Raw genomic sequence first — 110,021 nt, 5'->3', positions numbered from 1 at the left:
CACGCTTTATCTGTGAGAAGGAAAAGGAGAATCAGATTGGAGAGGTCTCCCGTTTTCAGCATTAACGCAATGTCAGTGGAAAGTAATGGACTGCTACGTGTTGCCAAAGGAGGCATGCAAGGAACCACATCATGGAACAGAAGTCAGCTTTAAATTTCTCAAGGAGGGTGAGAGAAGCAACATAGGTGATGAGCTAATGAAGGAGTTGTAGTTTAGAAGTTTGATTCAATAAAATGCTTTTGACTGGAGTCTGCAAAGTGGTCAAAATGGCATCAAGGTTCCATACTAGACTCCAGTTGAGAGTAAGTGGTAACTCAAGCCTCCTGAACTGTGGTGAACACCTGTGGAAGGGTTCTTTTTTTTTTTTTTTTTTTTTTTTACAAGTGGTAATAACCTGATGCTGTTGGCCATAATGACCCTGACAGTCGATAGGCTTTGGGCTTGAATAACTAACTGACCTTTGCATGACGGTACGACCTTGATCATGTTGGTTTGGTCTTTTGGTTTGACCATGTAAGGGTCAAGTCTTCATACCCGAGGGTCGTACATCGTGAGTCGTACCGTCGTGCTCAAAAGTCGTAAAGTAGATATTTCATCTAAGTCTATTGGTTTTGTGCTAGACACTTATTTTTACTGTAGTGACTGACATGGCTCAAGTAAAACGTATAATGATTAAAGAAAATGCATGAATTTATCAGAACTCCGTTGGTGTTTGTAGACCTGACTTAAAAATAGAAAAAGTTGTAGGGATTGGAAAAGACGAGAGTAGGAATGTAATATTTCACCGCTTAACAGTTCGAAAGATGAACGAAGCACCATGATGGTCAAGTCCGCCAGTAGCTAGCTGTTCCCATGCGTGTTTTGTGACTCATTTTCAGTTACTTCACTGGTAATTTACCCATAATTCTTATCCGATGAACCCCAAAAGTTTTGTTAGTCACCATTGATCTGCATCCGGCTCTGATAACATTTTTCCTGGCCTGACTAAGATAACAAATGTTATCGTCGCCTTTATCTTCTTGGATGACTCAGTGGGTTAACAAGTCGTTAATTGTGCGAAGTTTTTTGGGGTCAAGAAGCAAATATGTTTTAATTGTATGTCAAACTATATATATATATATATATATATATATATATATATATATATACGTGACAATTTAGGTTGGATTTTGAATTGTATCTATTAAAGTCAAGTAGAAAATTAGATATTTTATGTCAGTTGTAGCATTAATACTCTGGAATTTTTTGGCCCCTCAAGATTACCTCTGAACAAGGTAAAGTATTTGGATACCAGGCAACTCTAAAGTTACTTCCTTTAATGTCTTGCATTGATAAGTAAAGCATGCTTTTGAAAAAGAATTATTACTTGCACTTATTCTATATTCAGTAACTTTTCACGAAGTGGTTAGGTTAGGAAACTGCAATGTGGATTTTCCCTCGTAAACATTTATTTTCACGTTTCATCTGGCAATGTTAAGTTAGATTATCTTGATAACGCTATTCGTCCTTTTTCAAGAACTAGTATAATACACACGGAACAATATCCACTTATAGTCTTTACGGTAAACAGAGTTTGATAATACATGTCAAAATCGCATGGTATCTTCACTCAAAGTGTATTTTGATAAGTTTCAGCTTCAAACAATTGAAATGTTTGAAAAGTTAGTTTATTTTTAAAGTATTCATTGTTCATTCATACATCGCCAATGGTAAGGTATGGGATTGACAGCGTGACAAAGGAAAGACGTCTTCCTGCTGACGTAAAGAAGATATGAATAATTCCATCAAAGTGAAACTTGGAAAGGTAAGTTGTTGCTCAAACGCATTATTATTGTACGTCTAAAACAGATATATCTAAGAAGGAAAAGAACCTCCTAAATGTGGAATTGGTGTAAATACAAAGTCTATACAGCGAAAGCTCATTAAATTAGGGGCTCGTTTCATGAAAGCAGTTTGGCAAATAAAATGACCGAGACGACACATTACCTCCCGGTCGTGATTGGTGAACGTACACTAATGACGTCATTGGCATTGCACGTCGCGATTGGCTGAGATACGACGATATGTAACAGGTGTTATTCGATCCGGATGTGTATGACTAAAGTTGTACTGGGCTGTTGTCCAGTGATGGTGGACAGTTGCTATAGTTAGTCCTGCCGGAAAAGTTTTAAACTGTGCACTCAGGTGTCGCATCAGAGTTTGGAGGTGTTGACACCCATCAGTGATAACGAGGGACGCCTCCAACAGTGTGAGTGTGGGTTGTAGTCGGGGTTGTGAGTTACGGGAAGCTAAAAGGCGAACGCTTTATCAGGCAGTGGAGGTGGAGCACCATGGCTTGTCAGCTGACAAGAGGCAGGTAAGACGTGTAGGCTATGTTTCTTTGGAAGTGGTGGATGAGGAGAATGTGGGTGGAACAAGGCGAGATGGTTACCTGATGTGGTTTTCTTGATGCTGTTAACCTTAAATGCTGGGGGTTGCGAAGATGTACAAGAAACAGCACCAGCTAACAGCACTTTCTGCTGGCGTATATGATTAAGTTTTTACCTTGAGCCATGACCTCGGCATTAAAGTCGTACAAGCCTCTTGAAATCAGGCTCAGAATTAGGTGAAGGTCAAGCGGAACCCAAACTCCTGTACTGATAGCAGACTCATGCTGGATAATAGTGTGTATTACGACTTCTTTAACCAGTTGACATGCCTGTAAATAGTAAACAAACAATGTGTTGCTTTTGAGAGCACCAGCTCCTGTAGGAGGAATCGAGAAGACGCATGCGCACAGCCAAATTAATGATGCCAAATAGCTGGTTAGGAACTTGTTTGTTTCTGTTAAGTCTATAGAATCGACTGTAGTCATAGTCTGACAGTTTAAGAGGCTATAGACAATATATAGAGTTGGGCTACTACAAGAGGAAGGCAGGTTTAGCAAGATTCTTGACACAAACGCTAAAGTAGCAGTTTACTGATGATTCAGGGGCTCAAATTAATTGCGATTAGGCTGTTCAGGATCTTGGGGTGCACAGTAGATTTGCTGAGGATATCGGCACAAATCAAATCAACCGCAGTGGTCTGTTCGAGCTCGGATAGTCTGTGTGTGGTTTTGATGATCATATATTGTGACCCGGATAGTTACTTTAGCAGCAATCATCTACTGGGACAGTTTAAGAGACGTGAACAAGGTCGTTAGTATCGAAATCAGTAACTTATCTTTTGGTGAATGAAAAATATGATTTTCACCAACTCGTTTGAAAGGATGTATTAGTTAAAGTATACATAGACAAAGCGGTCTTGCGATAGTGTGAGTGAAGGATATTGCAGGGGATTGGTAGAGGCAAGCATGGAGCGCACAGTGTGTACACCAAATATATAGAGGTACTAAAATTATGGCGCGCCTGCCCGTTTGTGGCATATTCCTTTAGGCAACTAAATGTGTGCATCGTGATGCTTAGTAAGGCATAGTTTATATTTTTATTTCTTGTCTTCTCTGCTTGCGTTCTACTTTCACTTTTCTGTGAGGCTACTGGACAATCTGTAGCATTTTTCGTGTCTCCGTATCTAAGTTTTCGACGGAAATGTTTTGGATATGGCTCAGAGCCTTTGATTCTCTGAAATAAAGATTTTACGAAATACTGAATGAACTTGATCTGGGGTGGCTTGGCCTCCACCTCTCTATTATCTGAGTTGAATCAGAAGCTTTCTGTCTCGTTAATTCTTGCATCACCTGTCTTCGACCATCCCTTTCTGTACGCCCAGGTGTTGTTGCTCTTTCTCTGTTCTGGAGGTATTATTTTGACCATTGTTTACGTGAATTGTCTGCATGTATCCCCCCACCGCCAGGGTTTGGACCCGTGGCAAGCGTTTGGCTACTGCTTCCCACAGCTTGTGTGTGAAGACCGGCCACTCAGGGATTGGCTGTTATCATGCCTCTTTCTTCCCTCGAACGGCTAGTTAAGTTGTGGAATTCTCTTCCTTCTTTTATCTTACCCTCGATATAACCTTCCTTTTAGGGTCAAGTCTACAAACACTTTCAGAGCCCTGATAAATTGTATTTTCCCTCTGTAACTTTTTTATTCTGTCACAGAGATATCCTGGGGTGTGGGGATGATGGCAGTGGGTCGTAACTCACTGGCAGATTGTAAGCTTGCTGATTTTGGTGTCGGTGTCACGGGAACAGACGGAAAAGTCTTCCGAATCAGAGGGGGGCATTCTAATGGCTCCAGAGAAGTGAGATTCTGACTACAGAAGGAGGTGCATTTTAATCGCTGTAGAAAAAGGGCATTTTGATCGCTACTGAGAAGGGACATATTGATCGCTACAGACGAACACAGACGGCAGTGTAGAAGAGTTTGGCTCGTCCAATGGAGATGGCCTTGTTGTAACTGCTTTCAAGTCAGTTGATTTGTGTGTTTGTATAAGTTTGGTGCATCATACATGTATGTATGTTGTGTATACATATATCTATATTTCTATTTCTGTGCCTAGCCGCTTGTCTTTGCTTGTCATTGTGCTTAATGTGTGTGATATACATATATCCTTTACTGTTATTTGTTTTTATTTCACGCATATTTTTTCGAGATAATACTGCGTTGTTCTCAAGGTAAACTTGGCTATATAGCCAGGTATGTTCTCAAGGTAGACTTGGCATGAAAGCTGATGACATTTCAAATGAATTCAAACAGCAACAGACCACTGGGCTCTAACGAGACTGTTTGTGATAGTGGAAGAGAACAGAAGCTCATGGATTAGTGTGGTAGGAGTAGATTGTATTTTTTTTTTCCTAAAAGAAAAGACCTTCCCACTATCACCCACACTTTTACCTGTCATATACAGATAGTGCTGCATGTGTTACTACGATTTGTGTTGTACGGAGAGAGTTTACACAAGTTGGCCTCTCTCTTAACCTTGTATATACATGTCTTTGTGCCTGTGAGTATAGATAGATAGATGATAGATACAATATCTTTACTACGATATAGAAAACATAACGCGCTCACACCCCAGCTTGGCAAAGCCAGGTGCCTATTTAACGACCAACCCCGAGAAAGAAATGAACTGTTGGGATTGAGTGTGGGCCGACTGCTGCGCCCAGGATTCAATTCCATGCGGGCCCAGCCTCCGGTGGACCCGACCTAACTAATGGTGTTTGTGTATACCAAGATTCTCCAGGTCAAGCTGGCATGGGCTCCTATCAGTGACATCCCTGTGTGTTCTTGGGATTACTGACACAGGTCGTGTGTGTATGTATTGTCCCCGTGTGCGAATAGCAATGTTTGGGGTTCTTAAAGTGGATGTGTGTGTGTGTTGTATAAGATACACCTAGTGAGTGTCCTTGGCGACAGTCCTCCTTATAGTTTTTATAGAGTAGTTGTAATCGTTCAGTGCATGAAACAATTGATGTACTTATGAAGAGACAAATTGATTCTTCCCCATGCCCGATAATGTGGCAGTTGTGGAGATGAGAGGTATCTCCACAATGGTGAAATTAAAACGTGCGTTGACGAATAGGATTGAAAACGAGTGGATGAAGAACGGGATTGATAAAAGGCTATATGAAAGTGGGAGGATTATAAGATAGTAGATGGTGGACCAGAGGCTGAATATGTCGTAAACCTTGAGAGATAATTTTGAGATCGGATAATCACCAGCAAGTAGGAATTGATAAAATTGATGAAGAACACAAGAATGAAGACAGTGTAGATATCCTTCACCTGTAGGGGATAGGAGACAGTTAATGCAGTTTTAAAGGTGTCTTATACACATTCGTCCTGAGACCAGTCGTTTGCCAAATGAACGTATCGCTAGCCAAGGTCTGAGCTGGAGAGATGAATGTGGTAAAGAATGACAAGAGGAGTTGCTTAACTCGTTGGAATGATGCATGACATGAGTGGAATTTATGATGCATTAGACGCTGCAGCTACCCCACTCCAACTCCCCCCCAACACTTCTCTACTAATGCTATTGTATGACCCCAAAACACTTTCTCCTAGGGAGCTTTTGCAGCTTGAAGGCTGACTTTATCAGCAGCTGCAGGGGAAGGATGTTCTCTTTTGGGAAGCGAGAAGTTTTCTGATGAGGTTGTACTCCGATGGTACAGCCACAAGCAGGCATAGTCCGGTAGCACCCAATGATATAGATATAAAACACATTGGTCACTCTGCTTCTGATTTTTTTTTTTTTTACTCGTTCCTCTCGAGGCGTTCTGCGCGAGAGTTCGATACAACAAAAGAACATGAACTGTGCGAAAAGAAAGAGAGAGAGAGAGAGAGAGAGAGAGAGAGAGAGAGAGAGAGAGGAGACGCTACCAAGGTAAAATGTTTGAAATACGTAAGATTTGCTCTTAAGTATTCAAGATCATGACGATGAAGAAGGCCAATATGGAGGTGAAGAAGGCCAGTATGGAGGTGAAGAAGGCCAGTATGGAGGCGAAGAAGGCCAATATGGAGGTGAAGAAGGCCAATATGGAGGTGAAGAAGGCCAATATGGAGGTGAAGAAGGCCAGTATGGAGGTGAAGAAGGCCAGTATGGAGGTGAAGAAGGCCAGTATGGAGGCGAAGAAGGCCAATATGGAGGCGAAGAAGGCCAATATGGAGGTGAAGAAGGCCGATATGGAGGTGAAGAAGGCCAATATGGAGGTGAAGAAGGCCGATATGAAGGTGACGAAGGTCAGTATGAATGTGAAGAAGGCTTATACGACACCGTGCCATCATCGTCCGCGACTTGACCGCTAGTGGCGCCGGAACCCGAGGTTGCCGGGCTGGAGCTCCGGGTCCAAAAATATAAGGTGAAGACCATCTGGCGTATTCTCAGCTGAGACAGACGCAGCTGACGAGTGACACTGGAGCTGTGGGGGAGACGGAGATACCTTAGAAGACACGCGAGAGCCACTGGTTCGAAAAAAAGGTTGTGACTGAGGACTGCCGAAGCTGTGATAGACTCTGCAAAATCCTGGTTGTTAGAGACTTCAAACTTCTTGATGTCATTATAGACGACGGTTTAAAGTGGAAGAGTCATGTCAGTATTATCTTCAGGTCTTCCTCATACCGTCTGTACCTTCTCTCTTGACTGAAATTACTAGGCGTGCCACCCTTTGAGCTCAGGAATGTCTCTACCATCTTCATTCTACCTAAGCCCACCTACGCCTCCCCAGCTTGTTCCCCCCTCACCAACAGCGACACGGAGGGATCAGCCAGAAAGAGTGCAGACAAGGTTTTGCAGAATCATCCTGGGTCCATCTTGCACCACGTACCAAGAGGCCCTCGCCTCGCTAAACCTCTCCACCCTCTCCAACCAACGCACGGCGCTTTGGCAACAGACTGCTGACATCCCGTCACACCTCGTCATAGAGACCTGCCCCACAGGGCCACTCCACCACGAACCTCCGTCCGTCACCGTAGCAATGCAAGTGAACATCTGTTTTCGGTTAGGCTATGTGGTGTGCCACCTACTGTATTACTGTAGCAATTCATTATTTAATGTTCAGTCAGATTTATAATGTAAATACCATACTGTAAACATCCCTGTATATCTAGATGTACCGCACCCATACACTTAACCAAAGTGTAGAAGTATCCAGCTTATCCCAACCTTAAGCACTTGAGAGATTAGTTAACTAATATATATATATAGGAGGATGGATGTGCTGGAAATGAGATGTTTGAGGACAATGTGTGGTGTGAGGTGGTTTGATCGAGTAAGTAACGTAAGGGTAAGAGAGATGTGTGGAAATAAAAAGAGCGTGGTTGAGAGAGCAGAAGAGGGTGTTTTGAAATGGTTTGGGCACATGGAGAGAATGAGTGAGGAAAGATTGACCAAGAGGATATATGTGTCGGAGGTGGAGGGAACGAGGAGAAGAGGGAGACCAAATTGGAGGTGGAAAGATGGAGTGAAAAAGATTTTGTGTGATCGGGGCCTGAACATGCAGGAGGGTGAAAGGAGGGCAAGGAATAGAGTGAATTGGATCGATGTGGTATACCGGGGTTGACGTGCTGTCAGTGGATTGAATCAGGGCATGTGAAGCGTCTGGGGTAAACCATGGAAAGCTGTGTAGGTATGTATATTTGCGTGTGTGGACTTATGTATATACATGTGTATGGGGGTGGGTTGGGCCATTTCTTTCGTCTGTTTCCTTGCGCTACCTCGCAAACGCGGGAGACAGCGACAAAGCAAAAAAAAAAAAAAAAAAAAAAAAAACGTATATATATATATATATATATATATATATATATATATATATATATATATATATATATATATATATATTACCTGTCATGACCTCCCAGTTCTGTGATATATGTAATACCTCGACAAATATTTATTACTTTCTAGTAACCATATTTCTGCTACACAATCACAGACGTTAGTCGTGTGATTAGTCATATACTTTCATGTATGAAAATTGAATAGAATTACAGGCGTGAGTGTGCTGTGAGTGCGGGAGGCCTGTCTGTGTGTCAACCCTTCGCAATCGTAGCCGTCCATTGCAGGGCAGGAACGAAATCGATGGGTCCCTAAGTAGTGGTAATTATCTGGGTGTATTGATAGGGGAGTTTATTTCCCTTCCCCCTCTTTCAAACTACGATGCGTTTCTCCCTGAACACACCGAGCGTTTGGTCACCAGAAACCAAGGGGTAGAACTTTATAAACTTGTCTCTCAACCACCTGTGAAGGACTGATCACTCTGGTGGGTAGCAGAGTACCTCAGACGATTGGTCCAGGAACTGACATAAGCGGAGTGCTATTCAGTATCTGTCAACGCCGTACCTCACACACACACACACACACACACACACACACATACACACACACACACACACACACACTCAGATCGGCGGACCCATGTCGTCTGCTGCGTTTTCCCGACAGGTCTTGAGGGGAGTGAATTTATCCAGTTTTCTAGCACGCTCATACACCCTCGGAAGTTCATCAAACACGGTCAGCAGAGGAGAAAATGTACCAGTTCCTCCACACGCCGTACGCAAGGCCCTGACACCAAACCTACCCCGACAGTGGACTAAGTAGCTCCCTTGGAATATATTGGTCGACGATGATGTGTTGTGGTAGAGGAATATCTACAGTGGAGGAGCACTGTATATAGTGAGAGAGTAATACAGTAGGAGACCAATATCTACCGTGAGGGAGCAGGATATACAGTGAAGAGGCAGTGTGTATGATATACAACATCAACAGTCAAGGAGCGACATGTATAATTAGGCAGCCAGATATACAGTAGAGGAGCAACATCTACAAAGAAGGCAGCATTATCTACAGTGGTAGACAGCTGAAGCTACAGCGAAGGCAAGAGAACCACATACACACACACACGGCCCTCTTCTCGGTCCCTCTGGTTATAAGGCGTCCTGATGAGCAGAGAATGGGCCACCACCGTCCTCTGTTATCTGGCCATATCTCCCACCCCGAGTAACCCTTCAATCATCACGTTACGTACGAATCTGAAGTGGGAGAGGGAGGTGTGTCTGAGGGCATCCTAACCACAGGTGAGCCCACTCGTCCCAGTGTGATCATGTCCTCTCCCTGACAGGTCTAGTCTGTCTGGCTCCAGCCTCAAACAGAATTCAGATTGGGGTAAATCTCTCCTCATTTGTTGGGATGTGAAGTCTCGTGGGTTCTTGTTCCTTATGTATTTTGTGTGGCTTGTCTGGCCGTTCCCCCACTAAAAAAAGACAAAAAAGCTTTCGTATTATTCAACGCTAAATGAGAACAGATGAATGACAGACCTATTCTGTAAGATGTGAATTTCATGGTGGGAGTATGACCTGTTAACTATCACTGGGTGTTTGTACATACAGGGTAAAACGCTGTGTTAACTGACCTTGGCTGTCTCTGCTAACGTAGTGTGTTGTCGAACTTTGGCTATGCTGTCTAGCGATACTACCTGTTGCTATAGAAGGCAGGACGTGACCTTTGACATGATCCTTATCGGTCAGGTGAGAGGTCACCATATCCAAGGATCACGCTCGGGGGTCACACCGTCGTGCTCAAGGGCCGCACCGTCGTGCTCAAGGGCCGCACCGTCGTACTCAAGGGCCCCACCGTCGACGCCCAAGGATCGGAACGTCGCGCCCCAAAGGGATCGCACCGACGCGTCGTGCGGGGAAGGCTGATGTATAAAACTTCGCATAATGACCCAGGGTAGGCGACCGAGTCCTTGTGTTCGAAATGACTCTGACCCTAACTAACCTTGACTCATACCACTGTCTGCCTAGTCAGGCAGCCGGTCGGTGTCACAACGATTTGTGTCAGTGTTTGGTGCGGCGCCACAGGGGTCCTTGGCTGGCTATACAGGGTTGGTGGGTAGGCTGATTGGTTGGGCAGCTGGCTGTTTCGCCGGTTCGTTCGTTGGTCGAAATGCTTCGTCGGTTCGTTCGTTGGTCGAAATGCTTCGTCGGTTCGTTCGTTGGTCGAGATGCTTCGCTGGTTTTCTTGAGAGGTTTTAAGTTTTGTTGGGTTGGGTGGCTGCCTGGTTGTTGGGTCGACTTGGCTGGTCGATTAGAGTGGCTAAGTTGGCTGATTGGACGAGTGAAAAAAGATGGCTTCGTCAAACTTCTTTGACATGACGTGACTCGAACCTTCTCATCTGGTTTATTACGCCATCAGCGACTCCTCGAACAGCCCTAAATAAGGTCTGTTGTGTAACACCGTAGGAGCGGTGGTGATAACGACCACCTCCCCCCACAATCTCTGAAGCTTCGAACCCGGGTGTTGTGATTATTCAATTGTCTGAGGATCAGGTTATACGAGGGACGGGGAGAGGGAGGATTTATATTTTACGACGCGTGAACTCTTTGAAGACGTGGATCCTCGCTAAGCCTGGCTCGCCTCGCTTGTTATTGGCCAGCCCATGTGTGATAATCTTATCCCGAAGGTGCGGGATATATCAGGCCTCTGTTTATTGGATCGCAGTAGCCATAGGGTAGTGGCACACTCTTGTAAGACATCGAGCGGCTAAACACCTTCCTCGCTTGGACTTCGAACCGTAGTGAACATGTAAATCATTATCGCCCGTGATGAAAAACCATCCGTAAAATTTTTTTTCCTCACTGTTTCAGTCTCGACGTTAAGTGGTTGGATAACCAGCTGTCGCACAGGGTCTCAGACGTACAGCTAAATGATGATGTTTTCAAGGCCGACTGCCCAGACTGAGGATCGGAATAGCCTTCTATGAGTCCTTGTTACATACATTATATGATCCTTTCTTACCCTTCACGAAGGTCAGTGCGTGCCTGGTTTTTCTGATTGGTGCTGGACGGCGGGACTCAAGTGTGATGTTGGGATTTAGATAACTTTGTTAAGTACTGGCACCTGATGAGGTGGACTGGCTTCACGAAACATGTGCCACATTTATAGAAAAATTAAGTTTATGATACGATCGTTGTCTGTCTTGGACAATCGGATGTTATATTTCTCGCTTGTGTCTCCCCTGATGATGTGATTATTACACGAAAGTGCACTTAGGAACTTATAGTGTTTCATTTTCCAACAGTCAGTTGATATACAACGAAGAGACATAGCTAGGACGCTAGTGCACGAAATTGCCCTTGGGAACTTATCGTGTTTCATATTCCTTATGGACTCTTAGGAATATACTTGACCACGCAAAGAATTGTGATCCTTTCCAGTGTATATATATATATATATATATATATATATATATATATATATATATATATATGTGTGTGTGTGTGTGTGTGTGTGTGTGTGTGTAATCTGAGTTTTCAGTGTTATAGAGTGTGACTTCTTTCAACATAGTTCAATCTTTTCTTCCGCAGATGAGTGAGGGAAGACTGCGCTGCATTACAACGGTGAGGGTTGCGTCAGGTGGGTGGCGTGGCGGCCGCTTGGCCCAGTGTTGTCATCTTTTGCTGGGATTTCGTGTGGTAATTCCAGTGCTTCAGTCCTTCCAGCCTTCTGTGATCCGTTGGAATCCAGCTTCACGAACGATAGCAGACATGTCTCTTAAACTGAGGTAATCTGAAGACGTCTCCTTTGATACGGGCGAGAGTGAGAGGCATTTTAAATTTATGCTACAAGAAAGAAAGGCTGCAGTTGTAGGCCGGCGGCAGCAGCAGCAGCGATAGCTCCGCCCCGCTCACGTCAGGTAAGGTCAGGGTTATGCAATCCTCTTTATGACCAGGCAGATGAGGGGGAGAATTCTCCTCCTCCCATTCATGCTGAGACAGCATTTTCCTGGTCGACCTCAGAGGCAAGGCGGAGGTTTACACCAGCGGCTGGACGCCGCCTCCACTTCCCGGCCTACCCTCACCACAGACGCACCAGTCGCTCGTCTGCCGCCGTCAGCTGTGGTTTGACAGTTCGCACTCGCTGAGCCTTGAGCTGGCTGACCAAGCCATCCAAGGCCAACCAACCAGTCGTGTGATTGTCCTGTAGCATCGTGTGGCCCAACCTAACCTGGTATTCTTCGCTCATTGTGTTTGTATGCCACATACACGTCTCGTGCAGTGAACCCGGCCGCTATACGCACGTCTCTTGAACCCAGTCGTTACTCACACGTCCCCTTGCACCCGAACCCAGTCGCTGCTCACACGTTCCCATCTTACCCTGACATACGTTCCCTTAACAAAGCTAAGAAAAAATAATGAAATGAAAAGCAGGTACTGTAATTTGCGTGAACGTTAAACATGCGGATTGCAAATCTCTAGGAAGTGATTTCGTGGCCGAAATTCAGAATAACCCCAGTGAACAGTGCAGAACACTTGTCATTGTTCGTGCAGTGTGTGTCGTGAGGAGATCGAGAGAGCGTACATAGCCGCCATGGCGACGCAGGACCTGCACACCACAGCGGCGACCAACGCGAGTGTGGTGGCCTGGTGTCCAGTCGAGGTGCTGAACTACGAACCATCCTGCCTGGAGTTGCTCGACGGTAAGTAGACCTCCTCCTAACCCTCACCCCGTGACAGAACTGTAAGTAGACCTTCCTCTCTGCATGGTGTAGAACAGACTGTGACTTTTGCCCCTCGTGACAAAAACTGGAAGTAGAAAACCTTAGCCTTCATGACGTAAGTTGATGTAAGTAGACCTTCCCATGACGTAGAAGAAACTGTAAATACACCTCCCTTTCATCCGTGACATAAAACACTGTAAGTAGGCATTTACCTTCATGACGTTGACTAAATTGTGAGTAACCCGAACCTACCTGTATGACAGAGACTTTGAATAGAGCTTTTAACTTCGTGGCGTAGAACAGACTGTAAGTATATCTTCCTTACCTCATGAAGTAGAACGCTGTAAGTGAACCTTTTACTTTCATGACGTAGAACACTGTAAGTAGACTTTCTACACCAATCATGACGAAGCTGTAAGTAGCCCTTTACCCCTCGTGACAGAACTGTAAGTAGACCTTTACTCTCAAGACAACCTTCACAACGCAGAACAGACAAACTGACAGAAAGTAAGACCTATTACTCTCGGCGTAGACAAGGCTGGAAGTAGACATTCTCTAACCCTCGTGACTTACAACAGGCTGGAAGTAGACTATCTCTTTACCTTCGTGACTTCGAGTATATCTTTTATCCTCTTCGGAAAAAAAAAGAAGAATGTTTTTCTACTGCTGCCACATATATATATCGATGATTTCTGTTCTCTTCCACTATCGCAAACAGCCTCGTTTGATAGTTAGGACCTAATTCCCTGTTGCTGTTTGAATTCAGTTGTAGACAGTTTTGAACAGAGTGTAAGTAGATCTTCCTTGCCTCCATGACGTAGGAGGGACAGTAAGTAGAAACCTTTAAGACGTGCAGGGGTTAGATATATGTATCTTTGGTAACTTTTAAGTTTGAAAGTTGAATGCTTAACGAGTGTTTTTCATTCTTTTTATTATTGATTTCAGAAGTATGATGTGAAAATTAATGAGATGTATATTCATTCATATTCTATTTATTATACTTTGTCGCTGTCTCCCGCGTTAGCGAGGTAGCGTAAGGAAACAGACAAAAGAGTGGCCCAACCTTCCCACATACACATGTATATACATAAACGCCCACGCACGCATATATACATACCTGTTCATTTCAACGTATACATACATGTACACACAGACATATATACACATGTACATATTCATACTTGCTGCCTTCATCCATTCTCGCCGCCACCCCGCCACATCCTCAGACAAATTGGAGACTTTTTTTTTTTTTTTTTCTAAGATCGTCGGACCTCCGCTTGATCCGACACGGGCCTTTGCCTGTTGGCGACCCGTTCCCTGGATTCTGCGCATGGTCTTCTGAGGTGCAGGCAACTTCTTATGGAGATGATACTGGGCGCGCTATTTTCATGTGGGAGGTGGAGGGTATTCACCGATGGTCCGGAGCAGGTGTTCCGTATGGCTCTTATGTGTCTTTTGAAGTAGCGAGGCCGCTGGTAGTACATGATCTTTCTCACTGAGGTCAAGGACTCTTGCATGGAGACTTTGTGTCACTTCGCAGTCCAGCATGTAGTGTTCCAATGGGCGCGCTAACGTCTCTTGATAGTAGACACAGTCTCTGATGACGCCGTCAATTGTTTAGCCAGCTACATTGGTACCCCAGTCGTAGACGGTGTGGATTGACGGGTTTTCCTGCCCATGGCTCAGTCGTTATGTGGTGGCTCCAATAACTTGGCCACCATGTACCGCTTGACTAAGAGGGATCCGATATTGTAGGCGTCCTGTAGATTCCTCTTGGTCCGGAGCCTTGGCCGCTTTCTGTAGCTGATGCTTCATATGTTGCAGGCTTCTTGGAACATGCACCTGGATGTTGCTAAAACGTGTGGCTGCTTTAGCTGTCTCGTTTCCCTCGATCTCCACGTGGCTGGGGATCCATTGTATGGTGATGGGACGTCCCTGTCGCATTAGCTCTTGAAGTTGAGCGAGGATCGACGTGACAAGCTTAATGTTGTCCTTTGGGCGGCTGTGTTTCAGCGCCTGCACTGATGACGGAGTCCGTGTGTATGATGACGGGCTTCGAGTGCGTGGTGGCTGCGAGTTCCAGGGCTTTGGAGATGGCTACCAACTCCTTCTGTAGTGTGGAGCAGCCATCTGACAACCTCCAGAGGCGAGTATGACCTTGTGTGTGGAAGGCCGCCCGTTCTCGACCTTCCCTCATCTGTCTGGTCCACTGAGCCGTCTGTGAAGTATGCTACAGATTTAGCAGGTGTCTCAGTGACCATGGCTTTTAAAACCAGTCTTCCAAGGTCTTCCTGCTGGAGGCTGGACTTCTTGCTGGGAGCGGCCAGCCCCACCCTGACCTGCTCATCTCGACGAGGATAGGAAGGAATGACGAACAGTTACTCTTGAGTGTCACACCCTTATCCCGACTTGGGAGCGGCTTACCTACAACATATAATTTTCTACAACCTAGACACAACCTAGACACAACGTCTGTCCTTGTCGTCATGCTTTGAGGGGATCGAGTGGATGGAGGGAGAGAGAGAGAGTAAAGGAAAACATGGTTGAATGATGGAGAGATACATTTCTCCGGGGCCAGCAGCTTCGGGATGTGTCAGCTACGCCATGCGAATTTCGTCGCGATGATGGCATTGCACCATCCACTTGATTGGTATCGTAATAAGCCTTTTATTTATGAAGCTAAAGGCTTTTCCTTCAGGGCAAAAAGCTAATGTCTCTAGGATGGCGAGGGTGCATTGTGTAGTGTCGGTTCGTGTCTATGAATTGACCATACCTGGCGGTGTAGAATATAGTTATTTGATGTCTTGGTTGAGTAATGGTATGTCCTCCCATTCACTCGAAGGTTGGGCTTCATATCAGAGGTGACTGTGTTCCATGATAGACAAGGTTTGACTAGATCTGCCAGAGGTCCACTGCATTACCCCCAGCGAATCCATCTTGGAGATGAGTGCGTCTTTTCAGTGTTGACGCCGTGACACTGTGTGTGTGTGTGTGTGTGTGTGTGTGTGTGGAGCCGCGGTGCCAAAGCCTTAAGAGTGACGCATGCCTCATGTTGCAGGGTCCTTCTTAAGTGGCGATGAGGCATTCCTGGTACAGGGGTTAGATACCCGTAGGGCCTGGAGGTTGGAGGGGTTACGCAAGAGCCGGTGGATTGTACAATATGTCGATCGCATTGTATGCCAGTTGGGTTCACCAGTGGAGTGTCGGGGAGCGGTGTTGTTTGCGTGAAGTCATGATGGTGTGGGAAAGAGTAGGGCCCGATGTGTATGTGTGTGTGTGTGTGTTGGTGAAGTGTGGGGCCTGGTGTGTGTATTAGTGACTGTAGTGAGGTGTAGGGGAGGGTGTAGTGTATGTAGTGAAGACGTCGTGGTTGAGTGTAAGGGGAGGCTCAATCTGCTGATGGAGTAGTGGTGGAGGTGGTGGTGGCGGCGTGGTGAAGTCCACCATCTGCCACACATCACGGTGACACCCTTTGCTTGCACGGGTTAGGTCGCGAACTCAACATGGCGAACGCCTCTTATCAGTAGAAGTGGGTTTACAGGCCATACAAACGACCCGATAAGCCATCACTCGCGTAGATGATAATGTGATAAAAACACAGACGTAGGTTACCATGGAGGGGGCTTTGCGCGAGCACTGGGTTTGCGGATGTGTGGCCTTGGTTCTATAGAAAGGCGGGGCCTTAGTAACAGCACTCAAGTCTCTCTCTCTCTCTCTCTCTCTCTCTCTCTCTCTCTCTCTCTCTCTCTCTCGCGCGCGCGCGCGCGCGCGCGTGTGTGGAATCGGCTGATTTTTATTAAGTCATTTCCCCCGAATCGGTCTACGCACGCGAGATGATTGAACGGATAAATAGATTAGAATTATCGTGAATTATAAGTGTAGGGGATGAGTGGAGGTAAGTGAACGATGACGTTCGTACATGTGGACAGCCAAAGGCAGTTTGTAATGTTATGTGATCACAAGAGAAAGTTTTTAAGTGTGTGTACAGAACACCCACTCGTTCCCGCGCTGTACGAGCAAGTATTCGCGAGAGATGGTGGACCCACGAGTGTCGAACTCTCTCTCTCTCTCTCTCTCTCTCTCTCTCTCTCTCTCTGTACCGTACAGTTTGGTCTGATGACAAGACACGGGACTCCCACCAGTGTACATATCCCTCCCCGTCCAGTACAAATACGTAATCAAGAATGCGATGACACACCTTATTCCCTCCCACCACGTCATGCTGTGGCCTCATGTTCGTATGTCAAACATGTTTACTTTGACGATGACGTTGCCCTGTTTCCTGTTAATCCAGAGGATGGGAAGTGTGGCGCCAGAGGACCGACTCGCTCCCACAACAGGTGGGAGAGACCTACTTGTCTTTATCTCCCAGTAAGTAGGGGAGACGTGGTTATCTTGGTCCCACGATAACTGGGAGAGACCTTATCTTGGTCCTATAGCAGCTGGGAGAGACCCTATGTTGGTCCTATAGCAGCTGGGAGAGACCTTATCTTGGTCCTATAGCAGCTGGGAGAGACCTTATCTTGGTCCTACAGCAGCTGGGAGAGACCTTATCTTGGTCCTATAGCAGCTGGGAGAGACCCTATGTTGGTCCTATAGCAGCTGGGAGAGACCTTATCTTGGTCCTATAGCAGCTGGGAGAGACCTTATCTTGGTCCTACAGCAGCTGGGAGAGACCTTATGTTGGTCCTATAGCAGCTGGGAGAGACCTTATCTTAGTCCTATAGCAGCTGGGAGAGACCTTATCTTGGTCCTATAGCAGCTGGGAGAGACCTTATGTTGGTCCTATATCAGCTTAGAGAGACCTTATCTTGGTCCTATAGCAGCTGGGAGAGACCTTGGTCTCATAGTAGCTGGGAGAGACCATACCTTGGTCCCATAGCAGCTGGGAGAGACCTTACCTTGGTCCCATACTGGAATGAATCCCTTTGATCATTCTGCTTAGATTTCATTGAATTGTGAACACCGTCACTCATAATAGTCTCAAAGATACATTTCGCTGTTATGCGTCTCTTATAAGTCCTTTTAGTGAGTCACGAACACATAAGGGAAAAAATGACATCCAGCTCTTCCTTTCCCCCCTAGACCGAATCCTGTGATATACACGCCCTTCCTACTGACTGAGGAAAAGTGCATGTGGCATTGTATGTCTTCGATTCTATTTAGTCGGATGTATGAGAAATTTATCCAACAGGGATTCCCTGAAATTGGGTTGGTCTCAGAACTATTTTCTAGGTTAGGTTGTTGGTGGATTTGGTTAGCTTTGAGTACACCATCCTAACGTAATTCAGCCGAACTGAACGTGTTTCTAAGGAATGTTGGGTGGGAAGCGGCTGTGAAAGTTAGTGTTTGCTTGAGAATCCGGATTCGAACGAAGGTGTTCTGAGAATCGCCTCCTCGTTCTTGGAGGGGAATCCTGATGTTATTAGTAGTGGTCTTGCTCTTTGTTTTTGGAGGGGGGGGGGGGGGGAGGGAATCGTGAGACCAATGAGAACGGCATTACGCCCCAAGGGTATCATTGACCTGACCTTTGACCTGCTTCGTGTAAGTGCCAGGTCAACAAAACCAGCTCGAAGATGATGATGGTGATCAGGGATCGCTAATGAGGCTAGCTCAATCGCTGTGGTGGTCTCAGGACCACAGAGCACTAGTTAGGTGTCGTTGGCCAGGGGGAAGAAAGCGCCCGGTAGCCAGAGCAATTTTTTTTTCTCTCTCTCTTGAGACGGGCAGGTTTGGTTGCCATACCAGGTGGCGAGTTGCTGTTGGACGCAGCTACTTCTGCCAGCGGGTAGGATCGAATACCAACTAGTGATATTGGTTAGGATCTCGATACCGCCTCGCCAGGTATTTAGTGCTTAGAGTGGGTCGATTACTGCTGGCCAGTTACATGGTAATCCGTAGATCAGGGTGTGTTTTATTTATCCTTTTGTGACGAACCTGTGCGTTCGTGATCACGAACCTGCGTGTGCGTTGTTTATGATAGAGAATTTGTGTGTTTAAATACGCCACATGGTGACCTGGGAGCTCCCAAGCCATTCCTTGACCTGTCCCACGTGAACTTCTGTGATTTTACTCACCTCAAGTCAGGTGGTCAAGATTAGCGGGCGTCACTTACGTCTCAGGTCCCATGGTCAGTGACCCGGGGTCAGTCATGAGGTCATGCTTGGGAAACTTCGCCCATCCATCGTGGTTGTCATCAGAGATGCAGGGCTGGGCCGTTAGACGGTATGAGGGCCGGACCTTAAGCCTCCTCCAGCCAATCACGTCAGGATGAGGGCGTGACAATCAGTCTTTTGACCAATCAGAGGCTATTGTGGTCATTCCGACCTATCGTAGCCATAGGTGGCGAGTCAGGACGTGGCTCCTAGACGATAGTCGAGGAGCCGATTCCTTCAGGAGACCCGTACCCAGAAGGGTACTGTAGGCTTTCCCTGTCTCGAACCCCGTAGCCACCGCTGCCCTAGATTGTGAGATGTTATACTGTGTCATGTCAGGTCTGAGTGTAATGATGTAACTTGTCATAGAATTGCCCAACGAATAAGTTTCTTGTATTATTCTTTTATTGTCAACTTGTCATAAAGGAAAGAGATCTCCCGCTTTGAAATCTTACCTGGAATGTAGAATGTGGAATATTGAATGTCAAGTGTTAACGAAAGTGTTTGTACCCGATTAATGTGCTTGTCATCTAGTATTCTTATTTCTTGTATTATATGTAGATTTAATCCTTGTGTTTGCTTTCATCCCATAACGTTAAGATAGCGTCGTTATCCAGTGTGCGTAATGAATATAATTGACGGTCCTTCCTAGTAAGAATTGGCGACCTTGCCAGGATAGTAGGATTCGTAACGTAAGAATTGGCGACCTTGCTAGGATAGGAATCGTAACACCTTCCATCTGTGATAAGATATTTTGAGGTAATGAAGAGTCTCTGGCGTAATCAAAGCCACTGCGACTGCATTGAGATCGGAGTCCACACCAGACACGCGAACACTTGCCATCTTAAAGGGAAATTGTCTTCCATTTTCTGGAGAGAAAACAGAACTTCCGCGAGAACAGACTCGTTTGGAGAAGACGTGCAAGTCTGAGGAAAAGACTGGAGGGGAATATTCCATGGGCTCCTGACTCTGTTCTTGAGAACCTCCACTCGCCATCAGAACCAGCAGCATCCTTTGAAATGTAGGGATGGCGAGGGGGTCTTGAACTTGGACGAGAAAGTGCAACACACACATGTCTAGGGGGCTATAGTTTCAGATGGGAGTGTGTCTGGTGGGATAGTGGTTTAAGACCCGAGTTGGGAGGGCCGTTGTTTCGAGCTTGTTGGGTCATTTCTTTGCGCCGTTTCAAGTAAACCTAACCTTACCCCAAGATCCATCACGTCCATGTACTTCCTTTTGGTTCAGCCAGTCACCATCTTCTGACGACACGGTTGCGTGATGTGGTCCTGCGACAGGGTTATGTTAGGAGCTGAGGGGATCGGATCGTTTGAAAATCGAACTAACGTTGATCCTTCTTTATCCTCTTACGTTTCATGAATACACACAATCGCCATCTCCCTAATTACCTACGGCTTTGATGGTGGAGAGAGAGAGAGAGAGAGAGAGAGAGAGAGAGAGAGAGAGAGAGAGAGAGAGAGAGAGAGAGAGAGAGAGAGAAGGGAAGGAGGGCGAGAGTAAATGACGATGACGCTTCTGTTTACCGTTGCAACTCACCCTGCGCACCAACGTTAGCTTCCTCCGGGTGGTGGTGGTGATGTTTGCGGCCGCTCCTCTGGACGGCTGGGTGGCCGTGCCGAGCACCCATGACGTAACACGGCTACGCAACAACACCGGGGAAAGTACCAGAACTGGAGGGAAATACCAGAAGCCTTTATTCCAAGAACCACGGAAGTCGTGCCATACCCAAGGAATTGAATCTAGGACTCTCTCTCTCTCTCTCTCTCTCTCTCTCTCTCTCTCTCTCTCTCTCTCTCTCTCTCTCTCTCTCTCTCTCTCTCTCTCTCTCCAGAGGAACCAAGATTCGATAATCATGTAAAGCTGCAGGTGGCAGCTTGGAACAGTCTTATGCATCAATACATTTGGTGAGCGTTAGCCCTGCCATTCTGGATAATGACTATTATAATGACCCTGTTCACTCAAGATCGGATCGTTGGGGTTAACGCAAAGCTTAGCTGCTACTGGTGGACACACAAAAACAGGTGAAGGGTGCGCGGCGTGGAGTAGGGAGTCACTTCGGTTACCCAAACAGTAGTGGCTGGTCGCCGCTGGAATATCTACGGCCAGAGGGTGTGGCGACCCGACCCCGACACTAGTCGGGCTGCTGCAATAGCCTAGCTTACTTTTTATCGCCATCTATTGGTTAACTTATAGTTAGATCAAGGAGCGACATGAAATAGGATATATCTAGAATGTATTCATATTTTATGATTATCGGATGTAATTACTGCTGATTAAGACTTGAAATCTGTCATTTGTTATAAACGTCCCACGCGCTTGCTCTGTAAACCTTACCTGTTTACGTCGCCTGTCAAGTGTATTACGTCATATTTCAGTGAAATAAACAACCAAAAACCTTTAAAAAATGTGGAGTAAGTTGCCCATTGGCAGGCTTTGGCAGACGCCGCTCTAGTTTCCCGCTATTTCTTCATTTTCAAATATTTCCTCAGCCAGAAATAAAGGGAAATAAGAGGTGGTATAACATTTCAGGAACAGAATTTGACTGACCTTGTATCTCCCGAAATATAGTGACCAGTGCAAAACGCATCATGGGTAATAAACATGATAATAAACACGATCTGGAAGCCTATGTAATGCGCTGATGCCATATGTAAGTCCTTCGGACTTTTAATTTCGAATTTGCCTATTTTTTCTTTTAAGTTATGTAGAATAAAGCCAGACACAAATTATTACAAATTACGTAAGCTGGCAAATAATGATTATCTACAGAATAACGAAAACTGGCATTAACTATTTTAGTTTGTGCCACCATTGCCTTGATAAAAAAAAACATAACCTTGTTGATTGAAAACACGCATTCTTTTTTTTTTTATGAAACTTTATAGTCTTCTTTGATATTCCTTAATAACGGTAAACTTTTTATGCTATTTTTTACCTCTTTAACTTCGGATATTATTCCATATTGAAAGTGGTGCTTACATTGCAAGCAATTTACAATTATGAGCAGTATATGTTAAAGTAAGATGAGCTGTACATTTACCTCGCTCCTGAGTGTTGCATTAACCAATCGGCATCCTTTATTCAAACGTTTTTGGACTCCAGCAATCAGATCTGAGTGAACAGGGTATACCTCAATGAACGTGTGCCGTCATACCTTTATCGCGTCTGCTTCGTAACGCAGCGTGGACTATACAGTTAGCTCACCAAACACCTGTTTAATATTGAATCACATTTCCCCTAAATGAAGAAGATTCATTTCTTGATACTTTTGCAATTTATTTGAAGATTGCCTTGTACGAATTAATTTTTTATGTGTAAATTCACTGAAGATGTGGGATAGACTATTTACTATGAGTCTTATTCGTGGCCTCAGCTCCTATGTGTTGGCGTACACATTCGCAAGTTTGGATCTGTAGCAGCCAATGGATTTCCTGTACTTCAGGAGTAATTAGAAGACACACGAACCCGCTGGGGTATGTTAGGTTCACCTCCTTGAATATTTCCAACTCAGGCCAGACTCGGTAAGAGACTCCAGACTGATAATGCAAAGTATTAGATGAAGACGAATTGAACCTAAGAAGTACCACTAGAGCGACTGTGACTTTGAGAAAGACAAAAAATATATATATCGTGAATGCAAAGTTTAATTTGAGAAAATGTAAACAACGATTCATTTGTGTCGGAAGCACTGTAGTGATATAATATCAAAGGTGACCCAGAAGACAGGCAAACCTTCCATTTTGAAAGACACCTTAAACAGCCCCAGGTCTTCAAGACGTTTTGGTGTCCTGGAAGACATGAAGGAGACGACAAATAACTGGGGGAAAAAAATGAGGATTGTTGAATGACGTTTGGACGATTTCATCTTGAAATACCCTAACATATGGAAAAGCACAGACAGGAAGGACCTCCAATATCTAGTGGAGGATAGTGGTTGGTGTCACAGACCATCTGTGACAGATGGTCCAGTCATTCAGGTATTAATGGTCCTGGCGGTCGATCAAAAGATATCACAGAATTATTGTAATGAGTGTAATGGACTGAACCACCTCATAGTTCAAGATTTAGACTAGCATTATATCATCGCCAAGTCAACTGGTTGACGATGATAGAATTACTAAATCACCTCGGGGTAGATGATCATATAGTCCACAAAGTAATTTACCGGTTGTCATCAATATGCTGGTTTGCACTTACCGGATAAATTGATATTCCAGTGTCCACACTCGAGATAGCCTAACAGGTGTTGATGATTCATCGAATGAGGCGCGCTGGGCGGCCCCGGCGGCTGGAGTGGCCTCGCTTTTTGTGAATGATTTGACCATGATTACTTTTTCCCCACGCAGGAATATATAAATATATATAAGTTTTGTTATATTTACGCTAAAACTATCACCTGTGTCTGGGGATGAAAGATACAGAGAGGAATTGTTAGGCCTGAGTCTCTTTTCTCAAGGCAAAAGAGAGAACCCAGATCATCTGTTTCACGTAGTCATGTTCAAAACACACACACACACACACACACACACACACTACCATATACAGCAGCCATAAGCTTTGTAGTACATTGCTTCAGTGTACTTTAGTTACCTCCTGCCTGCGGGCGCCTGCGCGTCAGTTACATATTAATCTACCCAAATGAGAGAACTGTGATTACGTCGACGCTTAAAATTCATCATAAGTTCCACCCGAGTATGTATATATACACACCTAACCAACCTGGAGTTCAGACTCCATCGTTAATTCCGGATTAACTGGAGGGCAGTGTTAGCTTTCCTTAGTAATAAGAGAGACGAGTTATACCTAAGTCTTTTACGACACAATCCATACCTCAGTCATGACACATTTGTAGTCTTGATGTAAAGGTCTTCGTCAGTTTTATTGGTTTGAATCTCATGTATTTTAGTGTATCATTGTATCTAAGGTCATTAGTTATGTTCTGAGATCTAAGCCCCCAACAACAACAACAAAAGAGAAAAGAAAAAGAAGTGGAATAATGATTAGTCTCGTGTAGCACGTAGCCTCGCACGAACCGCTTCCATTGTTTACTGCCCGAGGGTCTGTGTTCGTGGAAATAAGACATTATACAAAGGCCAGATTCAAGGGACTGTGAGATGACAAGTTGGAAGGGTCTGAAAGCGGGAGACTTTAGAGGAATGAAACGCGTTGACCACCTTCGGCCAAATTCAAGGGGAGGTATTTTCCAGCACTAGGCAAAATTTCAAAGTAGACCAAAATAATACCATGTTCGCACAGTGGATCTGCAAATGCAGAGATCACCAGAAAACTAATGATTTGATTGCCGGGCACAGAACAATGCCATGAACATCACGACGCTGCACCAGGTCGTATGAACAGCCCACATACATTGTTGTCAACACACACACACACACACACACACATACACAGTGTACACATATATGATTATAATGATAATCATGTCGCTAGATTCCTCCTCAGAATTTGTTAAAATGTTGGTAAGAGCACGAAAAATTTTAGAATGTTGGTAAGAGCACGAAAATGTGTATATAATGAACCAGAAGCAAAATTGCGCTCACATTTAGATAAGTTAATGTAAATATTTTGAGTGCAAGCAACAATGTTGGTCAGTGTCGTGAAAAACAGAATATCTGACGACGCCGAACGAAAGGGAAACCTCAGCGGATTGCATGAGTTTCCATACCAGTATACAGGAGACTTGGTGTGTGTGATGTCAGATGAGAGTTAGAGGTAAAGACGTGGGTGAGACATAAGTGAGGCAGACAAGGTTAGGTGTGCGAGTGAAGGATAACAAGAGAGATTGGTCGCAGGACCTGTGACGTTCTGGGAACTTTGTCCTTGCTAACACCGGACAATCGATTTTATTCAGCTGTTGGGTGGAGCAGTGTATTGAAATGAGAGTATGTTAGGGTGATTGCGGTGTACTTCTTAATCATGGAGAAACATAATGTTAGTTGACATGTTAAAATACTTAAAGAGCTTCTTGATTTATACTTTTCTGTCCTCTAGAAACCCTGTTATGGTTGTTATCACTGTACGTAGACCCAATTTCTAGCAAATTCCAGTCATGCTTTGATGTGGTGGAAGTGATGAGCCTTCTTGGTACGTTGCCTAGCCAACACTGTCAGATACAGACGCTCAACAATTGTGGAAGTCAAGAACACTCGTTTACCATTCTTAACAAACTACCTTTATTCATACGTCTTTTATTTTTACATGTCTTTGTCATGCGTCCTTTTTTTTTTTTTTTTCTGGTAGGCCGGTCAGTGCCGAGCTAGCCTAGTCTATGACGTCTCGGCACAGACGAGATCAGCACCCACTGGCGCCTCTACGGAGAGGCCTTATTATCACATGGGGAAAAGGCAGAACATATTCTTGTTCGCTTTTCTCGTTTCATTTCCCCTCCTGGTCAGGGTTGGTGCCTCCGATGAGATCGAAGATAACTTGCTTCTCGGCCTTGGCTTTGTGGAGCCAACGTAGCTCCGTGGAGTTAGGAGGTTCGTAGGAGAGGATCTGTATGGAGGTGTCTAGCATCCGGATGGCGCGGGTGAGGCCGTCCTCGAACGCCTCCGAAGGCTTCTTGGAGACCCCAGTCATGGCGAGGTGGAGGAGGGCGGCGTCCTTCTCCACCACAGCAGCGTAGTAGAGCGACACTCCTGCAATACATAGTCTTTTTCAGTCATTTTCATCCCTAGGTTCTCGAGACGCGTTATCTTTGTTAAGATATGTGTACTGTGTTGTTTATGTTGATAGTTTCTCGAGACGTGTGATCTTAACAATAGATTTTATGTGTACTATGTGTTGTTTATGATGTCTCAGGTGACGTGTAGATTCATCTGGCAATGATAAGACGCTATGATGTGTCACCTGTGTGTTTGTGTGTGTGTCGATGATCGAGTCTTCCTTAGCAGTGTCTTGTTTCTGTGGTGTCCGCTTGCCTGCTAGTTCATAGTGCATTGCTAAACAATGATATCCTAGGAAATCTGGGGTGTTAACTGACATTATATGACAACGAATGTGATGTTATTTCTTGGTTAAATAACTGCGATCTTTAACCTAAGGTTGAGGGGATGATAAAATTTCTGATACTATTGAGTTTTAGGTTATAGGGAAGCTGGAATATTGCAAGTGTGCGTAGAGTTGTTTGGCTTTTTTTTCTTCGTTTTGTAACATTGTTTTTAGTTAACTTTCGATTAGTCGAAATTCAATTGATGTATCAAGGTACAGCTGCCTCCTAAGTACATTTTTATCTGTCAAAGGCTGAACTGTGGGTCTGTGGAGGTTAACGTTAGGGAAGGGAGACAGTTGATTTGGAGGAGTTGGAAAATGGGATTGTGGGAGTTGAGGAAGTAACCTGTAGGAATGGCGGAGATCAGTCCAAGGAATATATACACCAACAGATTTTCAAGGACTGGAGAACCCAGGACTCAAGATAGGTACCAGGACGCATATTTTCAGGTTAAGGACACAAGAGGATCACTAGGACACATATCCAGGAGCCGAGAGGGGCATCACGACACACGTCTTCAGGTCGAGGAACCCATCCTACTCACCTCTTCTCCTGGTAGAGCCGGGCTCCAGCCGCTCATGCAGGTGTATGAGGCGTCTCCAGAGGTCCCGCAACATGGACAGCGTTGCAGGGCTCTTCTCGTCCCCCAGTGTCGTGAGCGCCGCCTTCGCCGCCGACATCCACACGAAGTGGTTAATGTGGAAGGTACTCTTGATCCTGTCTAAGAGCTTGGAGGTTTCGGTGAACGAGGTGCACTTGGTCTCGATTTCCTTCTCGTAAGCCTCGACCTGTTTGATGATGTCCTCTTCCGGGAGCCTTTTCCCGCACCCAGAACACGACCAGGGGGCTCCCGGGCCGTCGTTAGGGTCCAAGAAACCCTCGGCGCACTCCGGGCAGCGCGGGCTGGAGAAGTGAGTGCCCAGCTCTGTAGGGTCTTTGCAGCGCTCGCAGGCGCAGTTGAAGTAGTAGATGCTTCTGAGGTCAGTTTGCCGGCGCCATAGCGGGTCGGCTGGGGGCACGTAACTGAACATAAGAGGCTCGCCCTTCCTGACGGGCACGGCCGTGCGGACGTAGAGGGTACTGCGAGCGTCGGAGCGGAGGGTCACGTTAGGATGACAGGAGTGGTTCATGATGCAGACGTTCGCGTACAGGCCACGTAGGGTCTCCCCCCTCGCGCCGTAGGTGTTGATGGCATTGGTGATGATAGCTCCGTGTATGTGGCGCACCGTGTCTACGTCGCAGTCTACTTCGAGGACCTCGGTGAAGTACCTGACGGCGGTGCAGTGGTGGGGCTCCTGGTCCTCCCAGCGACTCTCTGCATGGCTGCCCATGGCCTTGATCCGCTTCCAGCCGTCGGGGTTAGACGAACGTAGGAGTAAACATCGAAGAACCAGAATGATATCGTACCGTGGGGTCACCATCAGACTGGTCGGTGGGCCGATTTTCTTGGTATCCGTGGCAAGGGCTCCGCACTCCGCCTGGTGCCGCGGGGTATCGGCGCAGACGGTGGAGCAGAGAGGCCAGGAGCAACCTGGGCAGCGCGGATGGTCCTCGGCAGTGATGGGGGCGTGGCAGCCAAGGCACATCGGCCAAGAGTCAGCCGTAGGACCCAGCGCCAGGGGCTCGTCCCTCATCACCAAATGACCCTCCTCCAGGTCACGTGACGCCACGAGATACCTGGCAAGAGCAGGATGCACATGTCAGGTTGGGAGCACCTCCCTGAATTGGCCATAACCTCCCTGAGCTCACCTTGACCTATCAAAGCCCACCCTTACGTGCCTGAACCCACCATGATGACCCCCGCCTGAAGCCACTCTGATCCAACTGAGCTCAACGTGACCTGTCGGAGCCCACCCCTACCTTCCTGAGCCTCGTCTGATCTGCACGAGTCTTACATGACCTGTCTGAGCCCACCATGACCTGCTTGAGCCTACTTGACCCGCCTGAGCCCACCATGACCTGATTGAGCCCAGCTTGACCCGCCTGAGCCCACCATGACCTACCTAAACCTACCATGAATGTGCTTGAACCCACCATGACCTACTTGAGACCACTGTGACTTGGCCTTACCCAATCCAGCCGAACCTGTAACTTTCACGACACCCAAATGAACCCACCAAATCCACCACAACGTACATGGGCGCCTCCTGACCCACCCCAGCCTAACTCACCCTCTTGATATTCCTTTTTTTTTTTTTTTTTGTCTGGATTCCAGTCACGGACAACAGTCATCAGAGAAACTAGGCCTAAGAATGAAACAAAATTAGAAGAAGACTAAGATGACAGAGGAAAAGAAGAAAAATGAATTAGTTTTCGAGAGAGAGAAGTTCTAAAATTTAACCGAGTAAGGAAAGAAATAGACGTTGCAGCAGCTTACCTGCCCATTTCAGGGTCATACATCTGAGTGAAGGGCCAACACTCGTCCTTGTGCTTGGCCCAGTGCTTTCGCTGATGTTCCCTACCGCAGTAGTGGACACTGCTGCAGCCGCCGCACCGCAGCGACGCCGCAGCCCCACACAGGCCGCAGGTGCCGCTCCCCGTCATCTCAGACCTGCGGCGAGAAACGCCTGGCTCTTAAAAGGCATCCTAGGGAAAAATGGGAAGCTCAAATATTTTAGGGGGGAGTGTAGAAGGTTGTTGGGAGTGTACTACGTCTGAGATTGTGATAATGTATGTTGAATATCTTCAGTGATATTGAAGGTAGGGTCCCCCAGCACCGTATGGGGAAGAGGAGGCTTCATCCTCCCCGCTCGTAACGTAGGAGAATAAGGCCTCCTATGCATCGCAGGTGTATGAAGTCCCCCTCTGAACGTAGGACTACAAGGATCCTCGCAGTGTAGGGTAACGTCATCAAACGGCCGGGCTGGGCTGGCTGGCCGGCGCCTCGGCGTCTGTTGGAACCATCCCGGACGGAGCAGTCGGACCACCAGTGGGAGGAGGAGGAGCACTGGTCGGCAGTCGGACCACCGGTGGGAGGAGGAGGAGGAGCACTGGTCGGCAGTCGGACCACCGGTGGGAGGAGGAGGAGGAGCACTGGTCGGCAGTCGGACCACCGGTGGGAGGAGGAGCACTGGTCGGCAGTCGGACCACCGGTGGGGGGAGGAGGAGCACTGGTCGGCAGTCGGACCACCAGTGGGAGGAGGAGGAGGAGCACTGGTCGGTCCTCCCTCCTCCTCCTCCGTTGCACCATGGCTGACCGTCCTAAAAATGACTCTGGGGGCGAGGTTCTCCCAGCGCAGACGACGGACACCGGCTTAGGGTAAGGTGATCTTGGCAGACGACTGGTTGTAATGGCTGATTGAGGGTTTGACGAGCTGCCGAAGTGACGAAGACTTTAGGGATTTTGAGGAATGATGAGGGTTTACGAAGGGCTCGAAGTAATGAGAATTTTAGGGGCTGGATATGACGAAGATTTGGGCATGATAACGGATTAAGCTTTATGGGACTCGATAAGACGAAGATTTGGGATTCGAAGCAACGAAGATTTGGGGATTCGAAGCAACGAAGAGTTGGGATTCGAAGCAACGAAGATCTCTGGAACGCGAAGTAAGGAAGACTTGGAACTCGAAGTGTTTTGATTTTGGGCTGGAGAAAAATAATCATATAACAGTTACAAAGAAAATCGTCATGTAACAGTTAGACAAGTTAAAACTGTTATTGTGTCAGACACCTTCAGAGGCGTAACATATTATATTGGAATATGTAAATTACGGGGTTTATCATACTAAAAACGTTATCCGATTTACCATACTGAAAACATTAGGTGGTTTATCATACTGAAAACGTTAGCAGGCTTATCATACTACAAATGTTAGGTGGTTTATCACATCGACAACGTTATCCAGTTTATTTTCATGAAAACGTAACCCGGTTGATCATAACGTTTTATCATACTGAAAGCGTTAGGCGGTTTATCATAATGAAAACGTTGGCCAGTTTATCGTAATGAAAATGTATGTGATAGTGGCATGCTGTCCATGGACGCTGAGAGGGTATTTTAGGAACCACTCTGTGCACGACTATACGACCCTTGAACACGAAGGCACGACCCTAGTTTAATAAATATATTCGCTAGTGTTCACCATTACCAACAACCTTGTTCACAAGTATTTTTTTTTTTTTTAATTGATAGAAATGTATAGACTTTACATTGCATCGATAGTGTACGAAAAATGTATATAATGTATATAGCGAGTAGGTAATGGATATAAGTCTTTAGGCAACGAAAGGGGGCCGCTAACGGAACTTTTAGTGTCTGCAACCAGCAAGCACTGTATCACCGCCGTTTGGCAACGCATCTGGCAACGTCGGGAACACAGACAGAAAGACAGTTGTCTAAATATACATGACACCAGTTGACCTACATGTCGTAAGGATTTGGATCTGTTACGTGTAGTGTGTTAGGAATTGTTAGTGGCCATAGACAAGACCTTTCTGGTCAATATAGCCGATCTTTACAGAGGCGATATATATATATATATATATATATATATATATATATATATATATATATATATATATATATATATAACATCTGCACTGATCAGCCCACAGGTTTAGCGCTAAAGAACTGAAGTGGTAGATTTCCCAGTTCGGGGACTGGAAGACGCGCCCGTCTATTTCAAAGATAGCTATGCAAATCCTGTCACTCGGAATGATAGATCTGAAGGTTTATAGCGGATTATAACTAATTATACTCGGCAGACGTCGCGAGAGACCTTTAAATTTAAGATTTCCCGGGGTATTTGTGGACGAGGGTCTTCATTTGATTATTGTATTATATGTTGAAGTGCATTTTTTCACTGGTTTTTAGTACAGAACTGGTGTTTTCAGATGTATTTTTTATATCTTTAGAGAGTTAATTTTCAGGAACAATAGTAATTAGGAGGAGGTTTCAAGTTACAATGCCACGAGCGTCCATTGTTGCAGTTACTCGTTTGACTCTTTTTTTTTCGTTTGTACTATTGTCTAGAATTAGCATTGGCTACACTGCAGACGATACATTTCTAATTTACAAACATTATCGGTCGGGTTATTGAATGATAGTATTCCATAGATTTGCTATTAAAACCACCAAATAACCGAGTGTCGTTCAAAAAAAATGGTGCAAAAGTGATGTTTTGTCTTCGTTTGTAGCGACCTGAGATTGAAAGGTTGCCAGATTACCGGGAACATGTAGATTTCACAAAGGTCAGAATACCTACGGCGTTAGGGTCGAAGTGGCTCTCGAACTATGTAGTCAGGTCCTCTTGGATTGTAACGATGGATCCTGGGTGTCGACTCAATCCCCGGATGTATTGGCGTGACCGGTGGGCGCGTGTGGCCAATCCTTACAAGTGTCAGGGCTCCCGGCAACACCACCGCCACCACCAAAATATGTGGCCATACTGCCCCCGACGCTAAAATGCCAGATACCACCAGAATACCAAATCTATAGCGAGCGGGTATGTGAAAACCTGCGGAGGAGATTTTAAACATTCGATCTCTTTTTTTCTGATATGTTTATCAGTTGTTCTCGAGATAACATTAGAAAATTAGATTTTCCAAGTTTCCGAGTGTTCGGAGGTAACGCTAGTTAGAGATCGGAATTCTGGTGGTATCTGGTATCAGTTGTAGCAGGCACATGTGCGTATTTTGGTGTTTTTAGTATGCCTTCCTTTTTATTGTATGATAGTACATTCTCGTTATTTTAGAGAATTAGGTGTGTTTCCACTATTCTCTTTCTATTGATACCTTTTCTCTCCACTCGTACCATTCGTATAGCCCCATTTTCTTTCCCTCCCCCCCTTCTCTGCTACCCCATAACCCCCCCATCGGGTAACAATGCCAATGCCGGTCTCGCGTGCCAGCAGTCCCTCAGAACTAGAAGGTGCTAGAAGGGTACTTGGGTCAGTCGGAAACCTTATATTTTAAAGTTTTTGTTATAGAGAAATACAGAGAAGAGACTTGAACTAAGATGCGAAGCGTGTTTGATATGGTAAATCTCCGTGGTATATTGGATATTGTTAGAGGCATCACGCTCCGCTGTGGCTCAAGTCCCCATACGTTCGAATCCTGGTCGCGGCAGATGGACTACAGGCAACGCAGCTGTTCATCATATATAGCGTGAATGTGATGGCATATGCTTAGGGTATTTACTTAACCTGTGCCGTCTCAGAGGAAAAGAGAAAACAGATTGTATGACTGGGTTGGGTCGGATTTCAGTCTGTCCCATAGAATAATAGGTCATAGCTAAGTGATGTTAGCCACTGGCAGGACTTAAGGTCAAAGATCATTGAAGATAGCCCGTTGGAGGACTGAGGGTCCAAGGTGACTGATCTTAGCCTGTGGCAACGTTGAAAGCAAAAGCTATTCGTCTTCTTAACTATAGGTTGGTGTTGATGTCCACTCCCAAGATAATTCTCGCACAGATAACTCTAAAGCTTATTTCCTGCTTAAAGATAATCGTATTGATGTCTTATTATTTTTTTTTTTTCATTCTGTCCACATTACATTTGCTCACATCAGCCTTGTATCAGACCAATTGTGAAGTTTGTTCATGTCCCCTTGTAAGCAATTGCAGTCCTGCTCGCTTTTGTTCATGGCCTCCGCATCATCTGTAAACATAGTCAAACATAAGTCCATCTGCAGAGATCAAGAAGAATGTTGGTCCCAGAACAAAAGCCCTGTGGCACTTTGCTGGTCACCTCGACCTATATGTGGAAGACTCCTTAAGCATGTGTCCATTGGTCCTCTTCCACCGAGATAAATCTTGTCTGCATCGCAAGAGTCTCTCTCTCTCTCTCTCTCTCTCTCTCTCTCTCTCTCTCTCTCTCTCTCTCTCTCTCTCTCTCTGTTTGCATGGCGAACCACTTCTTGTTGATCAGCCTCCCGGGCGGCGCAGTGTCAAATGCTTTCTGGCATTCGAGATACGAACAGTTCACCTCAACCTTGTCTTTCGTATGAGATTCGTAAGAGATTCGCGTGACCTTTTTCAGTAAAACCTTATTGTCTCACAGGTAGCGTGTCCTCTGTAGACAGTCGTCCAATTGCTTTGTTAAAGTGTACTTTTTCCAAAACTTACAGACCCCACTCGTCAGTGAGACCTGTGTGTGTGTGTGTGTGTGTGTGTGTGTGTGTGTGTGTGTTACGTGGAGTGAGTTTTGCCCTCGTGTTGGCCCGTCTCTTAACTCGTATATGATAGAGGTTGGCAGTGACATTTGATTAAGCATATTATACATGTATGCTCTTACGTTACAGTAATGATAATATATACGCACTATAACAAGAGCATATAGGGCGTAACGCGTAGGGTATGTACAGGGCTGAGAGCGTATGTAGGGTAGATGGTGCTCTGTGGAGTGTATCAAATCACTACTGTGGATTTTCCTGGGTATATCACAACGTGGGAGAGGTGGGAAGGCCAGATAACAGAAGACCTGATGGTCTGTAACGAGGTCATCTGCTGGAGGACAGTAATAGTATCTTACGTTCCTAGTTAACCCAGGTGGAGACAGGATAGTAAATCAAAAATAGTTACTGAATATATAGTACGCCTCAAACTTCGACATGATAATATATGCGACCATGCACAATGGTCTATCGGAGACTTGATGGACCGTAAATAGTATTCATATATTTTTTCTCTTTTTTTTATCGTAACTTGTTTATATAAAGATCCGTTACTTGAAGGAATGATATAGGAAGCAGAGACAAAAATCAAGTATTCGGCAACATAACGTGTGATCTACCGGTGCCGACCAGTCGGCAAAATAAACGACGAATAACGTAACAAAAGCCTTATAACAAACATAGTACAGTAAATAATGATAGTAATGATAATAGAGGAAGTGCTGTAGAAGATGCTAAAATAAATCATAACTGAGACAGCTGTTAGCAGACACAGTTAATAGGTTAGGAAAAGCTCAAATTATCAGAAGGTAGAAAGTCATAATTAGTTTTCGGCATCTGAAGTGAAAATATATAAGAAAAAAATGCATGGTGTCAGTGAGGGTATCAAGAAGTAAATAAAAAGAAAAATATGGATAGAATTAGTTATGGGTGCCTGAAAGGATTCATAGAAAACGTTAGTTCAATCCAATATAGCATCAGAGAAAATGTAATTTTTTTTATAAGGAATACCTTGGGTAATTGTGTAACTGCATCTGGAATACGGAAAAAAAAATATATATACATATTTGCGTTAACCGATGCATTGAAGCTTATTCATTAGTATCATCAGCTTAAGATAGTAGGATGGAGTGTGCATTATACCAGTGCAAGTGGAGGAATTTTCTGGTGGTGGTGGTTGGTACAAGGCAACGGGGTCAACACACGGCGTTATGGAGGGTTGATATGGGTCACGCGATTTTGCACATTCCTCTTTTGCAGCGGCTTGTCCTTGGCCACCACCAGTGGGGGGCTTGGGGTGGGCGGGAGAGCCACGCCGAGCTCCCGGGCCACTTCGGCCGCCGCCTCTGAGGCCCGCTGGTGCCACCGACGCTCCCTGGACCGCTCAGGCTCCAAGCTCAGGACCCTCATCGCCTCCTGCAGGTGCTCCAGCGACTGCCGCAGCTGCAGCTTGAAGAAGTGGTCTGTCAGGACGCCGGCGTCCCTCTCCACCCTGGTCAGCACGGCCTGCGCCACCCCAGCCTCGTATAGCGTCACTCCTGCCAAACGAGAAGGATGGGTTATCCCGCACACGTACCGCTACCAGCATAGTAGCCATACAAGATACAGAAAATGGGTTTTAAATGCATGTGTGGGGGTGGGATGACACGGGAAGAAGAGATCCAACCTAAAGTGGACGAAAAGGAGTATGATCTCGTCGCCTTGGACTTGGAACACGAAGGAGAGGAAGGAGGTGGATGTGCTGGAAATGAATTGCCTGAGGTTACGTGATGGGTGGCGGATTTAGTGAGGGCAGCTTGAGTATAAGAGGGCCAACCAGGGTGTGTTGAAATTGTTCTGGCATCTGGAGAGGATGAGTGAAGAAAGATTAAGAAAGAGATCCCTATGTCGGCAGTTCGGAAGTAGAGGTAACCATTGAGGAAGGTGAGACCAAAATGAAGGAGGGATGGCATTATGGGAGTCGTCATTGGGGGGAGGTATCGGGGCCTAAACTTTCTGGAGGGGAGAAGCACACGTTGGATAGAAAGAACTATATCGAGATGATATATGGGGGATGCCGTTGTATCAGTTGGCTGAAGATATCGAGGTAGACTGAGGAATAGTGTGTGTGGATGATAGTCTTATGTTTTTGGATACATGATACATGACATCTAGAGATAATATAAATGCAAAATGATATTCGTACTGTGCCTTGTTTAAGCGTGAAAGGCGGTCAGATATACGAAGGAAAAATCTTGTGTATACGTGTGAACACTAATAGTTGGGTGCCCAGGGATACAGTGATGGCACTGCTTTCAGATATATAGAAATAGAGGTGGCATTATCATACGTAATGTAAGAAGCGGTGATCTATATGTGGGCGGCTGTAAACGTTCTCAACACCACAAGGGACGATCCTTTTTCCCTGAATATATTCCAAAACATATTTAGGTGAGGAAATATTATAGATGAAGAAAGAAGGGGATCATCTCGGTATTTTGTGATATGGCCAATGCATAGATGCTATGATATTGTGGAAGGTGTGAAGAAGTGGTTGATAGTTCTGATATGGAGTGTGTATATCAGACGCAGAGATTGATAAAGGGACTTCTTTTTTTATATAAGCCTTGTGGTGGAAGCACCAGTAGATAATGAGGAAGTGCTTGAGCGTATCAGTGACTTTTGTGCATCCCTCCACAGAGTGGGCGCTCATGAAGATTTTAAACGTGAGAATCATGAGGTGATTGGTCTTGTAAGTTTTCCTTATAACTGTTGTAGTTTACGGTATTTCAACGAACTAAATAGATTCAGATTAAGAGTCCAAGGTCAGTCTTACCTGTGTCTGAAGAGAGGAAGAACTGGACTTCAAAGGAAGCAGACCTTCTTGTTGCATTGAGTTGTCACAAACGAGCAGTGAGTAAGGCAGTGGCTTGAGACGGTGGTGGCCACTGCTGCGTGTGTACAGGGCGGGTTAGAGCCAAAAGTACGTCAGTACATGCAGGTGACACCCTGAGATTACCGTACATAATCAGGACGGGTGTGGAGGGCTGTTGATGGGAGACCACAAGACAAGCTGGAGAGAGACCTGATCACGAAGACAGACGGCAAAGTAAGCGCAAGGCAGGATTTCCACGGGAAGAGGAGGTGATATGTGACACGAGGGCGGGTAGACAGAAGACAGAGAACAGTGCATTTGTAATATATTCAGAACAGACAGTATAGGAAGGGAGGAGGGGGCGGAGGGAAAATGGAGACAGCTGTGTTCGGACATCACCTCTTCTCCTGGAGAGACCGGGTTCCAAGACGCTATAGATCTTCAGGAGTCGCGCCCAGAGGTCTCGTCTGAGGACGGCGGCGTCCCTACTCCGGTCCATCCATAGGGCTTTGACAGCCACCTGCGCCGCTCTCATCCACACGTAGTGTTGGGGATGGAAGGCCTCCTCCACCTTCTCCAGGATGTTCCTGATGGCGCGCGGGCCGGTGTTCAGGAAGGTGTCGTCGCTCTCGAAGCGGGCCAGCCACTGCTCGACCTCCAGCCGTATGACCATTTCCAGCTTCTGGGAACCGCACCAGGGGCACTCCCACGTCACCTCCCCCAGCCAGGTCGTGGCCTCTAGGTACTGGTTGTGGCAGTGCTCACACCTAGGCGAGGAGAAGTGCAAGCCGAGTTCTGTCGGGTCGGCGCAGCGGACACAGTCGCAGGTAAAGTAGTGGATGTGTTTGGTGTACGTTCGTCGCTCCCACAGCGGCTCGGTGGTGATGGTGTAGGTGACGTACAGCTGGTCGCCACCTTGCAGGTCTGTCGCAGCTCTCACGTACATGGTCCCGTCGCATTCGGAGGAGAGAGCGACGTTAGGGCGGCATGAATGGTTCATGCGGGCCAACAGTGGGTATACACCACGGAGGCACACTCCCAAGGGGCTCCGCCATTCGAAGCAGTTGGTGATGATGACGTCGCGGACATGTTGGATGTCTTCAAGATCGTAGTCCACCTTCAGGACGTCCTTGATGTACTGTGTGGTGGCCACGTGGTGCTGGTCCCCCTCCTGCACGCGGCGCTGGGAGTGACTCGCCATGTCTAGCAGGCGACGCCAGGCGGAGGGGTCGGTGCCACGCAGGAGGAGACATCGCAGGACGAGGATGATGTCGTAGCGCGGCGTGCTGCCGGGCGCCTTCGGTTGCCCGATCCTCTTCGCGTCGACAGCTAGAATGGGACACTCTGCCTGGTGGAGGCTGCTGGAGGCGCAGGCCGGAGAGCACAGCGGCCACCAGCATGAGGAACAGCGGGGGAACTCAGTTCCAGTGATGTACTGATGGCAGCCGAGGCAGATGAGGGGCGAAGTGGCGCCTGGCCCCAGGGCTATTGGAGTCTCCGTCAGCAGCAGTTCTCCAGCCACCACATCCCTGGACGTTACCATGAACCTGCCGGAGGAAACGCATCAGTACCAGGGAAGACTCGAAACCCATTTTCTTAAAGAGACACAGACAAGTACCGCCCGCCCACACACCTGCCGGCCAGTGGGTCCTGCCGCTCGATCATGGGTCGACAGTTGATCTTGTGGGCGTCCCAGTGTCGTCGCCTGTGGTCGCTGCTGCAGTAGTGGGACGTGTGGCAGGCGCTGCAGACGAGCGTGTCCGAAGCCTCGCACACCTCACACGTCCTCTTCACGCCCATGTTGAGTGGAGTAGAGGTTCCTCGCCCTGTAAAGTCGACGAGAAGTATTACAATTCATGGTGTGACGGTTAGTGTTGCTGACCATGATACATGCACGGGCCGCCCGGGGTCAAGCGCATATATCGGTTCGAAATCCTAACTGCGGCAGTCAGTTGGCCCACAGTGCTAACAGTGCCGAGTATTCGAATAAACCATCACACTGTTGTACACTCTGTTGACTCACCTGAGGCGAATACCAAACGTTTGTAACAAATGACGAAAGAAAACGAATGCATTCATAATCTTTCATTCAGACGCTTATATGATAGCACTACGACGCTGGGATCCCAGTCAGCCATGTGACTTCGTCATAGACCGTCACATAAGAAAAAAAAAAAACATTTACATTAAAGATTAAATATCTGGCCCGATCTCATTTGTCCAGAGGGGGTTCATGATACTCAGGAGAGACAAAAGAGAGTGGAGGAAGGGGACTGAAACCTCTTAACAAGCAATATTGAGATACGAAGATAATAAAAAAAATGTCTCTTCATTATGTAATCTTTTCCTCTCTCTCACCGTGGGGTCTTCGACACCCCCGCTCCCCCCTTTTTTTCCGTGTCATGAAAACCCACGAACCCCCTCTTATATTTCATGAGTCAGACATATACAGGATTTAGTTAAGTAATAATAGTTGACGCGTCTGTATGTATCATCCGCTGTACGATCCGTCTGCCGCGCCAACCTTCCACAAGACCCGTTACCCGCACTAACCCCCCAACCCATTACTTCTCTTCCTCTCCCCCTCTCTGAGACAGTGTGTGTATTGCGTGAGTGTGTGTGTGTGTGTGTGTCTTTGTTTTCCGCATTCTTTTCCTCAGTGTGTAAACCTTTTGCCACTGCAACAGTGGTTTATTTCAGTGGAAGTATTCCCCCAGCGTCGCCTTCTAAGCCTCGCCGTCGACTCGCTCTCCCTGTTTGGGATCTGTACTAGCTGATCGCTTCCTGCTTTTGCTCACCCCCCAACAACTTGGTTGAACTTGACGTCGCCGTTACCCATATAGAGAGAACTGAACAGATGTGTTCTTGTGTGTGTGCGTGTGTTTGTCTCTCTGTGTCTGTCTGTATCAGCTGAGCTTGGCGTGAAGCTTGTTTTGCTGTAAGCAAACCACATGGCAGTGATTTTCGACAGTGTTGCAACGGTACACACTGATGGTCTCTGGTGTGACGGTACGCCACATACCAGCAGTGATGGTCTCTGGTGTTGTGACGGTACACCACAGCATCAGTGATGGTCTCTGGTGTTGTGACGGTACACCGCATACCAGCAGTGATGGTCTCTGGTGTTGTGACGGTACACCACAGCATCAGTGATGGTCTCTGGTGTGACGGTACACCACATACCAGCAGTGATGGTCTCTGTTGTTGTGACGGTACACCATAGCATCAGCAGCGATGGTCTCTGGTGTTGTGACGTTACACATCATCAGTGATGGTCTCTAGTGTTGTGACGGTACACCACACACCAGCAGTGATGGTCTCTGTTGTTGTGACGTTACACCACAGCATCAGCAGCGATGGTCTCTGGTGTTGTGACGTTACACATCATCAGTGATGGTCTCTAGGTTGTACGGTCTGTTGTGACGTTACACCATAGCATCTATGATGGTCTCTAGTGTTGTGACGGTACACCACACACCAGCAGTGATGGTCTCTGGTGTGACGGTGCACCACACACCAGCAGAGATGGTCTCTGGTGTTGTAACGTTACACCACACACCAGCAGTGATGGTCTCTGGTGTTGTAACGTTTCACAACACAACAGCAGTGATGGCTTACAGTGCTATGACCGTATCACACAACAGTGATTGGATAAAAATACTGTAAGCATAGAAAATGTAATTGACTTGTTTGAAAACGACTTTGGCAGAGATCTGTACCGTGTGGCAGACGAGACAAGATGAAGTGGTGGTTGCTGTATAGGATTAAGGCCCGCGGCCTCCAACAGCCTGACTGAACAGGGTAGTTGTCTGGCAGCTTAGCCCCAGACCAGGTAAGGTAAGGTAAGGTCTCAGACCCAGCTGTTAGGGTAGAAGACCTCCGAAACCATCGTGAGGTAAAGGCAAGAAGGTAAGGTCCCACACCCAGCTGTGGGGGTAGAAGACCTCCGAAACCATCGTAAGGTATACGTAAGGGAAGGTAAGGTCCCACACCCAGCTGTGGGGGTAGAAGACCTCCGAAACCATCGTAAGGTATACGTAAGGGAAGGTAAGGTGCCAGACCCCACTAATGGAGGTAGGGAGACAATTTTTTTTATATATACAAAACCACATCATTGTATGTTATGAAGAATGCCTTACTGAATAACACTTGTGTTGCGATACACATCAATAAAACAACCCTTAGCACATCAACGCAACAAATCTTAACGCTTCAACGAACAACCCGTAACAACACAACAGTCAACACAACAACCCGTAACACCACAACAGTCAACACAACAACCCGTAACACCACAACAGTCAACACAACAACCCGTAACACCACAACAGTCAACACAACAACCCGTAACACCACAACAGTCAACACAACAACCCGTAACACCACAACAGTCAACACATCAACCCGTAACACCACAACAGTCAACACAACAACCCGTAACACCTATATTGGTACGTTTTCTATGTGAACTCTGAGTAATGAGGGGTAACTCGTTTAAATAATGATTCCATGCCTTACCGTCCTGCTCCCGACCAGTCAAGTATTGATATTGCACAAGCGGCTGAGGCAACGCCGTCGGTCGTACTTTGATGTGAGGAATATTGGCTTAAAAGAGTGATGGGTTGCGCGCAAGGGAGAGGGAGCCCTGAAGCAGCCGATCCTCCGTTCGCACTCGCCCAGTACCAACTGACCTCCCCCCCATGTCCATACCTCCTCCTGGCCAGGACTACGCACCTACCTTCGTGCCTCCATTATTTGGTTTCATATCTTCTCCCTCATTCTTCGATAAGAAGAAAAGATTATTTATATCTCTATCTAGCTGGAGGACAAGTTCTGATTAATGAAACTTATGGATTGATTTCTAAGGATTATTAAGAAAGTTGCGTCATGTTCGCCACACACATGCGCAGGTTTGGTCTCCGAGGAGGTGTTGATAATTGCTGCCCGGGACACTGTGGGCAGAGCGCTGCCCAGCCGGTACTTTTAACTCCTCAGCCGCACATGCCACCGTGTGTGTGTGTGTGTGTGTGTGTGTGTGTGTGGAGGGACTGAAGCAACAGAGAAAAAAAAAATAAGTGAGCCAAACTTCTTTCGATTTGCCTTAAGGGCAATTAACAATGTCAGAGATGGATCATTAGATGACCATAACAACAAGGACGGTTCCTCGCGATGAGGAGAGCGCGGGAAAGCAGTTGACTGAGGCCACCAGCCCGTCCTTGGGGGTAGATGAGGACATCGTCTCAAGCAGCAGATAGCATCTCCTCCCTCTCGTCTACAGCTCATGTCATGTGAGGAACTCAACTTGGAGAGTTCGCGTACAGCTTTGACCAGAGCCTTGGCGGCATTGTCCTTCCCCTATATCCTCGCCCTCTACCACCACACACCACTCCTTCCCCCATCCCTGCTTGACCACCGCCCACCACGACCACACCTGCCATACCCTTCGATCCACCGCCACACATCACGCCTACAACGGTCCCCCTCGCCTCCCTCCCTTGCTCGACCGCCATACATCACGCCCACACCTGCTCTTCCCTCCGCTTTACCGCCACACATCACGCTCACACCTGCTGTCCTCTCCGCTCTACCGCCACACATCATGCTCACACCTGCTGTCCTCTCCGCTCTACCGCCACACATCACGCCCACAGCTGCTATCCCCTCCGCTCTGCCGCCATACATCACGCTCACACCTGCTCTCCCCTCCGCTCTACCGCCACACATCACGCTCACATCTGCCCTCCGCTCTCTCCCTTGCTCGACCCCCGCATACCGCGTCCACAACTCCTACTCGACTATCATGCGACTCCTCTCAACCCCCCAAAACTACCATCCTGCTTTTTCCTCCTTAAAAAAAATCAACGTTGACACTGCAATTCTCCTGCTTGGACTAAAAAAAAAGAAAAGATTTGGACATTTCATATTAAGGTCACTGTCCTCTCCTCGGGCGATGCTTTTATCTCGCATGGGACAGTATTATTGGAATGGAGAAACACGTATCCCCCTTTCTTCAAAAAAGATCTCTTCCAATCCGTCCTTCTGTCTCCCCTTAATCAGAGGCCGTTCGAACTTATCGCACCTGGAAGAATTCTCCTACTTCCGACCCTCATTCAAGCTTCCATCTCCGCCCCGAAAACATCACAGCAAATAACTTTATTCGTAAAGTAAGGAAGTATGACAACCTCTCGTCTTCCCAGTGAGAGGTTCCTCTGGCCTTTAGCCAAACGTACTTCTTTATTATCTTCTGTTGCACTGCCTCTCGTTCGGTTTCCGACTATGCACCAAATGTCTCAGGAAAAAAAAAGAGGTTATTTTGGTTCTCTTTTCTGCTATAGCTTCAACTTGGGTGACTCTTAACATTCCCCCACGCCCTCTGCTACATCTCTCACCAGTCCCTGTGCCCCTCCCTGCTACCTCTTCCATCGCACAGTGGAGACCTCTCTCTCTCTCTCTCTCTCTCTCTCTCTCTCTCTCTCTCTCTCTCTCTCTCCACAGCCAAGTTGGACGGACCGGGTGTCATCCCTTCATGTTTTGTCGGAATTTGCTGCTTGTGAGCTTCTGGACGTATTGCTCTTGTTTTCACCTCTTCCTTAAAGACCAGAACGTTTCCTTCATGTCGTAAAACTTACGTTGGTGTAGCCTACCCGAGGGAAGAGTGGTCCGTTCTGAAAAGGCAGGGGTAGAAGACCTCCGAAAACATTATATGGTATAAGTGAGGTAAGGTCCCAGATATAGTTGGTGGGGGTAGAAGACCTCCTGAACCATCGTAAGGTTAGGTAAGGTCCCAGAAGCAGCTGAGGTAGGTAGAAGACCTCCTAAACCACTGTAAGGTATCCGTAAGGTAAGGTGAGGTCCCAGACCCAGCTGTGGTAGGTAGAAGACCTCCTAAACCATCGTAAGGTATCCGTAAGGTAAGGTGAGGTCCCAGACCCAGCTGAGGTAGGTAGAAGACATCCTAAACCACCGTAAGGTATCCGTAAGGTAAGATGAGGTCCCAGACCCAGCTGAGGTAGGTAGAAGACCTCCTAAACCACCGTAAGGTATCCGTAAGGTAAGATGAGGTCCCAGACCCAGCTGTGGTAGGTAGAAGACCTTCTAAACCATCGTAAGGTATCCACAAAGTTAAGGTGAGGTACCAGACCCAGCTGTGGTAGGTAGAAGACTTCCTAAACCATCGTAAGGTATCCACAAAGTTAAGGTAAGGTCCCAGACCCAGCTAGCTGTTGGAGGGGGGCGCGCGGAAGACCTCTGAAACCATCGTAATGAATGGCATTAGTCAATTCTTAATATCCGTCGCGGGCCATTGACAACATCATCTACATCATACTAATTCAAATGAGGGTTGAACTTATTCGTCTGCGCTCTAAATGTTTCCTCATTGCTCGGGAGAGTTTATTTCGAGAACGGTTAGCTATTGCTGTGTGTGTGTGTGTGCGTCTGTGTGTGTGTGTGTGTGTGACGCAGTTAAGTATGACATATTTGACTGTGACGTAATCATTTGCGTGACGTACTACGTAAGACGAAGCGATTCACTGTACGTCGAGATAATCTATTAGCATATTCTCTATGCAAACTTCAGTTTGCCTTTTCTTCAATAGATTCATTGCTGGTGTTTTATGTAATGATGAGACACGGGAATTTGTATCTTATGGTGATGGACAGTACGTGCTGAAGCAAACAGAAAATGATTATAAACTAAAGGGCAGTGAATTTCTTTTAGGGTTTTCGATGTTTATAAACAAGACTCAGAAAATATCATTAAAAGTACGTTTATGTGGCGTTCTGTGCACACATAATGTAGAAAGATATATATATATATATATATATATATATATATATATATATATATATATATATATATATATATATATTGGACACACTAGATACTGGATTAAAGGGATATGCGAACGCGGTGGGAATCCGGATACCAGATGAAGGAAACATTCGCACGGTGCAGGAATCCGGGTACTAGATTAAAGGACCAATCCGAACGTGGCAGGAATCCGTATACACACACACAGGTTTACGCTTCAGAGGGGTAAAAGATTTAGAAGGTTATTTAACCTTTTGGATATTTGTCTTTTAAGTAGCAGTGCCGTGAGAGAACACACGTCCATGACTGCGGATCCACAGCGTGACTAGGTCGTGTTGCCAGACGTGGGCCCAGGGCTTAGCGACGTCCACTGCGATGACACAGATGATATAGATTTTTTTTTTCAAGGTCTCTGCATCGCCTGGTGGTGGAGAGATCGAGGATAAGGAGGGGTCAGATGTTGAAAAGGACCCTTCGTGAAGGAGGGGAGGGGGAGTCACCTGTTAAACAGGCCCTTCGTGAAGGAAGGGGCTGGGGGAGTCAGCTGTCGAACAGACCCTTCGTAAAGGCAAAAGACGTTGTTCATCTCCGACGATTTGGGCATGAACTGGGTGAGTTCATAGACCCTTAGAATGTACCAGGGAAGAGAGAGTTAGAAATATCGGTTTGATCTTAAATAACATTTGTGTGTGTGTATTTACGATCGAAGACACAGCCCATGTCTCGCAAATGAACATAATTTTTCTGGACACGACCAGCGGTTTCCTCACATCAGCTAGCCCCGTCATTTTCAACTGGGCTGGCTGGCCATGTGTGTATACCCCGCGCGAAGCAGGTACGGTGAGGATGGAGCAAGAGGCTGTGTCATTCGGTTGAGCTGCCCTGCCTCAGCAGCATCTCCCCGTCAGGCGTCGGAGCTCTCGCTCCTGAGGTATGGGTCGTCGCCTCAACAGCAGCTCCCCGTCAGGTGTCGGAGCTCTCGCTCCTGAGGTGTGGGTCGTCGCCTCAACAGCAGCTCCCCGTCAGGTGTCGCAGCTCTCGCTCCTGAGGTGTGGGTCGTCGCCTCAGCAGCAGCTCCCCGTCAGGTGTCGGAGCTCTCGCTCCTGAGGTGTGGGTCGTCGCCCCAGCAGCATCTCCCCGTCAGGCGTCGCAGCTCTCGCTCCTGAGGTGTGGGTCGTCGCCCCAGCAGCATCTCCCCGTCAGGTGTCGGAGCTCTCGCTCCTGAGGTGTGGGTCGTCGCCCCAGCAGCATCTCCCCGTCAGGCGTCGCAGCTCTCGCTCCTGAGGTGTGGGTCGTCGCCTCAACAGCAGCTCCCCGTCGGGCGTCGGAGCTCTCGCTCCTGAGGTGTGGGTCGTCGCCTCAACAGCAGCTCCCCGTCAGGTGTCGGAGCTCTCGCTCCTGAGGTGTGGGTCATCAGAAGAGGTGAACAGCAAGGTCTCTTCTACCCGACTGCCGGCAGTACTTGTCGTCCGGGACGCGTGTTTGGGTCGAATGTAACTGGGTCTCTCTCTCTCTCTCTCTCTCTCTCTCTCTCTCTCTCTCTCTCTCTCTCTCTCTCTCTCTCTCTCTCAGAGCTGTGGGTATTTCGAGACGACCCTGGACCATCATCCTCTTTTAGGGGTATAGTAAGTATTGGCGGGTCCCTGTTGTCATCCGTGTGTGTGTGTGTGTGTGTGTGTGTGTGTGTGTCGTCACCTTCAACCTCCCCCGTCCCCGGCCGCTACCTAGCAACCCCCATCCATCCCCCTTGCCATTCATACCGTCCCCTACACACACACACACACACACACACACACACACACACACACACACCACACCACACCACCCCAACGTCCGCACCACCACTACCACACACACACACACACACACACACACACACACCATCTGCCAAGAGGATGATTCATTCAGCCCTTCCGACCCAGAGTCTCCAGCCAAAATATCCCCGCCCCCAGCAACTCCCCACCACCCACTCTCCACCTCCCCCAACACCTCCCACCAACACGATCTTCTAGCCAGTACCAACCCCTCCTCCCCCAGCGATAAGTCAAGGACGCACAGTAATTAGCATCTCAACAGACGAAGGATGACTAAAAAATAGGGAGGGAGGGAGGAGGGTGAAGATGGGCGGGAGTAGGGAGGTAAAGTAATGATGATGCAGCACCCGCATCTTGAGAGACATCTGGCGGTAGAGGCGTGACCTCGTACGAGCTTAAAGTCGTCAACACCAATACGATGATGTACTGACTACTGTAACTACTGTTTGTATGTACTAACTACTGTAACTACTGCAGTGGTTTGTTGCTGTTTATGTATTCCCCATTTTCCCTATTTCCAGCCCAAGATTCCTACATAAAAAGTGCTTTCGAATTTCTTTTCAGTCTCAATTTATATCTTGGCTTAGTATATCAACCGCTGTGGTCTGTCTGTCTATCACTGGACTGCTGTGGTCTGTCTATCACTGGACTGCTGTGGTCTGTCTGTCACTGGACTGCTGTGGTCTGTCTGTCTATCACTGGACTGCTGTGGTCTGTCTGTCACTGGACTACTGTGGTCTGTCTGTCACTGGACTGCTGTGGTCTGTCTGTCTATCAATGGACTACTGTGGTCTGTCTATCACTGGACAGCTGTGGTCTGTCTGTCTATCACTAGACTGCTGTGCTCTATCTATCGCTGGACTGCTGTGGTCTGTCTATCACAGGACCACTGTGGTCTGTCTATCACAGGACCGCTGTGTTCTGTCTATCACAGGACTGCTGTGTTCTGTCTGTCAGTCACTTCTCACTCGAGATGTTTTCTTTGGCTTTTTCATCACTGAACACCTTATTTTAACTCCTTTGAATACGGCCATACGACTCCTTAAATAGAACGGTACGACTCTTTAAGTATGACGTTCTTCTTATATTTTCTTCTCCTTTAACTTGACCCTTAGAAAGTCTAGCCCGTTGTGCTCAGAGGCCGCCGCTCCAGGAGACTCGGTTAACAGGTGTCAGCAACAGGGGTGGGGAACAGCGACAGATCTCTTCGTCAGCGTGTGGGAAGAGGAGGAGGAGGAAGAGCGACGGCGCTGGTGCACGTCAGCGTGTGGGAGGAGGAGGAAGAGCGACAACGCTGATGCACGTCAGCATGTGGGAGGAGGAGGAGCAGCAGCAGCAGCAGCGACGACGCAGGTGCACGTTAGTGGGGTGGGAGGAGGAGCAGTAGCGATGACGCTGGTGTACATCAGCGTGTGGGAGGAGGAGCAGCAGTGACGACGCTGATGCACGTCACCGGGATGGGAGGAGCAGCTGCAGCGACGACGCTGGTGCACGTCAGCGTGTAGGAGGAGGAGGAGGAGCAGCAGCGATGTCGCTGATGCGCGTCAGCGGGGCGGTGGGGGACCTCGCAAAAGCGTGTTGTGAAAAAGCCTGGCAACTCGAGCTGCAGGAAGTGATTTGGCCATCTTATGGTAGCGAAGACCGCTAGATCTCCTCCCCTTAGGAACGCCCGTGTATGGTAATCGCCTCCCGGAAGGGCAGAGAGAGAGAGAGAGAGAGAGAGAGAGAGAGAGAGAGAGAGAGAGAGAGAGAGAGAGAGAGAGAGAGAGAGAGAGAGAGAGAGATATGACGAGGGGTAAATGTGTAAGAAAACGTTATGTTTGGAAGAGATCACTTGTGTACGGGTTATGTGACTGGATCAAACTATCTTCGATTCTCGTCTAATGGCTATTCATTGAACACACACACACACACACACACACACTCGGATCTCTGACTCGTACAACCACAGTCGTTACCAAACGAAATTAAAGCTCCCAAGAGTCGTACCGTCGTGTTCAGGGGTCGTACCGTTGTGTCCAAGGATCGTAACTTCATGTCTAAGGGTCGCACCGTCGTGTCCAAGAATCGAACTTCATGTCCAAGAATCGTACCGTCATGTTCAAGAGCCGTACCGTCGTATTCAAGGATCGTACCGTTGTATTTTCAAGAAATTAACGCATCCATAATAGAAAGTATCGATGAAATTACTTAATAATTTGAAGCTTTTTGCTTTTTTTTTTATACCAACACCTTTACCAGTGGAGAGCGACGATGATCAACGAGGAGGCCGTGCCACTGCCAAGCAGTTGCTTCGGGCGTGTGCCTCAGCGGCGAACGTGAGCTCCAACATCGAGAGGTGGGAAAGGACAAGGTATGTGCCTGCAGGGTAGCGAGGGAGCCTAAAACCTGGTGGTCTATTCCTCCCCCCTTGCGCAAGAGTAGTTGCATAAAAAGACATTTGTAAGACAGGAATAGCTGGAGATTGTGAAACATATGACTCCCGCTCGCCCGCTTCATTCAGACGAATCGAAACGTCGTCCCGCCTTTAAATCTGCGTCGTACATATTTGGCCGTCCCGTATTTTTAACAGTGTTTGGGAATCTAGCGAGTTTGCCATTTTGGCACCGTGTGTGTGTGTGTGTGTGATGTCTCCTCTTCCTCCTCCTCCTCTTTAACCTCTCTGTGGTGGTCTACCCCCCGATTTCTGACAGGCGTAACTGACTCGTGCTGTCATTCACTGCAGCCTCTTGACGTTGATGTGAACGCCTGCAGACATCAGGTCTCTGGCGTGTGTGTGTGTGTGTGTGTGTGTGTGTGTGTGTGTGGACGTCCTCACTGCATTCCGAGGTGACCGGACTGTGGTCACTGGCTTTTATTATTGAGGAGACGACGGAGACATGGGTTGAGGCACGGTGTAGACTCTAGAGTGTGTGTGTGTGTGTGCTGTGTTGACGTGCATGTCGATGTGCTACCTAGCAACACTCGAGTGTCACTGTCATCCCCCGCTGGTCTAGGAGGGTCGAAGGAGAGGGTAACGCTCCTGACAGCTGCTTTTCTCTACGCTCGCGCTATAATGTGTCTGTAACCACACATACTCTGTCCTCTTGAAACAGATTTTCAGCACGCGTTGCCTGGGTGAGTGTAGGTGTTGATCGTGTGTGTGTGTGGGTGTGTGTGTGGGTGTGTGGGTGTGTGTTCACACATCTTGACAGATGATTATAAGAGCGTCTACTGAGTTGTTTGTCTTACTGGGCCATGAAGTTCGTGTATCTGTAGCGCTTCACTCTCGCTATACCCGTAATGTGTCTCCTCGACACCGCCACCTTCTTCTTCCTCCTCCTCCTCCCTCACCTGTCATTCTGCTTCTTCCTCACCCACCTCCTTGAACCTGCACTCCTTCATCCCTTCACACCTTCGCCCAGCACGACGACAGACCTATCGTGGCTAAGACCCTTGGCGTCCCTCATGCTCTTTTCACATCCTAGGGTTTTCACTCCTCCCCCTCTTGCAGTGGGCAGGACCAAGAGAACCCCCTCACTCGTCAACTCTTGCTGTAGGCAGAGCCAGGGGACCCCTCTTCGTTCTTTTTGCAGTGGGCAGAGCCAGGGAACCTCACCCGTCCTCCGCTCTCATTAGGCAGAGCCTGGGGACCCCGACTCGTCCCTCTCACTGTAGGCAGGATCTAGGGACCACACTCGTCCAGTTACATTAACGCAGGTTAGGCGGAGATGCACTGGATTTTCTCAAACTTTTATTGTACATAAAAAAAAAAACTGTAAAACATGATTTTATTATTGTTTCCAACTGTACCGGTTACTGTACAAAATAACACAAGTATATACATCTACATATACATTACATAGGTGTGCATTACCTCTGAATTTTTTTTTTCTTAAGTTAGCACTCTATGAATTGTCTAATAGAATAAGGCCCCTGTGGATATCCCCCCTTTGAACATGGCTGCACGGCCCTTGGACATGACTGCACGACCCTTGGGCATGACTACACGACCCTTGGGCATGACTACACGACCCTTGGGCATGACTACACGACCCTTGGGCATGACTGCACGACCCTTGGGCATGACTACACGACCCTTGGGCATGACTACACGACCCTTGGGCATGACTACACGACCCTTGGGCATGACTACACGACCCTTGGGCATGACTGCACGACCCTTGGGCATGACTGCACGACCCTTGGGCATGACTACACGACCCTTGGGCATGACTACACGACCCTTGGGCATGACTGCACGACCCTTGGGCATGACTACACGACCCTTGGGCATGACTACACGACCCTTGGGCATGACTACACGACCCTTGGGCATGACTACACGACCCTTGGGCATGACTGCACGACCGTTGGGCATGACTGCACGACCCTTGGGCATGACTACACAACCCTTGGGCATGACTGCACGACCCTTGGGCATGACTGCACGACCCTTGGGCATGACTACACAACCCTTGGGCATGACTACACGACCCTTGGGCATGACTGCACGACCCTTGGGCATGACTGCACGACCCTTGGGCATGACTGCACGACCCTTGGGCATGACTACACGACCCTTGGGCATGACTGCACGACCCTTGGGCATGACTGCACGACCCTTGGGCATGACTACACGACCCTTGGGCATGACTACACGACCCTTGGGCATGACTGCACGACCCTTGGGCATGACTGCACGACCCTTGGGCATGACTGCACGACCCTTGGGCATGACTACACAACCCTTGGGCATGACTACACGACCCTTGGGCATGACTACACGACCCTTGGGCATGACTACACGACCCTTGGGCATGACTACACGACCCTTGGGCATGACTGCACGACCCTTGGGCATGACTGCACCACCCTTGGGCATGACTACACAACCCTTGGGCATGACTACACGACCCTTGGGCATGATTGTACGACCCTTGGGCATGATTGTACGACCCTTGGGCATGACTACACGACCCTTGGGCATGACTGCACGACCCTTGGGCATGACTGCACGACCCTTGGGCATGACTGCACGACCCTTGGGCTTAATTGCACGGCCTTTTAGGTGTGTTGTGGCCTTCAGTACCTAAGGGTCGTACCGTCGTGCTTAAAGAAATAGTTAAGCTTGATTCCTTACACTATAATCACTTTTTTACTGTTATTATATTAGTGTTGGGTCAGTATAAGTATGAAAGCTGAGATCATCGATCGTACTGCAACTTGATGAACGTCAGCTGTGGACCATTTCCTGGACACACATCCGAGAAGTTGCTTCTGGGGTTAGTAAGGTCCTCCACAACCTCAGCGAGAGAGCTGCTGTGGAGCCAGCAAGGTCGCCCTCAGCGACAGCGAGGGAGCTGCTGTGGAGCCAGTAAGGTCGTCCTCAGCGACAGCGAGGGAGCTGCTGTGGAGCCAGTAAGGTCGTCCAGAGCGACAGCGAGAGAGCTGCTGTGGAGCCAGTAAGGTCGTCCACAGCGACAGCGAGGGAGCTGCTGTGGAGCCAGTAAGGTCGTCCAGAGCGACAGCGAGAGAGCTGCTGTGGAGCCAGTAAGGTCGTCCAGAGCGACAGCGAGGGAGCTGCTGTGGAGCCAGTAAGGTCGTCCACAGCGACAGCGAGAGAGCTGCTGTGGAGCCAGTAAGGTCGTCCTCTGCGACAGCAAGAGAGCTGCTGTGGGGTCAGTAAGGTCGTCCACAGCGACAGCGAGGGAGATGCTGTGGAGCCAGTAAGGTCGTCCACAGCGACAGCGAGGGAGATGCTGTGGGGTCAGTAAGATCCTCCACAGCGACAGCGAAGAGGCTGTTCTGGACGACTAGGCTTTCCACAGGTAACTTCCAGCTGCGTCGGAGGTCCGGTACTCTAGACGTCCCTGACGAAGTTTCTGGTTCACTCGGCACGTAGCTCGGTACACCCAAGCCGCCCCAGGAACTCCTGGACTTCGACTCTCTTCTCCTGTGCCCTCTTCGCCATCCCCAGGAGCGTGGAGCCCTTCGGCTCGAGGCTCAGGATCTCCTCCGCCTCCTCCAGGTACTGGATCACTGGTCGCAGGCGTAGCGTAAACTCGGGCAGGAACGGGTCGCCTTCCTCGTACTCCTTCTTCGCCGCCTCCAGCATAATTTTCCCAGTCTCGAGTAGCGTCATGCCTGTGTTGTGGAGTGAGGAAGAGAAGAGACAAGAATGGTGAGCATACTGGTGCTGTATGTGATCTTGGTGGTGCTTGAGGATGTCTTAACTTGATGACCTAAAAGAAGAACTCACAGATATACATGATTATTGGATGGACACGCACATCTCTCCTCCGGGAATGGTTCCTCAAGCACGTCCCGGGCGGGTTTATGAGAAACAAGACTAACAACTTGGACAACAAACAAACATTGCTCACTGGGGCTTTGTTCATAACGTGAAAATGTCTTATGATCCACTGGGGGAGGGAAAGAAAGGACAGGAGGAGAGTTGGCTAATCTATCACCACTGGAAACATTTAATGGTGTGGTCTATTATCATTTCTTGCGTCCGGGGCAAGAATGAGCTACGTTAGTTCTGACATTTGCCAACTGACTATAAGTAAAAAAAAAAAGTACTTATATATATACCTTGTCTGCACAGCCATGTGGCGAATGGGTTTGTGATGTGATGGTGATGGTTTTGCTATGCATGACGCTGTGGCGGATGGGTCTGTGTGATGTGATGGGCTTGTGCCCTCGGGTACCTACGTAAACTTGACCATGACTAAGGTAAGGTTGACACATCAGGAATCGACAGTGTGGGAATACGATTAGGTAAAGTCAAATCTTAGTACAAGAGTGACGGACATTATAACTATTTCTTTTTTTGTCTGATCACTTATTCCTGTAGTCTTTGAATTAGTGATTTAGTACTTCAGACGTACTCAAAGAAAACCCCTCACCTCTGACAGGTTGATTGCCTCAATCTACCGTTCATTTCAGATCAATTACCTTGGTTTAAGTGGTCCTCAGTATCGATGTCACCACCTTCAGGTTGTAAGCAGTGGCCACCGTTACTCTTAGGGTAGCAGCCGTAGTCATAACAGATATGGCCCTTGGCATTAATAGCATCAGATGCTAAAAGCTCACGTAAAATGATTGATTATTCGTAGCAGATCTTAGGACCATGCTATGATCTCATGATTCGTGATATTATAATCTCCCTCAGTAGATATGGACCTATTTATGCTCTGTAACACTGCACTTCGTCATCAGTCTTTGGTCAAGGATTGGTAAGGTCGTTCCTCAAGAGAGGGCCTTGTGATGGATACAATTAAGTCCTATTGTAAACTCGTTGACCTCAGAGATGATCATGGCCCCATGATTCATGACGTGAAGCCCCCCCCATCTTCTATGTCTTCTGCGTAGCACTGAGAGTCACTGATAAACGTGACCCCAACACTGAACTTTACTGAAGACCTGGGCTTGGGGACTCGTATGAAGCCATCCACCGATTCCATCTCTATGCCACAGGAGAGCTATGATGAGTGGTCTTGCGCTAAGGAATACCCGGAGTAATAGCTCGAAAATGCGAGGACTTGAGCATGTATTGCGTGGGGAGGAAGAAATCGGATGAAAGATGTGATGGAGGCAAGATATGAAGGCCAAACTAGGCCACTGGTATGACAAGAGGTCATCTTTTCCTGATGACCCTCAAGGCCAGAGAGAAGGAAGGTTGAGGAGAGAAGATTTTAGCGAGAGTTGAGTAGTTCCAATCACTGGGCCTTCTTAACAAGTAGAGGAACAAGTAATATACATTGATTTCCCTTCATCACTCGCTGGTACTCTCTAAGATCTTGGCCCTGGTGTCCTTCGTTAGGTGGATGGCACAGTAACTTATAGCTTCAGGGGCTCAGAGGGACTCGTGTTAGTATCATTTTTATCGCGTGACGGTTTAGATGAGCAATTTAGTTCTGTGGTACGTTTGTGTGGAGTGCTGGGTGTGGGGACGTATGGGTAGCTGGGTGTGTGGATGTATGGGTAGCTGTGTGTGTGGATGTATGGGTAGCTGTGTGTGTGTGTGTGTCCGTCCAGTGACTGTATGCAAAGGAATGGAAACGGCAACAGAGCACTGGATCCTTTGCAGACTACCCAGTACCATAAGGATTATACTGTGTCAAAAGGTGTATTAATGAGGGAGTTACCTGAAGCTATCAGACTGAACTCAGTCATCTGCTTTATGTGACTGGGTTCTGGTGTACGTGGCGAGATGTGAGGTAAGGTCTAGGTGTGCGGATGAGTTTCTGCCAGTTGTTATTTAGTGCATGACTAGGAGACTCTGTGGGTTACTTCAGGTGTTAGAACTATAGAGGCGCCAAGTGTGTATAGGCTGAGCAGACTACCTGATGACCAGGACTCCGTCTTCTCCAGTCCGGCGACCTTCACACGTCAGATGGTGAAGGCCCGAAGGACACTCACTTCTACCACTAGACTGGAAACTCTGGGATTTGTATGAAAGCAACACTGACTGACCTTAAGCCCTGTCGTGGACCTGCCGGACTGTGTCCCCTGTAGGGTCACCCCGTCAGGGAGGACGCCCGAAGGGGAGAGGAACAGAAAAGCAACGAGGGTAACAGCCACGGCTCGGCGTCGGCTGTTCCCTCGCCGCTCCCGTGGATGGCTCACCTCGTCTGCGTGTGAGTCCAGGCTCGAACGTGCTATACAAAACCAAAAGTCTCTGCCAGATTTTACTCCGCAGCTGCAGTCCCCTCTCAGTGTCGTTGTGACGGAGCTGGTAGAGCGCCGTCTGCCCCATCTGCGTCCAGACGTAGTGCTGCGGGTGGAACTCGTCTTCCGCTTGCTGAAGCAGCAGGTTCACCTGCCTGAAGGAAGATGATCCCAGGACGTCGGACATCTTGATTCTCTCCAGCCAATCCTTGACGTCCTGTTGTACTTCCTCGTCCGACTGTTCCGTCTTGCAGATTGGACACACCCAGACGGTCTCTCCAAGCCAGGTGGACGGCTGGAGGTACAACCCAGTACACTCGGGGCATTTTGGATTGGAGAAATAGGTCCCGACTTCGGTCGGGTCTCCACAGCGATCACAGTCGCAGGTGAAGTGGTACTCGGTGGTGAGCCATGCACGGCGCTGCCACAGGGGTAACATGGTGCCCGTGTAGCAGATGTAGAGGGTCTCCCCAGCCTGGATGGGTACGGCCGTCCGCACCTGCATCACCTCTCCGCTACCGTAGGAGAGGTGCACGTTGGGCACACAGGCATTGTTCAGCAGACGCACCGTCGGGTACAGAGCTCGAACCCTCGAGTTGGTCTGTATTTCTACAGCATTTGTGGAGATGGCACCTTTCACCTGATGCACAGTGTCTACGTCGTAATCGACTTTCAGTATTTCGGTCAGGTAATGGACGGAAAGGAGCTGCTGCAGCTCCTCCTTTTGTTGACGTTCCTGCGAATGGTGTGCCATGTCCAGGAGCGTCTCCCAGCCTGAGGGGTTGAGGGACCGCAGCAGGAGACACCGAAGGAGGAGGATGATGTCATAGCGCGGGGTCTCTTCCAGAACCTTGGGCGGGGCTATGTGCTTGGTGTCTTGGGCCAGGATGGAACATTCGGGAAGGTGGAGGGGGCTGGAGGCACACTGGCTGGAGCACAGCGGCCACCAGCACTCAGGACAAGGGTGGAAGTCGTTCTGAGTGATGGCAGCGTGACACCCGAGACACACCAGCGAGGAGTTGGCCTTAGGACCCACGACAAGGGGCGCGTCTTCCATCAGAATCTGACCCGCTGGCAGCTTACGCGACGCCACCAGGAACCTGCAGAAGTGAACAGCATCGATATGTACAAAGGACTGACATAGTTCGAATATGGATAGCTGCCTAACTCTCCATACTTACTCGACAAAATGTATTCGGAAGCAACCTGAGTTATCGGATCTAACCTCTTTAGAACTGGACCTCCTCACTCTCCCTTCGCTGGGATATTGGTTCTCTTTTCCCCCTCTTCTATAGATATTTCTTCGGTCCTTGCTCCTGAGACCATGGCCGTAAACTGCCACCTTATCAAACACCAGTCATTAAAACTGAGACCTTCTTTAAGGCATGCTACAGGAGCGGACTTAAAACTTCCACAGCTGAGTCTTAAGGAACTCGGAGCACCCTTGCGGAAACGCACACAGCGACACTACAGCCTGACGATGTAGCAATGGGGACGACTTACTTGCCGGCGTGCGGTGAGGAGACCGCCTTGTAGGGTCGGCACTCGGCTCGGTGCTTGGGCCAGTGCTGACGCTGGTGTTCCTTGCCGCAGTAGTGGACGACGCCGCAGCCAGCACAGGCCTGGGAGGCCAGAGTGCTACACACGCCGCAGGGCCCGACGCCCATGGTGTCTATGGTCCTGGGGAAGAGAGAAACACGGCTTAAGTCAACCTATAACGTGCTGGAGGTTCGTGCTTCGTAGCGAGAGCATTTCATGTTCTCTGTCATCCGTACACTCACTGGTAGGACCCATACTCAGTAAGCCACACACACACACACACACACACACAGGTGTAAGACTTTCCCCGTAAGGCACACATAGTAACCAGAAATAGTAATCCCAAATGCTACTCACACACCCCACACACCAGGTGGGAGTTAACGTCAAGGATGAAGCCAAGTGTGGTGAGGTAGGTGGGGGTGGCTTTTGTTGTCGTTCCGTTGGAAGGTGTGTGGCTGTCCCACTCCCTCCCATGCCTACACACCCTACCACCCTCCACCAGTTTCCCGCGCCTGCCAACCCCTCCCCCTGCCACCAGTACCCCACGCCTGCCAACCCCTCCCCTGCCACCAAATCAAACAGAAAACAACCCATGTCTCTTTCTAAGTCGTCGCCGTAGACTTGACGCGTTTACGATACTCGTGTATATAACGACCCAGCTTTAGGAGGAGGGGTTGTCCCTAGGGATGATGCCCCGTTGAACTCGAAGGCCTCAGCTGGAGGGGTCCCAGACCTTCGTCAGGTGAGTGGGGGTCACCTCCGAGCCAGACGCTTGTGGCTCCGTCAGGTTTGAGGGTGATCGCAAGGAGAGAAATATTATTTATAGAAATATTACTTGTCCATTTTTATTCAAGATGAGAGAGAGAGAGAGAGAGAGAGAGAGAGAGAGAGACCAGAGCGCCATCCGCTGATTCACGAGGGGGGTATTCATAGACGACCTTAAGAATCATAAGGGGTTTTCCTCCTCCCCAGGTCCCTCATCCCCAGCCTCACTACCTTCCCGTCCTCCAGGCCCAGTGTCCTCCACTCCCCTAGCGCCTCCATCGGGCCTCCTCCTCCTCCAGGCATCTCTCTTCCCTCCCTCAGGCATCCAACCCCACCTGCCAACTCCAGATCCTGGCTAGTGCATCCACACACACACACACACACACACACACAGGTATGCGCGAAGCAAAACAGGAAGAGAGGGAACCACCAGTGGTCGCTGGGGTGAATCGGTACTGACTCCCCCAAAAGGCTTTTTCTCTGTCGTGTGAGCTTGACACACACACACACACACACACACACACTATTGTCCCTCCCCAAGAGCATATGACTGATATATAAGACAGTTTACTACCCATTGGTCTTATGTTTTGCTCCACTTCTTTTCTTGACTCTTTGATATTTTAGATATTTACCCCCGGACGTTTTTTATGAGTTCAGATTTTTTGAAATGTTTATGGCGTTTAAAAAAAAAAGAAAATTCCTGCGGTCTTTCAGTGTTTTGCCACCGCCTCAGATTTTTAACCCCGCCATCTCTACATTTCCATTTTTCCACTTTATCATGACTGTTACACATATCTGCTATACACATGACATTGTATGACACAATGATTATCTATTACAAATTTTGCTATATATATCTATATTTTTTTCGAGATGTTTTTGATCATGTTATGAGGGATGGGGAATGCTATATACTTCGGTAGTTAAATTATGTTGATTACTTCAAAGCAAAACCAAGGAATAGATTCACATTTTTTCCCACCTCTTCATGTAAGTCTATCACGCTCCTGCACTGGTCGGCTCAGCCAGCAACTCCCTCCCTCCCTGCCCGTGTTACAGCAGCCAGCCAATCTCATTCGTTATCCTAGAACGCGACGGCACGACCCTTGGCATTACGACAACCTAACAACCCCACTGCGACACCATGACCCCAGAGCTACAAGTGTTCTGTACGTACGATATTGGTAGCTCGGGTGGATCGCACGGCGTCTTGCATGCGATAGCCACTTGCGCCAGACGGACTGAGGAGTACTTGTGTTTCTATCAAATCTCTCTCGGGTTTGTATGTCATATATCTCCCTTTTTCCCCTCCCGCCCTGCCATCAGCCAGCCAGTCAGTCTCTCTCTCTCTCTCTCTCTCTCTCTCTCTCTCTCTCTCTCTCTCTCTCTCTCTCTCTCTCTCTCAGTTGTGTGTTTGGTGAGGGGCGGCTGGATGCCTCCAGTCCTTCGCATACGAAAGGCGTACAAGCACCCACAGTCGCCCACCACCCCTCCAGGTTACACACCTGTGAACCATACACGTGTGACTGATCTCCATAACACCTCTGTTTTGCTTTCCACGAAGTAGCTCCCACCAGAGTCTCACTAACACCTGTCATTGTCCACTGTTATCATCCCAAGCCAACTGCTCATTCACCTGTCTCTCACATTTACACCTTCCGAGTGTAGGACGATCTTTTCGCTCTCTCTTTTGCGCGCGTCCGTTTTCACTGGAGTTGATAAGTACTAGCGAGCGTTTGTTGTGACGAGGTGGGTGTGATGTACGTGATTCAGCTGGTGTATGCACGACGGCACGTCCCTTGAGCACGGCGATGCGACCCTTCAGCACGATGGTACGACCCTCGAGCCCGACGTTACGTGCGACCCTTTAGCACGACGGCACGACCCTTGAGCACGATGGTACGACCCTCGAGCTCGACGATGCGACCCTTGAGCACGACGGTGCGACCCTTAAGCACGACGGTACGACCCTTGAGCACGATGGTACGACCCTTGAGCACGATGTTATGACCCTTGAGCACGACGGTGCGACCCTTAAGCACGACGGTACGACCCTTGAGCACGACGTTACGACCCTTGAGCACGAGGTTATGACCCACGAGCACGATGATGCTACCCTTGAGCGCGACGATGCGACCCTTGAATACGACCATACGATCCTTGAGCGCGACGATGCGACCCTTGAATACGACCATACGATCCTTGAGCGCGACGATGCGACCCTTGAATACGACGGTACGATCCTTGAGCGCGACGATGCGACCCTTGAATACGACGGTACGATCCTTGAGCGCGACGATGCGACCCTTGAATACGACCATACGATCCTTGAGCGCGACGGTGCGACCCTTGAATACGACCATACGATCCTTGAGCGCGACGATGCGACCCTTGAATACGACCATACGATCCTTGAGCGCGACGATGCGACCCTTGAATACGACCATACGATCCTTGAGCGCGACGATGGGACCCTTGAATACGACCATACGATCCTTGAGCGCGACGATGCGACCCTTGAATACGACGGTACGATCCTTGAGCGCGACGATGCGACCCTTGAATACGACGGTACGATCCTTGAGCGCGACGATGCGACCCTTGAATACGACCATACGATCCTTGAGCGCGACGGTGCGACCCTTGAATACGACCATACGATCCTTGAGCGCGACGATGCGACCCTTGAATACGACGGTACGATCCTTGAGCGCGACGATGCGACCCTTGAATACGACCATACGATCCTTGAGCGCGACGATGCGACCCTTGAATACGACCATACGATCCTTGAGCGCGACGATGCGACCCTTGAATACGACCATACGATCCTTGAGCGCGACGATGCGACCCTTGAATACGACGGTACGATCCTTGAGCGCGACGATGCGACCCTTGAATACGACGGTACGATCCTTGAGCGCGACGATGCGACCCTTGAATACGACCATACGATCCTTGAGCACGACGATGCGACCGTTGAATACGACGGTACGATCCTTGAGCGCGACGATGCGACCCTTGAATACGACCATACGATCCTTGAGCGCGACGATGCGACCCTTGAATACGACGGTACGATCCTTGAGCGCGACGATGCGACCCTTGAAGTCGACCATACGATCCTTGAGCGCGACGATGCGACCCTTGAATACGACCATACGATCCTTGAGATCGACGATGCGACCCTTGAATACGACCATACGATCCTTGAGATCGACGATGCGACCCTTGAATACGACGATACGATCCTTGAGCGCGACGATGCGACCCTTGAATACGACGGTACGATCCTTGAGCGCGACGATGCGACCCTTGAATACGACGGTACGATCCTTGAGCGCGACGATGCGACCCTTGAATACGACCATACGATCCTTGAGCGCGACGATGCGACCCTTGAATACGACGGTACGATCCTTGAGCGCGACGATGCGACCCTTGAATACGACCATACGATCCTTGAGATCGACGATGCGACCCTTGAATACGACGGTACGATCCTTGAGCGCGACGATGCGACCCTTGAATACGACGGTACGATCCTTGAGCGCGACGATGCGACCCTTGAATATGACCATACGATCCTTGAGATCGACGATGCGACCCTTGAATACGACGGTACGATCCTTGAGCGCGACGATGCGACCCTTGAATACGACCATACGATCCTTGAGCGCGACGATGCGACCCTTGAATACGACCATACGATCCTTGAGCGCGACGATGCGACCCTTGAATACGAACATACGATCCTTGAGCGCGACGATGCGACCCTTGAATACGACGGTACGATCCTTGAGCGCGACGATGGGACCCTTGAATACGACCATACGATCCTTGAGCGCGACGATGCGACCCTTGAATACGACCATACGATTCTTGAGCGCGACGATGCGACCCTTGAATACGACCATACGATCCTTGAGATCGACGATGCGACCCTTGAATACGACGGTACGATCCTTGAGCGCGACGATGCAACCCTTAAGCACGACGTTACGACCCATGAGGTATGATAGCCCATATGCACAACGAGTGAAACTAAGTGAGACATGGAGGGTGACGCATGGGTAGAATGGGTCCCCATAATACTCCTTATGGTCCCGCATTGTTCCTGGGGCGACGCTCGTAGTTACACCCTTCAAAGTGGAGATACAGCTGCGCCATTCATGGGGCTCTGGGTGCAGCTGCACTATTCATGGGGCGATGGGTGCAGCTGCACTTACCATGGGTTGAGGCTACACCTGCACTGATCCTTGGTTGTAAAGCCGTGCTGTTCATGAGGCAGTGGGTCCAGCTGCACTCTTCATGGGTTGGTAGTACAGCTGCATTAATCATGGGTACAGCCGCGCTGTTCATGGGGGTGTGGCCACAGCTGCAATGATAATGGCTGGGCGATACAGCTGCACCTTTCAGGGGGTGGGGATTACACGTGCATTATTCCTTGGTTTGTGACACAGCTGCACGATGTGTGGGCAGCAGGTGGTACTGCAGCAGTATTCATGGGGCTGGAGTCGGTACAGCGGCACAGTTCACACATGACACTTAAGACAACGACACATTGTTCCTAATTTTTATTCTTACACACTTTTCTTCCTGCCAGTCGAACTGGTCTTCGATATATATAGATAATAATTACAGACGAAAAGTAGTCTCTCATTTCACTTCTCTGTGGTGTAAGAGAACCAGAGCGACACATCGAAGTCTCATATTGAGATCGAGACGGAACAGCGGACGTCGTGGGTCGAACACCTACTTACAGGTGGGTGGGGTTGAAGAACTTGAAGTTCTCCTCCCGTTGTTGCCTGACGAAGACGTAGGAAAGAGAAACGGTCCTCTACGGAGTCAGCTCAGGGCTTTGGGACGACCTACGCGCCCTTGGTCGTCAAGAAGTTGGTGATGGAAGGAGGCTTTTGCGTGATCCCCGACCTCGACTGTGGCGATTGGTCGACAAGATACATGAATCTCTGGTGTACAGAGACACACACACACACGTGTGTACCACGACGCTAGTCTGTGAATTAACCAGGACCTTCCTGAAGAAGAAGTTGAGAACGTCTGTGTGTGAATGTGTGTGTCGGGTGAGGGTATGGGAGCAACTGCCCTCCTCCTTGCTGGTCCAGCGAGGTCTGCTCGGCGCCTCGAACGTGATGGGGGTCCTGTGAGGAAGTGGGTTGTGTGGTGGGGGAGAGTGAGGGAGGGCGGGCGGGCGGGCGGGCGGCGCCCCATGCGCCACCCCCCAACCCGCCAACGCTCGAAGAGGAAAAAAAAAACTATATATATATATGCAGAGTTGTTTGTGTTGCTGAGTGAGTGGTTGAGTCGCTCCGACGCATCTCAGAGCGGGTAGCTACGTCGGTATGGACGCACCGCTCGCCGTCCTCTCCCTCCCTCCCAGGACGGATGGCGTCATGACATATCTGGGATGATTGGGGACGATAGACAGGAAAAAACATCGATCGCTTCTTTCCTAAAGCTTGGAGACATCGGGAGCAAAACAGGAGACGTAAGCATCGCACGTTCATGGCGTTTCACAAAATCTGGACACACACACACACACACACACACACACAGACACACACACACACACACACACGCACACACACACACAGAAAAAAGAGACGTTAGGAATGTCTATTTATTGGGCGTGTGGCTTGTATTGGTGGGTGAGTAGGGCCGGCCAAGCCCCTCCACCAGCTCTCCCCCTCACTCCCCCAGCTCCTCTCACCACCCCAGAACACATCCGCTCTATAATCTATCACGATTATCTATCACACTTTTTTTTCTACGCTGCGTTATGCATCAGTACCATAGAACCACTTGTGATCTACTTCCCTCAATTTTTTTTTTATGTACAAGTTTATTTTCAAGTTTTTTTTTTAAGAGAGAAAACGAGATTTTACGTGAACGCCCTGCTGTCATTTTTTTTTAATTGAATGTTGCAACACCATCGCTCGCGTTAGTGGCGTGGTATACTAATTACGTGGTCTAGTTTAATTTTGCATGTTGTGGGTGTGTGTGTGTGTGTGCGTGTGTGTGTGAGGGAGTGGGTATGTACTTGTGTGTGTGTGTGTGTGTGCGTGTGCCAATGCGCGTTTTCATAAGAACCATAATCTTCACACCACAGGTATGGCAGGAATGGAGTCCAACTCTCTCTCTCTCTCTCTCTCTCTCTCTCTCTCTCTCTCTCTCTCTCTCTCTCTCTCTCTCTCTCTCTCTCTCTCTCTCTCTCTCTCTCTCACACACACATTAATGATGATGAAAAAGGACAGTGAACTGACACTACCGTCCGTAGCTGTGTGTGTGTGTGTAATATACCCTTCCCTTCCCTTCTTCCTCCATCCCCCGGTGCCGACCAGGTAGATGCTCTTTTGTCTTATTTGGGATCCTGGCAGCAGCACGTGTCTTTGTTTAGGGATTTATTTACTTCGGTCACCTTCCCACTTCGTAACCCTTTAGACTCGGCGATTGAATTTCGTGAAGTCTTAATCCTTTAAGGACGTAGACTTAGAACCCTTTGAGTATGAAGGCTTAATCCTTTGACTACGAAAGCGTAACCCTTGGAATATGAAAACCCTTTTTAGGACGAAGACTTAATCCTCTGAGTACGAAGACTTAATCTCTTGAGTACGAGGACTGAAACCTTTGAGTGCGATGCATTAGCCCTCGAGTACCACGTTTTATCCTTCATGTGCAACAACTTGATCCCTTGAGTACGATAACTTAACTTTCGAGTACGATGTCATGTTGTTGATTGGGGGTTAACCTCCAAACAACTCAGCCTCCCATTTGTGAGGCCACCTTCTCCATCAGCCTCCAAGATCCGGTTTTCCTTACGACCTCCTCCTCACACACTTGAAGGCCAACCAGCCTTCATCCCTCCCATTAGGAGACGTGGTTTATGGCTCCTCAGGAGGTAGACCCGTGCGCGAGGGTGGACACCCGCCTCCCTGCATGTGGTGAAGACCTCTCTCTGTACAACGTCCAACTGCGTCTCTGAACATGTCATAAGAAAATTAGGTGAACTTGAAATACCGTAATTTTTTTTTTCTGGTCGTTTTTGGAAGTGCTCACTTCTACGTGACGCACTGGCTGTCAGCCGCTGTAGGTGAGCGAGGCTTTAGCAGACACAGAATACCTTACCTTACGATGGTTTGAGAGGTCTTTTACTCGTCACAGGTGGGTCTGGGGACTTAACCTTGCCTTACGTGTACCTTACGATGGTTTCGGAGGTCTACTTCCTACACCTGTGTCCAGAACGTTACCTTCCCTTACGTATGTCTTACGATGGTTTGGGAGGTCGTGTTCTTCCTCAGCTGGGTTTGGGACCTTACGTGTACCTCACGATGGTTTGGGAGGTCTTCTACCCCCACAGCTGGGTCTGTGACCTACCTTTACCTTACGAATATCTTATATTGGTTCCGATGGTCTTCTACCCTCCACAGCTCCGTCTCTGAAGAAGCTTTCGTGTTGTTCCTCTGCTCAATCAGGCTGTTCGAGGCTGCAGCCACCAGGCTGGTCTGTTACATGTAACAGATGTTTGCCCAAGGTCTTTTCGAATTCCTCAGTCAAACAATCCATAGCATTTCAAAAGTCTGCAGACAATGTAGTAAACAGTTTTGCACCCCGTACGCTTACACTGTCTTCCCTTAAAGTGAGCTTAACTCTTCACCTCATTTCTCACTGGTGTTACACTCTTCCATCCCTGAGGTAAGATACAGCGCCTGACCACCAATAGAGAGGACACAGCAAGCGGGCGTCATCCTAGTGTCTGCTAGACCCAGAAATGTCCTCAAGCGAATTGAGAAACCGTAATGAAGAACTGTACCAAATTTCGTGCAGGTAATTCCAAGGGATTGGAGTAAACTGTATGAGCAGGCAGTCCATTTGAGCAATCCTCCACCAAACCTCGAACAAGTGTCACTAAGTAGACGGAGACAGAGACGGTGTTGGAGTATAAAGGCGATGGCATCTCTCTCAATCTTGACACCAAAATATATAACTGTTCTGGTGTCAGTTGGATACATGTCCGTGATGAATTATGTTTGAACATGTCCTAGAAATCTGAACTCGTACATTTTACATACCGCGTGACTGAAAGGCGTCTGAGGTAAATAAGGAATTGATAATTTCGTTTATGTCACTGCAGTCTGGCTATTTGACGAGACGTAGATAGTAAGGGACAGTTTATGGCTCATGTAGGGTGTGAGGTTCAACATCCCGTTCTCTATGCTCGTAATGGTGTTTGTGATTTGACGAAATGGGAGAAAACTGTGAAGTGCGAGGTTAATCCTTGACCAAAATCTGTCACGAGATCGTTCGGGATTTATTTGTTTGCTGTAGAAACACATCACACACTCAGCCAGAGGAGGACACATATATATATATACGTACAACACACGTTCAGAGGTCGGGCGAGTCTTCAGGGGGGACCTGTGACTCACACACACACACACACAGTGGTACTTTATGGCGGGCGGGAGGTGTGGGTGCGATGGTGGCGGTGGTTGGGGAGGCGTCTCCTCTGCTGCGTCTTTAAATGCACCTCTCGCCTGGCTGACCGCTAGAGGGGGTCGGTGGATGAGTGAGATGAGGAAAAGGACGGTTGAACCAGTGGCCTGGTGTCTGTACCTCACATATGTGGAGCAGTAGATGTCTGAGCTGACCCTGCAGGATGACCAGGTCAGGAATGTGTCTGTGGTTAACTGGCGCTGCTGAAGTTTATGGTTCTCTACTGACGGGGGCGCCCCCCACACACACCTGCTGGCAAGGGGGCTCTGGAGAACTATCACCCATTGCGAAATGTCGATCCCAAGAAATAGACTGGGGGTTGGAGGATGGTGACATAGTCTTGTGACTGCTTCTTGATTAGTGGGAATATTCAAGATGATCGGAGATGAGACACGTATGATGATGTATGACAATTATTGGTAATGCTTTGGTGACGTCTCTTATTTTATCTCCATAAAGATCTAAATCATTTTTTTTTTCAAGTTCCTAAAATGTCTATATTTTGAAGGGGGTAAAATGTCTGCCAAGTCGTCATTGGTCGCATTATGCAACGAGTTGAAGAATTTCTCTTTGTCTGTCTGTCTGTCGCCAAGAAGAGTGGTTGTGGTACACATGTGTACGTATGTGTGTCCGTCCCATGCCGTGGCCTGGGTGCGAGCTTTGCCTCGGTGAGTGTGTGTGTGGGGAGGATGCCGGGGCGTCGCATGGGATGACTATTAGGGCGGGATATGGCCCTCCCTTCACTGATTAAGGGGCCGGGTATATAGGGACGAGTGCAGATTTCTCTACCTGACTACCTCATTACGCACCTCTCTACCAGGTGTACTGGGTACGTCAGATGGTCCAGGGATCGCTTACGCTCCATCTCTGCTCCTCTGTCATTGCGTGTCGCGTCGCAGAACACTTTGTCAACTCAGGTGTGTGTGTGTGTGTGTGTGTGTGTGTGTGTGTGTGTGTGCCAGGTTGTCATACGTCTTCACAGGAATTAGTTTGCCACATCAGTCAGGGTGCCTGTCAACGAGCGCGACCTTAGACTCGTAGAACCTGACGTCCCTCCTCTTCCCAACCTTCGTCCCACTGGCCACAAAGCCATCAAGCTCCCCTGGATGACCGTGCCTTCTGAGTAACCACTTTAGACATCGCAGTGGTTCAGGCGTGCGTTAGATTTCATTCTAAACGAAGGTTAGTGTGTTTGGGTCGGTTCCAGGTTGAGAGCAGCTCTCCACCCATCCAGCGTCCTCGGGGATATGGTGGTGGAGGAAGGGATCGCACAACGGCCTCCTCCTCACCATACGGTGTTCACGCACTTGCTGAAGGGGTCATTCCTCCCTGCCTCGTCTTGTTGCAGGGAGACTGATGGCCAGGGTTGTAGGAGGCAGCGATGTTCCTTGTGTGGAAGCCTGTGTGACCCTAGTGTGGGAACCATGGTGCCCTTGTGTGGGAGCCTTTGTGACCCTTGTGTGGGAGATTCTGTGTCCTTTGTGTGGGAGCCAGGGGGCTCTTGATCAGGGGACCAAGGCGTCCCTGCCTGATAAGGGCGTCTCGTTGCCTGGCACCAATAGGGTTGTGGGGCGGGTTGGCGGGCGGTACACCTGCCACAATCAGTTGACTCCGCCTGTCAACTGTTTATGTTTCCCGGAACACTTGGCTCTGGCTTGTCCTCGTCCTCTCTAGATGTGTTGATTGGTTTCGCCGCGACTGCATTTTTCCACAAGCCATTTGGTGACATAAATTGTATATCTGGGTAATCAATCAATGTACTTTTTCTAATTGTATTAAGTGATATGTTAAACTACGGTAGTTAAAAAGCACTTAGGTGAATAGAAGGTATGCACAGTATTTCGTTCAGCAGCTGATCATCTGGAAGGAGCTCAGAAAGATGAGATCAGATGTGCAATCCATCACTGTCGCACCTTAGCCATTGCATCATGATGCACGTCCAAGGATCGTAACATAATACACACATAAAACGCTGTGGAGGGAGGGCGTCACACCTCGAGCTGTCACAGTCTGTGAGGGACTAGAGGTCGCTGAACATGGGGCCCCCGACAGATCCACAAACACTTGTCAGTGACCTGTCAGTAAGCTTGTCAGTGACCTGTGATACTGCCATCATATGCGCTTGTAAGTGACTTGTATCACTCTTCACCTTGTCAGTGTGTCGTCCCGTCGCACACCATCGTCCTATACGAGATATTTCTCCCTGTGTTTTCCCTCTGTTGATAGACGTAGAGAACGACCTTCGTCAGGAGAAGAAGGGGCGCTCCACACACACCAACCCACAGTAACGTCTCATCCAACACTCCCTACATCAGTGAAATGACTTACTCCATTAAGAGGCCCATTGCACTTTGTTGTTGTCGTCGTCGTCGAGTTCCAGCACTGTTCAGAGACGGTTTATGAATGCCTGAGTCGTGACACACTATAGAGAGAGGTAGGCAGACGTGTCCGCTGAGGTATGGGAGGCGCGCGCACTCACAGGGTCGCTGCTCCCTCCCGTCACAACCAGATCCCCACAACTGCTGAGACCTTGTCCCCCCCTTGCCCTTCTCAGGCGGCGCCCTCACTGGCGGGTTTTATGGACTAAAAATGTTTCGTGTGTCTCCTCCAGGCTAAGGTCGCGTCCCCTGTGGGGCTGCCCGGAGCCAATCAGCACGCGATGAGTGGTGGGTGGTTGGGGTTTAGGGGGGGGTTGAGTATGTAAGAGGGAGGGAGGGAGGGAATGCCAAAGTGACGCGAGTGGTTCGATTTATAAGATTTCCCCCCCATTTCTCAACTTCTGATGAAAGAGTAAACAAGGAAATTATTTACGTAAAGACGGGGCGAAGGGGGGAGAGGGGAATAAATAAATTCTGGCGTTTTGTAAATCAGTGTGTGTGTGTGTGTGTGTGTGTGTGTGGGAGAGAGAGAGAGAGAGAGAGAGAGAGAGAGAGAGAGAGAGAGAGAGAGAGAGAGAGAGAGGTCTCTGTCAGCTGATGTACAGATAGGTGAGGGCGGGCGATATTCCTGGAACGTAACAAGAAATTATTAAAAAGTTTACAAAAAAAAAAAACTTTTGGGACGAACTTGTGGAGGCGGCGGGTGTACTAACGCGTCGCGCAGCCTCTTGCCTCCCTTTTGCAAACACACACACACACACACACACACACACACACACACACACACACACACACACACACACACACAATTAGGGTCGCAGTAAAGGAAAGCACTGGTGTGGGAGGAACCTAAAAGTGTGGCTCTGCTCATAATATCTGAGGGTTGAAGAGACGGTGAGTTTTTTTTGTGGACATTTTGAAAGATTTAAACGCCACACGGTTGATGCAGCTGCGGGGGCATGAACATTTCATCACAAAATGTGAGGAAAATGATTTAAACCATTTCTCCACCGCTCGTGGAGGACCCACTGAATCCTGGGTTTTGATTCTAGATTCTCTATTTGTCTAACAACACGTAGACTACAGCATTTTTAGTGATAGCAGAGGTGAAAGGCAGGGCGCTTGACGGAGGGAGCAGGTCTGCCTGTAAGGGTGCAGTTGGTATAGTGTATCAATATAAGGGAGCGACATGTGCAGGCCAAGGGCCCCAGAGGGTTGCTCTCATGTCAGAAAGGAAGGAGTGAGTATTGACGCTTGCCTGTTACGAAGCATGTTCACGTAGGCTATACAATAGACGAAGTACCAGGCCTTATCTTTGGGTACAAGTACCTTATACTAAGGATTAAAACCATATTACCTTAGGGACATAATGTGTAAAGGTTCATAAGAAGGTTTGGAGTATACCCCACATGGTATATGATTGTATGTAGGGTATAGAGTGATGCTCTCGGTGTCGTGTATAAGGAGTTGATATTGTCTTTAGGACCCAGGCTGGTGATTCGAGAAACGCCTGTCTAGGGCAAGGGGTTTGGGGGGTTGTTAGTGGGTCTTTATCAAAGTACGTGACCACACACACACACACACACACACACACACACACCCCCCACCACCTACCTCCAGATATCAGGGGCGTTTGTGGTGATGATGTGTGTGTATGGAACACGGGACGGCTAAGGGATATGGTGGTGGTTGTGGTGATGGTGGTAGGGCACACGTGGGAACTACAGGTTCCTCTAGACTACCAGTACCAGGTACCACTAGTACCACCACCATTACCTACCACCACTACCAGTACTACTACTACCACCACCACCACTGTGTGCCGACAACCCCAGGTTTTTCTTCGCAGTGGGTTATTTGGCCACTAGTCTTGGGAACCATCAACGAGGCCTCTTTTTCTAGCCCAGAATGTAGGCTCTTCTCTCATTCCTTCCACCGTGGTCGACTCAATATGTAGAAAAATATGTAGTCAGGTAAATAAACATCAGCGGCTGCCGGATAGAATTTTGATGTAAATATGTAAACGTATGTTTGAGTTATTTTTCCACGTATTGTAAACACGGAACAAGGTGCGGACATGTGGTATGGTACATTGTGGGTCCAGATGGTTGGTCAGGGTGACAGATGGTGCAGGACAGCTGGTTTTGTACAGTTGGTGTAACACGGGCCTACTGGAGGTACCAGGGTAACAGCAGGTGTAGCATAGGTATTTTGAAATCCCACGGTTACAGCTGGTGCAACACAAGGCAGCTGGAGGCCCTATAGTCATAGCTGGTGCAACACAAGGCAGCTGGAGGCCCCATAGTCACAGCTGGTGCAACACAAGGCAGCTGGAGGCCCCATAGTCACAGCTGGTTACACCCCACGTTTACCCAGCGATGGTAGTGTTGGGAGACGGTGGTAAGTTACGAAGCGAGACGCGTGATCGAGAGAGAGAGAGAGAGAGAGAGAGAGAGAGAGAGAGAGAGAGAGAGAGAGAGAGAGAGAGAGAGAATTTGTCTCGCGTCAGGAGACGAGACGTGAGGCATCTCTCTCTCTCTCTCTCTCTCTCTCTCTCTCTCTCTCTCTCTCTCTCTCTCTCTCTCTCTCTCTCTCTCTCTCTCTCTCTCTCTCTCCCGGTCGATCCAGCAAGGCACTGTGAAAGATACGCTTCATCCAGTGTTATTGTGATCGACCATGACGCAAAACCCGACCATGAACTTTGCGTCCGGACGATTTGGAAAAGTTCAGGAGCACAAGTTGGGGAACAAAAGGCATACCAGCTTACAGGAGAGGAAGACTGTCAAGTGGAGGATCCAGATGCGTCGGGTAACACAAGTGACGGACAACCTAAACAAGTTTTTGTGTGTGTTGGGGGAGGAGAGTGGAGGAAATCCGTGAGTAGACTCCGCGATAGATGCTGACACACACACACACACACACACACACACACACACACACACACACACACACACACACACACACACAGAGAGAGAGAGTCACACGCGCGCACAGTCTGTCTGCTCTCGTGAGGGGAAACGAGAGGTATGTGTACAGAAGAAAGAAAGAGAACAAACACTGCAGCGCAGGAGAAATGGATTCAGATATTAAGGTCTGCGGTAGGAGAGTTGATAAGTCGGATTGCTTTAGACTCGCCTGTGACGTGAGCAGAGTTGAAACCTCTCCAAATGTAAGACCATTACTTTATACAAGGTCGAGTCAATCCTGTGTATACCTGGAGAAACTGTCCAGAAGAGACGAATTTTCTACATCAAAAGAAGACTCGCAGTTTCTTAGAAGCGGACGTGGCTCTTGGTGTCATGTGGAGTATCCAATATAGATTTAGAATTTTCGGTGTAATTAAGTTAATTGTGTTGGATGGTGGAATTGCAGAGCAACGAAAAGTAGATCGGGAAGTATTGAGCGGGATTTAGCAAGAATGAAAAAAAAGGGAGGAAATGGGTTTTAGCGGCATTGAAACTTGACTTGGGGAAATCCCGTCCAAATGTTGAGTTTAAAAAGGCACTCGTGATGACGGGTCGAGACGTACGCGGATCAAGATGGATGGGATCGGATCCGAAAGACTTACAGGAACACAGCATTGGGTCGCCAGCGTCTGATTGCACTTCAAAGAAGTAAAGGTATCTTTTAATGAAAGAGAAATTGACGATGAAAAAGCAGGAAGAGCTAAGGCGACAGGACATGACCCTTGGGGATACCGCTGTTGATAAGGAAAGAAATGGGTTGATCCATTCGCGGTTATGGAAAAACGCGGGCCAGAGAGGAAGCTGGAAAATAAGAGAACAGAGTGAGCGGTGAGGGGTTAAAAGAGAGAGAGAGAGAGAGAGAGAGAGAGGAGTTGAGAGATCAGACCCCAAGGGCCACACCCAAACAAAAAAGTCTTTCAGTATATGTAGGGCTGCAACGTCAGATGACCAGAGACAATGACCAGACATTAGTAAGTCAGGAAAGCATAGCACAGGTGGATCTCGCCTGGCGAAAGCCATGTTGATGATATGATCAGGGAGGAGACCTTTTAGTTTTAAAAGACTTGGAGGTTGAGGAGAGATGAGAAGACTTTGAAGGGAGTAGAATTGTTAGAGAAACAGGACAGTAGTTGCACGGGTTAGAGCGATCACCCTACTTTGGGATAGGCTGTCCAAATGAATGCTTCCAGTATGGGTGGGGGGGGTCAGGGGAGGTTCTGGTGTGTGAGCAAAAGCGCAAAGGCGAGGGAGGCCAGTTGAGAGGCACATATCTTCAGCATGTGAGGTAGGATGCTGTGTGGTCCATGCGCATGTCCAGACCGCTAGTTTACGTTTACCTTGCTTCCCTAAAGTTTACCTCACCTCAACCACTAGTTTACCTCCTCTTTCAGAACTAGTTTACCTCACCTCGAGCATTAGTTTACTTCGCCCTAACCACTAGTTTACCTCACCTCAGCCAATAGTTTACCTTCCCTTCACTACTAGTTTACCTCGCCTTCACTGTTAGTTTACCTCTCGTCCATGTGAACGAGGCTTGGACAGTGACTCCTGCGACGGTACGACCCTTGAGCACGACGGTACGACCCTTGAGCACGACGGTACGACCCTAGGGCACGACGGTACGGCCCTTGGGCACGACGGTACGACCCTTGAGCACGACGGTACGATCCTTGAGCACGACGGTACGACCCTAGGGCACGACGGTATGGCCCTTGGACACGACGGTACGATCCTTGAGCACGACGGTACGATCCTTGAGCACGACGGAACGATCCTTGGGCACGGCGGTACGATCCTTGGTCACGACGGTACGATCCTTGGGCACGACCGTACGATTTGACCCATGTCAGATGAAAGGCTAGGCCCTCATATCCAGGTACCGTGCTGTCGTGTTCAAAGGTCGTACCGTCGTGCTCAGGAGGTTAAAGTTCAAAAGGTTCAGAGACTTCAAAGTCTGCCATGTGTCAAAAATAGAAAAAGAAAATAACCCTTGTGCGTCATTCGCCATGTTTATAGCCTCTAAGAGTCAGGGTTTAATATGGAGGTTCGATACGGAGTTCAGATTTTCATCTCTGAATCTGTAAGTAAAATACGGTGAATGTAAGTGTTCCCAAAATGTATCTTAATGACCGAGATTGGTCGCCTGATGATTCGGGGCTTAGGTATTCCAGCTGCCACAGCGGTACGTTATAACCACTGGTTGAAAAAAAAAAAAAATCGAAATACATCATCAGGTGTTCAGAATGATTCTAAAACCACATAGGCTTTTACCGTGTGTATCACCCTTGGACCGAGTGGTTTGGTTGGCGGCCTAACTGACCCAATAAACACACACACACACACACACACACACACACACACACACACACACACACGAGTATAGTGCATATGAACACGCACTTTCATAGACCACATATTACCCTCCAACACACAGGATTGGAACCCAGGACCCTTTTGCGTGGTAGATGGGAACGCTAATGGCTAGACTATGATCGCCCCTAATAGGGAAATGACTATTCGTTTACAAGTCATCGACTATCCTTCGCCTCACATCCATGAGCAACGGGGTCTACACCGGTCAAATCCCATTAGGCTGACATTACCAACAGGGAGTATTTTGCAGAACCTTACTGTACAGACGCAGAAGTATATGAACACGAATAGAGTACATATAAACACGCACTTTCATAGAACACGTAATATCCTCCAACCACCAGGATTCGAACCCAGGCCCTTTTGCGTGGTAGACGGGAACGCTATCAGTCTTTGGAACAGATGGAGGGCGCCACCTCCCACTCCCCAGTGTCCTAAAGTAGAACGTTGTTATTAAGCTGGCGATGCTTCTCCTATTGGTGTGGTAAATGGGCCAGACGGGAACTGGCGAATGATCAGGTCACAAGGTGAAGGTGGGTGGAGTCGTTAGTTTGTCAGACCCACGATGATATATTGGTCAGAGGGGGGGGAAGTCCTGCCCCTGGTTAGGGGTTGACAGACCCCTGATCATAGATGGCAAGGGAGGAGATGACCGAGCCGTGTCGATAGATCGAGGGGGATGACAGATCCCCAGATGATAGATCGTAACAGATTAGGGTGTAAATGTAACGCCTTTCTGTGCACGAATTCAACCTTTCGTATAAATTTAGCCTCTCTGATCCGCACATTTAAAGCCGATGTACATATTTAACCTTGGGTCATGTAGGACATGCTGAGAATACGAGGGATGTTTAGCATTAGCGATATATAGCAAAATGCACATATGCCAAATATGCTTCAGAATAGCAGTAGGCGGAGGTAAGGTTGGGCTCAGACGTTGTCAACACAGAATACAGGTGAATGCTCTCTGGTTTACTAAGATGCTGTTATTGTTTAGGATTAAACCTCCCTTACAACTCAGGAGGTGCGGGCTCTATGCTCTAAGGCCCCCTGCCGGCGTCGGTGAGGGACCTAAGCACTGGGTCAAGGGGGTTGAGTTTGTTATCCCATCCGGCCCCCAAAAGAGAGCCAGGTTCCCTCTCGTATTAAGATACTGAGACCATTCACGATTCAGAAGATAAGGAGCAGATATCCGTAGGAAGATGTACTACTCTTGACGAGGCTGTCTTCGAGAAATTAGATTCGAATCTTTGTAAATCGTTGAAGACTATAGAGGTTGGCTGGAGCCTAGGAGGTAACGAAGCAGTAAACCTTTGGATTCGAGACTGAGTCACAGACCTTTTTAGGAGCATTTGGTTGATGGGTCGCCTCTCTTGTTCCTGAAGACCTGTCCTAGGTAACGAGGGGGTCATTTCGACCCTGACATGAGTCAATACGACTTGCTTTTTGACCTGATGATTCCAAAAAGATATTTATTCACGTCCCAATATCGAAAATTACCTGAACATATACTTTCCACTACCTTCAATTTCTGACTAGTTTGATGTTGAACACAATGACGTAGACAAGATTGGTAGCATCTTAGTCCGTCCAGCACCAGGAAGGCTGACGTACCAGAGGCCAGGTACCTGGTACTGGTAGGTCTTCGTCACACACCGTTGGTAACTGCGAGCAATGAACTGGATCCTCGATGAATTACTGTACATGATGACTCTGAAACCCCGTGGATGGCTGTCCTTCGCCCGGTAGACACCGTGTGTCACGTTGACAAATGAATAAACAATGAAGCCTGGCGAATATTTCCCTCGTGAGTAGACACACACACACACACACACACACACACACACACACACACACACACACACACGCACACCTGGTGGCACTATTGTTACTTTTATTGGCCTGGGTTTAATGAGGCACACAGCTAAAGCGCTCCTGTAGTGCCAGGGTGGGGTGGAGATGTGCGAGGTAGAGTGGGTGAGGAAGGAGGAGGAGGAGGAGGAGGAGGAGGGTGTTGGTAGTCAGCGACGCCTCCGTGGTCACGTCACCTACACCAGCTCCCACCTGCCTGGGATTCCACCGGGCAGCGGCCAGGGTGGGGGTCGGTTGGTCGACGAGCGTCTAGATGCTGCTGCACAGGTTAAGGGCATCCCGGACGTTGGTTGATGGAGGGCGGCGGCGGCGGAGGAGGAGGAGGAGGAGGTGGGACAGAGAGAGAGAGAGGGAGACACACACACACAGACCCACCGGGTTGGCAGGCGGTGCAGGAAGTGTGTGGGGCTCAGGAGCGGCCTAAGACTACATAATATAGTCCTGCCTTGAACCTGACGCCACTGCATCGCACGACCGACCCCGATAGGCGGAGGGAGGAGGCATGGTGCTCCGGGGAATTTAGATGGGGCTGGAGCGAAGCTGATGCAGGTGTCTTGCATGATCCTCTCTCTCTCTCTCTCTCTCTCTCTCTCTCTCTCTCTCTCTCTCTCTCTCTCTCTCTCTCTCTCTCTTTCTCCTCAGTTTACGAATTAAGGGATGGTTGCTCTATTTTTTTTTTTCTTTTCTTGCTCTCCGTGGTGTAGCGGTTAGTGTTGCTGACCGTGATGCGTCCACGGGTCGCATAAGTTCGAATCCTGGTTGTGGCAGTCGGTCCGCAGTCAGCCCATCTGTTCATCCTACCATAGGAGGTGGTCGATGGATTGGTGGTCCAGGGGGATACATGATGGTCCCAGGTCATACGTGATGATACAGGATGATACGTAATGATCCCAGGTCGTACGTGATTATACATGGGGATACATAATGATCCCAGGTCATACATGATGATACAGGAGGATACATAATGTGTCAGGGTGATACATAGTGATTCAGAGGAATACATGTTGATGGATGATGTTACAGTGATACGTGATGATACAGAGGGTTACCTAATGATACAGGGGGATACACTGTAACCCCGGGTGAGACATGTACACACACCACACACCCGGCGACCCTTACCACACCCACGCTCTCCTCCCAGAACACACCTGTGTGTGTGTGTGTGTGTGTGCCAGTCTCCACATTTTCACACACATACCACGTAGTTGAATCACCCACGCCTCCCACCTACTCTCGTGTGTGTGTGTGTGTGTGTGTGTGTGTGTGTGTGTGTGTATATATATTTTTCTATTTTTTTTTTCTTTGTCGCTGTCTCCCGCGTTTGCGAGGTAGCGCAAGGAAACAGACGAAAGAAATGGCCCAACCCACCCCCATACACATGTATATACATACGTCCACACACGCAAATATACATACCTACACAGCTTTCCATGGTTTACCCCAGACGCTTCACATGCCCTGATTCAATCCACTGACACCACGTCAACCCCGGTATACCACATCGATCCAATTCACTCTATTCCTTGCCCTCCTTTCACCCTCCTGCATGTTCAGGCCCTGATCACACAAAATCTTTTTCACTCCATCTTTCCACCTCCAATTTGGTCTCCCACTTCTCCTCGTTCCCTCCACCTCTGACACATCAATCCTCTTGGTCAATCTTTCCTCACTCATTCTTTCCATGTGCCCAAACCATTTCAAAACACCCTCTTCTGCTCTCTCAACCACGCTCTTTTTATTTCCACACATCTCTCTTACCCTTACGTTACTTACTCGATCAAACCACCTCACACCACACATTGTCCTCAAACATCTCATTTCCAGCACATCTATCCTCCTGCGCACAACTCTATCCATAGCCCACGCCTTGCAACCATACAACATTGTTGGAACCACTATTCCTTCAAACACACCCATTTTTGCTTTCCGAGATAATGTTCTCGACTTCCACACATTCTTCAAGGCTCCCAGGATTTTCGCCCCCTCCCCCACCGTATGATCCACTTCCGCTTCCATGGTTCCATCCGCTGCCAGATCCACTCCCAGATATCTAAAACACTTTACTTCCTCCAGTTTTTCTCCATTCAAACTTACCTCCCAATTGACTTGACCCTCAACCCTACTGTACCTAATAACCTTGCTCTTATTCACATTTACTCTTAACTTTCCTCTTTCACACTTTACCAAACTCAGTCACCAGCTTCTGCAGTTTCTCACATGAATCAGCCACCAACGCTGTATCATCAGCGAACAACTGACTCACTTCCGAAGCTCTCTCATCCCCAACAGACTTCATACTTGCCCCTCTTTCCAAAACTCTTGCATACACCTCCCTAACAACCCCATCCATAAACAAATTAAACAACCATGGAGACATCACACACCCCTGCCGCAAACCTACATTCACTGAGAACCAATCACTTTCCTCTCTTCCTACACGTACACATGCCTTACATCCTCGATAAAAACTTTTCACTGCTTCTAACAACTTGCCTCCCACACCATATATTCTTAATACCTTCCACTGAGCATCTCTATCAACTCTATCATATGCCTTCTCCAGATCCATAAATGCTACATACAAATCCATTTGCTTTTCTAAGTATTTCTCACATACATTCTTCAAAGCAAACACCTGATCCACACATCCTCTACCACTTCTGAAACCACACTGCTCTTCCTCAATCTGATGCTCTGTACATGCCTTCACCCTCTCAATCAATACCCTCCCATATAATTTACCAGGAATACTCAACAAACTTATGCCTCTATAATTTGAGCACTCACTCTTATCCCCTTTGCCTTTGTACAATGGCACTATGCACGCATTCCGCCAATCCTCAGGCACCTCACCATGAGTCATACATACATTAAATAACCTTACCAACCAGTCAGTAATACAGTCACCCCCTTTTTTAATAAATTCTACTGCAATACCATCCAAACCTGCTGCCTTGCCGGCTTTCATCTTCCGCAAAGCTTTTACTACCTCTTCTCTGTTTACCAAATCATTTTCCCTAACCCTCTCACTTTGCACACCACCTCGACCAAAACACCCTATATCTGCCACTCTATCATCAAACACATTCAACAAACCTTCAAAATACTCACTCCATCTCCTCACATCACCACTACTTGTTATCACCTCCCCATTTGCGCCCTTCACTGAAGTTCCCATTTGCTCCCTTGTCTTACGCACTTTATTTACCTCCTTCCAGAACATCTTTTTATTCTCCCTAAAATTTAATGATACTCTCTCACCCCAACTCTCATTTGCCCTCTTTTTCACCTCTTGCACCTTTCTCTTGACCTCCTGTCTCTTTCTTTTATACATCTCCCACTCAATTGCATTTTTTCCCTGCAAAAATCGTCCAAATGCCTCTCTCTTCTCTTTCACTAATAATCTTACTTCTTCATCCCACCACTCACTACCCATTCTAATCAACCCACCTCCCACTCTTCTCATGCCACAAGCATCTTTTGCGCACTCCATCACTGATTCCCTAAATACATCCCATTCCTCCCCCACTCCCCTTACTTCCATTGTTCTCACCTTTTTCCATTCTGTACTCAGTCTCTCCTGGTACTTCCTCACACAAGTCTCCTTCCCAAGCTCACTTACTCTCACCACCCTCTTCACCCCAACATTCACTCTTCTTTTCTGAAAACCCATACAAATCTTCACCCTAGCCTCCACAAGATAATGATCAGACATCCCTCCAGTTGCACCTCTCAGCACATTAACATCCAAAAGTCTCTCTTTCGCGCGCCTGTCAATTAACACGTAATCCAATAACGCTCTCTGGCCATCTCTCCTACTTACATACGTACACTTATGTATATCTCGCTTTTTAAACCAGGTATTCCCAATCACCAGTCCTTTTTCAGCACACAAATCTACAAGCTCTTCGCCATTTCCATTTACAACACTGAACACCCCATGTATACCAATTATTCCCTCAACTGCCACATTATTATATATATATATATATATATATATATATATATATATATATATATATATATATATATATATATATATATATATATATATATCGTGTTCCATTTTATCTCCTGGTTCTCAGCAAGTATATGGATATGTATGTACCCGTTTGCCCAAAGATGCGCATCTTCCAGTAGAATGGAAATGTGGGCTCCCATGAAGCGCAAAGTTCTTGAACGAAAATGTTCAACCAGTGATGTAGCCTCGCCAGAAGTAACTTTTCACACACACACACACACACACACACACACACAGAAATTTCCAGAGTATAACCACCGTAAATAGAAAACGCTTATCTGTCGTTGAGAGGGGAGACATTTCCAATGATTTCATCTTTAAATTTTTTTTTCAGACTTCAGTGAAGCTGTCTCACTGGGAAATATTTCTTTCAAGATCTTGCTCACGTTGATCCATGTCTCCATATATTGTGATCTTATGGCATTCCTGAAGTTACGTCTGTGCTGTGGTTTAGCATTGGACAAATCCGCACAGGGTGATAGGAAAGGTTTAGAAACAGCGGTTTTTTAACAGATAAATGGATCTTCATAATTGTCGAATATTCTGAAGAAAAAGGAGCAGTCTGCCATCATTCCGTTGGTAACATAATGGTTTTGATTGATTTAGGAAGATATAGAGGTATAATGTTTGTAGAAGAGCATGTACCTAGGGGCCCTGAAGTACAGAAAATGGAGGCGAAAGTTTTAGCTAAGACTTTATCAAACCTTTCAGATTTTTTTTGAAGTTGTTCTTGTGTGCTTTAGGCCTGTCAGCTGCCTAGTTCATCAGGGCCGTCACAGTCAGGGTATAAACTAGCATTGGAAAATCTTTAGGAACGCGTTCTTCAAGTGTTCTTGATACACTACTCCCGTAGTGCATCGAGACTTGTTAAGTCTCCGATTGTAGTTTAGTTCCCTGACCTAATTGATAGCCGGGAAACTTTCTTGTCTCATAGTTGCCCTATCCTCCCGTAGTCGTCTTATCCTCTGGGGGTCGTCCTTCCCATCCGGGTTCGTCTTTCCACCCTATTCCTAGTCCTCCCGTGGTCGTCGTCTTCTGCTGGTCGTATTCTCCTCTTGCTGGTCGTCTTCCACTCCTGTTGTCGTCTTCTCCTCCTGCTGGTCGTCTTCCAGTCCTGCGGTTGTCGTATCCAGGGGTCGCCCATCGCTCCCGGGGTCGTCTTCCCACTACCCTCTTCCCCTTCACACCCGAGCAATAAGAAGAAAAAATATAATCGACTTTTGCCTGCCAACACCTTCCCGCCACCATACCAGTTTTCTATATCCATCCCTCATAAACATGTTACGTTCTCCTCATAAATATGTTGGATTTACCTCATAAAAACAACCCAGTCACAAGGTCGGAGATGTGACGATGTAAATCGCTGCATCCGTCACATACCGTTACGCTGCCGTTACGCTTCCCGTCTCCCGTAACATCGTCCATATAGCGATTAGATACCAAATTCCTAAGGATTCTGCCTCGAAAAACCTTTTTTTTTTTTTGTTCTTAAAGTCATTAAAACCCCGTTTATCAAAGCCATGACAGTTTGATTTACATTAACGTCGATTTTCTTTTTCTACAGCGAAAACTCTTGCATTTACAAGCAGCAGGGGATAAGGGACGTGATTTTGTAAGTGGTTATCTACTAAGAGTAGATTTTAAGGGGTAAGGAACGTGATTTTGTAAATGGTTATTTACTGAGAGTAGATTTTAAGGGATAAGGGACGTGATTTTGTAAATGGTTATCTACTTAGAGTAGATTTTAAGGGATAAGGGACGTGATTTTGTAAATGGTTATCTACTGAGAGTAGATTTTAGGGTTTAAGTGTTGGTGATACTTTTTGTCTCGTACTGTAACGTGGCTTGAGATAAGGTAGTGTCGTTTCCTTCTGCTCACACTACGCCACCACACCCTTGGGAACGCCCCAAGAGTGGCACATACTCGTCGCCTCACTCACTCACCCCTGTCACTCTCCCTCCCATGTGTCACTCAACCTCAAACCCCTCCCCACCTCACTCCTCTCCATTTTTAATCCCCCCTCGTGTCACTGTCACACACTTCATTACTCTGTGGTACTCGTCCTGTCACTACCCCATGTCACAACGCTCTTGATTCACAGCCACGCCCTGTCACACGCCATGTCACTCCTCATGTCATGGACTGTCTGTCACCATTACTCGAGACTGTAACGACAGTTGATTAAGCTTAAAAAAGAAGTAGATTAGATGTCAGACTTAAGACACGCTTTATCATCCATAAAAACCTCTACGATATTAGTAATAATAATGATGATAATGACTTTATTATAAGTGGGTATGGATGAAGGCAGCAAATATGAATATGTACATGTGTATATATGTACATGTCTGTGTATGTATATGTATGAATACGTTGAAATGTATAGTATGTATATGTTCTTGTGTGGGCGTGTATGTATATGCATGTGTATGTGGGTGGGTTAGACCATTCTTTCGTCTGTTTCATCGCGCTCCCTCGCTAACGCGGGAGACAGCGACTAAGTATGATGAAATGTATATGAAAAATCATAATGATGATAATGACAATAATACAACCCTTTATTTCTACTCCATTATCAGAATACATAACCCACTCAGGAGTCCAAACTACAGTTTGTGATCCCACCAGCTTCATCAGAACTCTCCTTTCGTAACATCAGTCACCATGTTCGTACCATAAACATCTTCAGTTAACATTGTTTCAGCAGATGTGTTTAACATTGGCATGGAAGAATGTATTTCCATATGTCTCCACCGTGAGTCAAACCTTGCTCCTCCAACGCCAGAGCCTAAGAGCGATGGGAAGCATTTGTTTCAAGTCTGCTACGCGTCAGATGGGGAGTGAATATCGTACACAAGCGACTGATTATCGTACCTCCCGACGTCATATACTTAGATTTGTCACTCGAATATTTTTAGACCAGACTTACTCTTGTGTACTTTTTTAGTACATATCATTCACAGACTTGAATCATGATGGTGTATTCTGGCAGGTATTTAGATATGCGAGGATAGATAGACTCTTTTTGTGGCCTGCGACTCGGCAGATAAGATTAAATAGCATCTAAATGGCATGAGGATATTCAAATGCCTCTCGAGTCGTATTAAAGAGGCTACTAGTGGCCCCCATGGATACCCGGGGAGCCTACAGGTAATCAGGAGACGCCATGGTACGGCAGGAGGATGAACTCTGTACTCGGCAAGAAGCACCTGTGATGGGTCCCTAGTCTCCATACCGTTGGCTTTTATGATCGTCTGCTTGACGCCTGGGCTGCGTGGTGGGGATCACGACCCACGGACCTTCACTCTCTGTAACAAAAGATGATACACTTGATGAATCATTTAGCAGTGGATATAGATAGTGAGGTATACTTGAAGGATAGACGAAGATACATTAGATAAGGACAAGGGGAAAAGGAGAAGGCGAGGAAATAACGATATAAAACTTAATTCGATTAGCAACAGACGATTGGTTCCTTACGAGGCAGTTTTTGATGTTAGAAGAGAACAGAAACTCATGATGCACTAACTTGGTAGGAGTAGAGACGTACTTATTTTTCATATAACTAAGGAGGTGCAAATATACTTAATCTCGGATTTGAAACGAAATATGTATCAAGTCTGTACTGAAACGTATGTATGGTACTGTTTTCAGCTAGTGTGATAGATAAATCAGAGGCAGTTAAAGGAAGAAAAGGAGACTATAAGGAAGAAAGGAGAGTAAGTCGGGTCTTTAGCATCGTCTTATGTGGTAAAGTGGTTGGGAGGAGGAGAGGGAAGTTACCATCCTCTGTGGGAGAGGGAGAATGAACAGAAGGAAGTTGGGCCACTACCCGTGGGAGAGGAGGGAAGAAGGACGTTCAGCATCACTCATCACCCTCACTGTGGGGCGAGGGGAGGGGAAGACGGAGCTCAGGTCACTATCATCATCACTTGTGCCAGCGTCCTCCACCTGACACATACATGTGACATTTACGATAATCGTCTTGCAATGAAACCTTTTCATAAAAACTTCCCTTCGTAGTGACAGTTCTCCTTCCCTGTCAACCGCTGGATTGTGTTTTCGTTCATCCTAAACATTGAGACGCAACGCCGTGACTGAGGACGTAACACAAAGCCTTGTGCTACGTTCGTGTTCTCAGGTGCGCTAGTTTCAGGCGTTGCTCCTGGCGCGGGTCCGACGACGCCGTGGCAGGTGGGGGACCTGCCAAGTGGTCAGATACTTCTAGATGTTGTAGTTCTGTTGGCTCTGTTGTTATCACGTGCGCTTCCTCCTCTTGCCACTCCCTCCGCTGTCGCACCTCCACCCTTCTTCCACTGCTGTGTCCCAATCCTCCTCCATCGTCTTGCCCTTCACTACCATAGCACCTTCTGTCGCACCTTTTCATCCGTCCTCAGGTGGCTTGTCGTCCCTCAGCTGACCATCAGCACCCCTCTTGCCTCACCACTGCTACAACTGCCCCGCCTCTCCTTCCCTAGCAAAACACGTATCCTCACCCCGTACCATAGCAAACGCCTGATATTCCCCCTCACCGTAGCGGCCACTCTCTCTCTCTCTCTCTCTCTCTCTCTCTCTCTCTCTCTCTCTCTCTCTCTCTCTCTCTCTCTCTCTCTCTCTCTCTCTCTCTCTCTCCCCCACACCACGCCCCCCGCCCAACGCCCCCTCCTTTCTTCCTTGTACCATCAGCTGTCACTCCCTCCTTTTTTCCCATCCTGTTAGCAGCCACACCCACATACCCTCCCTAACCACAACTGTCAGACTCGTTCTACCCAGACTACATTATCCACGTCCCGTCTCCTCTCATCACCACTGCAGCAGCCATTGCCCAGTCCCACCCTCAGTTCACCAACACGATCCTCCCCCCACCACATAGGTCACCAGTCTGCCTTGGGCTGATATAACAAGTGGATGGCTTTCGTAAAGTGGTTCAGATGACAGGTCACTGATGCTCCTCCTGCTCACCGTGAGCCTCACGGGAAGCGGCGGAATCTGGGTTGGTGTTTACGAGGAAATACCTAAAAGAAAGAACGTGTCGCTGGGTCGGGGGGAGTGAGGTAGCCGTCTGAAGGCCGCTGTTTCAGGGCATTGGGAACAGCCTTGGCATTCGCTGGCTGCCTCACACACCCAACAGATTTAGCGGAGGACGTGACCAAGAGGAAAGACAAAGAGCAGGAAGTAAATAAGAGGAAGGAGAGGCCCGACTGACGAAGAAGAATGACAAATGAAAGCGTCTGATGAGTGAGAGGGAGACATGTAGGAAGGCAGTAAATCAACAGGCGAAAAACACATAAACAATCGTAAGGAAAGAAAGAATGATATGATGAAATGGTCATACGAGAAACAAATGCTCATTGAAAAGACAAGAATGAGAGTTGGAGGCGAGAGAAAACTCGAGGGAGAGGTGTTTTAGGAGAGCATGAGAAGTGCCATGTTTACAGGAAAATTGTTGTGGGGAGTACGTGTTGCAAGGCAGGGGGGGGGGAGCCAGACCCTAAGTCACTGACACTACACCAGGGAAACCTTAATGGAGATCATCGTGCACCCGCTCGAGAGATACCAGCACGCCCATGGGATAGCAATAGGGAAGACAGAAAACCAGGAGATGTGATGGTCCGTGTCGAGGTTTACCTGTGAAAGAAGCATGATTACAAAGAGGGCATTTCCCCCAGCCACCCCTCCCTCCGCCTCGATTGCTTATAATGGGGGAAAAAGTGAGAAGAAACACCATGTCATAATGGTAGTGGCATGGAAGATTTATAGGATAAGGATTGCCACTTCGAACCTTTATGGTAGCTAGGCTACGAAAGAGTAGCATCTGAATTTATTATTCATTAAAGAGGACCATTTACTGATAAGGAGAATCGGTGAAGTAGTTGTCTAGCCCATGATTCCAAGGAAGATTTATAATTGGCTTTGTTTTGACTATTATCAAAGTTCCGTAACTCTCCAGCAGGAGAAAAATAAGAAAATATGTTCGCGTTTTGTCCTTACATCTCCATCCTATTATGCTCATACCATTGTCTCTCGTCATTGAACCTCGGTCTGATGCGAATGAATTACCATATGTTATGTTCTCAACACTTATGTAGTATTCTGAAACCTGTTATTAGTCTCGGAGTCTGCGATTTTGTTAGGAGATTAATGTTAGGTCTATAAGTCATTCTCCATAAAGCTTACAGTATTTCTAAGGGGACGGAATTGGTTTCGTTGCTGTTCTCTGAACTAGTTCAAGTCTTTTATTCATTTGTGATCAAGGCCGTTGATCAGAACTGAAGAGTTTTTCTTTTTTTAATGGTGTCTGACCAGGGAATTATCAAGAATGAGTTATATAATCTTCGTTTATGGTGTAAATATTCAGGTTATGAGTTTCAAACTTCATTGTCTGCAGTGAAGCATTGTTTTTCGTATTTTAGATCACTACAGATAATCTCTCCTTAGTCCGTTTTTCTTCTTATGATGGTTTACCGAGCATTTTCGTATACGCGAATAATATCATTAGCGCCAGAGTGTAGTACTCTACATTGGTCCACATTTTGCTATGTCTGTTGGTCATCTGTTGTGTGCACCGTCCTATCGCAGCGATCTGTCGGGACGTTATCTGGTGTGTGCACCGTCCTATCGCAGCGATCTGTCGAGACGTTATCTGGTGTGTGCACCGTCCTATCGCAGCGATCTCTCGAGACGTTATCTGGTGTGTGCACCGTCCTATCGCAGCGATCTGTCGAGACGTTATCTGGTGTGTGCACCGTCCTATCGCAGCGATCTGTCGGGACGTTATCTGGTGTGTGCACCGTCCTATCGCAGCGATCTGTCGAGACGTTATCTGGTGTGTGCACCGTCCTATCGCAGCGATCTGTCGAGACGTTATCTGGTGTGTGCACCGTCCTATCGCAGCGATCTGTCGGAACGTCTTCTGCTGCTTGTAGTAGTCTACAAGTGCCTACAAGGCCTCCTGCACCTTGTTGATACTGAGTGTACAAGTACACCTGTCGAGGACTTACAAGCATCTACATCTGTTTTTCCCCCCACCCCCCTTTCACCCTTTGTTGCCTTCTTGCTTAGATGCTCTCTCTCTCTCTCTCTCTCTCTCTCTCTCTCTCTCTCTCTCTCTCTCTCTCTCTCTCTCTCTCTCTCTCTCTCTCTCTCTCTCTCTCGACCAGGGAAATACAACCCCATGGGTGTCAGAGAGGGTTAGTGACAGCAGCGCAAAGTAAACACACTGCCTTGGCTATCAAGTTCCCCCATCCTTGACCCTGCTTGCTGTTCTCTCCTTACCTCGCACATTACGCTTCACAGCACGCAAGTCACACGACTCGTTGTTCTTAATTCTAGGTTTTGTTCTGGTGAGCGCTACGTGCTCACCCTGCCGCTTTGCAAGTCTCGTCATTATTAAGTATTCCTCTCTCTCTCTCTCTCTCTCTCTCTCTCTCTCTCTCTCTCTCTCTCTCTCTGTGTCTCGTGTATCACGACAGCATCTCCTCGCTTCTGTGACCCACTCCTATACTGCTAGCCAGTACGCCAGCCAGTATCTCGCGACAGTGTTGGGCCTCCTCGCCAAAACAATTCTTGCAGCGGCATCCCATTTTCATGCGGCTTCGTTTTCTTTGTGAAATTCGTCGACTGAAAAAAAAAAGAAAAAAAAATCACCCATTTTTTTTTTTTGCCCTCGTTACCGATTATTCATTTGGTATAGTTTGTAATCATATATTTCTATCTTTTTTTTTTTTTTTTTACAATCGCGAGATTAAAGTATGCAAAGGCATTGCATACGAAATGAATGCGGGATGTAGACTGTGACCAGATCTGATCAAGGTGTAGCAGCCAAAGGTACAGTTGTTGACTTCGCCGCTGCCACACGCCACAACAGGAGCCAACAACAAATCTTGACCGTGTGTTACCGGAGTTCGTAGCGTCAACAGTGGGTTTATTTTTTAGTGTTCTTCTCCTCCTGCGGGGGACCTTCCCTTTGGCTGGCTTTTGGCTCCTGAAGGAGACGTCAGGAAGGAAGAACAACTGCAGAGATTTGTTGTCTTTAGCATAGTTAAAATCCTCACCTCCATGTTTTTTTTCAGTTTTCTAAAAGAAGGAACAGAGAAAGGGGCCAAGTGAGGCTATTCCCTCCAAGGCTCACTCCTCTGTTAACGCTACCTCGCTAACGCGGGAAATTGGTGAATATGTATGAAAGAAAAGAGAATTGTTGATTTGTTTTGTCTCTCTACTTTAATACTAGCAACACTGACTGAATTTACGCTTTTTTTTACGTCTTTTTTTTACCATTGATTTTTTTGGTCTTGTTTATTTCTCCAAAGGATCGGTTCCTCTTTGTTCATCTGTCGTTATATCTATGAATTTCCCGAGATCAGATTTGTCTCAATGTTCTTCAGTCACGACGACGCTGAGAGAGAGAGAGAGAGAGAGAGAGAGAGAGAGAGAGAGAGAGAGAGAGAGAGAGAGAGAGAGAGAGAGAGAGAATTTATGATCATAGCTACGCCATTCAGTGCTCGTAGTTATTCTGTTTCCTTGAAGATACGTCGTCCATTAACTTCTTCAATAGACTCTTTGCTCGAAGATTTATATGCACTTGAATCCTCTTACTTGAACGGTGTTAGAATTTAAGAGCTGCTTTGCTTCAGATGCTAGACTTGTAGAGGCTGGTAGGTGATGCTGGGGACGAAGGATGTGTCTGGCTCTACCATAGTCGAAGGGAGTTACGAATTGAAATCGTTATGGAAATGTATTCATTATAGAATTTGATCTGGGGTATTTGGACAACTGGGTTTCATTTTCCCGATCTTGTCAAAGAAATGGTCCTTGTGTTTCATTTTTGAATTGAGGTAGAACAGAATTCCAGAGTGAGAGGGGACGGGAGAGGCGACAACATACTGTAGGTAATTGGGAGCTACGCCTTTATGTACCAAGTCGACCCCTACGCATGTGGGTGGAGTCTGTATGCTACGTCATTGGCCCTAAACAAAGAAAACGTTCTGGTACAGGGCTAACGAAAACGTAAATTCATCTACATTTGGCTCACGCTTTCTGTACCTTTCCTCACAAGTATCCATAACTTCCCTCACAGCATCCATAACTTCCCTCACAGTTTCCATAACTTCCCTCACAGCATCCATAACTTCCCTCACAGCATCCATAACTTCCCTCACAGCATCCATAACTTCCCTCACAGCATCCATAACTTCCCTCACAGCATCCATAACTTCCCTCACAGCATCCATAACTTCCCTCACAGCATCCATAACTTCCCTCACAGCATCCATAACTTCCCTCACAGCATCCATAACTTCCCTCACAGCATCCATAACTTCCCTCACAGCATCCATAACTTCCCTCACAGCATCCATAACTTCCCTCACAGCATCCATAACTTCCCTCACAGCATCCATAACTTCCCTCACAGCATCCATAACTTCCCTCACAGCATCCATAACTTCCCTCACAGCATCCATAACTTCCCTCACAGCATCCATAACTTCCCTCACAGCATCCATAACTTCCCTCACAGCATCCATAACTTCCCTCACAGCATCCATAACTTCCCTCACAGCATCCATAACTTCCCTCACAGCATCCATAACTTCCCTCACAGCATCCATAACTTCCCTCACAGCATCCATAACTTCCCTCACAGCATCCATAACTTCCCTCACAGCATCCATAACTTCCCTCACAGCATCCATAACTTCCCTCACAGCATCCATAACTTCCCTCACAGCATCCATAACTTCCCTCACAGCATCCATAACTTCCCTCACAGCATCCATAACTTCCCTCACAGCATCCATAACTTCCCTCACAGCATCCATAACTTCCCTCACAGCATCCATAACTTCCCTCACAGCATCCATAACTTCCCTCACAGCATCCATAACTTCCCTCACAGCATCCATAACTTCCCTCACAGCATCCATAACTTCCCTCACAGCATCCATAACTTCCCTCACAGCATCCATAACTTCCCTCACAGCATCCATAACTTCCCTCACAGCATCCATAACTTCCCTCACAGCATCCATAACTTCCCTCACAGCATCCATAACTTCCCTCACAGCATCCATAACTTCCCTCACAGCATCCATAACTTCCCTCACAGCATCCATAACTTCCCTCACAGCATCCATAACTTCCCTCACAGTTTCCTTGCAACTTAGGGTTCAGGGCCGCGTGACGTCACAAGGCGGCCTGCGCAGCCGGGTCTATGTTTTTGAAGTCGGATGGACCCGGATCGTAAAGCTCTGGTTTGAAGATTGAACCGAAATAGGCACCTTGGTTCGAAGGAAGAGCGGAACTGAGCTTCATTGTATCCACGGACACTTTGCCCTCACGACACACATTTCAGATCCGGTGTTGTTTCACTTATGTCGGGCTCTCTCTCTCTTTCTCTCTCTCTCTCTCTCTCTCTCTCTCTCTCTCTCTCTCTCTCTCTCTCTCTCTCTCTCTCCAGAGTGCAGACTCTTTGTACTTCTTAGTCTTAGGTGTATTACGACATGACCATACGTGCTGATCATGTATTTGGTTTATGATTTGCATCCTTACTCGAGAAAGCTGACTCTCTTCGAAGCTTTTGATTCTTAACGAACGGTACCTTTCATGGCCCGTCTGTCGAACCCCCAAGAAAGGGGTAAGCTGATTTCAGCCCCCCACTGGCGACTCCTTCGTATCCTGAAGATCGCTGACTCACGTGAATTATGAGAGAGACTTTAAGATACCGTCTCGCGATCAGAGCACGGGAGTACATGACGCCGTCCTGAGCTCTGCTGTGTACCTGCGTTAGTCAGTGACCCAACTTTGGGTGGAGGAGGAGGAGGAGGAGGAATGACTCGTAGTGGTGAGTGTGGCTAGTACTACTGCACCAGGCGACCCCCCCCCCCTTCCTCCCCACGAGTGACTGTGCCAAGACTGCGGCGCATTCTCTCTCTCTCTCTCTCTCTCTCTCTCTCTCTCTCTCTCTCTCTCTCTCTCTCTCTCTCTCTCTCTCGACCAGGGAAATACAACCCCATGGGTGTCAGAGAGGGTTAGTGACAGCAGCGCAAAGTAAACACTGCCTTGGCTATCAAGTTCCCCCATCTTTGACCCTGCTTGCTGTTCTCTCCTTACCTCGCACATTACGCTTCACAGCACGCAAGTCATACGACTCGTTGTTCTTAATTCTAGGTTTTGTTCTGGTGAGCGCTACGTGCTCACCCTGCCGCTTTGCAAGTCTCGTCATTATTAAGTATTCCTCTCTCTCTCTCTCTCTCTCTCTCTCTCTCTCTCTCTCTCTCTCTCTCCTCTCTCTCTCTCTCTCTCTCTCTCTCTCTCAGTCTCTTCTGGACTAAGGGTGTAATGTTTTCATTTACTGTGGAAAACGGAGATGCCGTTTCAAGACAAGGGTGGGATGCGTGTACGGGATAGAACGGTCTGGAGCTATGTGATACACGGGGGACAACGTGCTGTTCAATGGTCTGAACCACATGTCGATATGTGTGAAGTCTCACTTTAATACCGAACACCTGCATTTGCAGGACCATTATAAAGCCCAAATGAGTTAACAAGTCTTACCCAAGATACTTGGCTGGTTTTTCGATTCTGAATATCATTATGATATTCATGTCACCGTAATATTAACTGACTGTTATATTTCTCTCTTGTGTCTCCCCTGATGATGTGACTATTGCACGAAAGTGCACTTGGGAACTTTTCGTGTTTCACTTTCCCCGTGGACTCATAGGAATATCTTGATTACGCGCAAAATTGTGATCCTTTCCAATATATATATATATATATATATATATATATATATATATATATATATATATGTGTGTGTGTGTGTGTGTGTGTGCTACGTTCACAGATTGTCGGTAAGATGTCTGTGGTTTTTTCCCCCGAAGAGAAATAGAGTCCCAGGCAGAGAGTATTGTTGATGTCACAGTTATTAGGAGTATCAGTAAGGTAGAAGCCATTACATACGTCAGGTCATTCCCTATAATGACCTTATCAACGGACGAGGTCATTCATCCAGACCTTCGAGGTGTTAGGGAACTCCACCCTTGTGGGATTACACCGCGAGTGTAAAGTGGCCTTTGGCGTGGCTGTATATCGTCAGGAGCACCGGTCTCGTCCAAGAACTTCTTACTCCAGAGGGATCCTTCATTTCCCTGCTGCTGGAAGTAGCGCAGCCTCTGAGTTTGCAGGAGCTCTTGGAAAAAAGGGGTCCTGGGGAAGTTTATAAATAATACTCCACATTTTCTGCTCTACGGACGCGTTGCCAACAGTACCGCTCTACTAACCCTTGCCAACCTCGCTCCTTCACAGTTCTGGGCGTGGCTGGATGGGTGCTTCTGGGACTGGCCACGGTGGCGCTCATCTCACTGCTGGGACTGTTCTTCGACACCGCCTCCCACGTCATCAACTTCTGCCACACCCGACACAAGGGGACGACAACAGTCGTCCTCACCGTCTACCCGGTGAGTCCCTCTAACATAGAAAGGTCCTGGGAGTGACGGGATGTCAATAACTCCCCCTCACCCCACCAAGTGTTGTAGAGTTTACCTCCTGCTGTGGTAACGATGACTAGTTCATACTGGTATTGTTTGTAAAACATATTTCCACTTGAGTATAATCAGGTTTCTGTTGTTTTGTCAAACCGTCTCGGGCGATGACGGGTGATCTGATGTCCCTGTTGTGAAATACAGACGAATATTTTGACCCAGGACCAAAGTTTATGGAGGTACTTCTCAAAGGATCGCAGTTTATGTATTCCTTTGAGAGTACTTTGGTGTTCCTCAGGGGAGCTGAAGAACCTGAAGAATAACCTCTTTCCTTGGCTTCTTCTGCAGGTGCTGGGGGTCTGCAGCTACCTCGGGCTGCTCTTCCAGAAAGCTAACTTATTCCTGGACGCCGCTGCGCAGCTGTGGTTTGCCTTCTGCATGTACGAGTTCCTCGTCCTTACGCTTAAGTACTTCGGAGGGGAGTCGCGGTTTGTGGCCAAGATGGAAGGGGCTGTGCTCCCCTGGAAGGGACCTCCATGCTGCTGCTGGCCCTGCTGCATCTTCCCGCAGGTCACAGTGAGCAAGTAAGTCTCGCATCGTTAGCACAACAAACGCCAGAACTACTTAGCGCTCATGAGTGATATAAACATGACGTGGACAGCAGTTAATGGCCATGTTTACTGTCTTATTTCTTCATATTGTGAGTGATCACTGGAGACAGTCTTATTTTAATCACTGTACACACAAGATCATGAAATATATTAATAGAACTTTGAGATTCGGTGAACCATCATGATTTATGGAATGCATAAGTAAGGTGTTATTTACCCTGGACTTGAGTCGCCGTTAGTCCTCGCGTTTCACCATTTCTATTCTCTTCCCAGACGACAGATCCGCTTCCTCAAGGTCCTGGTGCTGCAACACCTGTGGGTCCAGCTGCTCCTCTCCATTATCCAAGTCACCCTGTCGATGGAGGGATGGTCAGTACATCAGGGGCAAAAAGCTGTGTTCAGTAGGGTTTAGAGGAGGATCCTGGGAGGGAGTGGGTGGTGGTCATCTGTAATGTGTGTGTGGACATAGAGAGGTGGAAGGTGTCCTACTGGTGTGAGGGAAGGGAAAAGAGAATTATTGACAGATGTCGGTAGTGATATTGGTCCGTGAGAGACCACATAGGGAAGGAAGAGATGATAGGAGACCTGATAGTTCATAACGAGATTATTAAAAAGTAGGGAACTAGATAGCAAAACAGAGAGTAACCTCCCAACCCCAGCTCCTCCAGAGGGGAGCGATTTGGCCTAAGGTAACCAGGGGTCAAGGTTTCCTCAACCTAAGTGAGTGAAGGTAAGGGAGGTGGAATTTGAAGGTTATCGTGCGTTAGCCTCACGAATGAACTTCCAATATCTATGTCACCTTACGCATTGAAACCTCCAGAAGTTAACTCCCTTACCGGTAACATTATAATCTCTTGCATAGATGATATACGTCACCTTTTCCATTTTATGAATACCCATTGGGAAGCATCATGTTGTTATTATTATTCTAGGTTGCTACATGCATCCATCCCTCTTCCCAGGTACACCCACATGGACATGAGCCCGAACAACGCCTACATCTATATCTACATAATCTCGACGACTTCCTTTTTCTTCGGCCTCTGGGCCTTCATCGTGGGCTTCAAGGCGTCCTTGAGGCAGCTCCAGGAGTTCCACTACAAGGCCAAGATCGTGACGTTCCAGCTTTGCCTGGTCTTCCTGCGGCTACAGGCCATTATCATCAACTCTATCCTGGTGCCTTCTGGGGCCATCCCCTGTCTGCCGCCCATCTCGCCCAGGGTGTTCGCTAACAGTGAGTTCGCTGAAGGTTCTGCATGAACGGGATCACAGAAAACGGTTGATATTGCAAAGGGGGGGGACCATAGTCTTGAGTTGAAGGGAATCTTTGTTGTTGACAAAAGGCCAGCATGATTTAATAGAGCTAAATAATTTCCATTTGTGTTATTGGATGATCAGTCTTGAACACTGGCAAGTACATGTGTATCCGCAAACGAGAATGGATGCGCACACAGAAAGATGAATTAGCTACATAGTGCCAATCTAGCGTGTAGTGTAGCGGTGTCCTCGGTGTAGCGGAATATAGCAGTTTCTTACTTTAGTGCATTGTTGCCATGGCTCAGTCTAGTGCAGTGTAGCCGTGTCTCGTGTAATAAAGTGTAGACATGTCTTTTTCGCACGGAGTAGCCATATCTCAGTGTAGTGCAGGCTAGCCATTGTATCATTCCTATCCATGTCACAGCCCACCACAGCTTGGCCATGCTTCCATGTGGTAAAATGTAGCCATTGTCATCCTATGGTGATAAGCGTAGTTCAGAGATTGAGTCAGTTCATGTGTAGTTCATTCCACGTGTGAAACAAAGGCTTGATTAGTATATACCTTAGCGAAACACTCAAGACTTTTTGTCATATTCAGCAACAACATGTCTTTGTCAGTACAGCTCCATCGTCAAGTTTGCGTATATACTTTTCTTATATACTTGCTTATACTCTGGCTTGCTGAGCTCGTTTTCTAAATCACTCTACTCTTAGTAAAATGTATATATGTCGCGCCGTCTCGTATATGTCATAGTGCTCTATAAAACGCTCACGATGATAATACAAGTTATAGATATATAACTTGTTTATTCGTATAATGTGACGACTGTACTTGACTGTGCAGAGAAGCTCTTCGTACTGTAAAGGACAAATATTTTGTCATGATTGTTGGCTCATGTAACGAGATAACGAGACGTGTGAGAATGATTGGTATGTGAGCAGACATGGTGGTGAAACATGACTGGGTCGTCAGACTCAAGATTTCGTCTCGTGTGTGTCTGTGAGAGGTTTATTGTACCGTAAAGATGATGTTACTGTACTTGATGGATTAGGGAATTTATGAAATTTAAGATACACAACTTTCGTAAAGAAATGTAAGTTCGCGAGAATAGGTGAAAGGCCTCATTTGACTCCTGTTCGAACGAACGTTCGGAGCTTCACCCAGGAGAGCGAACGATGAACCCGTGGAGTGCACCTCCCTGTACACCACTAGGTTTGGGTAGCTGTCGTGGCTTCCCAACATATTCCCATCAGTTGGGTCACGTCTCAAGCCGAGTCGATATTCTGAAGCTCTTATGTAACGCAACACATGAACTCAGTTAAATTATTACTGTAGAGACTTAAGGATGTTTGAGTATACCAAAAGTATATAATTGTGTAATAAGTTTTTTTTTTACAGTTACACATCTAAAGAAAGATCGGAAGTTATGAACTTAACAGTGTTAGGTGCAGTTATAACCTCATCAAGATAGAAGATCAAATCCTAACATTGTTATGAACTAATATTTATTGCCTTCCCACAGCCTTACATAACGCCCTGCTCCTGGGCCAGCTGGTGGTGTTGTTACGAACTAATATTTATTGCCTTCCCACAGCCTTGCTTAACGCCCTGCTCCTGGGCCAGCTGGTGGTGTTGTCCGTCGTGGCCCGACATTTTTACAAGATACCCACCCCGGAGGTCGTCAGTCTCAACCAGACAGACGAGGCTAAGGCTCAACCAGACAAAAACGCCAGTGATCCTCACACTGACTTGGTGCCTATGGACACCACTTCGATGTTGAGCAGCAAGTCTCTTGGTGATGACAAGCTCCTCAACAGCAACGGCGTCTCTCCCGTGTGACATCCTCGTTTTTATGGTTTTATTGACACACACACACACACACACACACACACACACACACACACACACAAACTTAAACAAACAGACAATTCACACGAGACTCGCACGTTTTTATCTCTCTAATTGGTCATAAGTGGATTTTTTTTCTCGTGGTTTTATGGAGATGTGATTTGTAATGTTTAGGAGAAGAGCAACGATGACAATGTACATATTTTTCAGTGCTGTTGACATCTTTATTTGCAGTGCAGTAAAACCAGTCTTAGGCACAAATTGTTGACAGTCTACGGAGTACCTGAGATGCACCTCTGCGAGGTGTTCAGTGTACCATACGGTGCTCTCAGAAGCGAGCTAACCTGTTGGTGCAGGACTGTTACCATTGGCAAGGTCCTGGATATTCGTGAATGATTGTGCGAGATATATTTTTAGTGTCGAAATCTCGAGATGTACATGCAGACTTGCACCAGTTTAAAAAAAAAAGAAGAAATAGTGTTATAGTAAGGTATGTGTTGTGTGAATTGTATCAAAGTGCCTATTAGTATGAAATGTTATTAGAGATTATGTGAAATTGAATGTATTGCATACGATCATGTAATGCGATAATGTACACTATTTTTTTAAAGAAAAAATAAAAAAGATTATGTTAGATCCTGTAATTCAGTAATACAGTGGCCATCAGTGATGGTAGCTGCAGAGAAAACATGTCTACTTCCGAATTCCATCAGGGAATAGCATCGTCCCCAATACATGGGGTTCGTGGATCTGCAATGATCCCAGAGGGTCTTGCAACAACGGCTATTGTGGACGTGTCACCAAAGTATACTTGTTTAAGGATATTTGTAATTGTGAGAGAACTCTCTTTTGATAAACTTATAGGATGAGTACCCTCCCGCAGAAGTTAGTCTGCAGGTCCCACCTCAGCGAGGAGCTACCTGCCAGAGGAAACATACGCTGAAGGTGCTGCCAGCTCACGAGCCATCTATTGAAGGAATTACCCGTACAAAAATCCACCCACAGAAGAAACAACGGAAGGAACCGCCAGAAGGCTGGATCCAGAGAACCATAAACAGTTGTCCTGTTCTGGAAAATTACATGATTTACCTTAGGGTATAATGGCGTTACATACCACAATTTACGACAAATTATCTTGGTGTTACAGTATAATTATTATATTCATGTATGTAGGATGGATCTCATTATTTTATATTTATTGAAGTGAGTGAATGTGAAGAAGTCACACCTGTGCACGAATTATGGATACTTTTTTCATTGTATATTTAATGACATCATGTAATTAAAGATGACAATAAGATGCATTTCGGATCTATCCATTCACGTGTCCTTTTTTTTATTTAGAAATATGGAATTTTGATGTCTCATTCTGTAATCAAAAGATTGGACTTTTTCTTCATGTATTATATTAAAATAAGGTGTGTAAACTTCATGAACTTTCAACAAGATCTCTCATACCCGTAATAAGTACTGTGTTTGTCACAAGGACTCTCTTCCTACACTGCAAAACAGAAGACGTGCGACACTAGACAAAATGTTGGAGGATTACTTCGAGGATAGAGCTGCTGGCATCGTCTACGCCTTGGGTACATGTGAGAACAAGGTGAGTTAATCTGCTGTGAACGGACAGCACCAGAGCCATATATGGTGTGGTAAAGGTCGTATTACATGCTAAGAAACACCCAAGCCCAACTTTGTAATATCGTTGCCCAACACAAACTACATCCCTTTCGTCAAGCCAAACATCATTTGCTATGTAGCTGTTTCCTCACTCCTCCACTCTTATGTCAACAACGAAACACACAGACCTGCACCTTACAACAGCTGATGTTTAGGTTTTCTTGCGCTAACATCCTCCTTACGGACCGCTTACAATTTATTTGCACAAAATGACAACAACACCACAAGACGAACCCGAAAACAAAGTCATCTCGCTACACAACTCTTGCTAGCCAAGTTAAACAACCGATTCTAAGCATCATTGATTTTTACCCCACCAATTCAGTCACAAATTTACTAGATCATAGTCCTGCCCGAACCTCCACCAAACTCTAGCAGAATAGAGGAACTAAAGAGCATGTCAGTTTTCCGGGATAAGAGCAAGAAACACCATACGCCCAGTGCGATGGCACGGCCAAGCCACACCTTTCCCTGTCGATACAGGGTTAACGCGTGGTCCAGGTAGGAATATTAAACCGTATTATTGAGTCCTGTTTTTCTCGACCGAAAGTTGCGGATCCCTATATATATATATATATATATATATATATATATATATATATATATATATTATACTCTACCAGAATAACTGAGTATCCTTGAACGTGAGCAGGCATTAACAACTCCGAAGTAGTGCAGTTTAACAAACTTATTGTTTGTATCAAACTTGACAAAGCCTCAAGTACTGCAACCTCTCGAGCCTTCAAAGTACCGAGAGTTTGTTTGACTTTACCGCAAATTCTTCAGATAGGTAGGTTGCTACCAACGACTTCATTTTTCACTCCTGTTTCATTATTGTGATGAGCAAAGTGCTTCTCTTCAGCAAATACTGAAGTAGGGTCACATGTTCGGTCTCGAAGCTCCGAGCGCCATGCGAATCAGTCGCCGCAAAAACAGTCTCTGGGCCAGTTCAGTTGTTACTGGTGACATGGCTGCGTTCTCGTCTTGCTGCGAGTTCCACACATTTTTGGAAGACATCGCAGGACGGATCTCCGTTTCACAACCGACCGACAAATACGATAAGACCCCAAAACACACGGAAGGAAACGAAAAGCTGTTGTGGTATTCATTTTTGCGTACAAATATCGTGTGGAGATGGTTCGAACTTACATGGGGGGTATGCACATCTTTTATTTCGGTCCTGACTGACATCGGGAAAGGATCTCTGAGCAGAGGTCCCAGCTGCTTCTTTCCATAAAGCACATAAAATGGAGGAAAATCTAAAGGAAACGACATATCTATGTCTCCAACTTCACAACAGGTAGGAAATATGTTTATGTAGTGAAGTATATCTCTACGGAATATTTGTGCCGAGGCATGGTATGCTCAAGATTCGAATAGGATTTTGTAACGCAAGGGTTCGGAAGAGGATGCTCTGTTGTCAAATTTTGGTTTAAGTAATTAATGCCTTCAGATTGTCACCCACTAGGGCTGTGCCCGGGGGATAATGTGTGTGTGTAAGTCCGAGTTAAAGGACACCAGTACTCGTAATCGTTGCTATGCACCACGTAAGAATAGATATAGATATTCGTACGATTAGTCTGGATCACTTCACTCGTATTTATATAGCCGTACAACACCTTATCACACAGGCAAAGTAAATGTAATAGATTTCCACCCTAGTTATGAGAACCCCAGTGCAACGTACTATCGTAGCTTACAGCTTTTTTTTCCTCCCCAGCTGTAGGTTATCAACCTTAGTGAAACACAGGCAATGTCGGCATGGCAACATTCACAACACAACAACCGCCCCACAATGCACTTGGACAGCCGCTCAGCGAATCTCATCTCCCTAAACCAAACCGCAAGCAAAAATATCTGAATTCGTCAGTTTTCCTTAAATTCAATGACTTAAGTTTTACTACGTCTCGCCCAAAAATGTCCATTGAATTTATTTTATCCTTTGAAGATTACTAGCCGAGTCCACTTCATCCGAATTCTTGATGTAAATATCACATCATTCTCTCTTGAAGATTTTACATCATTTGTTATATGTCTTAAGGTTAGATACTCAGGTTTTCGACGTCATGTCATTACAAGAGCGATTATTGAAACTACTAAAGCTGGAGTGCTAGCTGTTCACACAGATTATAGAGGGGAGAGAGAGAGAGAGAGAGAGGTCTTCGTAAGCTACCATATTCAAGAGAGTTTCGTCAACACACTGGTGTCGAAATCAATCTGCCACGGATAGATTCATCACTCATATTACAGAGGTGTGACCCACCCTTGAGGCATCCCCCACCGCTTGTGATGGGTGTGGGTCAGTGTAATGTCCTTGTAGACTTTGAGTTCTATACGTGTAGATGTACATTTGTATGAATAAGTTATATATTGGAGAGAGAATCGAACAGTATGATGCCTCCTTGCTCGGACCATATAACCTCTTCCCTTCGTGTTTCTTCCCATGGCCTTTCTACATCTAAGAGTCAGGTTCACTGACACCTGCTGAGTTCTGATTGATTCCTCTGTACTTTTTCACTCAATATTCCTTCGACTGGGGTCATCATTTTGCCCGTGTCATGTCGCCCACCATTAAGAAAATACTTCTCTCTACCGGTGCATACAAACATAATTAGATATACGGCTATATTTTCAGGTATATGTAAGATTCTATATTCAAACACAAACTGACCTACACGGGAACATGCACACACTCGAAGTTATAAAATTAGCATGTTGTCCTGACTACCCAAACACTGGTGGCTGACGTACGAAGCTTCCAACATTCACTTAAGCTTTTATGTACCTATCGTCTCTCAGTGATAGGGGGAAGCCGAACATCGATGTAGATCAGAATTACCACAACACTAATGCCTTTTATGGGCCCGAAACAGTTCAAAACAAAAAAGGTTGGTAATTGACAGTGGCAAGGGAGCAGTTAAACGTGAGACATTACAATGTGTACAACGTGTTTGGGATATTTTGGAGACTGCGCTTGGCTGCTCTCGCTACACCTTTTTTTCTTCTTTTTTTTTTCCAAGACTGAGGCGGGGTCGCAAGGCACCTGCCTCAGTTAGTGTCAGGACCTGGGTCGTCTCGCCAGATATCAGGACAGTAGCACGGAGTCAACACACATCACCTGCTCGACCAGGACAATCACTTTATCACCGCCACAGTATCACCTGCGTTGACATCTTGGATGATTCATTCTTAAATCCGGACGGTGTATATACATATATGCGTGTGTGCACATGTGTACATATTTATATACGCGTGTACTGTAAGACCTGATAACCACTTGGACGTATGCTGACGTCTACTCTCTAGTTAGCTATCAACCACCGCCACAAAAGCCATAAACTCAACAGGATAAACTTTCACGGTTTTCTGAAGAAATAATATTCAGGTGCAGTCACAGTAAATTGCGGATCAGACAGGAGATTGGTAGAAAAAGTCGTTAAATCTTGCATAAAGGTTTTTAGACTGAGGAACCTCTCAGACCAGAGCCTCCCGGCTCAGCCAAGGTAGGTACCGCCACATAGCATAGTTCTCCCTGCCCTGCTAAAAGACAATGTCTGCTGGTGGCCCCTTCATTCATGCACATTAAGTATGGTTAGGCCTGTCACTGTTCCCGTAGGGTGAGGTGATCCATGCTTATTAATCCACCTCGGGGATTTTATCGAACGCCCCTTACCCCCTTCTTTATAGGATATGAAGGATGTTTGCTCGTGCTCATGTCTTGTTCAGCGTCCTACCTGCACCAGGATATCCTGTTTAGCAGCCCATAGAACCATCTTGTTTTTACTGAAAAATTGATTTGTGATGTGATACATGTATGACGGAGGAGGAGGAACTGATTGTGTGACGTTGTCATGTGGTTGTGTCAGCCTTAACTTCCCCACGCACGGTCCACACAGCCTGTAATTTGTCTGCGTTTACATACTGAGTATTACAGGACTGTCCATGCATGTGAACATGGGTACTGACCCTTCCTATATTTTCCTTGTTTCTGTATAGTGAATACATGGGGGCCCTCAGCCCACCTCTGTAACCTGTACATATGCCCCAGTATTTGTATAAATCCATACATCCTAATGTGTAGAGTGCTTGTGTAATGTCTTATCCATGCCAGAGCATGATGGGGCTAGTAAGAAGAAAAATATGAATCAAACTGGCGGTACTCGAGGCGTTGATCACGCGGCTAACTCCCCGAACTAAGCGCGGTTCAAGGTCTGTTGATGTCGAGTCCAAGGCTGCACAGGCCTGACGATGTTGCCTTCTTGGCATATGATGTGCTAATGACAAATGGAAGAAGGCAGGAAGCACCAAGGATGTCGCTAAGTTTGCTGGCTGAATTTAGCAAGATGATGGGAGGTAAAATCAAATTAGAGTTCGATATTCTGTTACTATCATAGCGAGAGAGCCGAGAACAGAAGACGAGTCCGAGCTAGGCAGAGATTTATCAAATTCACTGACATGTTTAAGGGTAAGAGGTACGGTATATTGGTCTCCTCACAGCTGTACTGATTGAACCCGTAGCCGTGTGATAAGTGGAATTATTGGAACTTCTCAGTCGTCGATACGCATTAGGTCCACTGACGCGACCCAAATAGGACTAGGCTGTCTTGAATTATTTTGTGGAGAGTTAACAGAACGGTGTTGTGTGTACGTTTTTATGTGTAATTTCCTATTCATCTTCAAGGAGAGGAATTTTACTTTCGTTCCTTCGCCTTTCAAGTCTATCATCTATTTGTTCTTTTCTTTATTGTTTACGATTGCTGGTAGCATATCCCTTTCTTCTCTGGCTGTTCATTTGCTTTCTTTCGCCTTGTTTACTAGATGTGTCTCCTTCCCATTCTGTCGCCTAATGTTGAGTTCAAGGCTACTGTTTACCCTGTAACTCTGATCCTTAAGTTTAGGCCCAGTTTTTATAGCTTACCGTAAGGGCTAGACTTTCTCTATCTAGCATCTCTACGTATGCCCTCAAGGAAGCGAGACCAGACTGGTGAATCATGCTCTACTTTGGGCGTAACTCTGGTTGTGGAAATAGTTCCTGAACATGTTGGCTTTCTACCCGAAGACGTTTCTAGCAACGGCTCAAGATATGGTCTTTCCCTGACAGTCCTTGTGACCCTGTTTTCTGGTGCGGGTTAAAATTATGCTCCCGCTTCACACGGGGATCATTCCTCTGTCTCCTGCAGGGTGGGAGCTATAGCCTTCGACTGTATGTTAGTATTGGTTCGATGGTGATGCCTTTTCTAGATCTCTTAAGGCTTTTCCTTTTCTCTTGATTTGGCATCGACCGCAAACTTATTTAAATATAATTCAGCAGTCTCTTATAAATTATTCACATACAACATTTATATGACCTTTTATCGGAGAACTGTGACAGGTGATTTACATACAGCATTAGCAAAAGCCTTTGACGATAGCAAGTACATTTGTGCAATAAGCCTCTTATGGTTTTGAAGATGATAAAGATGTCTTGTTTTACATGCATACAGTGTAATGATTATGTTCTAATGTAATTCTTTGACGCAAAGATCGTAACAGTCATGGGAAAGCTATTATGATCAGGCTGCACTTGGTAGCATTAACATCTTCAGATAACCCTAGTAGGGTAAATTAGGCATCAAATATATATACACTGGTAAACACAAACAGGAATTAAGTATTAAAAACTACCTTGAAGCCATGACGAAAGCACGCACACACACACACACGCACGCACCAAACAATAGATTACAAGCACCACTGTGACTTCTTGCAGTATATATATATATATATATATATATATATATATATATATATATATATATATATATATATATATATTATTTCTGCTCCAAGAGACCCATATATGGAGCTCATTTAGCGCTCAGGAAACCAGTCATGTCCACTGGGCGTGGTTAAGGAGTGTGATGACGTTGTATGCATATCTGTGTGAAGTGAGTCCCGAACACTTAACGAGGAAGTTTTAAGTGTGGATGTTGCATGTTGGGTATAAGAGGGTCTTCTGATATGGAACTTCGTGTTGGTAATGTTGTGGAGGTGGGTGATGTCCAGACCGCAGATAAAAAAGTATAAATTATATGTCTAGGGAATGTAGTTTCAAGCGTCTATGTGCCTGTTGGTGTGGTATTCAAGACTGATTTGGGAGTGCATTTGTTTAGTTCTCTTCGGGTACTCTCACTGTGTAAATGTTTTTCAGTGTTGCGTTTACTGGGGGTAGGGGGACTTATGTTAAAGTGTGAGGCAGGAGTAAGCATTCCATTTGTATTTAGGGGTTGGTGGTTAATTATACAGTGGTTTGGATAGGAAGGGTCTGGTGCTGTTGTGAAGAACTCAGTGCCAAACATATTAAGATGAGATTGTGTTCAGGGAAACTTTGTTTCGTTATGTAGGTGCTGAGTGTTTGTGGTTGGTTATGAGGCAGTGGTGGTTCTAAGAACTCTGTTTTGTGTGAATTTTAGCACTTTGCTTTTGACTGTGACTGCTATTTGTGCGTTACAGGAAGCAAGTATTACACTTGTGGTACCAACTTAACCTTGTATGTGTGTACCATGACTCTGTTATTATGTATGTATGCAGACACACGCATCCCAGCCTTAGCCAGGTACCCATTTATCGACCATCACTGAGAGAGAGATGCACGCCTGGAGTTGAGTTGGGTGTAGGCCGACTACCATACTCAGGATTCGATCCTATGTGGGTTCGACCCTGGGCTGACCTGTGCTAAATCATTGTCAGTAACGCTAGATACAGAGACAGTTTCTTCTAGTCCCTTATTGTTCACTGAAAAAAAGAATATATATATATATATGTATATATATATATATATATATATATATATATATATATATATATATATATATATATATATATATGTATATATATATATATATATATCTTTTCTTTTCTTTCTTTCAAACTATTCGCCATTTCCCGCATTAGCGAGGTAGCGTTAAGAACAGAGGACTGGGCCTTTGAGGGAATACCCTCACCTGGCCCAATTCTCTGTTCCTTCTTTTGGAAAATTAAAAAAAAACCGAGAGGGGAGGATTTCCAGCCCCCCGCTCCCTCCCCTTTTAGTCGCCTTCTACGACACGCAGGGAATACGTGGGAAGTACTCTTAATCCCCTATTCCCAGGGATCATATATATATATATATATATATATATATATATATATATATATATATATATATATATATATATATATATATATATATTGACACAAGAAAAGTGTGTGGACCAGATAACATCAATCCTTGCGCTATGAAAGAGAATTCTTGTAAGTTATCTCTTGCGCTTGTTCGTCTATTCCAATTTGACCCAGAAATCGGAAGCTTCTTTCATCACGGACACATGCTATGGGACAGCTCATTCCATAGATGGATGTACCGTTCTCACCCTTCTTACTGCTCTGACTTCTACAATTACTAATGTCTTTTAATCTCTTTTTTCTTTTTTAATTCCATATCCTTAAGCATCTTGAACCTTAGTCTTTTCTTTGATCACCAGAGTGGCTTTCACAGTGCAAGATCCATGAATGGTATCTTTTCTGTTTTACTAATATTCGGTCATGACGTACTGTAGGGGATCTCATGTTGTGACCATTCATGTTTCGGAAAGATTCCTTAATGGAACAGACATACTGCAGTTTAGTATAAAGCTCCGAAAACTCATTATTTTCCTTCTTATCTTTCTGAAAATCCTGTAGTCGCACCAGTCGACACAGTGAACCTTCGTAATATCACGAAAACATCGAATTCACTTTAAAAACTTTATGGAGAATGTCTGTATATTAGTCTATTGCAATATTACTGGCAGAAAGTCTTGTGTTCATGCCGATTATTCTACTCGTCTTTGCATTTATTACTCCATTTCTACAAAGAACAGGTTTGTCCTTGAATGGAGTACTGCTACTACTCCCAGGGGCTGCAGGAAAGATTGTACAGCAGTCTGGCTCACCAGCTTTCCTTGACTTTAGAATTTTCTCGACTTATTCCTCTTCCATAGCTTGTATAATAAACTGATATTCAACTATTCTATTGTATATTTCATTTCCAATATCGTTTTACTAGCTCTGTAACGTTCTTTAGAAAAAAAATTTCACTGACTTGATAGATCTGTTGAGATCAGAGCGAAGACTACACAAATATTGATCAAAATCACATATACTTTAGGGGTGGCAGTGAGGTGTAAACACTGGGTGGCTGGCCAGTAGGTGGGTGGCGGTGGACGGACGCTGGCAGGGAACTTGATAGATCTGTTGAGATCAGAGCGAAGACTACACAAATATTGATCAAAATCACATATACTTTAGGGGTGGCAGTGAGGTGTAAACACTGGGTGGCTGGCCAGTAGGTGGGTGGCGGTGGACGGACGCTGGCAGGGAACCCATACGTACGTTGTGTGTGTGTGTGTGTGTGTGTATATATATATATATATATATATATATATATATATATATATATATATATATATATATATATATATATATATAACGAGTACTGGACGCATGGAACAGATGATAACTGTATACCTCTGGGCGCCAAGGATTCGAAACCCGGCCTGTCACTTGGTAAGACAGGGATTCGAATCTCTTTCGAATCCTTGGCGCCCAGAGGTATGGCAGGTCGTCGGTGGACTATGATCTGTTTGTTGACGTTCTGAGTGTACAGGGGTGCAAATATGAGAGGGAGGGAGGAGAGGAAACTAGAAGTGCTTGATGAACATGTTTGTGTATGTGTGTGTCGTCCCCAGGACCAGAGCGTACAACAATGGGAGGCGTCCGGCCCTGCGGCGTGTGTCACGCCCTAGCCTCCCAGGCCTGTGGTGGCTGCGGCGTCGTCCACTACTGCGGCAAGGAACACCAGCGTCAGCACTGGCCCAAGCACCGAGCCGAGTGCCGACCCTGGAAGCTGATCTCCACTCCAGATGCAGGCAGGTACGCTGTTACTCGTTCTCGTTCTTTTGTCATGTTCTGCAAAGAGGAGTGTGATCAAGTGGTCTCCGTTTGTTGCCGGGCAGACTCCATGCTTATGTAGATGAATTTTAGGGTTTGCCTGCCAACAGAGAATTCGCCACTGTAACTCATGACCCCCGTGTTGATGCTATGGACTTTGCAGGTTCGCAGTGGCGTCACGGAAGCTGCCAGCGGGTCTGGTGTTCATGGAAGAGGCCCCCTTAGTGGTTGGTCCCAAGGCCAGCCCGGTGCTAGTATGTTTGGGGTGTCACGCTGCCATCACCCAGGACGACTTCCACCCTTGTCCTGAGTGCTGGTGGCCGCTGTGCTCCAGCCAGTGTGCTTCCAGTCCCCTCCACCTTCCCGAATGTTCCATCCTGGCCCAAGACACCACGCACACAGCTCAGCCTAAAGCCCAGGGCGACACCTCGCACTATGACATCATCTTCCTCCTTCGGTGCCTCCTGCTGCGGTCACACAACCCTTCCGGCTGGAAGACTCTCCTGGACATGGCGCACCACTCGAAGCAGCGGGAAGCAGAACACATGGCCTCCGTCACGTACCTGACAGAGGTGCTCCATGTCGACTATGATGAAGAGGTTGTGCGTCAGGTGAAAGGGGCCATCATAACAAATGCCATAGAGATAAGCACGAACACAAAACTGGAGGCAATGTACCCGAGAGTGCGACTCCTCAACAGCTCCTGCAGACCTAACGTGGAGCTGCTGTGTGGGTCTGGGGCGGTGATGCAAGTGCGAACTGCGATGCCCATTGAGGTCGGGGAACCCCTGTGTTTTAGTTACACAGGAACTATGTTGCCTGTCTGGGAGCGCCAAGAATCTCTGAGATCCGGGTATTACTTTAAGTGTGAGTGTGTTCGCTGTGCAGACCCGACTGAACTAGAGACATATTTCTCCTCTCCGAAATGCCCGCGATGTAGAGGCTTTTATCTGCAGCCGTGCATGCGACCAGGCGACACTCTCTGGACATGCCCGAAGTGTAAGATCGGAAGAACGGACTCCAAAATTCAAGCAGACGTGCAGGACTGGCTGGAAAGGATACAAATGACTGACGTATTAGGCAAATGTTCTGTGAAGCATCTAGTGACCATGCTGGACCAAGTGAAGGCGGAGTTCCACCCTCAACACTACGTGTGGATGCGGCTGGCACAGGTGGTGTTGCGCCATCTCTACCACAACAATACTGAGGAGGCGCTCCAGCTTCGGAGTCGGCTCTGGCAGAGACTCATGGCTCTACACAACACGTTCAATCCTGGACTCAATCGGAGACGAGGTGAGAGCCACCTTGCGGTGTCGGTGAGGAAGGCGGCTCAACACGGAGCCGTGATTATTTCATGTTATCCCTCTCACTCTCGTCCCTTCTCCTTCAGGTTGACCTGTAAGGCCAGTACGGAGCCCCCCCCCCCCCTCCTCCCTGTTCCAGAGATGAAGGTCAGTACTTTAGTATCACTCTTACCAGAGTAGTATTTAGCGCTGAGTTTCCAATCGGGCCTTCACCACATGACGTGTGTTGCTCGCCGGACTGACGAAGACGGAGTTCTGGTCGCCAGGTCTGTTTCTCTCGTCTCTACCACATCCCCCACTTGTAGTCTTGTCTAACACACACGTAACTCTGTAGATCACCACCCGTTTAGGTTATGTCTTGCTTCTGCCTGCACTTCAAACACATAAAAACAGTAATAGCGTGTCGTATTTTACTTTGCCATTTTTATTTTCAGACTGTGAACAATCCGGATATTGATAGGTACCATCCATCATAGTCTTGCTGGAGGAGGCCTGTGTGTGCGATTAACAGAAGTGACAATAAAAAGCGGGATGTGGAGAAGGGGAACGGTTCAGAGATTACTGCTTGTGAATTTATCTTAAATGAATGTCTCGTAACTTCAGAGAACGGACAGACAATGAAATAGTTAAAGCGTCGTAAGAACACACACACACCAGCACAGGTGGCAGGGCCATCACTGTTGTCAGAGTATTACACAGTACACACAGACACCCTCTCCTTGAGCACAGTAACGAACACTCGTACGAATTCATGTCATTCCCTGCAGCAGTGTGTGTATATAACATGAGCTTCCCCGGGTGCCCACACCCCTGTAGCAGTATAGAACTTAAGGTATTGAGAGAGAGTGAGACCTAGATGCAGGTAGATTTGTAGCATGCACTTAGATATGGGTCATGATTGAGCACCTCCTTTTTCAAAGCACTGAAGGAAGTTGCATAACACGATGTGCGACCAAGAGGTGTTGACAATGGAGTATGCTGGTATTTACCCACTGCTGACTATCGCTGTAAATCGTAAGAGCTGGTGCGTTGTGTTGGACATTGTCTTCCGAGTCCCAAGGTTTGTACTCTACTATGCCTGTTGAAGTCTGGCATTGTAAAGGGATAGAACTTATTCTAGTGTAATGGTTCGAATCCTATAGAGACAGAATGGGTCCTATACAGTCATTTGGAAAGTTATTTATCCCATAGGGTCATGTTTATTGTTGGTATTTGGTGGTACAAATGATAGGGTCTGTTGCTGTGAATCGTTGGGGTGGTGGGGTTTGGAGGTTTGTAATTATTGTAGTTTGGGATTATGTGATTGTATGGCCATAGAGTATTGATGGGTTTGGCTTGCTTTCACGTCTGTGGCAGTATTCGCTTCTGTTGCTGTTGTTACGAACGAGATACTTTAACTTTTTATCTGAATACAAGACCAATTGTTAGCTCATGTCGCTGATAGCTTATCGGTGGCTTGATGATTATGTCACAGAATTACTAGATATAAGTCAGTCGTGAAGAGCATCAAGGACACACATAGTATGGTAACCAGGCCAAGATGATGGTCAGAGTCAGAGGTTAGGTTTCATTGGTCACCTCAAGAGATGTGAGTCACGGAGTCTCTTCTATTGAGTGAGTGATATTAACAGAACAGATGTACCCGATAAAAGCTGTTTTCTTTCGTTCGACAAATGTGCTGTATCGATGATTGTTATTATCATACTACCCCAAGACCCCTTCTACAGGGGCACCTACAGCTCCAAAGCAGGGACAGGATGGACTTCTTTGAAGAAAGAAGTTTTCTCTTTTGGAAAGCAAAGGTATTGGGTGTAGCAACGGCAAGAGACAGGTTACATGGAGTGTGCGTTTGAATGGAGAGAATCTGGAGGAAATTGGATGTTTTAGATACATGGGAGTGGACATGGCAGAGAATGGAGCCATGGAAGCCGAAGTGACCTACAGGGATGATGAGTAGCTGAAGGTCCTGGGCGTATTGAGGTGTGTATGGAAAAAAGAGAATATTGTCGGTGATAGCAAAATGGGCTAGCTTAATGGCATTGTTTTTTTTTATAGTTCCTTTCCTGAAACATAAACCTGTCTTTTCCTTCTTATCTTGGTTACATCCATGCTTAGGCGTCTAAACGCCTAAGCTTGATTACGAAGAAAGGCGTTACAGGACTCTGCCTGCACCAGGTTACACTCTAACATTATGCAGGGAAGACTGAGGGTGTGACTCACACCAGTAAATGGCTGGGTGGGTTTTGGCAAGACCCCAGCAGGGCGGCGCCACACAGCAGCCTCCCTGACCGACCTTGTCCTCCTCCTCCCCCCAGGCATGACGCTGCTCGAGACCGGAAGGCTTATGTTTGAGGCGGCGCAGAAGGAGTTCGAGGAGGGAGATCCGTTTATGCCGGAGTTCGTCACGCGTCTGCGGTCCGCAGTCGAGTACCTGGAGGAGGCGGGGAAGATCCTCAGACTGGAGCCACCGGGGACCAAGCTGGCAGCGATGGCGGTCAGGGCGCGGGAGAAGAAAGCGGAAGTGGAGGAGTTCCTGGAGCAGTTCGGGTGTGGTGAGCTGCGCGCCGAGTGAGCCACAAGAAATAACTGCGCTAGTGGCTGACTGATACTAGGCTGCTGCTGCTGCTGGTGCACGCGTTGTCTATCGCAAAACGCTAATTATTCACATTTTGTACCATATATTCATGACAGAATCACCTCAGCTTTGTCTTTCATACTAAGTGGATTCGCCATGGGAGGCCAGGCCTACCTGAGGCCATCAGCGTTTGTGGACGGAGAGTTCAGGTCTCAGTCATGACAAGAGAGCCTTTTATAAACCCTTCTTCCCTTATGGTTTATATCTCGTTTACGTTGCAGTCAGTTATTACCCCCTTGTCATTATGTTACGAGATTAAGACGATGTCTTATTTTTTCTCAAAGAAAATTATACAAAAAAAAAAAAAAGGAGTGAAAAGAGATGGCAATAGGAACTGATTTGTGAAATGTAAGATGTATGATTCCACTCTCCCATGGTGTTCTTTGTCCTCATCAGTCTAGGAAACATTAGCTGTAATATCACCTATTCTTGTAGTGACATTTAATCATTAAATGCCAAGCAGATTTTTTTA

The 110,021-nt window shown here is 47.2% G+C and overlaps 4 protein-coding genes across 9 annotated transcripts; 2 read left to right on the top strand and 2 right to left on the bottom strand.

Annotated features, from left to right (window-relative positions):
• Positions 1-2,104: 2,104 nt before the first annotated feature.
• Positions 2,105-96,285, top strand: LOC139765687 (organic solute transporter subunit alpha-like). Its single transcript, XM_071693439.1, has 7 exons — positions 2,105-2,356; positions 11,784-12,895; positions 91,089-91,240; positions 91,613-91,848; positions 92,149-92,244; positions 92,838-93,109; positions 94,728-96,285. Exons 2-7 carry the CDS (start codon positions 12,787-12,789, stop codon positions 94,970-94,972), a joined length of 1,110 nt encoding a protein of 369 aa, XP_071549540.1. The 5' UTR covers positions 2,105-2,356; positions 11,784-12,786; the 3' UTR covers positions 94,973-96,285.
• LOC139765684 (SET domain-containing protein SmydA-8-like) lies at positions 25,257-40,984 on the bottom strand. Of its 5 annotated transcripts, none has more exons than XM_071693435.1 (5): positions 40,965-40,984; positions 37,696-37,888; positions 36,462-37,609; positions 34,352-34,746; positions 28,512-28,649 (listed from the first exon to the last, which is right to left on the bottom strand). In XM_071693435.1, exons 2-4 carry the CDS (start codon positions 37,860-37,862, stop codon positions 34,418-34,420), a joined length of 1,644 nt encoding a protein of 547 aa, XP_071549536.1. In that variant the 5' UTR covers positions 37,863-37,888; positions 40,965-40,984; the 3' UTR covers positions 28,512-28,649; positions 34,352-34,417. The 5 variants fall into 5 exon arrangements, with proteins under 5 accessions (XP_071549538.1, XP_071549537.1, XP_071549536.1 ...); XM_071693434.1 differs by lacking the exon at positions 40,965-40,984 and adding an exon at positions 40,801-40,919; XM_071693433.1 differs by lacking the exon at positions 40,965-40,984 and adding an exon at positions 40,581-40,762.
• LOC139765683 (SET domain-containing protein SmydA-8-like) lies at positions 50,331-67,730 on the bottom strand. Of its 2 annotated transcripts, none has more exons than XM_071693431.1 (4): positions 61,418-61,811; positions 55,848-56,024; positions 54,303-55,444; positions 50,331-51,815 (listed from the first exon to the last, which is right to left on the bottom strand). In XM_071693431.1, the coding sequence occupies exons 2-4, from the start codon at positions 56,009-56,011 to the stop codon at positions 51,559-51,561; spliced, it is 1,563 nt and encodes a 520-aa protein (XP_071549532.1). In that variant the 5' UTR covers positions 56,012-56,024; positions 61,418-61,811; the 3' UTR covers positions 50,331-51,558. The 2 variants fall into 2 exon arrangements, with proteins under 2 accessions (XP_071549532.1, XP_071549533.1); XM_071693432.1 differs by lacking the exon at positions 61,418-61,811 and adding an exon at positions 67,497-67,730 and having other exon boundaries at positions 50,609-51,815.
• Positions 96,286-99,712: 3,427 nt separating the features above from the next.
• LOC139765686 (SET domain-containing protein SmydA-8-like) lies at positions 99,713-110,018 on the top strand. Its single transcript, XM_071693438.1, has 4 exons — positions 99,713-99,863; positions 105,409-105,592; positions 105,774-106,903; positions 109,230-110,018. The coding sequence occupies exons 2-4, from the start codon at positions 105,426-105,428 to the stop codon at positions 109,484-109,486; spliced, it is 1,554 nt and encodes a 517-aa protein (XP_071549539.1). The 5' UTR covers positions 99,713-99,863; positions 105,409-105,425; the 3' UTR covers positions 109,487-110,018.
• The last annotated feature ends 3 nt before the right edge of the window (positions 110,019-110,021 follow it).

The sequence above is a fragment of the Panulirus ornatus genome, chromosome 55, assembly GCF_036320965.1.
Source record: "Panulirus ornatus isolate Po-2019 chromosome 55, ASM3632096v1, whole genome shotgun sequence".
In the NCBI taxonomy this organism is placed as follows: domain Eukaryota; kingdom Metazoa; phylum Arthropoda; class Malacostraca; order Decapoda; family Palinuridae; genus Panulirus; species Panulirus ornatus.
Note: the sequence above shows the minus strand (reverse complement) of the source record. Positions and strands in the feature narration are given on the sequence as shown.

Coding starts and splice junctions, on each gene's coding strand:
- LOC139765687 (XM_071693439.1), top strand. CDS start 12,787: ATGGCGACGCAGGACCTGCACACCACAGCGGCGACCAACGCGAGTGTG. Junction 92,245..92,837: donor ACCCTGTCGATGGAGGGATG/GTCAGTACATCA, acceptor CCCTCTTCCCAG/GTACACCCACATGGACATGA. Junction 93,110..94,727: donor GCCCAGGGTGTTCGCTAACA/GTGAGTTCGCTG, acceptor GCCTTCCCACAG/CCTTGCTTAACGCCCTGCTC.
- LOC139765684 (XM_071693435.1), bottom strand. CDS start 37,862: ATGGGCGTGAAGAGGACGTGTGAGGTGTGCGAGGCTTCGGACACGCTC. Junction 37,610..37,695: donor CAGGACCCACTGGCCGGCAG/GTGTGTGGGCGG, acceptor TTCCTCCGGCAG/GTTCATGGTAACGTCCAGGG. Junction 34,747..36,461: donor CGGTCTCTCCAGGAGAAGAG/GTGATGTCCGAA, acceptor CTCGTTTGGCAG/GAGTGACGCTATACGAGGCT.
- LOC139765683 (XM_071693432.1), bottom strand. Junction 55,445..55,847: donor TCCTCACCGCACGCCGGCAA/GTAAGTCGTCCC, acceptor TCACTTCTGCAG/GTTCCTGGTGGCGTCGCGTA. Junction 51,816..54,302: donor TGGACTCACACGCAGACGAG/GTGAGCCATCCA, acceptor TCCACAACACAG/GCATGACGCTACTCGAGACT.
- LOC139765686 (XM_071693438.1), top strand. CDS start 105,426: ATGGGAGGCGTCCGGCCCTGCGGCGTGTGTCACGCCCTAGCCTCCCAG. Junction 105,593..105,773: donor TCCACTCCAGATGCAGGCAG/GTACGCTGTTAC, acceptor TGGACTTTGCAG/GTTCGCAGTGGCGTCACGGA. Junction 106,904..109,229: donor TGGACTCAATCGGAGACGAG/GTGAGAGCCACC, acceptor TCCTCCCCCCAG/GCATGACGCTGCTCGAGACC.